The 144,179-nt window shown below is 41.1% G+C and overlaps 2 protein-coding genes across 2 annotated transcripts in view; one reads left to right on the forward strand and one right to left on the reverse strand.

Annotated features, from left to right (window-relative positions):
- LOC138188854 (farnesol dehydrogenase-like) overlaps nucleotides 1-1,357 on the forward strand; it is a 4,127-nt gene extending 2,770 nt beyond the window's left edge. The window contains exons 4-5 of the mRNA XM_069130998.1: nucleotides 281-415; nucleotides 936-1,357. Coding sequence (XP_068987099.1) covers nucleotides 281-415; nucleotides 936-995 — 195 coding nt within the window. The 3' untranslated portion in view covers nucleotides 996-1,357. The remainder of the gene's footprint in view (nucleotides 1-280; nucleotides 416-935) is intronic.
- Nucleotides 1,358-38,483: 37,126 nt separating this feature from the next.
- LOC138188827 (lachesin-like) lies at nucleotides 38,484-106,709 on the reverse strand. Its single transcript, XM_069130968.1, has 9 exons — nucleotides 106,628-106,709; nucleotides 85,990-86,096; nucleotides 83,269-83,454; nucleotides 53,306-53,389; nucleotides 49,112-49,235; nucleotides 44,118-44,255; nucleotides 43,881-44,000; nucleotides 40,670-40,837; nucleotides 38,484-38,820 (listed from the first exon to the last, which is right to left on the reverse strand). The coding sequence occupies exons 1-9, from the start codon at nucleotides 106,695-106,697 to the stop codon at nucleotides 38,525-38,527; spliced, it is 1,293 nt and encodes a 430-aa protein (XP_068987069.1). The 5' UTR covers nucleotides 106,698-106,709; the 3' UTR covers nucleotides 38,484-38,524.
- Nucleotides 106,710-144,179: the final 37,470 nt, after the last annotated feature.

Below are 144,179 nucleotides of genomic sequence, written 5' to 3' on the forward strand. Positions count from 1 at the left end.
AGCTCGTTATTTACATATGTATAGTATATTATTTAATGCCATCGTTAGTCCATACGTACAGACAAGAAAATGAAAATTTTCGAAGGTGTGGAACATTTAAAACCTAAATCTAACAGATGGCGTTGATAGATAGCGTTGTTATTTCTATAATTAAAATTGGCTCAACAAAATTGTCTATGATTACCCATGTATTAACGTAATTCTGAATAATCAGATATAACCATGCATATACTATAAGAATAAATAATACTCACATGGTTTTATCTTTATATTTTAATAGAACATCAGCCCCGGAGCTGTGATGACGGATATGATAAAGGGTGTCCAAGATGCCGTGAGCAATAATTTTATGTTAAAAGCTGGAGACATTGCCGAAGCAGTGATCTACGCGTTAGGAACACCGGAAACGGTCGAGGTATGTATACATAAAATACCTGTTCACAAGAACATACACACTGTAACGTCTCTTAGTAAGATTATCGACACCCATTTTAACCCACATCTTTAATTTCCTTTACGCCAATTTCGTTCCGACGTACCCGTATTTGTAGTCATTTTATTTCGTTCCTAATATAAGATATCTGTATAAAAAAATATTATTTACTCCGTTGTTATATTAATTCATATAATTCGTATAACTACTATAAAGCTAGATAACCTTTTTTATACAGTTGATTATTGAATTACCTTCTTCCCTATTTTGTTGTTTTTCTATTTATTTACGTTCCTTTATTTTACCTATTTGATATTTTCTTTTATTTCTTTCTATGCATACAATTTTTATATTTCTTTCTATAATATGTGGAAGTAACCATTTTGTTATTATAGGATGATAGACTTGCTCCTTTCTCAAGAACATATGTCAATATTATGTGAACGTTATTATTTTTATTGGTAATGATTAACTTCAATAGTCATAGAAATACTGTTTGCAGATTCCGGAAATCACGGTAATACCACATGGCACGGGATATATTTATCCACAGCGGGATTGACTCACAGTTAGTCATTACTTAGATGCTGTAACATGCCGATTTTAATGAACTTCACGCCCGATCACATCATTATATCAATGTACAATGGCAAAAAAATCAGTGTGTTACTTTGCAAGTATCAGAGTAGTTGAAGACATATGTTGTTAGATATGCGATTAACGTTTTGTATTTATATTAGTACTACTATTAGGTTATTACCATTAATATAAAGGAATGTAAGAACCGATGACCTCTTCGGAACGATTGTGAATCTTAATGCAATATGGTAAAATCAAGATGTATGTAGGAATGTTTTATGGAGTAGAACTTTGGACACTCTGTAAAATGAATTATCCTATTTAATAAAGAAATGGATTAGGAAACGGAGCTTTATATTTTTCCCTTTAAATATAAAAAAGTACGTCTTTGTGCGTAAAATGCGTACAATAGACTTAGCCTAGATATGTTTATCACATAATTAAAACTGGTACGTATACATTTTGCGACGTCTTACGCTGTCTTTAGCTTGGCATCGATTTCTACAGATTAATTTCTGAAAACAAATATCAGCTGGCAGTTCTTACCGCGTGAAGTGGCTACATACGAGACCTTCCCAGAGCCCTAATCCAATCCACTTCCACTATATTTTTATTTGCCATTTGAATTGTACATAAATGCTGTTACTGTTTACAATGCGCGTCTGTTGAACTTTTTGTTCTTCTTCCCTTTTTTACATGTATCTGTTGAGTGTTAGCTGTACCCAGTAGTCTTAGGTACTTATATCTTATAGTCCACCATAAAGTTATGAAATAACTAATGGCTATTCACGAAATTCGTGACAATCTTATATAGACTTTTTCCTACTGGCGCGCAGCTGTTCGCGGAACCGTCCGAAGATCGCCGATCTGCGACGACCTTGATTCCTGAAACTGTTCGCGAACGATGACGATCAAATGCACGTGTTAAAATACTGTTGTGCAAGTACTTGCTTGTGTTATATTTGGTTCGCAGGTAATACTTATTTTTTTCGTCGAGATTTTAAACTGTCATAAATATGTAGTAATTGATTGTCTGCAAATTTTAGTCTCTGTAAAATCTAGTACTCTCTATCAATTTCCTGTTCAATGCATATTCTTTTCAGTTGGTGCACGCATTCTATCTTGATATTCTTATAATCTTCGGAGTTTTGTGGCGTTCCGTAAGGAATTTTAATGTCATGCATCTTTCTTTGCGGTTCTCCATAGTGTGAATTGGAGCGGCGAAATAAATGTTTTGATCGAACAAAATAGTTTTGACAACAAATTCATTGATTAAATATCATAGTTACCAATTATCATTTATAACTGTTTATGATAATGCCACGTGGCGTGCGTACTTAGGAAATACATAATTATACTTACATCCTGATTTCGGATCGAGTTTGTTCGTTAACTTAGGACTCGCCTCCTTGGGCTTCTTTTTGTTGCGCCAGAGGCGCTCGTACGTGACTTTCCCTAGAGCTGCCATGACTTCGCATCAAATTCATCCTCACAGACGATAATTCTAACCTTGTCACAGGAACCCTGACTTTGCATCACTTTAGATAGCATATCTGCTGATACGATTGCAACCGTATTTCATAAAATACCATGTCACGGTGCTGACAGTCTTAACTTGTAACACTCATATTTATGGATACAAGAGCACAAGTGGAAGTTGGATCAATTCAATACGAAATTTACGATTAGAATTGCTGGATTGTATTATCAGTTACCGAACACCTTGTATATGTAATACCTCTAGCGAATCAATCTTACCTTATCAAATTTCTGTCTTTGGAACTTTTCAAATATGAAAAGTAAATGTTACGATATAAGCCTCAATTACTCGATTAAAATACACGTTATCATGTTTTGAATAAACAAAAAGTGAAATATCTCAGTAAGCATTACTTGAATACTTCTGGTGTCTATGTATGAAATATGATAGAAGTTAATATACAAACAATTCAATACATGCATGCATGTATTCTTTTTCATTACAGAATCAAATCCAGTGATTTTAAATATGACCATTATTTAATGATCCCTATGAAGCTAGTGAAATCCTGTTATGTATTTGCAAAAGATCGAGCAGTAAACATTTCCTTTAACTATATGAAACTTTCTAGGGTACTATGTCTTATATGTTAGAGGGAACAAGGAGAAAGATGAAGACATTGTAATTATCTTAACATACATAACGTGACATAACGGGTCACTGAACGTAGTCACGGTCACGGGAGGAACGTGTACCTAACATGGAATAATTATATAGCTCTCCTTAAGAACAAAGATTGACCCGAGAGGTGGGAAGAATATATAAGGGCAGTTCCACTTGAACTGCAAGTTTTAGTTCATTCAGATAAGTTTTACTTGTACGTCGAGTCATCCGTGTATCACATCGCATTCGTCATCCCATTGACCGTGGATTCGTTATCGAACCTGAATTCATTGTCATCAACATCTCGACCATCCGATCGCCGCTATTACTTGTAACCTCTCGTAATAACCACATTTGTACCAATAAATATCAGCTATAATCACGATGGCAAATTCGAGTGAAGGTTCGTCAAACGCCCAAAATTCCAACATTAACCCGACATATTGTTATAATTGTAGTGAGGCTGCTGGCTGTAGTTGTCGCTGCTGGGGTATTGCTATTTTTCTTCTAATTTAGATGCGTGGAAGAAAAATAGGACACGGGCAGCGGGATTCGAACCGAGTCGAGTGTTGTCTAGTGCCGCCACAGTAGTATCGGGGGAAAACCCCTGGAGGAAACTCCGATGTACCCCAGGTGAAAAGAGCAATGTAAGTGCTGAAGAAACTACGGCAGCTCCGGGAAAGAGGAGGAGAAGCGTGGCCAACGTCGCCGAACCAGTATCATCGGTGGCGGAAGAAAGAGAGAGAACGCAAGTCTGAGGGAGAGAGTACGGTACCTCGAGAATGAGGTTGGTCATCTTGAAGAGACTGTGGAGCTGCAGACCAAGGAGGAAACGGGGGGAGGGCAGAGGTGCCGAAGATCCCTAATCTCCGCTGTGGCAAAGCGGTGGGCGAAAGAAAGAGATCCGAAGGTTCAGAGTCTCGAAATCCGCTGCAGCATCTCAAGGTCCTCTCCCTCCTTAAAATAGAAGAGCTACGGCGCGAATTGCTACGGCGCGAATTGCTGAGGCGTGAATTGCTGCGGCGCGAATTGCCGCTGACGCTGACGAGACGGAGTTCTCCTACCAGGAGCGCCCTTCCTGTAGCGTGGACCAAAGCGGGGTGGGACACCTCACAGTAGACGGCCGTATCGTCGGCCGACGGGGAAGATGGAACCACCGGGAGAAGAGGGAGGAGAAAGAGAAAGGTAGTCGGGTCGATGGCGAATGGCTCTCTTTCTACACCGGGAGCCAGAGCACCAGAAGGCAGGGAAGATCGCCGCACGCGACGGTGGGTTCGCCTTCTGGGATGGAAGCGAACTCCTCCAGTGTGGGTCCTAGCAATAGCAGGTCAAACAACAGCAGTGAGAGCGAGGGCATGAGGAGAAAGAGGCAAACAGCAGCAAGCATCTGCCGAGGCGGTCGCTGTTCCCCCGATGGAGAAAGAATGGAAGACCGTCCAAAAGAGGAAGAAGAAGGCAAAAAAGAAGGTAACCTAGAGTGTAAGAGGGAGGGCATCAGGTGCGGTCGGGCGAGATACTTGGACACGCGTAAACACGCCCAAGAGTGATAAGCCTAGCTTCCCCCGTCCCCCACAGAACTTCTCGATGTCGCTTACCGTTCCGGGCGGTTCAGGAGTGAGGTACGCGGAGGCGATGCCGACGGTTCGGAGGGAGATTTATCTCTTTGAGCTCGACACCGCCGAAGTTCAAACTATAAGGGTAGTCACGGGGGCCATGATCCTGGAGACCGTCAAGAGGGAGATGCAGAGAAAGCCTCGCTTTAGGCCGAAGACATGGCGGGGGTCCTTAGGAACACCCCCGTTACCGTGGGGGTGCATCGAACGGCCCCGGGGAGTCTCGGTTTGGTGTGGCTTCGCTGCCCGCTGGCGGCGGCGAGGAAAATCAATGCCACAGGAGGACACAAGATAATAGTAAGATAGACGACGGCGAGAAATCATACTCTATCGACGCGCCGGCTCCAGTGTTTCCAAGTGCTTGAAGACGAGGCACGTGCGTCGGGAGTGTGCGTCGGGAGTGTGCGTCGGAGAACAACCGGTCTGGTCGATGCTGCCGGTACAGCAAGCCAGGGCATCGGGCCAGGGATTCTCCGGTGCAGGTGCCTTGATGTCCAGTATATGAGGATTTGGGGTTGCCCCCGTCGCATAGGATTGGGTCGACGGCATGCAAACCGCCGGACCAGAAGAGCGCGAGGAGACAGGAGGAGAAAGCTGGCGGCGACAGAGGAGCAGAGAAGACATTCCCGCAAACTGGCACAGGGAGAAGGCTTGAGGAGGCCATGGAGACTAAAGTAAGTCAACCAAAGTAAGTAAACGTCTATAGGCTAATCTCAATCGCTTCCTCCGGGCGCAGGACTTAATGCTTCAAAGCCTGGTAGAGCAGGCGGTCGGCCTGGCGGTAGTATCTGAGCCACACCGAGTTCCCAAGGAGTCTCAAGGCGCTGAGAACTTGGACGGCTCATCGCCATTATTTGGACCGGGATTAGGGGGAGCCCCACCTACTCGATGATTAAGCGGGGACGGAGGTTTGTAGCGGTACGTTGGGTGGGCCTGGCTGTGGTAGCCGTGTATGTGTCATCCAGTATTAGACTAACGAAGTACGCCTTCTTCCTGGATGGACTTGCGGCTTCCACAAGGCGTCTGCCAGATCGTGCATTCCTGGTCCTCATGGACTTTAACGATTATGCTATAGCGTGTTCCTATAGGACCAATTGGAGGGGGCGAGTGGTGTTGGACTGGGCGGTCGCGTTGGACCTCCAACTTATAAATCAGGGTTCCTCTAGCACTTGCGTAGTGTCACGGGGCAAGTCCATTTTGGATTTCACTTGGCCGAACCCCGCAGCCATCGGCCGTGTTTCGGAATGGGAGACACTTTATATCCTGGTAGACGTGGCTATGGGTGGTCCCTCCAGGACACGGAGCCCGGATGCCCGACGAGCGGGGGGCGGGGCGTCTGAAATTTCAGAGGTGGGGCTCGACCATTCGCAATGAGAACTTTATAGCGGCGGCCGCTATAGCTGTCGCCGCGGGAAAGGACCTCCTGCGATGGAGGGAGCGGAGGCGGGTGCATTCCGGTTGCGGCGCTACATGCACGCCGTGTACGGCTCATGTATGCCACAGGTCAGAACTCCGCGCCGTGCCCGTGCGACGTACTGATGATCTGTCCGAGGAGATTGCGCGTCTTCGACGGTCCTGCATTTGCTTGCGACGCCGGTACACCCGAGGCCGCTGGCATCGTGAGAGCGTCCTTACAGGGTGATGTCGAAAAAACTCCGTCCTTGGACACCTCACGCGACGGAGGCGATGAACCCTCAGGTCCTGGAGAGGGTCGTTGAAATTCTGCTTCTCAGGGATGGGGGGAGAGGAGGCGCGATCCTTAGGTTCTCCGCGCCTTGCGGAGGGTTAGAAGCCGGAACTGGGGGTGTCAGAAGAAGAGTTGTCGGTGGGCCGTAGATCGGAGCCCGTAAAGCTCCGGGATCCGACCATGACTCAACCCACCTGTGGAAGGAGACTTCCGGGAACTATACTCGAGACTGGGGCGCCTGTTCGACAGGTGTCTGGCCTAGGGCGAATTCCCCGGTCTCTGGAGGGCTGGTCGGATGATCCTTCTTCCGAAGCCGGAGCGATCTCCGGATTTACCCTCGGTCTTAAGCAGGTGTGTCTGATGGATGAGGCGAGCAAGCTACTTGAGAGAGTGATAGCTGCCTTCCTAGAGGAGGACCTATCTAAGGTTTTACCCGGACTGTAGGAGGGATAATACGGTTTCCGGAGGGGACGGTTTACGACCGAGGCTATTGTTTCGGTCCGCTCCCTTGTTGGGGAGACCGAGTGACAGTGAGGGATGGCGTTGGCGGTGTCACTGTACATTGTCAACGCCTTTAACAGCTTGCTCTAGGAGAAAATAGAGGAGGCCCTGGATTTCCAACGAGTGCTTCCATATCTGCAAGACGTTTCCGTAGAGAGGACCGCCGGAAGTGTAAGGAGTTTTTAACTCTACTGTACTATTGCTTGTGTGAGTCTACGGGGCCTGGGAAGCCCACGTACCCGAAGCCAGGGGAGGACCGTGGGGCAGCGTTCCGCTTGCGGAAGTCCCCTATGGATACCTGAGGGTTGGACCGCTGGAAGTGTAGGGCGTGTGAACTCGGCTACACTCCCCTCATCGCGACCCTTGGGTAATAGCAAAGCTATTCGACCATCGGCGTTGACCGAGGCCGGATGCCTTGGGTCGTCGCTTACGTGGATCCCATCTGGAACTGTCGAGTAACGATAAGCAGAAACTCCAGCTAATAGTGACGTGGCCGTCCATCCACACCAATAGTCGCAACTGCTCCGGAGCCGTCCTGGAGAGAAGGTAGAGCTAGGAAAGAATCCCTGTTCAGCCTGAGGAGAGTGAAAGTCCCTGCAGGCCTAACTAATACAGGTAACAAGGTCTGGGGACCGGGTGCGCTGGTTGAGCGTGATACGAACTCAATGTCCCTAGGAGTACTCGGGTCCGTTATGGCCACGTAGCCCAGGTACGGACTCGTTAACTAAAGCTGTTACGGCAGCAGACAGTAGATATCTGCAAAACGTAATTCGTGCATATCTCCAGGACCGGAGTATCATCTATATTGTCCGGGGTGGAGAGATGATTGGTAGGCCTGTGGACCGTGGTCCTGGAGGGCTCGGCTTTAGGACCACTTCTATGGAACTCGTACGATGCGGTGCTTCGGACAACAATGTCCTGGACTCGGCACTGACGTGTTAAGCAGATGACACATTGATGCTGGTTTGGGGCTCGATGTGGGGACGGACCGTTTGTATCGCGGCAGTGGCCTGGGTGGTCGGCTTCATCAAGGGATTGGGATTGGAGGCGTCCCTTGAGAGGGCCAAAGCCCTGTGGGTTTGTAGCCCTGTGGATCTGCAGGGCAGATTACGGGACGCCTACAGCGGGGTATTGTCTGAGACTGAGAGGAGTAGACTCGTATTGTTACTAAACCGCATATTAAATATATTGCAACTTATTCGAAGGTAGCGCAAAAATTAAATATATTATCTACTAACATGTCTATTTCCATTTCTCATTGTATCAGTAATTACAACGATTGTATCATAACTTGATGACAGTGCGTGATATACATGTAGTTACATTAACTACCATGATTTTAGAGCATTTTGTGCCATCTTCGAATAGACCTTTTTTTAATTTGCAATATATCGAATACGCCATTTAGTAACTAAACGAGTAATTTTAGCCGTTGTTGCATATGCGTTTAAATAAAATATGAATCAAATATAAATTACATCACCTTTTCCATTGTGTTGCGAAATCGGTATTTGCAAAAATTTGTTATACAAATGTAGTATCATAAATAATTCTGATTAGTTTATTAATGATAAATGGGTTAAACAGATGTTAATTAAACATAAAACAATGATTATTCAACAAGAACTAATTGCAACAAACGTATAATAATTAAAACAACTAGATAATTTATTAACAATTCCCGCCGAATCCTTAGCAGGAACTCCCCGAACACACCGTACCCGGTGAGCACCTGCGTCATCCTGTACATCAGTGAATGCCCGCCACGATTTCTCCAGGCCTCCCAGTTCGGTAGGATCGCTCCAACTGCCCGATGAGGTTCGGCGGCGAGCTGACTGCGCCACCGTTCCCAAGTCTCGAGCCATGTCTCCCCCGGACGTCGCGGGCCGACTGGCCGGCAGAGGGCGTATCCCCGCCCGAGCACATGCCGTGCAGACCTGTCAGAGCGCTAGGGCCTGGAGCTCGACCGGAGGAGACGCCGCCAGGACAGTCGCCGACGCATATGATATCGTCCGGTATCTCCGTACGATCCCGATGACTGTCGTTCTATGAAGCCTCCTTAAAAAGAGTAGACTGCATCAACTTTTCATTAGTTCCTCTGCCCACACCGGAGCCCCGTACAGGACCCGAGAACGGATGACTCCTTCATACAGTCGGCGCATTCCGACTTCTGCCCCACCGATATTCGGCAGCAGCCTACATAGGGCGTTGGCTGTCATCGTCACTTTAGGAACCAGGAGCTTGAAGTGCGGCCCGAACGTCCATTGACCGTCGATGGTGAGGCCCAAGTATTTGATCTGTGGTTCTACCTCAACCACCTCTCCGCTCACACTGCTATTAATTCGTTTATTGTCTCCTAGCAACCCCTTGTCATTTGTCTTAGCCTCACTACGTACATGCTCAGCATTCGCTTGTTTATAATTCGCACCTTAGCAACCGCTTGTTTATAATTCACACCTCAGCAACCACTTGTTTACAATACGCATGACACACCCCCAGGCCCCTCGTCCACCATACTACACTAATTTCGATTAAATGTTTCTAAAATACTTTTGAAAATTCCCTTATGATTTTGGTTTAAAATATTTGTCGATGCATTGTGATGAAAATCACGGAAGAATAAGGTAGCCCTACCTTTTTTTTTCGCGAGGGGGGAAAATGCTATTATTGCATACCCAGTGATTCGTGTCACTGTTCTGTTCACTAAACTTGATGGCCGAGTAATCTCCTTAGAACTTCATAGAACTATCATTGGACGGGGTTAGGATGACCGCAGGTCTTCCACTCAGCTTGTACTCCTTACTTCTCTCCTTCGCAACCGAGCAAGCCAGTGAGCCTGTGACGTGCCTCACCTTCCTTTTCTCGTCAACCGGGCTTCTCTCCAAATCCCACCATAGTTTAAGCGGGTCCTTCCCTTTCGTTTTATCCTTCTTACCTAACGAAATAATCGAGACCTCTTCCGTCTCGACTCTTATCGGCGAATCACTTGCCCCTACGATACGCTTAGTGGGCTTGCCATCAGTGCCTCTCCTTGCGCGACTTGCTCTCCCGCTCTCACTGTCGCTCGTAGCTTGTGATTGATTCCCGGTCACTCTATCCAAGTGAGAGGTGGCCTTGGGACCGACTCTCCTCTCCTCGTTTGTCTAGTCGCAAGATGACCGTCGGGCCGAGCCTGGTACGCCACTTGAAGCACCGACGGAGTCAGGGGGCTCTGAGATCCCCCCTGCGCCGTAATTTTCTTCTCTTTAATATACTTATCCATATTCATGTTTTATAAAATATTTGAGGTGGTATGTCGTGATAGGTGTGTTAGAAATACTCAGCTGTTTAACGAACAATAGTTTATTAAAAACAATTTAACAGAAGAGTCAACAAATAACGATTAACAGATACGATCAACAAATAACTATTAACGGTTAACAACTAACAATTGACACCGAAAGTTCAATCGACGCGTTTGCTACGGAATGGCACTGAAGGCTTTATTATTTAACGGCTCAAGACAGACTGCTTGTCCTTTTGTTCCGGATCGAACGAATTCTTCCCTTCGTTGCCCATCGGTATCCCCCACTAGCGTGCGTTCATTAGATGTGCCGCCGTGGCTGGCACATGTATGCTCTTCCGAGAATTCGGCGGAAAGAGCGTGAAGATATCGATGGCACATTGGGCACGTCGGTGTTGCGCTTTGTAGCGCTTTGTATCCAAAGCCGTCGGAAAGTTCCGAGGCCCGTGCCGCCACAGTACCCCCTTACCAGTGATAACGTTTTTTCTTATGTCTATGTCGCAGGTAGATCTAAATGTTAGCTTATCTAAGGCCTGCCTGGAAACGGTCGGGAAAGCGAACTTTCCTGCCTGCCGGTGTAGTGTGATGAACTCTTGAGTCCCATTCGCTTTGTTCGTTTCGGACACCACGCGGTGTTGTTACATTACGCTTTTCGGTGCTTATCGTCGAGTAAAAATGCGGGTTTCAATCGATCTATGGACACTATTACGTTTTTGTTGTTTATTTTAATCGTAAAGGTCTTCTTTCCTCGCTCTATAACCTGATACGGTCCGTCGTAGGGTGGTTGTAAGGGGTCTCCGATGGCGTCGTGGCGCAGAAATATGTAAGGCGATGTTACGAGATCGCGGAACACGAAGGTTCTCTTTTCGCCGTGTCGCGTAATCGGGTGAGGCCTGATCTTTTCTATTCGGTCTTTTAGGCGACTTGCGTATTCCCAGTTGGCCTGTTGCTTAGTCGGTAAAAAGAATTCTGCCGGCAATCGTATGCCGGTGCCATAAACCATTTCGGCTGCCGTCGCGTTCAGGTCCTCTTTAATAGCTGTTCGTATGCCTAATAGAACTATTGGCAAGATTTCTACCCAATTGCTCGTGTCGTGGCATTTGATTGCTGCTTTTAGTTGTCGGTGCTGGCGCTCTACTATCCCGTTGGACGCGGGATGATAGGCCGTCGTGTGCAAATGCCTAATGCCGAGCAACCGGCATAATTCGTTAAATAGGTTCGATTCGAACTGGCGTCCTTGATCGGTCGTTACTTTTAAAGGCACGCCGTAACGAGATATCCACGTGGAAAGGAGGGCCGAAGCGACGGTTGCCGCCTCCATGTCGGCGATAGGAATGGCTTCGGGCCAACGCGAAAAACGGTCGATACACGTTAGACAATATCGGTAGCCTTGTGAATATGGCATCACGATAATGTCTAAGTGTATGTGTTCGAAACGACCTGCTAATTCTCCGAATGTTCCGACGGGTGAGGATACGTGCCTGGTGACTTTACATTGTTGACACGGAATACATTGTCGTGTCCAATTTCGGGAATCCTTGTTTATGGACGGCCAGACGAAACGCGTCGTCACCAGGTTTTGAGTGGCACGTATCCCTGGATGGGAAAGTCCATGGAGCGAATTAAATACGTCGCGCCGCAAAGATTTCGGTACGTACGGTCGTACAAAGTCACCTGATACGTCGCAATATATTTCTACGTCGTGATCGGGGAAATGTATTTTCTTTAACCGTAACGCAGATGTACCGGAGTTGACAATGTTGCTTAGTTCGTCGTCGGTTTCTTGCGCGGCGGCGAGAGCTCGATGGTCTACAGACTTTCCTATCGCTTCGATGCGTGACAGAGCGTCGGCTATATTATTATCTAACCCTTTGATGTATCTTATGTCGGTGGTGAATTGTCCGATGTAATCTAGTTGTCGGAACTGTCGCGGCGAACATTTATCAGGATCTTGGTTGAAAGCATATGTAAGGGGTTTATGGTCGGTGAAAATTACGAAATTTCTCCCTTCTATGGCGTGTCGAAATCGCTTGACCGCAGTGTACATAGCGAGTAGTTCGCGATCGTACGCGCTGTACTTTCGCTGCGCGGAGTTCAACGGTTTGGTAAGGAAACCTAACGGCTGCCAAGAGTCGTTGACGCGTTGCTGGAGGACCGCTCCTATTGCATAGTCGGATGCGTCTACCGCGAGGCTAACAGGTGCGAAAGGTATAGGATGCGCTAACAGCGTGGCGTTAACGAGGGCGCGTTTCGACTCGCGGAAGCTAGCTTTGGATTGCGCTGACCATTTGATGGGCACGTTGCCCTTTTTTCCTCCTTTTAATAGGTCGTTTAGTGGTTGCAAAATTTTTGCGGCCCCCGGTATGAAGCGTCGGTAGAAATTAATCATACCGAGGTACCTGCGTAGTGCTTTAACGGTCTCGGGGGGCGGTACTTCTACAATGGCGTCAACGTGTTCAGCTAGCGGCTTTATCCCGTCGGCGTTTACGGTGTGTCCCAAGAATGTAATTTCGTTCACACCGAATTCGCACTTTACGGGGTTGATGACTACAAATTGTTTAATTACAATTGCAAACCTTAATTACAATCTTTTATGGGTTTTCCGAATTTTCAAGGGGGAGGCCCCGGTGTCCTCTCATCTCTGACATATATATGTCGGGTTTACATTGGAATTAGGATTAGGGGCGTGAAACGAATCGTCGTTTGGTTTACGCATTGTCGATAAGCAATAGAGAAGACATTGACTAGTGCAGATACGATTATTATAGGATTGGACAAGGAACCGTGGTAATTAGATACTCGAGAAACTAATGACAATGATCCTAGGCTCAATAACGAATCCGCGGTCGACGGGATGGTGGATGAACATGCTCACAAAATCTAAGTCGGACTCTTTGTTAAAACGTGGAATATCCACCGAGCGTGCAGACGTTACGTAACTCGCTAATACGACCTCACCAGAGAATGACTTTCCTTCGCGATTATGCTGCAGAGGAAAACTATGATGGGGTGTGTCTAAGGACACGAGATTCTTGGATTCGTCGAGGATAGCCTTCGTTTAGAAGGTGAGGGAAATCGGCGTTGCTGCTAATTGGTCAATCTCCATATCGGTGGTTAGAAAAAGATGCTAGCCGCCCTCGAGGGAAAGTTGCTAGTGGGAGACGCCGTTCGTTGAAAGAAATAGATCTCCCCTATCTTCCCGTAGTTGGGACAAGGACTGTTTATCTGTTCGAAGGACTTTAGGTAACTAGATATTAGTGTTTATAACGGCCCTCGGGCTAGCTGATCACGTACTGTGGAGAGACATCGACATCTGGCAATCATCTTTCTCGAAGAATAGGAACTGCGTGTGGCCACGGGACAGAGACCGTTGGAATGTTTACTGTCATGTGTCGCCAGAGATATTTCTTTTAAGGAGAGCTATAGAATTACTTCATACCTTTGTTAGGCAAAACGTTCATCCCTTGACCGCGGGCACGTTGGCGACCGACTGTCGCCTCGAGCCCAAGCTCACTATCACAAATCTCGGACAATTACAATTAGGTTGAATAACTACAATTGTTTAATTACAGCTATAGTAGGCTCTAGGTTACAATGTTGCGGGATTATCCAGCATTCCAGAGGCTCCGGTGTTCTTTCCTCTCCGACATATATATATTTTATTATTTAAATATGGCTATAATAGAAAGTCTAGTTTAGAGTATTGGGGATTTTCCCAAAAATTCCAAAGAACAGGCGCCGATGTTCTTTCTTCTCCGACATATATATTGCACTTGTCTTTGAGTTTCGCTTTCCCCTTTCCTTTAGCTTTCTCACTATTTCTTGTCCTTTGCCTTTCAGCTGTTCGACCCCTAATTGGTATATTCCGTTTCTCCTTAAATACCCCCTTCGTCTCTCACTTCTTTCCTTTCCTTTATGCATTTTTTTAAAAACTTTCTTCCCTCTTCTTTCTCCCTTTTGCCTTCTGTGCCATTCATTGCTCCTCATCCTGTCCTAATTCTTATCTTGTCTCTCTTTGTTTCTTCTAGTGCTATGTATCTCGGTCTACATTTACTCAAACCTAATACTTACTTTATATATTTTATCTGTATCGTTTCCACTTCCCGGTCCCCTTGTCGCGCCATACATCGGCACACACACTATCATGTGCACTCTCTTATGCCTCACACTTGGTTTAGTACTACATTCGCTCTCTTGACTCTCTCCTTTATATTTCCACCCAAACGTTCATTTCTTTGAAATAATATACCCAGGTACCCGAATTGCTTTATTGTCTTCGGTTCTTCTGCCTTCCACTTCCATTCCAGCTTCCGCTCCCTTCCTCCTCCCTACTTATTAAATTAAATACTTTAGAAGAATATATTGTTACTATGAAAAGGTTCTTTTCTGGGGTTATTTGTTAAAATAATTCTGCTGATTATAAACTTGAAAATTATTGGATCCTCAAACTTCCTTCGTGCTGTGCGTACAAATCAAACAGCTTTTATCCAAGAAATCTTTCCAGAAACCAGCAGAACTTTATGAATTCTTGAAAATCCTATCAGCAGTTCCATTGGTTGTTGGAAATGTGCATTTTCTGAAATTTAGAGAACTGCAGATTTAAACTAGAAATTAATTAATATAAAATTTTAAACAAAAATACACTTTATTTGACATTGATATTTTTACAATCATGTGAACTATTGTCGCTAGAAGAATATCACAACTATGTATGCGAGTGAAATCAATTTGTGGGTGAAAGTTTCAGGTTCTAGAAAAATGGAAAAATAAGTAAAAGCAAAATCAAAACGCGGGTTTAAAATCAAAATAGAACAGCGAAGCGCGGAAACTGTGACTGTGCAGTAGAAACGGGATGTTTCGATGAGCACGAAATCGATTTCAAAGAAGAGGTTTAAACGAAAGTATCCGCGGTTCAATACGCAAAGATACTATATTGCTCGGAAACCAAATGTTATTTTATAGTCTTACCCAGAAATTTTCTTTGGGAGAAGGAAGGGACACGCGATTACGCGTCACACATGAAACGAAACGGCGTAAGGAGATGCACGAAGTGGAAGAAAAATATTACTTTCAAACACGGCCGAAGGATATACCTGGTCTTTCGTAACAGCCAAATACTTGGCAGCAGCCGGTACCGTGTATGTGACCTGAATATTTGTCTCCAATAAGACATGCTGGTTCGAAGCACACGGCAATTTGACATAGCTTTCATCGTGCTTACGTTACAGGTTGTTTTTTCAACCGTTCGCGAAGAGACGCAATCGCGAGGAAGCGCGTCAACAGGAGTCGTAAATTTCCGTTACGACAGTCGACGACGAACCACTTTATGTATTTAAGGACGTCACGAACCGATCGATTAATCAACTATTAGCTAATAAGAAAAAGAAGAAGAAGAAGGAGAAGAAGAAGAAGAAGAGGAAGAAAAGGAAAAAGGGGGCAAAAAAAATTTCATCGCGTTATGGATTATTTTTTCTTTTGTCGCATATTTTACAATTTATACGGTGAAATTTGAAAATCCAGTTGCATTTTAGTAGCGTGTTTATGAAGTAGAATGTGTGGAATACTGGTTCATATATTTTTTTGAAAATCTCTCTTCGCTAGCAGTGTGGGGCACTCTTGGGAACAACGGGCACCGAAATCTGTTTATTCGGCAGGTGGAAACGCACCAACACATCAAATCTTATAGCCTAATTGCGAAGAAAAGCTATTTTCTAGTTAGGGTCTTTATGTATCAAAAAGGAGTAGTGGTATACTTTACATAAGTAAATATACTTGTCTTTATCGGATTTTTACTTTGTTTCATACTCGAAATAGGCGTAAACGTGATACAATCTTGGTATTTTTCAAAGAATCTTCATCGTAAAATATGCAACATCCCACGTCAGTTCAGATATCAACATACCGGAAGAGTGGTCAAAACAATCAATGCGCGCGCAATGATGTGCATGTGTAAATGTCAGAAAGTTGGTCGACAAACATTAATTGGCTATCTCCGTTATCTGTGTTAGTAGTACATAAAACGAATTCTGGATATGGCGATGTTAAGCCTTAATTGGTGGCCGAATTCAACAGATTTAATTATTTAACAGAATGATTTAAAATTATTCATTTATTGCAGGCGAATTATTTCAATGTCCCATTTAATCTTAATACAAATTTCGTCACAATAACATAAATAAAACTGGAAAATAATAATTTCATTTGAATAAATTTATTGCTGTACTGCTTGTTTAAATAATCGATGCTCAATTACATCTATGAGAAATTAATTTTCAGTAATCCAAGCATAATTATTAGTCCATGTCGCTGTTTTATGACTGATCCTTTTATGATTTGTTTCATCAGGAGTCAAACAAGTTGTTCATCCGATGAATGAAACACTTAAATTTCTACTATATTTTTAGAAAAGTTACATTGGTACATATGTATCATTGTTACATTTCTAAGCTATTACATTTTTTAAATATTTGGTATCAATGTTGTTCAGTAAGTTTGATGGAGAGATTTAACGATCATTGTGAACATATGTGTACTTGAAAATTATTGAAAAGATTTTAATATATGTATTATAAATAATACGAACACAAATGAGTGCTAGATTACACAATGAGTTCTGTCCGAGCAGTCGAGCTATGCGGACGTGAGAACCAGTGCCTGCGTAAGTGCGACAAGTGGGGAAAACAAAGTTTTTTTTTTTTATTTTGGGCACAATGGTTTTTTATTTATTTATTTAAATTTTACAATTTGTCCAGTAGAACATTTGGTAAAATATTATAGCTTAGTGGTATAATAATATAACATGTGGGTGGCTACCCCCAGCGGGGTACCATCTTCGTGTTTGTTAGGTTATGTCCTTTGTGAGATCTGTTGGGTGTTCCTTTTTAGTCTTCTTTCTATGCTTGATGTGTTGACCGCTTCCGCTGCCAGCCGGTTCGGTTGCGTTGCTATTCTTTCTCTGTACCTTCTTGCACTTCTGCTAATCTCCTCCTTGACCGTTGGTATTCCCAAGTTTTTCCGAATGTCCTCGTTTCTAACGTACCATGGGGCGTTTACTATTGTTCTAAGAATTTTAGCTTGCGTTGTCTCTATTTTGGTTATATGGCTCATTGCTGCTGTTCCCTATAGTGGTATTTCGTACTTCCAGATTGGTTTTATGATCATTTTGTATATTTTTAATTTATTTTCTATACCTAGTTTGGATTTTCGACTTGTTAGTCAATAGATTTGTCTCCTCGCCGCCTGTATTTTTTCTGTTATTGATTTGATATGCTGTTTCCATGTGAGTTCGTATCTATGTGGAGTCCTAGGTATTTGACTTGCCTTGTTTGTATTATGCGCGTGCCGTTAAGAAAGATGTTTGGTGGTATCTGTTTTCGCAGTGTGAATGTAATGTGGTTGCATTTATCGAGGTTTGCTTTAATTTGTTTAACTTGAAGCCACTTTTCTATTTTTGTGGTATGTTCTTGTAGTAATGTGACTGCTGTTTGAGGGTTAGTGTGCCTGACTAGTACCGCTGAGTCGTCCGCGAATATCTGCATTTTGCTATTGGTAGTTGTTGGTATGTTGGCCGTGTATAGTGTGTATAGAATTGGTCCTAAGACGCTTCCTTGCGGAACCCCTGCCTTGATGTCTTTAACATCAGAGTATGTGTCTTTAATTTTTACTACGAAGGTTCTGCTGCTTAGGTAAGATTTAACTAAATGATATATCTGCTCCGGGAAGTGTTTTCTGATTGATTGAAGTAGTCTTTCGTGGTTTATTTTGTCAAATGCTTTCTCGATGTCCATAAAAAGGGCTGTACAGTATTGTTTGTTTTCTAATGCTAGCATTATTTCATTTGTGAGTCTGTGCATTTGCTCTATAGTGGAGTGTTTGTTTCTGAATCCAAATTGGTGATCTGGTTTTAATTTTTCCTCCTTTATTATTGGTTTTATGCGGCCGTATATTATTTTCTCTAGTATTTTAGAAAACACAGGAAGTAGTGATATTGGTCTGTAAGATGTAGTTTGATGTGGGTCTTTGCCTGGTTTAGGCAATATTATGATCTGTGCCAGTTTCCATAGTTTAGGAAAGTATTGAAATCTTAGTATTGCATTAAATATTATTGTAGTTGGTCTTATCGCTTTTGGCGGAAGGTTTTTCAAGATTTTACCATTGATTAGGTCGATTCCTGATGCTTTATTATTTTTTGTTTTTTTCGATTATGTTTCTAATTTCTTGTGCTGTTGTTTTAGGTATGGTGTAGTGTTTGTCAGGTGAGGTACTAGTGGTTTGCGCATTTGGGGTTGCTGTTGTTGATATTATGTGGTGTAAATGTGTTGCTTAGGTGATTGGCAAATTCTTCCGCTTGTTCTTCATTGCTTCTTGCCCATGTGTTATCTGCTTTTCTGATTGCTGGGACTAGTTTTATTGGCTTCTTTATTTTTTTTATTGCTTTCCATAGAGAGTAGTTGGTGTTCTCGTGTGCGGATAGTGACTCTATGAATTTTGTGAACTTGTTGTTGTATTCTTTTATTTTGTTTTTTATTTCCTTTGCAAGTTTGTTTTGGTATTTTTTGTTTTCTCGTGTTCTATGTTTTTGCCATTTTGCTTTCGCTTTTCTTTTTTCTCTAATTTTTTCAAGTATGTCTGATGGAATTATTTTTGTTTGTCTGTTGTTTGGTTCAGGTATAGTGATTGTCCATGCTGCTTCTTGGATAGTTTCTGTCAGTGCTGTTACAGCCTGTTCGATGTGTTCGGGTGTTTTCAATGGGATGTTGCAGTTGGTTTTGCTCTCGATTATTTCTTTAAAAGTTTGCCATTTGGTGGTTTTGTTGCATAGTGTCTCTGAATTGCTATAAATTATTGGTTTGTTTCTGTATGTAATTATTGTGGGTGTATGATCGGAGCTAAGCTCGTGGCTGGGTGTTATTTTTAGTTTATTTGCGTTTAGTCCCTTTGTAACTGCAAAGTCGAGTAGGTCAGGAATTTTGCTCAGGTCTGTCGGTCAGTATGTCGGTCTTCCTGTGGATAATATATTGAGGTTGTTGTTTCTAATGCATTTTTCCAGGGTTCTACCTCGAGGTGTGGTAATTATGGATCCTCATAGCGTGTGCTTTGCATTGTAGTTTCCTGCTGCGATATACTTGTCACCTAAGTGTTGAAAGTACTCTTCCCACATTTGTGTTATCATTTTGTGTCGCGGTGGTACATATACTGCTGACAACTGGAAGTGGTTGCTGCTAGTTTGTACTGTAACGGTGGTTGCTTGGATATATTCCTTTCTTACTTGGCTGTGTAAGTGATGTTTGATATCGTTTCTTATTATCACTGCGGTCTCTCCGTGTGACTGCAATATGTTCACAAATATTTACAAGATTCCGTTCCATCATTCTAGATCTTTTATACAGAGTTTTGCATTTGTCGATGGTTTTTGCCAACCTGCTGATAGAAAGTCGACTATTACAACGCAAGTGGGTATATAAAATTATTATACGTATCTTAATATACGTACATTGAACTGTTAGACTAATAAGAAGCCGTACATACATGTAAACGTTTGCTTGTTTCAGTTACACAACCATATTCTTCTTTTCTCTTATTTTCCTCTTTCATCGACAAACCAGCATGTCGACCATACTTATGCAACTATTATACATAACAAACATCGCTTACCGAACATTATTCATGAAGCAAATATTATGGTATAAAATGATTAAACCTTGATTATCGGAGCCTGGAAGATCATGATCAACTTAATTGTTACATTCGATAAAGGGATATCGTGTATAGATGAGTACACTTTCGAATTACGCGTTGATTCTCTGTCAACGGATAGCAAAATACTTGTAATTTCAACAATCTCAACAAGTTAACAATCGTTTCATCGTATACCGAAGTTTAATTGTACTTTTCTATATTACTATACCGCCGCAATTGTGGAACTCCGATCAACTTTCTTTTCGTTGATAAAAAATTTTGTTTACGATATCTGCAACATTCGCCATCTGTGTAATTTAATTATTACGTAATATCATTACATCAAGCTTCACGATCGAAACACGAAACAAAGAAAAGTAAATACCTCCATCTGCTTCATGTACATATACACATAAAAGTATATGTATTTCTTCAAAGAAAGAAACTGGAAAAGATGGTTGGAGGAAAGATCTTGAACAATACTCAAACATCTTTTTCTCTGGGATGTGTACAACGCCACGAATGTTTAAGAACTAGAGATCTCTTTATCATCGAAGATATTTTCATTAACATTATTTCCTTCCTTAAATACCTTCGTTCACTGCATTTTTTTGTTATATTCTTTAAATAGATAAAATATATTCGTCAATAAAACGTTAATACGAAGAAGGGATAGTAGGGATTCACTACGTTGCGTCGTATCAAATATTCTCTTTCTTTTCGACGACAATTCAGGAAATAACAATCAAAGAAAAATAAAGGAAATTAAACAGTGAAGAGACAGGGATCTACGTGTTAACCATTGAGATACTTTATTCGAGCTACTGTATAATTATAATTGCGTAAAAATTTGTTTCACCCTTCGTAGTCATAAAATAACTTTCTCTCTCTTTCTTTGTCTCTTCGTTGTGTTCTCAGGTGGAAAGATGAGAACAAGTCCCATGACAAGCAACTGGCTCACCAAAATTAACTCTACGATCCTCTCTGATCTACATAAGTGCGAATTCGCTATCGTGCGACGAGATAATCCAACTACCGATCAATTAAACGTTCTGAAAGAAGAAAAGAAAATAATAATTGGGATTGATCGCGATAAAGTAAATGTGACAGATTGTTAGGAAAACTAATTGTACAATTTCTTCCATGTTTATCTCCATCAGAAATCAGTTCTGTCGTTCGTATTTCTTGTTGTTACAATCGGAAAAAGCGTTTCGAGGCTTCAGGTTTCAGAGGTCAACCAGAGTTGGTAGTGATTTATAACTCTACCTCGGTTGAATCGTCTTGACACGGGTTAAACATTAGAGATACAGAAGACGATTCAAATCTTTATATCTATCTTATTCATGCGTATAATACTTATGTGTATACGTTACAGGTAAACATCAGCCGAGTATGTATCCTATGAATAATCTTTTACATCAAGTATATTCACCGAAACTTATCAACATTATCTTGTATATACGAGAAAATCAAGTGGTTTAAGGATCTTTACGTAGAGGTACATACAAATTATATTTTGCACTAGAAGTATTGACTCTAGAACCCATGTTGTTTAAACGTTTTTCGTTTTCCTTGATCAAGACTTTTTTTTTATATTTACGTGGAGGAAATCCGCACGGACGCTAGGCCGCTTCTGGGGAAAGCGGCGTGGTAGTGTCAGACTCCAACCGACTAAAACCTCCACGATGACCGTCCCGGCTGCGATCGAGAGAGGTCCGGGAATCGGTGCGAGCGACACCCCCCCCCCGCTCAATACCACTGCTGATAGAGCGGTGTGTGGCCATGTCACACCGCGCCTCGTCGCTGAAGTCGCCGTGCCAGGCAGCCCGGTTTCCCTACTGGACTGCTTGGCGACCCGAGGCGCTGAGCCGCCAGCGCCTAAGCACGGACCCCACCGGAGGGCGCAGCGGGCCCAGCGCGCTTCGCCAACGTCACACGGAGTTCCCAGGCGATCACCCATGCAAGTACTATCCGTGCCCGGCGTTGGTCCTTCTTGATCAAGACTTTTTTTTTTTTTTTTTTTTTTGTTTAACGTGGAGGAAATCCGCGCGGACACCAGGTCGCTTCTGGGGAAAAGCGGCGTGGTAGTGCCGGACTCCAACCGACTAAAACCTCCACGATGACCGTCACGGCTGCGATCGAGAGGGGCCCGGGAACCGGTGTAAGCGATACACCGGGCCCCCCTCCGCGCTCAATACGTCACATAGTGAAGCGGTGTGCGGCCACGTCACACCGCGCCTCGTCGCCGGGGCCGCCGTGCCAGGCAGTCCGGTTCCCCTACCGGGCTGCTCTGCGGCCCCGGGGGCGCTGAGCTGCCAGCGCCTAAGTTTGTACCCCGCCGGGGGACGCGGCGGACCTAGTGCTTCTCACCGAAGCGCGTCCATGACCCCTGCCGCGCCCTCGCCGGTCGTTCCTTTCAGGGTGAGAGTACCGCACCCTCACCCTCTCCGCAGCCTCTTTTCGAAGCATGACCTGTTCACAGAAGGAGGTCACGGCCCTCCTCCTTCTCTCGTTTGTCAACAGTGCTTCGAAAATCACCGGAGGCGAAAGATCCCCGCCGATTTCCACGATGAGGTCGTGGCGCGGCCGCGCCCACGCCGGGCAGTATTCCAGCGTGTGCTGCGCCGAATCCACACTCGCATCGCAGTGGTGGCAGCGCGCGGTCGCCTCCTTCCCGATTCGGTGCAGATACTCACCGAAGCAACCGTGTCCGGTGAGCACCTGCGTCACCCTGTAGGTCAGGGGAGGCCCGCCGCCGTCCAACCAAACGTCCCAGTTTGGAAGGACGGCCCCGAGGACTCTTATCCCCGGCGCACCCGCTCTCGTGTCGAGGCTGGCGCGCCATCTGTCGAGCAAAGTTCGCCGAGCCCGAACCCCGACGTCGGCGCCCCCCGGGCCCGCCCCGTCCGACAGACCCCGAGTGTGGAGATAAATCTCACGGCACCTCAGGGCCTGCAATTCGAACGGGGGAAATCCGGCGAGCACCGCTGCCGCCGCCGCCGAAATGGTGCGGAAGCCCCTCGCTATCCTGATGGCCACTGTCCTGTGCAGTCTCCTGACTACTAGGAGACTGCGACGATTGGTCATCAGGTCCTCCGCCCAGACCGGAGCCCCGTAGAGGAGCTTCGATCGCACCACGCCGGCGTACAGCCGGCGCACCCCGACGCCGGGCCCGCCCAGCCGAGGCAGCAGACGTCCTAAGGCGTTCGCCGTCGCCTCGACGGACGGCGCCAGGCGCTCGAAGTGAACGCCGAAGGTCCAGTGGCTGTCGAGGGTCAGGCCCAGATACTTCATGCTGGTCCCGACCCCGATCTCAGTCCCTTCCAACCTCAGGCGGTAACCCGCTGGGGGCGTCCCGTGATCGGCCTTGCGGCAAAACCACATTGCCTCGGACTTCTCAGGGGACACCCTCAGTCCCAATCGCTTGATTTCGGCGACCACGCAGGCCACCGCCAGCTCCGCCAGGCGGACGGTTCTACCCCATGCCGTGCCCCAGACCAGCACCAACGTGTCGTCGGCGTAGCACGTCAGCGCCGAGTTCGGAGGCATCGGCGTCCGAAGCACCGCGTCGTACGCGATGTTCCACAGCAACGGGCCCAACACCGAACCTTGCGGGACCCCGCGGTGTACAGCCCTCCCGGTCACCCCCCCTCCCCGGACGGTGTAGACGATACTCCGGTTCCGGAGGAAAGCCCGGACCACATCCCGCAGATACGCGGGTACGCGATGAAATTCGAGGGCCCGGCATATTCTGTCCCACGGGATGCTGTTGAAGGCGTTGACCACGTCCAGCGATACGGCCAACGCCACGCAACCACGCCGCTCGGCCCCCTCGACAAGGGAGCGGACACGGGCGATAGCGTCGGTCGTAGACCGCCCCCTCCGGAAACCGAACTGGCCATCGTGCAACCCGGGCACGCTCCGGGACAAATGCGACTCCAGGCGGGCAGCTATCACTCTCTCCAGCAGCTTGCCCGCCTCGTCCAAAAGGCACACCGGCCGGAAGGCGGAAGGCGAGTCTGGAGAGCGCCCCGGCTTCGGCAGTAGGACCATCCGCCCCTCCTTCCACGAAGTAGGGAATTCACCTCGAGACAGGCATCCGTCGAACAGACGCATTAGTCTCGGGGCCAAGACCCCGGCGACGTCCCTCCACAGACGGGCCGGGACTCCATCAGGACCCGGAGCTTTCCGCGCTCCGATCCTCTCGACGGCCCTGGCCAGTTCTTCCTCGGTGACCCTCGATTCCGGGCTCCAACTCCCCGCAGTGACCCGTGGTTCCTCTTCCAGCGGCTGGGATTCCTGCTCCTCCTCTTTGGTAAAGGTGCCCACTCCCTCATTCGCTGCTCCCGGAAACAGGGTGCCGACGACCTCCTCCAGGAACCGAGGGTCCATGCTCTCCGTTAAGGGAGGCGCCCATGGACGGAGTTTGTTCAATACCATCTTGTAAGGACGCCCCCAGGGATCAGAGTCGAGGCTGGCCAGAAGCTCGTTCCAGGCCCGCCTCTTCGCCTCCTTGATGGCTCGTTGGAGGGGCCTCCGCGCTTCGCGGTAGGCCTCGTACAGGCGAGCCACTGTGCCTTCGTCCTCCCGCCGTCTACGGCGGGATCTGGTGTATTGGCGCCGAGCGTGGATACACGCCTCGCGGAGACGAGCGATCTCCTCGGACCACCAGTACACAGCGCCGGCGCGGCGCGGCGTTCCAGACCGCGGCATACACGAATCACAGATCGCGTGCATGTCGCGTCTCAGCCGGGTCGCTCCTGCTTCCGCGTCCTCCTCGGTCGGGGATTCTTCTAACCAAGCCACGGCTATAGCGGCCGCCGCCATGAAGTCCTCGTCGCGCCGCGTCACCGCCCATCGCGGGAATTTTCTTCTCCTTCCCGGTGGGCCGGTAGGCCCGCGCGCATCCGACGAACGGTAGCCCGTCGCGCCGCCAACCGCCACCTCCATCACGATGTAGAGATGGTCCGAGAGGGTCTCCTCCGGGGAGACCTCCCAACCGGAAACGCGGCGGGATGCGGCGGGGTTTGCCCATGTGAGGTCCACTATGGACTCGCCCCGCCACGCCACGCACGTGCTGGACGACCCCCGGTTCATAAGTCGGAGGTCGAGTGCGGCCGCCCAATCCTGTACATCGCGCCCCCTTCTGTTGGTCCGGCGGGCGCCCCACGCCGTTGAGTGGGCGTTGAAGTCCCCGAGGACCAGTGACGGGCAGGCGCCTAAACGTCTCGTGCAAGCCGCGAGTCCGTCCAGAAAGGAGGCGTATTCTGCCTGGCTGATATTGGGCGACACGTAGATGGCTACCACGGCCAGGTCGCCCCATTTCACGGCCACGAAGCCCCGTCCGCGCTCAATTACCGAGCAGGAAGGGCTTCCCGCAATTCCAGTCCAGAATATGGCGACCGAGCCGGTCAGATCTCCAGCGCCTCGCGACGCGTCGGGAATGCAGTATGGCTCAGCCACTGCCGCCAGAGCAATCCGCCGCTCCGTCAAGCTCTGAAACATTAAGTCCTGAGCACGGCGGGAGCGGTTAAGATTGCACTGCAGAAGCAGTTGTCCTCCTCCTCTTCTTCCGCTCACGTTGGGGAAGGCTCCGTCTCCATAGCCTCCTCCGGGCCGTTCCCCTCGCAGTCGTTGTATCTGACTTCGCCATCCTCTCTTCCGTCCTTCGTGGGGTCAGTTGGCGGCGGTATTCTTTCTTTCCTCGTCGCCGCATCCCCACCGTCGCCTGGAACGGTCCTTGCTTCCTGTGCGGCCCTCCTCCTACGGGCAGGCGGCTTGCATGCCGGTGATCCCATACGGTGCGACGCGGGCAGTCCCAGGTCCGCGCACACCGGACACGTGGGTACTCGCGCCGAGCAGTCCCTGGCGCGATGTCCTTCCGCCCCGCACCGGTAGCAGCGCTCTGACCGGTCGGCCGTCGATGTGCAGTCCCGGCGCACGTGACCCGACTCCATGCACCTGAAGCATTGGAGTCGGCGCGCAGGGAGAGGGGAAACCCTCGCCGCTGACCAACCTATGTTGATCCTACCTCCTGGTCCAGCATCTCTTCCTCTGCTGATTCTCCTGGCCGCTGTTAGCGGGCAGCGTAGCCATACCGACCCGAGGCCCCGAGGGGCGGAACGTATAACACCCACGTTGACCTCGTCGGCGTGGCAGCCCCCGGCCTCAGCAACGGCGGCTGCCACCTCCTCTGCGGTGACCGAGTCCTCCAGTCCGGTCACTCTTAGTTCGGCCGTCCTTCGCGGGACGGTTACCTTGGCGGGCAAATCTTTCAGCGTGGCCGCCATCCGCTCGGCCAGTCGTGATGCTTTACTTCCAGCGTCCTGGCCTGGGATTTCGAACAGCAGCGCCCCCGTGATCGTCCTCCTCGGTCTTAACTCCGTGATGTCGAGTTCGGAGAGCTTGACTTCTCTCTTCACCACTGACATCGCGTCCTTGTATGTGAAGCCCGAGCCGTCCCTCACGGTGAGCGATACCGCGGCACACCGTGGGGGTCGGGGAAGGTCCGGCACTTTCTCGCTGTGCGCGTCCCGCCCGCTAGCGTTGCGTTTCCCTCCTGCCCCGATAGCTCCGAGTCCATTGCCGCTGCCTGCTGCTCGCATGGATTCCCTTCCCGTGCGGGGGCGCACCGGTGGCCGAGCGGCCGCCTCCGCGAAAGTTCTTGTCCTCGCTTCGCTGCTTCTGGTCGCCGTCCAGGGCGCCAAGGCTCCTATTCGCGATGTCGACGTCGGAAGAGACGATAATACCCTTCTCTTGGTTCTTGCGTCCTCGGTCGGCGCATGGACCGTTGAAAGAGGTTGCACCGTGGGCTTCCTGTTCTTCCGCCTCGCTCTACCTCTTCTTCCTCTTACCACAGTAGTGAATCCTGCCTCGTCGGCCGATGACTCCATAGTCGACCGCGAGGCGTCCCTCGCCGACCGCGATCGTGCTTGTACGATTCCTGTGGCGACTCCAGTATCCGTGGCCGGGGGAATTGCCGCCGCTGGCAGTACTTTTTGCCGACATTCCTCCAACTTGCGGAGGATCAGGATCTTGAAATCTTCTAGTGGGTCTCGAGGTCCTGAGCCACCGAATCTATCCGTTCCCTCGGTAAGCGTTTTTCGTGCATCACGTGTACTCCCCGACCCGTCGGGACAGCGGAGACGGCACGACGCTGACCAGGGGTGTTGGGGAGGTGGGGGAGGGGGACCCATGGCCATTCCCGCTGCGGCCCGAGGAGCATTCTCTTTCGTCCTCCTCGTAGAGGTGATCCCCACCTCTTGTCCTTTGCCGTCGGTGTTACCAACCTTGGCTGTCCTCTCCGCGCGATCCCTGGTCAACCGTTCCACCGTTTCTTGGAGACGACTGACCTCTTCCTCCAGAAAACGCACCCTCCTTCGCAGGTATGCGACGTCCTCCTCTTCCCGATCGTGGGTCGGTTCCGCTTCTTTCCCGGTCGCTTGTTTGCCGACCGGCCCGGTCCTCGCTTCGTCCCTCCGCATGCCGTCGCCGCCGTCGGCACCGCCGCGGATGGTAGAGGCGGCGGCGGCGGCGACCACGGTGACAGCCTCGGCGTCGGTATCGGTATCGATATCCGTCCTGCGCCTCACGCCCCTCTTCTTCCTTTTACCGGGAGCCGGAAGCAGCGCGGAGTCGGGATCCCCCGCGGGCGCGTCCCCCCGCCGTGTGCGACGTCCCGCGCCTCCGCCGCGGCCGTTGGCGGCTGAGGCGATGTTTTCTGTAGACTCGGCAATCCTGCGGTACGACCGCTTGCCGAGTGTGCCCGCGACGGTCGAATAGGAAGAGCATGACGACATTTCGTCGTCGGATCTCAACCCCCCGCCGCCCCCGCGGTGCCGCCGCATCCCAGTCCGCGAAGGTCCTGGGCCGATAGCCAAAACGTCGGGTTCCTCCAACCCTCTCCGGGACTCCCCAGTTCGCGAGTCCCCTTCGCCAGACGCATGAGCGCGTCCAGGGGCCTGGCGGCTCACCCCCGGACGGCCACGGTTGCTCGATGACGACGCAGCGGGGCCCGCTTTACAACCCGCGGCTGCGCCGGTACTGGGGTATCCCTCCCCTGCACCGTAAACGATTTTTAGGTTCGTTTTCTTATCCATTGTTTAATTGTAATTGTATAAGATTGCCGAGGTCGTCAACAAGGGTTTCCATCCTGGTGCCACTCACTCTTTCGCACCCTGTCCCGGTCAAGGCCGGTGCAGGGTGACGGGGAGCCCCACGAGAAGGTGAGGTGAGTGGTCTTGGCGGATACGGGCCCACCAACTTCTCCGAGGTTCTCCGCACCGGATCGGCAAACTGGCGGGGGCCAAAGGCGCCGACCAGTCACCGCCCGGCTATAGGAGAACATCAGATTCATCGGGGTTTCCCAGGGCGTGGTCCTACGCCCTGAAAACCCGCAGCCACCTCGTGCTCCCCTCTTGATCAAGACTAGGAGCTTTTCAACTCCCTAGATCCTTCTTAAACCCTTAGATCCTGAAACTTCTAAGACTTCTTAGACTTCTTAGGTTTATTAGTACAGTGAAACTAATAGTTTGGATACAAGTAAAACTTGATTAAACAATAAAACTCGATCGAATGGACGCTACTGGATTATCGACGCGTCTTGATCGTTGAGAAAGCTCGGATACTGTATTATTTTTGCGTGTAACATATATTTTGCTGCCCGTTTGTTTACTAGCATGCAAACGGCAAAAGTGCGACAACTTGTATAAATTCTAAATATATATAGGATGCAAAGAAAGTAAGTGCAAAGAGGATCATAGTATACACCTTCGGATCTGTAAAGGTTTCTAAAAAAAGTGGATGCAAAACGACGTTGAAATCGAAATCTCAGGTCAAATGTTTTATTGCAACGTATTCTACTCATCATAAGAAAGAAAAGTCTCACGGGAACCATAGCTCACAAATGACTCTTTTTACTGGAAAAAATAAAGTTTTAATGATTCTGAAACTGGCTTTATTCACTATGTGTTTTCATTCTGCCATCAAATACAAGAAAAGTAGTATCTATTGACATAGGTTAATATCCAAAATCTATCACTATATATTGCATATCTTTCTTTTCTCCTTGCCATTTAAACAATCCCGAATTCGCACATCTCGCTTTGATAAATTTTCTCCTCAAAACTACGTATACTTCTGCAATTCAGATAACAAAAACAACGTCCAGTTCGATGTATTTCACCCCGCCTTCTTTTCTACCAAAATTATTCTGACAGGTATTCGTAATCATAAATAAAACACATTAATATTACAAAGATTTTGTTCTCTTTGCACATATTTATTTTTGCTCGTAGTTGATGGAAAGTATATATTCAATTTGACATGACTTTCAAACGGTTGTAAATTATCAAGCCGAACTCCGAACGATACATTTTACTCCAGAAAGAAAAAAGTCCGCTGGTGCTGAATTTGGAGAACGAGGTGGTCCATGAGGAGCGATATGGAGAGTTCACGGTATTACAAACAGTTCATTCAAAAATCGATGGGTCAGTCGACTATGAGATGAAGCATGAGGAATCATGCACGAAATAGATAGAACCGATGCCTATATTTTAACTTCGCGTAATTTGTTGAGAAGTCGTGAACGCAAAAATTACAAATATAATGTATCTGTTAACGACGTAAGCACATAATTTCTGTCTATCCTTGATTAAGTCTTCATTGCATGTAGTTTTTCACGAATCTAAATCCTGGTATTTATTAACTAAAAACGCCACTGCTTTTATCACGCGGTCCAAAAGGTATAGTTACAAGTTAACACATTGTTGATCGGTCACGATTTAACTCTTGTTTTCATGGCCGAACGTTGACGACCGGCCATGAGTAAACTCGTGATGCGCTTTTTTTCGTATCAGCGTCGTTTTCTCAGTGCGCTGTTGGAGATCATACAGTGTTGTGTACCATTACACGTAGGTGATTGTTACACTGTTTATCATCCGAAAAGGAAATATTAAGAATTGAATAATGAATAAAATTTATTAAAGTTTATTTATATCGTTTTACTTGCACATCCAATTGCGAAACAATAGCCGGTGACATGAGATAAATTCCTTGTAAAATTGCCGATCAACAATGTATTAAGCATCATCCAATGGTAAAAATTTCGTTGAGTGACATAGCTATTTGAAGTGCTTGAACGCGGAGAATTTTATTTGATATAATTGATTGATATGATATATATATATATATATATATATATGTCGGAGATGAAAGGACATCGGAGCCTTCCTTTTGGAACCCCGGAAAAATCCCTTAATACCGTAATCTAGATTCTATCATAGGCGTAATTAAACAATTGTCGTCTTTCGATTCGATTGTATTTGTTCGAGATTTGTGATAATGAGCTTGGGCTCGAGACGGCAGCCAGTCGCCGAACGTAGTCGCGGTCACGGGATGAACGCTTTGCCTAACAAAGGTATGAAGTAATTCTATAGCTCTCCTTAAAAGAAATATCTCTGGCGACACGCGACAGTAAATATTCCAACGGTCTCTGTCCCGTGGCTCGTCACACGCAGTCTCTATTCTTCGAGTAAGATGATCGCCAGATGTCGATGCGTCTCCGCAGTACATGTTCAGCTAGCCTGGGGGCCGGTTATAAATCTTAAGATTTAATTGACTAAAAGTCCTTCAGACAGACAAACAATCTTTGTCCCAGCTACGGGAAGATAGGGGAGACGTATTTTTTCAACGAACGGCGTCTCCCACTAGCAACTTTCCCTCGAGGGCGGCTAGCATCTTTTTCTAACCACCGATATGGAGATTGACCAATTAGCAGCAACGCCAATTTCCCTTACTTTCTGAACGAAGGCTATCCTCGATGAATCCGATGATCTCGTGTTCTTAGACACACCCCATCATAGTTTTCCTCTGCAGCATCATCGCGACGGAAAGTCATTCTCTCGTGAGATCGTATTAGCGAGTTACTTAGTGTCTGTATGCTCGGTGGATATTCCACGTTTTAACAAAGAGTCCGACTTAGATTTTGTGGGCACGTTCATCCATCATCCCGTCGACCGCGAATTCGTTATTGAACCTAGGATCATTATCATTAGTTTCTCGAGTATCTAATTACCACGGTTACTTACGCAATTCTATAATAATCGTATCTGCTCTAGTCAATATATATGTCGGGTTCACATTATTCGTGAAACGTTCGAACTGTGACGCGAGGAGATCACCGGCGATCTATCGGTTTCGTGATTTATTGTGTCTCTGACATGACAACGATGACGTAATCGAACGTTAAACTTGTCACCCTTTTATCCCCAATTGCATAATTCTCAACTAACTGTACAAGTTCTCATCCTCTTTCTCTAGCCCTTCCTCCTCTCGCTCTTCTTCTTGCTAACACAAGGGTATTAAACTGAATTTCTCGAGTCGATAAATAAACAATTAAGAGAAGGGAACACGAGAAAACGCTATTAACAGTCAAAAATATAAAAATATCACAAGTATACTTTCTCCTTCATGCTCGTTCCTCGTCGCTGCCTATTTCTATGCAAGTAAAATACCCTAGAAAAAGCGGGACGCGCCAGCATATTATATTATATAATATCTCCTCATTTAGAGTCTAGAAGACGAATGAACAAACGAACGAACAACTAATCAACTGGTTCCTTGATAACGGATCGTGCGATTCATGCGAATATCGGAAAGGCTGAACGATAAGTTATCGTTTTGTTAACGACAAGTTGCAGATTTTTGATTAAATATGCATAGAAGCGGTTATAAGAAGGGCAATTATTGTTCAAAAGTATTATTTTGTAGGTGGATATAGGTTATATTATGTAGTGGCACTGAACACCAACTAGTGTCGGACGACGGCAGTGCAGTGGTTAGCACCTTAGGTTACGAACGTTCGGGACACGGGTTTAAACCTCGGCGACCGTAGTCCGATTTTTCTTCCACGATACAATAATGAGAAGAAAAGCAGCAGTACCTCGGCTCAATCTACCTCGGCCTCTACACCAGCAGTAGCACTATCACCCACAACAAATTACTAATACTTAAACCTCAATTATATTGTGATATCGGGGAACAAGCCTGGGGAAAATTCCTATGAACCACAAATGAAGAACAATAGAAGTACTGACGGATAGGAAATCCCCATGGGTTATATACCCATGGCCCGTTACGATATTGGATATTTAAAAAAGCTGTACTTGATCATGAGTCATGAGTCACATTCGTGAAAAACATGTGCGTTCTTGGAATACCAAAACCATGGTGTAAAAGGCAGCCGTTACGCAGTTACGACCAGAGTTGAGAAAAGAGTTGTGAGAGCTGTTAGAGACCCGGCGTGGTAGATGCCGAGTCACGTTCTCACAGCGGAAATATCAGTGAATTTCTCGTTGCCGGTGGTGCTTAGAGCACTGCTAACGAGCGAGAGTGGTAGATGGGCGGTCGCCTCTTTCTGTGAGCGGGTGATTTCCCGCAGAGAGGACCTGCTTATATGAGTCTATGGGGGCTGGTAAATCCACGTTCCCGAAGACAGGGAGGACAGTCGGGACAAGCGTCCCGCTTACGTGAGTCCTCTATGTACACCGCAGGGAAGGTCGCTGGGAGTGTAAGGCGTTTAAGTATGGTTACCACGATCCTGAAGCCAAGTATGGGATCGTCGGGATAAGTTCCCTGGTACTATGTACTTTGAGGCCCCGCTTACGTAAGTTCCTTCTGGAACTGCCAAACACGGTTAGCAGGTCGCTGGCCGGCAGTGACGTGGCCGTACATCCACACGATAGCCCCACCAATGATTAAGGTTGGTACCACGGGGGTCGAGTAAAAGCCCGGAGGGAGTGGCTCCCCCGAATGGCCTTCGGCGGGTGAGCAGCGTCCCACCTGCTCCGGAACCGTCCTGGAGTGACGGTAGGGCTTAGAAAGCGCCCCGTTCGACCTGAGACGAATGACAGCCCCTGCCAGGCTTAACTAATCCAGGTAGTAAGGTACTGGGTGCCTTGTGTGCTGGTTGGGCGTAACCCCATCCCTATGGCCCTAGGGGTGTCCGGGTACTGTATAGCGATAAATTTGCGCTAAGGAAAGAACCCGTTACCAAACGCAACAATATTTGTGAGCACGTGATCCTCTAGAAGGAGGCTGCGGAGTGGAAAAGAGAGCGAGGCTCCCATTCAGAGAGGATCGGTAGGCGAAAACGGGGCAGAGGGCATTGACGCGCCTTGACAAGGCGAGTTTGGTTCACCTCGTCCTCCGGCAGGTAAAAACATTAGGCGCTGGTCGATACCAGCACCGCGGCGTTACTAAACTGTCTGGTTGGGGAGTCAGGCAGTTTTGCACGGCGACACCAAGGTTGGGACCCAATGTGTCATGACCACACATTACTGTTATCAGTAAGAGGGGGCTTGTGAGTATGCTTTCGCGATTCCTCCTGATCCATTTCAGAAGGTCATCGTGGAGATTTTAGCCAGTAAGAATCCGCGCCCCTTCCCCGCAGGACGCGGGGTGCCTATGAAGGTTTCTTCCACACACGAAAAAAAAGAATTGGTGTTGAGAATTGGAATTGAGAGTTATAGTAGCGAGGGAGTTGCGAGTAAGTAGCAAGGTAGCTTTGAGTAGTTGTGGGTAAATTGTTACTCGTGAGTTGTCAAGTCGTTATAAGTTGTAAGTTATAAGTTGTAAGTTGCCGAGTTGTTATGAGTTGTTAACTGTAAGTTGTGAGTTGAGTTGTGAATCATCAATTTAAGTTGTCTTAGTTATTTCGCATTACTGCATTAAGTTCACGTTAAATATCCATTGTTTCCCGTTTAAATTATGATAAATAACATTGTAGAGATCACTAACCAGAGTGAGTTTCTACAATATTTATGTAAAAGAATTAAAAAAACTTCTTTTTTCCAAACAAATCGCGGAAGCGCAAATGAAAATTTTCATTTTAACCTGTATATGCATACCTTTTCAATCATTTTTCGATATGAAAGTTTGCAGAAAAATTGAACAGTGAAGCGGTTCTACTGATTCGCAGTTAATAAGTACATATAAATATATGTTTAAATAAAGACTTTGCTACCGACAAAACAGCTCGACTTTAATTCGAAAAATTAAGAGAAGAAAAAGAAAGAGATTGTCGTAGGAATTGATGGAAAAATCAATTAGTTACCCAAAAGTTTTATCAGAGGCGAGGACAAATGTATAAGATGGGGCAAAAAATCTCTAAAAATCAATTTTTCCAAATTTTATCTGCACCACCTTAAACTACATAAAAAAGCTTTAAAGAAAAGTAAGTATGAGAATGGGAAAGAAACTAACTTTTAAAAATAACTGCAGTAAGTTAACGTCCTTTCAGGCGTACATACTCCTCCCAGCCGGGCCTTAAAGTTACTCACTACATTCCGCAGCATTGCCAATGGGATTTGAACCACTTTTTGTCGTGGACGAAGTCTCTTCAAAGTTCTCAATCCACTTTTTAATCGCACAGACAGACAGCAGCGGTCAATTCCGATCAATGTTAAAACAGTTCCGGAAAGCACAGTACGCCTGCTCGTAAGAACTACCGTTTAGATAAAACACTTTTACAGCGTACGCGGTACTGAAGAGTCCACCGCGCTATTACTATTAAACACTAATGGGCATGAAACATGGCCGATCGCATCCCCAGTTCCTCCCATCTGAACAGCACGACTCCCGCGCTTTTCAAAATCGCTCTTTGTTCTGCCCTACCCAATATAACATTTATCTACACGAAACCATTTACCTAAATGATATGCTACCTAAATTAATATCATTAACGAATGTGCATATTATAAAAATATATATGAATATATTTCGAAGCAAAGATATAATAACTTTAAATTAACGTAGGTAAACCAAAAGATCGCACGTATCTAATCAAGGTTCGATCTGATTGTCTGAAAGCGAGTGTGTATAGAGCGTATATGCGCTGCTTAAAATCTTGGGCCGATCGAAGGAATCCGTTTGTTAAAGATAAAATACTCGACTTGGCCAAGATGTTGCTCGACACATAAAAAGGTCTATTGCAAGGTCTATTTAACATACAGTTGCTCTTATTAATATTTGGACACTCTTTAAAACAGAATAACTTTTGATGAAACAATAGAAAGACTAGGTCTTAATTCTGAATTCGATGATTTTTGGATATATTGTAGAAGTCAACACTTTGAGCAACTTTCTCCTGTACATATAACTGTCGGTTGGCCATCGTTCCCGAAATATTTGCAAAAGATTATCGATACGACTACGGTGAACTCTACCTACACTTGCGTGTCCGTAACAGCGTACATGTTAGCATTGCTTGTCGACTGCCTATATTCTGTTCATAGCACATAGTGAACGAGGATTCGGCATAGTTAAAGCTTCGTGCAGCTACATATGCCTGGCTGTGAGAACTGTCTGTTATAATTTAATTAAAAATGAATATTACTAATATATTGGTTTTGCATCTGGGATGGTTCTCCCTTTTGTAGCCGCGAGGGTATCAGGAATATTTATATAAAATAATAAAAAATTAATTATTTAATAAAAATAAAAATAATAAAAAAATTAATTAATTATAGAAATAATAGATGAATAAATAACTGACATCATTTCACAAAGTAGAAGAATCGTTCTTGTTTACCACAAGCAATTTTATTCATTTTTAGTTGAATTATAAAAGACAATTCTTACAGTCCCGCATATGCTATTGTGTACGAATCTTTATACAAGATCGCTCCACCCTCACTTATCTAGATAAACAAAAAGTAAGTGTTAAGTTTCGATCAGGTTATCTATCCGATCGCTAATAACGAATACAAACGCATACTCTGCCACGGATGAACAACTATATATATGTCGGGTTTATATTAGAATTAGGGTTAGGGGCGTGAAACGAATCTTCATTTGGATTACACATTGTCGTTATGCAATAGAGAAGACAATGTCTAATGCAAATACGATTATTACAGAATTTGACAAGTAACCGTGGTAATTAGATACTCGAGAAGCTAATGACAATGATCCTAGGTTCAATAACAATTCCGCGGTCAACGGGATAACAGGATGCGCTTTCTTCCAAAGCCCAAATCGTACTCGACTTGCTTGGCTACGGTGGAAGTATAACTAAACTAACTCTTTGTTAAAACGTGGAATATCCACCGAGCGTAAAGACGCTAAGTAACTCACTAATACGACCTCACGAGAGAGCTACTTTCCGTCGCGATGATGCTGCACAGGAAAACTATGATAGGGTGTGTCTAAGAATAGTAATGGGTAACTGTATAGAGATATCTCAGTTACCCTGATATGCCAGGATGCACACGCATGTACATATGCAAATATATATGTATATGATAAATAGATACGCGAACAAAAATATGTACATGTACGTCACGCAAATTTATTGCCGTTAAAACTGAAAAGTAAATACACACGTGACTGTATGATTCGCGAATATATTGTATATGTCTCATATGCGTATGGCCATGTTTATATGTTGCCAGGATTGTATTTTTTACCTTCTTCTGTTCTTCTTTGTATTGTTCCTCCTTGAGTTTCTTATTCTCACATCGTCGTTTCATATTTTTTCAATCATCTTCCAAAGTTAACGTATAGGACCGGATTACTCCAAATTTTCCCATTAGCCATTTATATTTGATATTGACTTTAATCAGAGTTTAGAATAACAAGGATTGATAACGAAGAGCGTTAGAGGCGATCAAAATGAATCTTTCAATTAGTTATAACTAAATTTGTTAAAAGTGCAAAATTTTCATTAGATGTTTCGAATTTAAGTCGGATCAGTTTCAACAACTCTAAAAAGTCTTTTACGACTTTCGTCAAAAGAACAGGAATTTCTAGGAAAGAAATTTTCTTCTATTAAATCGTATCGAAGTCTATAAAAATGTTCTAAATATTTTTTTGTGAAATCGTGCGTCTAGGTAGGAAACGAGGTTGCAACTTACATACATACAATAGTTTTATTGAACATTCGCGCTGCAATCGTATCGTGTACTTATGTATAGCACTACCTGTAGTAGTCCTTATAGAGGACTAAAAGTGCCACATTTTTTCTCTTAGCGAGTAAACGAAATAAAATACATATTGATATGAATAATCAAGCATGTTAGATCGATACAAACAACATATTCGCATACAACAGGGATAATTTTGATAATATACATATTTTATCCATCTACTTTTAATTCGAAGTGAAGCTTCAATATCTCATTTTGCTATATGCTCGCAAATCACATTTCTCGTTTTCTCTATTACGTACCTATATAATACATACATACATACATATATGAATTATATTTATATGTATATATGCTAAAGTTAGATTGTCCACCTTTGCTACAATAAAGGGGAGAGGGTAGTTAGTTCAATCTCATTCTCTCTTCGTGTTAAGGAATGTTGGAGTGATAACAATCTTACAGAATAAAAGGCAAGATCATATTTATAGGATAGAACACATTATGCCAGTCACATAAAAATACGAGTTCTGTAAACCTCTTATCTATTACTAGTCACGTATAAGTAAAAAGATATACATATCATTTTATAACAGAAAATATCTTTTCTTGGCTTCACGAATCTTCTTTTGTAGGAGATGTATGTTTAGAAATTAAAATTTTTTTAGATTTTTATCTAAAATGTAAATTTTAACAGATTTCGAAAATCGGCGAATATTAAAGCGTGGGTCTTAGGACAATGGCCCATTGCGCATTACTTCAGGATAATTACACTTGCTTGTTTGAATTGAATGAATTAGTATGAACATTGAATGAATATGAATAGAATATTTAATATACTATTCAAAGAAAAGAAACGAAAAAAAAAAGAATGTGACCCTTTCAATTTTAGGATACGGAACGCATCCTTTTACTCTAAAGTTTACTTACGTAGAAGTATATATGGACTATTGATTAAAAAAATATGAAAATATAGTTCAATTATGAGCATATTTCAGAAATAATTTGTCAAGCATCAGTTACAACCTTAATCAGTTACACGGTTTTGTTGATATATTCTTCAGGATTTTATAACACCACAATGAAACTATTATCCCGCTCTTAAAAATAATTATAAAAGATGTTTGCAAACATTTGTTTACTATTTAGTTGGTTACTAAATTGTCTACCATTTCCTATCAAATATTTTTACTTCAAAAGAAGATATTATATAAACCTCATGATGGAAATTTCAAGCCACATACCGTATACGTACAATGTATTTTTTAATTAAAAAATATGTATATTTTATTATAATTTGAGTCATAACTTCGAAACGATTAATCATTCGATAAGTAAAGCTTGCGCTATTAGTACTAATATCTCCTTTCCTTTATAGGAGATTGCTTTTGAGGAGACAATTTTAATATAAATTCGTCTCATTTTTCAAAAAAGAATTCTCGTTGACAATTTCTTAGTTTCTTAATTTCTGGTTCCTATTCGTTACAGCATGTATACTTTCTTTTTGATCTAAATCTCTTGATTTAAATGAATAAGTCTCTGAAGAATGTGAATACAGGTTGGATCTGTACAGAATTAACCGATATATAAAACACGCCGTACACCAATCCTTTCTTACGAATTGTTACGATTTGGATGTATGTATAATAGCAGCAGGTTTTCCAAACCTTTACCAGATCGTTCGTTCACTGACATTTCTGATGACCGATAATGAGCATTAGGACGATAAGGAGATCAGAACCTCGTCGGCGATGATCCGCGTTGGAATTCGCGCCGATCGTTTGCCTCTTCTTACCGATCCTTACAGTCGGCATTGAAGTTGCAACCGATGGATACTCTACGTATCCATTGATCGTGTTATCCACAGATAGAAGCTTGTTTTCGATTTTCTCAATTTCTGCTAAACCATAGACGGTTTCATCCTCTTCGTCATAAACAGATGGCCGAGCCGCTGTTTGAGCTTTCGTAGTTCCTGAAATTTCTGTAATAAATGAGAGAAAGGTCATTCCACATTTACTACTTTTTATAAAATAATGTTGAGAGAGAGAAATAGTGTTACCTTCTTCCAAATTCTATCAAGTGTAAGAACCTAAAATTTTTAGAATGAACAGTTCTGGTATATTTTTTTTCAGATAATTTAGGCAGCGAAAATTTGTCTAGATAGAATAAATAGAATAGATGGAATAAAGTTTATCTTTCCTCGAATGATAAATTTATGTTTACAGCTAATACTAGTTAATAACGAGGTTTTGATAGATTTATTATTAAACATCCTAATATTCGATGCACGTAAGTAGCGTGCAGAAAATTTCTTTTACTTTAACGTGACTGATAACTGAAGAAATTAGATATTGAATTTGTTTGTAATATTTCAATCAAATATTCTGTACACAATAATAAAAGTTCACTGATTTGTTGTTAAAGACATTCATTTCATCGGCGAAAACAACAAGAAATCAGTAATTTTCATGAGAAAATTAGAAACAAGACCGATATAAAGTTTAACCGTGGATAAATAGAATAATTTTGTAGTTTATTAATTACAGAGAGAACCGAAATTTTATATAGGGCTGGCAAGAAGAAAATGCCTTAGTTCTAGCTGAGTGAAATTCTTAAAGAAACTTTGACTAATTAAAAATTTTCTACTCTAATTAAAATTACTTTACTCATATTGAATAACAAGTTTACGCATTGAGAATGGTGGCAGTGAGTCGTCGGCGATGTTCTCATGAGAAAGGAAAACCTACACGCTGCAGTATGCTGTGTGCTACGAAAAGTAGTAGGTAAATCCCTGTATTACGGAACAACATTGATTCCTAAAACGTGAGAGACTCTCACGACAATTTATGAAGGACACGGCCGTGCGAGATCCTTGAACCGAAGTGCACCGAAGATCCCCAGGGTCGTATGTAAGAAAATGAGGATTGACCGAAAGAAGCCGAAAGCTGTTAGAGGGAAAATCCTCTGGAGGATTCCGTGCCAAAGTGAAGATGCTTGTAAACGCGAGCGTGTTCGATACACGTTCGAGCGAAATGCCTCCTATTACACTGCGATCAGTCTTTTATCCAAGATGCAGCCGGGCAAGAACAATTTCCACTCGGATTTTCCGGAAAGATTCGTTAACCCGTCGCCTAGGCTGCTCGTATTAGCCGTGAAATAATGCCAGACCGGAGATGAATGTCGAGTGTTGAGCGTTACAACTGTCAATCGAATAAGCCCTATTCTAATTGATACTTGACGATTCTTTCAGCTGGACCCGTATAGTACGAGGCTTTTCGAATGTAACTGATTATTCATCTTATCTTGTTACTTATCGTTAGATCGACGACCATAGTTGTTGTCATTGTGTCGTTAGTTTTTGGTTCGTGATTAGGTATTTGTTCTTACATTTATTTACCTTTCTTGGAAATACACAGCTTTTGTTTTATAAATTTCATTTGCTCTCGTATATGTATGTAGTATATGCACAGCTACATTTCATGATTTATCGAAGGTAAAATTACTACTGTCAAAGGGAATACAAAAGTCATGCCATAAGCAATCGAACCGTGGCTAATGCTATAATTTCAAAAGGGGACATTTTCGTACATTAGCGCAGATTAACGCACATTAGCGCATTTTTTGTTAGGTTAAAAATTTGAAAACGATTGTTGAAAGAGAAAAAAGTAAGTAAAAGCAAGCATAAAGAAGAGCAGAGAACGACATCTAAAAAATGGCGATAAAAGAATATTACGATATAAATAAAATATGAATTTTAATACGTGTATGCGAAACTATAGCTATTTACAAAACTGATTGGAGATAGATATGTAATTCTAAATCATACTTACCATACAATCGAATACTGCTCTCAACGTCACCAAGAGAATTTTTTGCCACACACGTGTAAGTACCCACGTTGTCTTTTTGTAAATTGCGAATTGTTAACACCATCCGGACCTCGAACCTTGATTTTTCAATTGTCTGCACGTCATGTTGTTGGCTTGATATTATCATCGCTATAGAAACAGTTTTTATATTGTATTTAATTATAATTTTATTCCGAAGAAAATATTTTACTCGTAGTAATCATAGTATCGTAATCATATCGTAGAAATGTTAACAGGGACATGCTAACGGATCGCATGCGATGCAGTCTGTAGGTCGCATATTTTCATTCATTACAAGTTATGCATATACAATGTGATAAATAAACCTGTTAATCTAACCTATAACCTATTTAATAATAAGATAAGAATGAAATAATTCTCATGATCCTTACGGGGAGAATATCAATATCGGCGAATATCAATGGCAATTGATACGAATTCTCAACAGTAAGTTCTGTGTACGTTTTAATTCGCAACAAAAACCTATACTGAACTTGATGAAATTGTTGTTTTACTTTGTTATTTGTCAATGACATGACACTTGAGCTGAAAAATTTTTTCTCTTGAAAAATTATTGCGAACGTCCGAAGAGAGTTTTAAAAATTTGGAATTTAAGAACAATAATGATAACTACTGGATTAATACACATCTGCAAAGTTAAAAAGTTATTACTAGCATTAATAAATTTGAAAATAATTTTCACTACAGAAGAAACCGTGATCGTAAGTGGCACATATTCTATGCATGAGTATAAGATACGTATTTCCGTATGTAGTATCGATATATATGTCGGGGTACAATGGAAATTAGGGTTAGGGGCGTGAAACGAATCTTCGTTTGGATTAAACATTGTCGTTATGCAATGGAGAAAACATTGACTAGTGCAAATACGATTATTACAGAATTTGACAAATAACCGTGGTAATTAGATACTCGAGAAGCTAATGACAATGATCCTAGGTTCAATAACGAATCCGCGGTCAACGGGAAGATAGATATATTATACATGCTCACAAAATCTAAGTTGGACTCTTTGTTAAAACGTGGAATATCCACCGAGCATTACAGACACTAAGTAACTCGCTAATACGACCTCACGAGAGAATGACTTTCCGTCGCGATGATGCTGCAGAGGAAAACTATGATGGGGCGTGTCTAAGAACTCGAGATCATCGGATTCATCGGGGATAGCCTTCGTTCAGAAAGTAAGGGAAATTGGCGTTGCTGCTAATTGATCAATCTCCATATCGGTGGTTAGAAAAAGATGCTAGCCGCCCTCGAGGGAAAGTTGCTAGTGGGAGACGCCGTTCGTTGAAAAAATACGTCTTCCCTATCTTCCCGTAGCTGGGACAAAGATTGTTTGTCTGTCTGAAGAACTTTTAGTCAATTAAATCTTAAGATTTATAACGGACCCTCAGGATAGCTGAACATGTACTGCGGAGACGCGTCGACATCTGACAATCATCTTACTCGAAGAATAGGGTCTGCGTGTGGCGAACCACGGGACAGAAACCGTTGGAATGTTTATTGTCGCGTGCCGCCACAAATATTTCTTTTAAGGAGAGCTATAGAATTACTCCATACCTTTGTTAGACAAAGCGTCCATCCCGTGACCGCGGCTACGTTCGGCGACTGGTTGTCGCCTCGAGCCCAAGCTCACTATCATAAATCTCGATCAAATGACGACAATTATTTAATTACGCCTATGATAGAACCTAGATTACGGTGTTAAGGGATTTTCCCGAAGTTCCAAAGGGAAGGCTCCGATGTCCTTTCATCTCCTACATATAGATATACAGTATATGACATCACCTGAGAATATTGCAAACGAACGGAAAGAATACGGAACAACGTATGAAGGTATGCAAAAATTCACTTTTCTAAACGCGCTCTAAGTCTCCATATTACAGTTGAAATGTTCTTGTATATGAACACGCAAGCGCGCACATACGCATCTATGTATATATATATAAATGTATATATGCATAAGTAAGATAAAGAAAAAGGGCCACTGGATTTTCCGTACAAGCTGAAAATTACATACGAATGCATTGGAACGAACTGCTCCGCAAGAATTGTGCTGAAGCGAAAGCATGTCGCCCATACAGTGTTATGAACTGCTCGGAGAATATATTTGCGAACGAACGAGTGTAATTCATTCATGCGTTTGTCTGTACCTTTTTGCTAACTTCCACACGGAAATGTTAAACCTTATAAGTAATGAATGTATTCGCACGTTACGAGACTTCGTTAAATATTTAATCTGGTTTTACTTTACCATAATTACTTTGTGGCAACCGATGAATGATTTTATCCAATTTAAGTACATATAAAGTATAATATAATTTATCGTGTGGATATTATCATTGCGCTATGAAATATTTTAATATTGTTCTAAATGATACTAACTCGATTTGATGAAACTACTAAAATAATCAAATAATATGGCGAGTAAATCGATTTTATTTAAAAAATGTTTTATATGTATTGTTCTGAATGATACTAACTCGATTTGATGAAACTACTAAAATAATCAAATAATATGGCGAGTAAATCGATTTTATTTAAAAAATGGTATATCTATAGAAAGAGAATGTCTATCATCATTGTTGGAAAGAAGACGAGCGATAGCATAGGGGCAAGCAAGATATTGCCCTTTATCGTTTACCGCCATGCGTTGCTATATTGTTTTATTTGTACATACGTATGTGTGACAATGTAACGCTTTTGGCCTTTTCTAGCAATATGCGTGCTTATATTTATGACCATGTCGAGTCTATTAAAAATAGCCAATTAGATCCGCATCCCTGTTCTTCTTTTCAGCAATAAAATGAATGTAACATACTAAAATGTTGCACGAATAACCTACATATTGTATCTTAGTAGAAAAATTATCGTACTAGAAATTATTTACACTGAATTTTTCAAGGAATGATTCCTTTTTCTTGTGAGAAATAAAAAGGAACAAATTAAGGTTATTATACGTTTGTAGTTAAAAATGTAGAAAGTAAGCAGAAAGGGTGTCTTAGAAAAGCGATGCAAAACGATAGACAGCGGAAAAAAGAAACAACGAGCTGCGCGCACGCTATATAAATGAAATTATACTCTGTGAGAAGATTTTTGCAAAGTCGCATCAAATTACAATACTATATAGCCAGCAGAAAGACATTACCGTTATCCTTGACCCAATAATTAATTGACTTGGGCGAAGCCTCGACAAAACATTCCAAGACTACATCTGTACCCAGAGGAGCACCTACCAGTTGATTAGGCAAATGAATTACCGGCGAGACTGCGAAACAGAATCCCAAATAGGATTTGTAGAGGTAGAATGCTAGTATGTTTTCCTTTGCTCGTTTTGTTAGAGATTGGTAAATTATTATCGGCCAGGATAGTCACTACTACTCACAATGGACGTTGATAGAAATACGTTTGCTGACCGCCGGTGGCACACCGTTAATAGCGATGCACAGATAAACTCCCATTTCGTTCCTCGAAATCTTCATCAGTCTTAGCTCTTCGCTGTGGTACTCGTTCACTGAAGTCACTAAACCAGATAAATACCGATAAAGATCTTGTTAATGCGATATTACGAAATTTTCTACTGTATATGTACAACTAAATAAGTTATACGTACATATACATGTACAAAAACAAAATAAATATTTTCTTCATTTTTCGTAATAGACGTGTTCTTACTTTTAACAAAGTTAGTTAATTCTACAAATGTGTTTGAACAAAAAATAGGTTACAATACATATTTGCAGAAAATGTAAAGTGCAACGGAGAATTTAAAAACATTAAGTTACGCAAAATGTATTTCACAATACATAACAATAAAGGATATACGATACCTTGTGAATAATTTCTTTCATTATTATTATTTGGTGTTTTATTAATATGTATTTAATATCTATCTTGTTCAATATATGGGAATTTACGTTTAATTCTATGCAACTAGAAGAAATTTTATATAACCAAGCATGTATAAGTATATTGTTTAATAATTTATAATCTACAGTGGCAAGAACGATTGAATCATTATGTTGAGTTTTTGAGCGAACTTTAGCTTGAATTTTTATAATCTTTTTAACACAAGTGAGGCAATAAAGAAAAGTTAAGAAACAAAATTCTCCGTGCCACCGTTTCATTAACAACTTATGAATCGCGCTAATTTTAACGTAAACAAGAAATTTTAAAAAGCATACAAAATTTCTTTAAATATATTCCTAACAATGTGTTCAAACCTAATATTATTCTTACGGTTTCGGTTTGTTAATTAGTTTTGAACACAGTCATTTGTAGTTTTAGAATAAATTGCTATGATAATTAGAAATTTATCAATGTGTTCCTTATATTTTGATATTAAAATTTGAGATATGATTGAATATACGATATTTGAAATAATTTCAAGATAATATAAAACAAACACTACATTCGAGTATTTTTTAATCATGCCAAAATATATTTAGATTGGCAGGAAAAACTAGCCAACATACCTAATGTAAGCGTTTTTATACAATTTGTTACACCTGTGCTAGTGACAATATTGCATTGAAACGCGCTATCTTTAATGTGTTTTGCCACAAACTTGTGAAAATATCGATTTTCTTAAAATTTCGAGTTATATTTAAGGTATTGGTTCACAGAACTCGTAATTCCCCATTTAATTATATAAGAACAGAAAATAGTAGGATCGTTTGCATGCAGCAAACGTGCATCGTACGTTCCTCCAGTTTCATTAACAATCACAGGATTCTACCTGGAGATGAATAAAAATCTCTGTTAGCAATACTATTAAAATCTACAGTCGTTAAGCAGAAATTTTCATTATTAAAATTGACGAAGGTACTCGAGGCTGTCGTTTCTCTTCTCTGCCTAAGTTGTTGTCCGTAAGGATTAATTAAGGGAACAATGTTGCGCCATATCGTTTAAGATGCAGTCCCTATTTAGCTACGGTAATAAAATTTCTGCGCTAAAATAAACGTCTTTTTATAACGAAAATTCGAGTTAACCATTTTATAATATGTTTTCTGTAACTCGTAACGTCAAATTCATAACACCAAAATTTATCTACAAATCTTAAATAATATTATATCATTACAACTCTACGGTACGTTAAGACGACTAATATCGATATCTTTTTCTCTTTTTTTTTTTTAACAGAAACGTTGGAAACTAAATAAGTTACATATAATTTTCTTAGAGAAAATTTCAACTAAAAAGGTAAGTTCCGCAAAATCGTCGTACTGCTTGCTAGCCATTTCATGGAAAATCGCTAATTAATGAGTTTGTAAATTATAAATCATCGTTTAAATCTCGGTGAGCTGTATTATGTGGTGTAACATCGGTAATTACACAAGTATAATATTCACGATTTGTCAGGAAACCACGATTTCTTGAACAAATTCAAAATTAAAAGTGAATGATTAGTCAAAGATAGAAATACAAAATAAATAACTTAAGAAACCTCGAAACTATGAAACTATCACGATCCAAAAATCAGAAATACCAAGCAGATTGTCATAAAAAATAATTGAATCTTCTAGATAACGATATTATAATATGATTAAGAGCAAAGAAAATAGTGAAGAATTATTGCTATTATTGGAACGACGATATTATATATTCTTATAAATTCATCGCGTATGACATTTATAATTCAGATTTCATAATATGTATTATATTTTAATGTTCAACTATCTGAAATTTTATGTTGCTCAGATATTTCTCGTAGCCAGAGATGGAGAGTTGAGGTGGAAATAATTGTCATCTTCTACGACAGAATTATATCTAAAATATGGTAGAGATCATAAAACATTCAACAGATTTTGTGAAAGATGGTGAAAAAATTGAAGTTCGTCTTTATGAAAGATGTATCCTATTGACATTGATTAGTGATTTCTGACATCACGATAACATGACACTTCATGTTCGAATTAAGATGAAAACAAGAAAAATATCAAATAATTCACGTTTAAATTTCTTACAAATGCATAAACACTGCAGTCTAAATAATCAGTTTGTTTGAAATCAGCATCCCGTTATCTTATCATTTATTCATAGGCGCGTACACGAAATTGAAATAACATCTTACAATGGATGAAGTTGCAGACCTCGTAGTTGGGTTGGCAACGTTTCTCCCTCGATACCCAATAATTATCGGTATTGTAGGTCAACAATAAGTTATCCCGTTTGCGTGCAGTTAGGGGCCACTGCACTTAGCACGTGTCGCGTCGCGAGGGTTGCACTCGCATACATTGCCACAGCATCCTCGATATAATTCGCCTGCTATTAGTAACACCATGCTGAAGTGAATGCTAAATGAAACGTTTAGGTCGAACCATAAAGAGACAATGAGGAATATAACTCCGACCGATGCTATGCGATGCGACGCGCCATTTCACGATCAAACATTCCGCAATTTTATGAACGCTATCTACTGATTGTTTCACCGGCATGTCACGCCACGCCACGCCAACGTTTCAAGAACGTAATACAGTTGTATGCATGGCCGGTGATATTATTAAAAAGTGGATTATTCCGAGAGAATCCCTTCTCTTTTTTAACATTTTTTTGTTTAATTTCGACGCAAACGTGCAGTAGATGCATATACAGCAATAACATCTGAAATACCATGGTGTCTGAATGTTAATGCGAGTCACGATCTTGATTGCTTTACAATTAGTAATTAGAACAGTTAAACCAGTCAGAACCTGGATTATGCATACGAATATAATATAGAATAAAGGAAGCAAAGGCAAAAATACCTGGGTTGTCCGGAAAGTTCGTCTCAATTTTTAAAGAAAATTCAAACATAGCACTGTTTAAATTTCGATCTACATCTGAATTATATAAGTGCCATTTTGTTCCACAACCTTTCTCCATCTTTTACACAACGTAAGTATCCCATTCCTCCAAACCTCTCGGGTATTTCGACAAAAATCTTTTCAATATGATTCTTAATGTCGACCAAAAAGTTAAAGTTCTAGCCATCAAAGGAATTTTGTAATGTCCTAAATGAGTGAAAATCTGAATGTGCAATGATTGGTGAATACGGATGGGGGACACATCCCAAGCAAGATCTAACAGCTTTTGTCGAGTAGTCAAAGACACATGAGGCCGCGCATTGTCCTAATGAAACACGTCAACTTTTTGATTCGCTAATTCTGGACGTTTTTGTTCAATTGCTATCTTTAATTCGTCTAATTGCAAGCAATGCTTTTCCGAATTTATCATCTGGCTGTTTGGTAGAAGATCGTAATACAAATGTAATATGTAATATGTAAAATGTAATTGTAAATAATCCATTTTTCATTTCCCGTCATTACTTGCTTAAAAAATGATGTCTCTTTATTCATAGAGCGAGTCACAAATGGAAATGCGAATCATCAGATTCTTTTCCGTTAAATCGTGGGAAATCTATATATCAAAACATTTTACATAGTCAAGCTTCACAAAATGCTCGTGGATGATGGATTTCGATGTTTTTAACATTTCTTCTAATTCACGCGTCGTGGGTTATTCTCGATCAGTGTTTTGTTCTGATTTTCGTCAATGGTGGAGGGCCTACCCGGACGTACCCGATATTCCAAGTTGAAATCACCAGCTTTAAATTTAGCGAACTACTCCCGCACAGTTCTTTCAGCTGTAGCACTGTTATCATAAACAGCGCATATTTTGTTTGCTGCTTGTGTGGCATTTTTGCCTCTCCAGTAAAAGAAACGCATCAAATGCCTATAATGCACTTCGTTTTCTTTCATATTTAAGAGTCTATAAAACTAACAAAAATTAATATATCTTAATCAAACGTTTTTTAAAAAATGCCTGAAATATCACCTTTTAGAATATATGCACATGTCATTTGTTTTCAATCTTCTGATATACTCAGACTTGCTCTAATGCTACCTACCGAAAATTGGAACGAACTTTCCGAACAGCCCAATATTTTAGAAAATAGATATTCAGTTGCAGGTATGTGTTTCAGTCTGTACAGTGATACTATTATGGAAATAATACAAGTCATAAAATGACACTATATAATGAAATAATACTAGCGATACAACGTTTGTAATAAATCGAGGATGCGGATATCTCGAAATTGTCTACGAACGTGCTTATGTATATAAAGATAAACCAATTTCGTGAGTAAATCGTTAACGTGACCTGTACAATCGAGACTTCTATCGATTCTGTAAGACGTAGCACAAAATGTTACTTAAAAATTTCTAGATAGTTACACGTCCCTTGTAGGCAGTTTCGGGTGAATTCATCGTGAAGTAGCGGTTTTCGATGAACTAAGGAAACTAAAATACGAAGTGAGTCAGGTTCGAGGAAAATATAATTGTATACTCCACGTTATATCGGCGAAATGGTTGAAACGTCAGCTATATTAAATCTCACCATGAGACTTCTGGTTCAAGGCGTTCCCTGCAAATGGTTTTCGAATTATAATGTCCTTTCCGTCTTCTCTGCGCCACGATATACTAGGTGGAGGCACGCCTCTTGCACGACACGTTAGCTTCACCTGTACATGTTATGGAACCAAAATTATAAAGAGACTTCGTTATTACCGGCCGCGGAATAAGGCCGGATCACGTATAAATGTTTGGAAAAATTAAAGTCGCAGGCAGGTGCGTGAAAACTATTCGAGCGAACTGTTGAACTAAATTTGTTGAAATGTTGTTCGATATTTCGCAAGGTAGATTGATTATTCGATAGATCAGCCAAGTATTCAACGAGTGGGAACGGTTAAAAATGCTACATAATAATCATTTACGTAAATAATTTACGAAAAATTCTTTTTTTTCTGTTCGGCTTCCTCTGATTCTTACATTATCGTTTAAAATTTTATTCTACAAAAATTCACACAGATAAATACATAGCGTACATTATAATTTATATAGAAAAATTTCGAAAATTTATAATTAAAGGGAAAACAAAGTGTAGTTTCGACCAATCGCGGGGAGATGCAATTGTGAGGAAACACGTCACCGGGAGTCGTAAATTCCCGTTACGATTATAATAATCGACGCCGTGAATAGATCGATCCCCTGATTTCCGTTGAGACAATAGGGGTGGTTGAGGTGGTATAACGCTGCGATTAACAGGGTTATAAAATTTATATTTCCAACACTTAAGAGTTACACTGAGGCGTATGTACAAGTTAAGTAAGTGATTGATTTAAGGATAGTAAACCGGTAATGACATATTGACTATTCTAATGATAAAGAATAAGTGAAGTTCGTTCTTATGTGATTACGGAGGAAAGCTCGGAGTGGGTGTGTCTTTTGAACTAAGGACGTGGATTCGTTGTTCACACTTTTCGTTAGGACAGTGAGGGTAACGATTCGCGATGCCCATTGGTTATAGCCAATATTAATATATGAAGATTGGAGGAGGGAGCTTCCTACCGACGTGTCTCGGGGGTGACCTTATGCATGGGAAAAACCGGCTTTTCCGTTAGACACCCATCCGCTTTCTCCGTAATTTGTAAGAACGTGCAATAAAACTGAGGACTGTTTTAAATACCCGTTATAAACTGAAAATACTTGCAGGATTAAAGGTTCCTGCAAGCTAATAAGATTCGGTTTATGGTGGGGCCTTAGGTAACACAAAGGCGATAATCTAATTCTAAAATGACAAATTTTCGGACGACGGAGAGCGTCTCGGCTGACTTCAAAATTTTCATGATGTCAGCTATTATGAAATGAAAATTTATGTAACTTTTGTATGAAATTATATGGCGCAATTGTTAATTATCGTTGAAAATCGTTTCTTTGCAAACTCAATAACCAGAGAAATTTATAGTTTCATATGGAATATTCTTCATTACCGAGTGATAAATTTTATCGTTACGTTTCACAATCTAATAATTGTTTTACTTTATTAGGTAAAACGCGTTTTGAAGTATTTTAAATTCTTTGTCGATAAAATTGCAGGCTTATCATTCAAGATGAACCGTGTTGAAGAAAACTATAAGTAGCTTGAATTTATAATGCACAGTGCTTTGGTGTTGCGAGACTTTACAGCAAAAATATATTACGCGATAAAATTAAATTTTTCCACCATTTTAGAGACCAATAAATTTCCTATTGTACATAGCGAACAATACTAACAAAGATATGTATCGCAAACGATCATTTTCAATAATCATGAAATCAATCAATATGATGCCAAGTAGGAGACGGATTCTGTTTAACGACGTTAAAAATATTACACATATTTGAATGATAAAATATATAACACAGACGACAAAATATTAATATATGTCGGAGATGAAAGAACACCGGAGCCTTGGAATCTTGGATAATCCCGCAACATTGTAACCTAGAGTCCACTATAGCTGTAATTAAGCAATTGTAGTTATTCAATCCGGTTGTAATTGTCCGAGATCTGTGATAATGAGCTTGGGCTCGAGGCGATATTCAGTCGCCAACGTAACCGCGGTCAAAGGGATGAACGTTTTGTCTAACAAAGGCATGGAGTAGTTCTATAGCTCTCCTTAAAAGAAACATTTCTAGCGACGCGCGACAGTAAATATTCCAACGGTCCCTGTCCCGTAGCTCGCCACACGCAGACCCTATTCTTCGAGTAGGATGATTGCCAGATGTCGATGCATCTCCGCAGTACATGTTCAGCTAGCCCGAGGGTCTGCTATAAATCTTAAGATTTAGCTAACTAAAGTCCTTAAAACAGACAAACAATCTTTGTCCCAACTACGAGAAGATAGAGGAGACCTATTTTCCAACGGACGGAGTCTCCCACCAGTAACTTTCCCACGAGGGCGGCTAGCATCTTTTTCTAACCACCGATATGGAGATTGACCAATTAGCAGCAACGCCAATTAGTGTCGTGAGTGCCTAATCGCCGTAGCGGATTGTCAAGCCTGTGGTGTACAAACTCGTGTTAATAAATCATATCCTGTTATACTTGTACGATGGCTAATTTCAATGAAGATTCATCAAACGCCCGCAACCCTATTCCCGACGCTACCCCAACATATATATTATTCATATGATTGAAAATAAATACAAGAGCATCACGTAAGACGCTACAGAAATCTCATTTACGATATTACACGTAAACTATAAGTTGTCAGATATAAAAGAATGCTCCGATTTTTAAAATTGAATGATTTTCTCGATATTATAATTGTGTGATGCTTAAATAACATGAGATAAATTATATTACGTAAATTTTTTATCAATAATTACCAAAGAACCAATAAAGCTCTGAGCATCGATATATTAAATTGGAACATTGCATTTCTAATATCACGATTGGGATTTAATTTGACATATCTTTACGACGTTTATGAATTTACGACCTATTTGATGAGAATTAAATAAATTAAATTAACTTAAAATTGATCGATATCCGCGAGGTGTTTCTCAACCTCTTACACCAAATCTATGTCCGCTATTTTTTATTTATTATTCCTTATTCGTTATTTGCCGTTATTCATTTTCACGGGAATTTCACGTGCGAATGTCTCTTGCGAATTTGAAGAATCAGCTTACACTAGGTTTAAGGGAGAAAGGGAGGAAGAAGGTGGCTTTGAATAAAATTTCGTCGTTGAACGGAACGAGGTAAAGTTCTCTCTATCAGTTTAAGAATATTAAACTCCGCTGACCAAATTACAACCAATTTACCATTAGACAATAGTAAATGTTCAATTTAGTCGATGTTTCGAAGGTGGACCATGTACACGATTCACAATCGGTGAAATTCGATTGATTCGAAGTTTCGTAGCATATCTGAAAATAGGATCATCTTAGAATTTCGTTCATTTCCGGGATAAGCTTTCCCCGTTATGAGTTGATAATCGACGCACTGAAATCAGTCGATCCCCTGTTTCGATTAAGATAATAGGGGTGGTTAATTGATTATAACATTGAGTTAACACGTTAACAATACACCTTTTATTCCAACAACTGTTTCCTGTAGAATATAAGTTTTAGAGTTAACAGTTAAAATGTTGACTGATAGCCAATAAGTTAAGATCATTGACTGAACGGAGTACGCAATATAAGTAAAGATAGTGACTGATCAAAAAACGAAACGCAAGTGAAGTACGGTGACGATGATACCGCGAAGGAAAACTAGTGATGGGTGTCTCTAAGGATACAGGATAAGCGGATTTGTTGATGACAATTTTCGTTAGGAAAGTGAGGGCAACGGTCATTGGTGCTAATTGGCTAAGAAAAAAGGTTGATGAGTAAAGAAGGGTGCTAGCCGTCGCCGAAAGAAGGTCGCTCGCGGGAGACATCATACGTCAGAAAAACCAGATTTCCTGTACTTTCCCGGAATTAACAATAACCCTAAGGACTGCTTCAACTTAAAACATACTTGGGTGGTCTTAAGGACCTTAACTGTAAAAAATGTTAAAATTTATGTTGGGTCCTTAGGATTATTCAGGATATGCAATAAAGATATTTAGATATCTGGCGGCCATCTTGCTCGAGGGGCAATTTTATGTAGAAGGCCACAGGACGTAACAATTACTATCACGATTAAGTGCGAGTTAAATAAATGTATGCCTATCGTATTTCTCGACTAAATTTAATGAGAAAGACTGATTAGCCATCAATTTACCTGCCCTCCTTCGCGTACCATGACGTCGCTAGATGTTTCTTCGGGAATAAAGTCCGGTGGCACGACAACCGACAACATACCTGTCTGAAAAGATATAATATTACCTTGTATCAGTTAATTTTATTCATTTATCACGCTGCTGATATTCATTTTACTAACAGAAAGATTTAAAGCTCGAAGAAACAATCTTTTTTGTAAAAAAAAGGCAACGATTGTTAATATTGGTTTACGAAGGTCTTATCCAAAATGTTTCATTTCATTCAATATCAAATATTGAGCGCATTAGCACTGCACAAACAAGCTTCGTGTTTCAGTCATAATAATACGTTACTGTTTCGGGAAAAAATCGGTAAAGCTGAAAATATAATGATGAATGTTTGTTATAAATACCGTGTCTAGCCGATACAATTGTCAAATATTTTATGTCATGAGTCGATTAATTAATACACGAACACATGGAAAGTGGTGAGTTTTATGCGCGTTAAAAGAAATGAAAAGTCGCGAGTGAACATATATTTCTAACAAGATATTTTTCAGTCGGAACAGGATATCCGTCGGAATTACACGATATTGGCAATTCCTCTCTTATCCCAATCAAGTTCGTTAAAGTAACAGATCTCTAGAATAAATGATTTGAACGCATATCAATAAAATCCCCTGTATTTTCGACCAGTCGCGAAGAGACGCGATAGCGAGGAAGCGCGTGAACGGGAGTTGTAAATTCCCGTTACGATTATAATAATCGACACCACGAACAGATCTATCCCCTTATTTCTTTTGGGATAATAGGAGTGACTGATGTGGTATAACACTACGATTAACGTAATTATAATACTTATATTTCCAACAACTTATTACAATGAAGACATACGCCTTTACGTGTGATATAAATATCGTAGACGATTGTTTGACGGATGAAGACCCGATAGAGATACGTTGACTGATCTGTAGGTGAGGTCAAGTCCTGGCCGCGCCGAGTGCACTCATTCCCGTCGAGTTGACCGTAAACCTCCGAACAGGACGGACCTCTCAGCCCAGAAAGGGACATCAGGCTTAGGTCCTGACAGTGCGCGCGTCAAAGCAAACTAACACTCAAATAGGAAAAAGAAAAAGTGACAAAAAGTGAAAAAAAAGTGTCAAACAGTGAAAAACATTGCAGTGACATCATCGCCATAAAACAAAACTAAAAAACAAAATCATAAAAAAAGAAAAAAAAAACAAAATTGAGGTATATAAAAAAATAGGAGCCACCGATAATGAAGCAAAAAGCAAGAAAACGGAATCCGCCTTAGACTTAACGAAAAAAAAAACAAAAACAAAAAGAAAAATTAACGCACAGAAATCAGCTGTAGAAATCAACAATAGCTTAAGACTTTCCGCGCAAAAGACGCGGAAACTCAATCCACAACCAAATCTGATTGCCATGACAAAAAGACTAGCAAACGCAAACGAGGAAATTCTCTGCACACAGTAAGAAAAAGCTGCGGAATTCACAATCATGAGCCCCATAAGAGCAACCCCACCTCCAGCAATTACAACCAGCAACAGATTCGACATATTACAAACCGAACCAGAATCTCAACCCCAACAGGGACCAACAAATTACTTAACGCCGTGCTCAACGTTAGAGCAAATAAAAAAAAATGACACATTACGAGGCAAAATGGGTAAACACAGTCCCACCACATCGCCAAAACATTCATCACCGGAGAGGCGACAGGCCTCATCGAACAACCCTGGAGGCCCAGCGCCAATATCATCGCCAAGGGGGGGGGGGGGCGGACACGGAACGGACACCCCAGCAGACACACCGCGGATGAGCGTACGAACGCCCCTACCACTACAAGGGAAATCAAACCGCCACCCATCATTATAACAACACAAGACTCAAAAGACACAATAACACTCATAGAAAAAGTGTCAAACATCAAAAAGTTCCACATTAAAAGGATATACACAGGTAAACATGTGCTCTACCTCCGAAACATACCCGACTTTCACAAAGCTAAAGAAACACTCCTTGCAGCAAACACAACCTTATATACCTATACACCCAAAACAGAAAAACACCACACATACTTGCTAAAAGAACTAGACAACAGCTACACTGAAACAGAAATACTCGCAGACCTACAATCATTACAAATAGACGACGTACAATTTACGAAAGTCTCACGGTTCACGACAAAAAGATCAAGGGAGAACAATATATTGCTCCCAATTTATATAATACAACTATCCCCTCACAGCAATATAAGCAATCTACTAAAAATTAACCATTTTAACTATTTTAAGATAAAATGGGAAAAAATAATAAAAAGAAAGGATGACATAATTCAATGTCATAAATGCCAGCGACTAGGGCACACTGCACAAATCTGCAACCTAAACTATCGCTGTGTAAAATGCACAGAGCCCCATGGCCCAGGCGACTGCAAAATAGAAAAAGAAGACGCAGTCACTAAGGACAAAATATTCTGCGTAATCTGCAAAAACTACGGACACCCAGCGTCATACAAGGGGTGCCCCAAACTCGTAGAACTACGCAAAAACCTAGCAGAAAAAATAAAAAAGGGCAAAGAAACAAAGGCAAAACGAATTGCCCAAATTAGCCGTAAATACGTCCCAGAACAAAAGTTCTCGGACGTAGTGAAACAGCAAATAACAAAAAATAAAACAACCGAAGACACACCACAAATAACAAACTCAGATCCGCGCCCAGGCCAAAGCCCAACTACATCCGATAACACCCGCCATCTAAACATAATAAACATCATTGAAGACTTTAAAAAAAGCATACTCCAAGCGTTAAAAAAACATCAAATGCAATTAAATGATATAAAAACAACACTATCAACGCATGAAGAAAGGTTCGACGCCATCTTCAACACTTTCAATAGTATATATGACAAATAACCAAAAACCTCAAAACCAACAAGTACAGCGAAAAACATAAATTAAACTTAAAACATCTGAAAATAATTGCCATTGCAATAAATGCCAACTCCCTAATTTCAAATAACAAAAGATACAGTATGCTAACCCTAATAAATAAAGAAACCCCCGACATCGTACTCATCTTAGAAACAAAACTAAATAAAAGACACAAAGTACACTTCAAAAACTACTCCATGATAAGACAAGACAGACCGAACGCCAGCCAAGGAGGAGGAACAGCAATCCTCATAAAAAACCCTATAAAACACAAAACAATTCTAAATGACAAAATAACAAGTTTCAAAATCCTAGAAACAACGATCATAAAAATAAAATTAAGCGATAAGGAAAACCTATTTATCACTGCAGCCTACGCAACCTATGGAAACCGGAATGAATTTGGCGAAGAATTCAATAAACTTTTCGAACTCTTACAGCTCAACAAACCGGAAAACTACTATATAATAGCAGACGACCTTAACGCAAAACATACAAGCTGGAAAAACGAAATAAACAACACGAGAGGCAACTTCATTAGAAACTGGCTAGACAATAAAAGCATTCACTTCAGAACAAACTTATACAGCTCCGAGCTACCCTCTTACCCAAAAGGAGGCTCATACCTGGACATATGCTTAGCAGATGCGCGACTAAAATTTCAAAACCTACGTCCAAATAACACCCTTAAAACCTTAGCTTATGACAGTGACCATAACGCCCTAGTATTTCACATAAAAAAGAATACATCGGTCCTCCTAACACTCGAAACACAGACCGAGGCACCCAGGTACAATTACAAAAAGACAGACTGGAAAAAATTCCAAAACATACTCGAACAGAACTGCGACCTAAAGATCTACAACAGCGCCAATCTAACAAACAGTCAAATCGACTCATTCTTAGACGAAATAGAAAAACATACACAAATCGCTCTCCAAAAATCCGTGCCAATCATAAAACAAAAAAATTCATGCGAGCCCTATCTCAACAATAAGAACTACAACGAGACAAAAGCTACATACTCTCCAAAGTAAACAATATAAAATTCAACTATTCTTACGACAAAAGAGAAGAATTAGAATTTCTAAAGTATCTTTTATACGAAATAAAAACACATCTGAAACAAGAATTCGCAAGCTCCATAAACCATTACTGGACAAACAAAATAAAAAACATCTCCAAAAACGACACAGCCAACATGTTCCCATAAATAAATCAAATCTTCAGGCCAAAAGGACAAAACCCCATCCCACCTCTCAAATTGCCTCCAGAAAAAGCCTCCCTCATCCAAGAAGCAGGTATAACGACACTCAACACCATCAAAGACACCGAGGGTAATTTCATAATAGCCAAAACAACAGAAAAACTAGACATTATCGGCACCCACTTTTCCAAAACACACACACAAAACGAACACATGGGCCGTGAACAACTAAACAGAATTATCATCGCCGAAACAAACAAACTCAAAAATGAAATGGAACAAGACATAACGCTAAACAAAACAGTCAGCACATTCTCAAACGAAAACACCGCAGACAATCCCAAACAACCGGAACCAGAAATAAACTACTTCACAAACTACAATCAACTAAACAAAATCTTCTCCAAACTAAACAACAAAAAATCCTCCGGCTTCGACGGCATCCCAAACATCCTACTCAAGCGCCTACCGAACAAAATAAAATGGTACTACACAGTACTCTTCAACAATGCACTAAACAACACATATTTCCCCCAAAAATGGAAAAAAGCCAAATTGATAGCTATAACAAAAAAAGATAAAGACGGCTCATCACCCGCAAACCTACGACCCATAAGTCTCCTCCCCAACATAAGCAAAGTATTTTAAATAATCATAAACAACCCCCTCACCTCCTTATGCTCAAAAAATGACATAATCCCAGAAAATCAATTTGGCTTCCGACACAAACACTCCACAATTCACGCAATAAACAAACTTAAGTCGGACATCTGCTGGGCGCTAAACGCAAAACAACGAGTAGCCGCCTGCTTAATAGACCTCGAAAAAGCTTTCGACACAGTCTGGATCCCAGGTCTCATATACAAATTTATCAAGAAAAACTTTCCCAAATATCTAATTAAAATAGTTTGGGACATGATCACAAGCAGAACATTCGTAATGACTGAAGGTTCACACACATCAAGCAAAGAATTCTCCATAAAAAACGGTCTGCAACAAGGCACAGTAAATTCCCCTTACATTTCAGTATTTACAATAGTGACTTACTAAACTTCTTTAATCTCAATACATCCACCCATAAACGCTCCATAGCCTTCGCAGATGACCTAATCATCTACGTAACAGGCCGCAAAACCAAAACAATAAAAACGGAACTGCAAGAACTTTTTGAGAAAATTAACGATTATTACAACACATGGAAACTAAAAACCAACACAAACAAATGCGAAACCATACTGTTTAGACCCAGGTCAAGCAAAATCGGTCCAATAGAAAGGGAACACTGCAGAAAATTTCAGCTAAGGGAAAAAGCAAACGAAGGGGAGCTCATACCACATAAAAACTACGTGAAATACCTAGGTATAAACATAGACGATAAATTAAACTATAAGCAGCACATCCAAATCCAACTCTCCAAAGCCAATAAAGCATTCTGGAGAACAAAAAGATTATTCTACTCCAAACATCTCAACAGTCAAGTAAAAATCCTGTGCTATCAAGCACTAATCAGACCGATCATAATCTACGGCTGCCCAATCTGGTACAACATATCAGCCTCCCAAATGGAAAAAATTCGCAGATTCGAAAGAAAATGCATCAGAGCTTGCTTGAGTACCTACAGATCCGAACACAGCTGATTCAAAAAATATGTCAAAAACAAAACAATCTACGATCTAGCCAACATTCACCGCATAGTCTGTCACATCCTAAAATTAATAAGAAACCACTTCGCGCAAGCTGCAAAGTTACAAGAAAATAGCCTAACCTTCAGTTGCTTATTCCCAAATGACGCATATGACAAAAACACTCTGGCAACAGGCTACATCCCCCCAGAAGCGTTCCTATACCTAGACGAAAAAGCTACCTCCAAGACCAAAATAACATTCCAATCATCTATCACATAAAAAGAAAAATAGGAACCAAAACTATACTCTAAACGGACAAACCGCAGACACTAGGTGGAGATACAACATGGCCCTCCCTCTGAAAGACACTAAAGACAAACACAGAAAAAACACAAAGAAATATTGGTGGATTCCAAATCCATAATAAAACAAGAGAGCAAACCAGTAAACCTACAGAACACAACTCTGACACCGTACAACACAGGTGTAATTGTAAATATCTGTAAATATTGTAAATAAACCTATTTGACATCCCCCTCCCCCGCCCCTCCCTATTATCTCACCTCCCCCCAAAGTCATACAGCACCCAAAATGTAGACTACCTGTTTTGCGACCAAGTTTTCAGGACAAAAAAATCAACCACCAACAAAATTACATAAAAGCTCCGCTCCCCAGTGGCTTAAATCTAAAGAATAGATATAAAACACAAAAAACGTAAAACGCCGACACATAATATAGTATGGCTACGTCGTACCGTCGCGTATTGGTACTTTTGCCTAACACATCTTATCGAAATTCATAGTTTATTGTGAATACCCAATATGTATTAAAAATTGTATCTTGGTTTAAATAAACTTTAAAAAAAAAGAAAATAAAAAAAAATCACTCATTCCCGTCAAATCACGAAAGTTAAGCAGCGCTGGGCACGGATAGTACTTGGATGGGTGATCGCCTGGGAACTCCGTGTGGCGTTAGCGAAGCGCGCTGGGCCCGCCGCGCTCCCCGTGGGGTTCGGGCTTGGGCGCTGGCGGCTCAGCGCTTCGGGGCCGCCAAGCAGTCCGGTAGGAGAACTGGGCTGCCTGGCACGGCGTCTCCGGCGACGAGGTGCGGTGTGACAATGGCCACACACCGCTCCATCAGAGGTGGTATTAGGCGTGCGGAGGGGGGGTTTAGTCGGTTGGAGTCCGACACTACCACGCCGCTTTCCCCAGAAGCGGCCTGGCGTCCGTGCGGATTTCCTCCACGTAAATATAAAAAAAAAAAAAAAAAAAAAAGCGAGATGAAGTACGAGTAGATATGTTGATGACTTGATGTCGGAGTATTGACTGAACTAATCTCGGAGAAACGATTGAGTAGACTTTCCTAGTGTCGTAGAAGAAATTGAGTTGACCCTCCTTTTGTTGTCGAAGAAGAAGTTGACTCTCCTGGTGTAATAGAAGAAGTAGTTGACTCTCCTGGTGTAGAAGGAGTAGAAGTTGACTCTCCTGGTGTAGAAGAAAGAAGTAAGAGTTGAGTTGACCCTCCTGATGTCGTAGAAGAAGTAGTTGAATCTCCTGGTGTAGAAGAAGTAGAAGTTGACTCTCCTGATGTAATAGAAGAAGTGAAGTCCGTACACGTGTTATTACGGAGGAAATCTCGGTGTGGGTGTGCCTTTTGAACTAAGAACACGGATTCGTGTTCACACTTTTCATCAGGAAAGCGAGGGTAACTATCCGCGATGCCCATTGGTTATGAATGAAGAGAAGCAGGAAGCCTCGTACCGACGTGGCTCGTGGGTGACCTTGTATATGGGAAGAACCTGTTTTTCCGTTAGACAAATTGCACTTTTTCCGTTAGCTAACTACCCGCTTTCTCCGTAATTTTTAAGAGCGCCTCATAAACCTAAGGACTTTTCTAAGAACCAGCCATAAACCGAAAACACTTCCAGGATTAGAAAATCCTTCAGGGCGAACAGATTAACTTAAAATACACGTGTTAAAACAATTAGGTTAGAAAGTTAAAGTTTATGGTGTGTCCTTAGGTTTATTGAGGGCCAGAATGACGGTACGTGGATCGTAGGCTACCAGACAATGAAGGACATCGCACGGACCATCTCACGCAACATAACTTGAAATCAAGTCCTTTCTTACCGAATCTCTACATTATATCCATGCGCATTACTCTTCGTGAGCGAGAGTGAATAATGTAAGAACTCCTAAATCCCGACTGTATTTCACTTTCTTTAACCCTCGTTGCAGTAGAAGCTGGAGCAACATATTGTGGGGTTGTAAAGCTGTGCTAGCAAGGGGCATACGAGCCACGCTCGACGCGATGACGACGCCGACGATGATGTTGGTGATGTTGTTAAGGGTATACCACCGAGAGGTATAATACGTAACAGTCGACCCATCGGGTGGTGTCGAACATTGTTGCGCTGGATAATAATCCTCGCATAAATTTTTTACCATCATTTAAACTCAACAAGAAAAAGGTTCTATCATCGATGATGGTTCAGTTTTCCTGTTGAGTGCCGAAGCGTGCAGACGTGTGTCTAGTACTCTGTGAAGTTCACAAAAAAAAAAAAAAAAAACACGTGACGTCGAAAGTGAATCGAAACAGACATAAACCAAGTGTTTCTTAACTTACTAGTGGAAAATCCAACGTTCCTAATCTCTGACCCGAATCATAGCCTCTCGACTAGTTATTTTAAACTGAATTAACTAGCTCGAAGATGGGCCAAGTATTTCGATCAGGCTCTTTTGAGTAAAACCATAACTGCACCGCTCTACCTCCTCCGTGGCAAAAGGACGATATATCCCTCCTTACAATCGACACTAAAAGCACTAAAAAGCGTAAGCTAGAAACAGTTAAAACAAACGCAAACACTAGCCAGAACGAACAGTCAACAAGCCGTGTACCCACCTACAATAGATACGCAATACTAGAATCGATGGATGTAGCTGAAACACTAAGTAACCAACATACACAAAAAATTCCCCCTCCCCCACCTATAATCATTTATGATTTCATCGACATTCACGCAATGGTAGAGTCCATTGAGAAAGATATAAATAAAGAAGATTGCAAATTAAAAATAAATAATAACTAAGTTAAAATTCTGCCGACTAATTCAGACTTCTATAGAAAACTAACAAAGCTACTAAAAACCTTGAATGCAAACTACCACACTTATCAACTTAAACAAGAAAGACCTTTTCGAGTGGTACTACGCAACATCCACCACTCAGCTAACTTAGACGAACGAAGTGCGAACCCCTAAAACATGGCCATGAAGTAACAAACATCAGCAACATAAAACATAGAATCTCGAAAAACCCACTATCCTTATTCTTCATCGACCGAAAACAAAAGCCAAACAATAAACAAATTTACGACATCAATCGACTCAGTAGTAAAACTCTAACCTCCTTTTATTAAAAAGCAGACAGTGCAATGTAACAGGTGCCAAAGGTACGGTCACACGCAGAAATATTGCAACCATAATTTCCGCTGCGTTAAATGTGCAGGTATACACCCCACTGATCAGTGCACTAAATCTCTAGAAACCCCTGCGAAGTGCATCCTCTTTCAAGGAGACCACCCTGCGAACTATAAAGGTTGCTCAGCCTACAAAACCTTGTACACAAATAAGTACCCTAAACCCAGAGCCAAAGTGATAACCAACCAAGTACTCAGTCCTAAAAAATTCTCTACTACTTCAATGTCCTATGCCCAAGCAGTACAAGGACATCAAAACAATCCGAAAACCCATAGGGACCATTCTCAAAATAGTGTTTCCAGTTTACAAAACATAGATAACTTCTCTAGACTCGAAAAATTAATCGAAAAACAATCAGAACAAATTAATAACTTACTATTATTATTAACACTCATCATGGATAAATTAATACGCCCCGACGCAAAATAAAACCAAGACGTATAGCTCTTTGGAATGTCAACGGTCTAGCTCAACACAAATACGAACTAGAACTCTTCTTAAAACAACAACAAATCGACATAATGCTCATATCTGAAACTCACTTCACCGACAAAAATTATCTAAAAATTAACGGATATAACTCTACCATACCCAACATCCCAGTGGGAAGGCCCACGGCGGCACCGGAATTATTATCAAAGCCAGCAATGAGCATTACGAGCTTCCATCGTTCCAGAAGGACTACCTTCAAGCTACAAACGTAGCGCTAGAAGATTGCCATGGTACAATCACCACTTCAATAGTATATTGTCCTCCTAGACACTCCATTTTTAAAGAAGACTTTGATAACTTCCTGGATGCTCTGGGCAATCGATTCATAGCTGGACGAGACTATAGTGCCAAACATATCCAATGGGGCAGCAGACTTGCCACAGAAAGAAGCAAAAATCTCTTGAATAACATAAACACCAACAGTCTCAACTACCTCACCACATATGAACCCACCTATTCACCCACTGACACTAACAAAATAAATGATTTACTTGACTTCTTTATAACTAAAAATATCTCGCCAAGATATGTCCAAATCAACTCCTCGGCAGAACTCTCTTCAGACCATTCCCCCGTTATAGCAACAATTAGCTCAACAATTATCGAAAATCCACCTAATGGCTTTATTCATAACCAACTCATCAACTGGCAGTTCTTTACAGAAGTCTTTAATCATTCAACATCAGCCTTAATTTCCCTAAAAACAAATGAAGATATCGAAACAGCCTCGGAATACTTAAACAATAGCATAATAAACGCTATCCGCTCCTCCACACCTACTAAGACTTCTATCAACAAACATGGATACCCCCATTACATATTTAAAAAAGATCGCAGACAAAACGTAAGCTTAGAAGAGTATGGCAGACCCATAGAACACCGGATGACAAACGCAACCTAAACAACGCAACTAGAAAGTTAACAAATATATATGTCGGAGAGGAAAGAACACCGGAGCCTCTGGAATGCTGGATAATCCCGCAACATTGTAACCTAGAGCCTACTATAGCTGTAATTAAACAATTGTAGTTATTCAACCTAATTGTAATTGTCCGAGATTTGTGATAGTGAGCTTGGGCTCGAGGCGACAGTCGGTCGCCAACGTGCCCGCGGTCAAGGGATGAACGTTTTGCCTAACAAAGGTATGAGTAATTCTATAGCTCTCCTTAAAAGAAATATCTCTGGCGATACATGACAGTAAACATTCCAACGGTCTCTGTCCCGTGGCCACACGCAGTTCCTATTCTTCGAGAAAGATGATTGCCAGATGTCGATGTCTCTCCACAGTACGTGATCAGCTAGCCCGAGGGCCGTTATAAACACTAATATCTAGTTACCTAAAGTCCTTCGAACAGATAAACAGTCTTTGTCCCAACTACGGGAAGATAGGGGAGATCTATTTCTTTCAACGAACGGCGTCTCCCACTAGCAACTTTCCCTCGAGGGCGGCTAGTATCTTTTTCTAACCACCGATATGGAGATTGACCAATTAGCAGCAACGCCAATTTCCCTCACCTTCTAAACGAAGGCTATCCTCGACGAATCCAAGAATCTCGTGTCCTTAGACACACCCCATCATTGTTTTCCTCTGCAGCATAATCGCGAAGGAAAGTCATTCTCTGGTGAGGTCGTATTAGCGAGTTACGTAACGTCTGCACGCTCGGTGGATATTCCACGTTTTAACAAAGAGTCCGACTTAGATTTTGTGAGCATGTTCATCCACCATCCCGTCGACCGCGGATTCGTTATTGAGCCTAGGATCATTGTCATTAGTTTCTCGAGTATCTAATTACCACGGTTCCTTGTCCAATCCTATAATAATCGTATCTGCACTAGTCAATGTCTTCTCCATTGCTTATCGACAATGCGTAAACCAAACGACGATTCGTTTCACGCCCCTAATCCTAATTGCAATGTAAACCCGACATCAGAAGTGGGATCAGTGCCGGTTATAACAGTGCAAGAGCTTACGACCATCGTGCGCGAGTTAATTCTGTTGCTAGTGCAAAAATCGAGTGTGGAACCTAACAATTTTTCGCCGCCGCGTTTTAACCCTGAAACCGCGGGCTTCGACTCCGCTGCATGATGCGCAGCTGTTAATTTGATTATGGAGGAAAATCCTTACAATGCAGTGCCCTGAATATAATTTCAATAACGAACGTCGAATCGACTTCTACGTAGTGGAAGTCATCCGGATCAAGTCATCCGGGTGAGTCGTTTCCATTTTACCCCGATTTTGGAGCCGAGTGTTCACTAGTTAAAGAATCCGTATTCTTGAGATTTTCTAGCAAAAGAACGATTGATACAGTAGTAATGCGAGGAATAAGAAATATTTGTATTATACTAAACGCACATCTCAAATCTTGTCCGTTGCAGGTGTTAGTGGTTAGAGATAAATTTTTCATGTCCTCGCTTATAGTTATTTAAAAATATGATATCGCGATTGCTCGTTAAATTTCAAGCCAAGGTTTTGACGCAATATTACACAAACTAGTCTCGCTATGTGTAAAACAAAAATAATTAATGCCTGTAATAAAACCGCTGAAAACGAGATCGATGTTAATGAAGTTGACAATGAGGTACATGGTAGCGATAAAATTCGATTAATCTTTCTTTTCGAAAATTCAAAGATTCATTCGTTACGGGTTTCCTACGTACTCGCGTAAATACAGGCCAGTTAGAAATACAATTAATTGATCCTAACATCACCGTACAAAAAAAAGTCCTTATAGATTCCGCGAGGAAGAGCGCAGAATAGTACGTGAGAGAATAAGCGAATTAATTGGAGCCAAATATCATAAGGCCTAGTAATTCACCGTTCGCGAGGCCTATGTTACACGTGAAGACGAACGATGGTTCAGATAGATGATTAGTAGATTTTCAAGAACTAAATAAAAATACGGTCGCGGATCGGTATCCTTTACCCCTTATTGCAGATCAAGTCGCGAGATTGCAAATGCGAGATATTTTACTAGTCTGACATGGCCAGCGGATTTCGCCAAATCCCTATTCATCCTAATTCTAGAAAATATACAGCAATGGACGATTTGGACAATAAGTTGTTGTTTTCTTCAAATTCTTTTGTGCCTTTGTTCTGTCCACACGACGTCCTTTTATTTTCATAATCGTTTTTCCGAACGGCGATATTGCGCTGACTCCGTTGAAACAAGGATTTTTGCATTTTTAGACAACCCTAATAATTTTGCAACTAATACTTTTCTAAATATTCTAATTTCTTCCTTGCTGCAATTTTAAAACCATCAAAGCGTTTACCACAGAAGTACCCAGAAGTAGTCGTACCAAGTCTTCGGTACCATTTGATCCCTTTTCTAAGAAGGCATAAGAAACCATTTGGTCGGAATAATTTATACCACACTTTTCTTCATTGTATTCGACAACAGCTGTTGGTATTCATGTTGCGAGCGAACGAAATGAGATCGTGCTTGAGATTCCTTTGGAAACACGTATGGCAGCCAACGTGCCATTCGTACATTGTTGTTTATTTGGATGATGTTCTAATTGTTGCCTACTCCATAGATCGAGTTCTAAAAAGACCATACACCGTATTAAATACCCTCGTAAATGCCAGATTTTCATCTAATTCTTCCAAATGCTCTTTCCTAAACATATCGGTACTCTATTTGGAGCATGTAATTCATAACGGAGAAGTCCGCCCCAACCCGGGTGGAATGCAAACCTTGAGTTCTTTACCTGAACCAACGACCGTCACACAGCATAGACAGTTCATAGGTTTAGTTTCTTACTTCCGAAAATTCGTTTCTAAATCTTCACAGGTAATGAAACCTCTATGCACACTTACTTTCGGTAACAAAAACATAACTTGGACAGATAAACACGAAAAGAGGAGGCAAAAGGCAACTTCCATCCGGACTGATGCTTTGGCGTTAACGATATTTGACCCTGATTATCCGATAGGATTACATACTGACGCTAGTTTGGATGTATATGGGGTTACTTTAACGCATAAGGTTGAAGCTAAAAACAGGGTAGTGCAATATTACAGAAAAGGAACTAACCTTGCGGAATCTAGGTATCATTCATATGGACTAGAGACGTTAGCAGTCGTTATACGCTGTTAAACATTTTCGCCACTATTTACATGATCGAGAATTTTTGTCGTTACTGATTGTAATTCCTTAAAGTCATCTCTAGAAATGGTGTGAAATTAAATGACAGTGTTTACAGGTGGTGGGCTTGCTTACAAACTTTTACTTTTGACATTATGTATCAAGAAGGTAAACGAGAGGCTCACGTAGATTTCTTCTCGCGGAACCCCGTAGACTTAGATCACCGTACGATCAACAAAGTCGTAGAGAAGGAAATCAATCCGACCGAAATCTCCGAAGATTGGCTATTAGCGGGACAACGTTGCGACTCCCAAATTTCTGAGATCGTCAATAAATTGCAAAACGAGGAGCTCACGGAAAATATAGCGAATATGTATGAATTACGGTCCGGTAATTCCTTCATCGTAAGATACAGAGAAAAGGCAGACCTCTCCGCTTGCCCATTGTCCCAAGAGGTTTTAGGTGGTCCGTTATTAACCATGTGCACCAGTCCATTATGCACTTAGGTTGGGATAAAACGCTTGAGAAACTGTACGAGTATTACTGGTTCGAAGGAATGACGAAAATATGTTCGTAAATTCGTAGAGAACCGTCATGCTTGTCAAGTTTCGAAGGCAAGTTCAGGTAAAATACAAGCTGAATTAGATTCTATACCTAAGACCAGCATACCCTGTCATACAGTTCACGTGGACATAGCGGGCAAACTAAGCGGTAAAAGTGATTCGAAAGAATATGTCATTGTTTTGGTCGACGTCTTCACTAAATTGGTATATCTGCATCACACTCGTAAAATAGATTCCCTTAGTATCGTTAAAACACTTAAGTATGCTATATTTTTATTCGGGAGTCCTCGCTGGATAATAGCGGACCGGGAATATGTTTTACAGGTAAAGAATTTCAAGACTTTTGTAGAGATAAACATATTAAACTCCACTTAATAGCAACCGGTGCTAGCAGGGCCTTCGGACAGGCAGAGCGTATTATGGGTACGCTAAAAAAAAAAAAAAAATACGTTCACAACTATAGAAACGACCGGGCGGTCCTGGCAAGACGCGATCGGTCAAACACAACTAGCTTTAAATTCTACCCCCAACCGCGTGACTAAGTCGAGCCCATTGGAACTGTTAATCGGTAAAACAGCGAGACCCTACGGCTTGTCCGTACCCGACAACATCGAAGAAAGAGAAGTAGATATCTCCCACGTACGGCGACAGGCGATAAAAAATATAGAAGCAAGTGCCAAATACGATAAGGATAGGTTCGACAAAAATAAGGCTCAAGTAGTTAGGTTTAACCTTGGTGAGTTTGTGTTACGTAAAAACGAGGAAAGAAACCAAACGAAGCTAGATCCGAAATTCAGGGGTCCATTTAGGATAGCAGAGATTTTGGAAGGAGATAGGTACACCTTAGAAACCTTGGACGGCAAAAGATCATATAAGGACAGACATGACAGACTGAGGAAGATGCCAGACAGCAGCGTTCCCGCTGAGTTAGACGTCTACGATGATGACAACGACGGTGATAATAACGATGCAAGTTCACGGACCTCAGAGGATCATTAATACCACGTTGCGGCTGTGCATCCAGTGTGGTGCTCTGCGCCTTCGTAATATGTCCAGTGGGACATTCTGCGCCTTCGTAATATGTCCAGTGGGACATTCTGCTCCTTCGTAATATGTCCAGTGGGACATTCTGCGCCTTTGTAATACGTCCAGTGGGACACTCTGCGCCTTCGTAATACGTCCAGTGGGACATTCTGCGCCTTTGTAATACGTCCAGTGGGACATTCTGCGCCTTTGTAATACGTCCAGTGGGACACTCTGCGCCTTCGTAATACGCCCAACGTAGTAACACGATCCAACAATCTGAGACTCACCCGTGTACGGAATCGAAAATGATCTGTCGTGTCGTTACGGTCTGACTGATAACTCACGGAATGCAACTAGCACTTTGAATATAAATTATAACGCCACTAATTCTAGTTCTCTTTCATTTCCTTGCTTGTCAAACCCCCGAACAGAATCTCGTTGCCGAAATGGACCTTTGACTTATTTGGAACATGTAATTGAATGGTAAATAATATCAGCTACGTCGAGTCTAATGTTAAAAAAATACAATATTTTAGCTACACACGAGGACGTGTGATAGTCAGGATGGCCGTGTCGGAGAGGAAAGAACACCGGAGCCTCTGGAATGCTGGATAATCCCGCAACATTGTAACCTAGAGCCTACTATAGCTGTAATTAAACAATTGTAGTTATTCAACCTAATTGTAATTGTCCGAGATTTGTGATAGTGAGCTTGGGCTCGAGGCGACAGTCGGTCGCCAACGTGCCCGCGGTCAAGGGATGAACGTTTTGCCTAACAAAGGTATGAAGTAATTCTATAGCTCTCCTTAAAAGAAATATCTCTGGCGACACATGACAGTAAACATTCCAACGGTCTCTGTCCCGTGGCCACACGCAGTTCCTATTCTTCGAGAAAGATGATTGCCAGATGTCGATGTCTCTCCACAGTACGTGATCAGCTAGCCCGAGGGCCGTTATAAACACTAATATCTAGTTACCTAAAGTCCTTCGAACAGATAAACAGTCCTTGTCCCAACTACGGGAAGATAGGGGAGATCTATTTCTTTCAACGAACGGCGTCTCCCACTAGCAACTTTCCCTCGAGGGCGGCTAGCATCTTTTTCTAACCACCGATATGGAGATTGACCAATTAGCAGCAACGCCGATTTCCCTCACCTTCTAAACGAAGGCTATCCTCGACGAATCCAAGAATCTCGTGTCCTTAGACACACCCCATCATAGTTTTCCTCTGCAGCATAATCGCGAAGGAAAGTCATTCTCTGGTGAGGTCGTATTAGCGAGTTACGTAACGTCTGCACGCTCGGTGGATATTCCACGTTTTAACAAAGAGTCCGACTTAGATTTTGTGAGCATGTTCATCCACCATCCCGTCGACCGCGGATTCGTTATTGAGCCTAGGATCATTGTCATTAGTTTCTCGAGTATCTAATTACCACGGTTCCTTGTCCAATCCTATAATAATCGTATCTGCACTAGTCAATGTCTTCTCTATTGCTTATCGACAATGCGTAAACCAAACGACGATTCGTTTCACGCCCCTAATCCTAATTGCAATGTAAACCCGACATATATAACCTGAATACCAGAAAAGCATCGGGGCAAGGCCAAATATGTAATAAAGCAATCAAGGAACTTTCCATAAAAGGGATTGCACTCATCACATCTACTTTTAACGTAATTCTTCGCCTTGAATACTATCCTAAGTCCGGGAAAATATCACTGATTACTCTCATCCCTAAACCCGGTAAACCAATACACGAAACTAGCTTCTATCACCCAATTAGTCTTCTACCTTCTTTGTCAAAACTATTCGAGAAGATCTAACGAATCGACTCCTTCCACTCTTAGAGGATTTGAAAACACTACCAGATCATCAATTCAGTTTTCGGAAGCAACATTCTGCAACAGAGCAAATCCATCGCATAACACGTAATATCAGCCAAAACTTAGAAAAGATAAAATATTGCTCAGCGGTATTCCTAGACATTCAACAGGCATTCGACAAAGTATGGCATGAAGGGCTTCAATTCAAACTTAAAAAATCCTACCACACACCTACTACTTCATTCTAAAGTCCTACCTAACCAATAGACAATTGATAGTTAAGTACTTAGACGCCACTTCCACAATACTCCATCTACACTGACGATTTACCAATATCAACAGAAATAACAATAACAACATTTGCTGACGACACAGCGCTATTAGCTGCCCACGCAGACCCGATAATTGCTTCATCCACTCTCCAGCAATGTCTCGACTCTATGGAAAAGTGGTTTCATATATGGGGCTTCAAAATTAATGAAAAAAGATCCACACATGTAACCTTCACGCTCCGAAAATAAACCTGTCCCCAAGTCACCATCAATAATACAACAATTCCTAGCAAGGACACAGTCAGATACCTGGGCATGACCCTGTACAGGAGATTAACTTGGAAAAATCACACCACAGACAAAACGATGTAACTAAAGGACAAACTCAAAAAATTCTATTGGCTCACTGGCCGACGTTTCAACCTAAGCACACAGAACAAAATTACCCTCCATAAGTCCGTAATATAACCTGTCTGGACCTACGGAATCCAACTATGGGAACAGCAAGTAATTCCAACATTGAAATACTTCAACGCTTTCAATCGAAAACGAAATCGAAGATCCTTTATAAATGAGAGGAAATAGCAAAATATAGCGACAGAGCAAAAGAGTCAACAAACATCGAAACCCCTAATTACTGGGTTACTTGACACGTCGGACCAGAGCGGCAGGCTGAAAAGACACTACCCGTTAGACCTAAACGCTAGATTTAATTAGATATTTATATTAAGTAATATTTACTTATTTATAACACTTACTTATAAATTATACTTATCTATAATAAGTATTAACTTATTATAAATAATTAACTATGTCACTGCGCCACGCCAGAAAAAATTACTGAAAATTCTCAATGCGAGAATTGATTGTAATTATTAATAAATAAAAAAGAAAAGTTCGAAGGGATTTCCACTGATTGACTAAAGCCCTCTTTCCCACTTACCACTATTGGCACGTAACTCGTCAAGTAACGCGACTAAATCGTGCGCAACTTCGAAAAAATCACAGCTTTATTATTTTTAATGGAACCACATATTTTTTAATACATTAATCAATCTGTTATGGCATTTCTTATAACAAATTAGTAACCTACTTACGTCGAAAAGCTATAAGTATTGAAAGCAAAATTTTAATAAATAAAATAATTAAATTTTTTGTTTCTGTCAAATATTAACAACTAAGCATATGTGTAGGTTATGTAGTATCGTAAATATAGTATTGATGATGATTTATTTACAATAAATGGATTGTACAGATGTTGATTAAACAGAAGAACGATGGTTGTTTAATATGAACTAATCGCAATAAAGGACTATAATTTAGGCAACTCAATCGTTAATTTGCAACTCTCGCCACCACGAATCCAACACTCTCTCTCTCTCTCTCACACGCGGACCACACTCTCACGACAACGCTAGTTACGTACAATTAAGGCTTTGCTTTTAAAGACAAGAAGGTTGAGCCGTAGCACAACTTTATATTTTTTTTCTATCGAACTTTATTAAATAACACAACTTTATAAGCACAGTTTACGCGACTGATCTGAGAGATGTTGACTGATGAGAGTTTGTAATTTCAGTCCCAAGGTGTTCTCGTATTATTCTTTAAACTAACAACGTGGATTCGTTGTTCACACTTTTCGATAGGAAAAGTGAGGGTAACGATCCGCGATGTCAATTGGTTACAGCCCACGTTAATAAATGAAAATAGGAGGAAGCTTTCTACCAACGTGACTTGTAGGTGACACTGTTCATGGGGAAAACCAGCTTTCCCGTTAGGTAAATACCCGCTTTTCCCCCGTAATTTATACGAACGTATAATAAATCTAAGAACTGTTCCAAGGACAATCGATAAACCAATAACACTTACAGGGTTAATAAATTAAAGTTTAAGTTTATGGTGGGTCCTTGAGGTTATTGAGGGTACGCGGTGAGGACCTGCACACATCTGGCATCAGATGTGCATTGACGTCACACTAGCAACACTATCTCGACAACGCAACTCGCACTCTCTGACTTCTCGATTCACACTCTCTGGCTTCTCCACTGACACTGATTGTTCCAGCATCCTTTTGTCTTTTCTTAGACCCACTACGCACGTGTTCCCCAACCACTCGTGGCCAGGATCACATAGGCCTTTTTTACGAAACTATTCAATTGAAGAACCGACGACACACTGATGGGCCCGACGGCGCCTCGGCTCTCGCGACACTGTTTATGGTTTACCCGATATCTCTTAGGCCTTCTGTCACAGTTATGATAGACAATTTTTCATAATTATAATATTAAATGTCTTACATACATGTATGTGTATATATATGTCGGATGAGCATAAGGATAAAGGTTGTGGGCGTCAAATGAATCTTCACCGGAATTAGCCATTGATGCGGTACAACACAGGTGTAGTTTATTGCAATAATGGGATTTTTACAGTTCTGACAATTAATCACGGCAATTAGGCACTCGCGACACTAGTGACAATGGCCTCGGGTTCAATCACGAATCCGCGGTCAATGGGATGATAGATGAACGTTCTCACAAAATCTAAGTCTGACTGTTTGTTAGCAAAACGTAAAATAATCACTGATCGTAAAGACGTAAGGACACGAGATCATTGGATTCGTCGAGGATAGCCTTCGTTCAGGAAGTAAGGGAAATTGACGTCGCTGCTAATTGGTCAATCTCCATATCGGTGGTTAGAAAAAGATGTTAGCCGCCCTCGAGGGAAAGTTGCTAGTGGGAGACGTTGTTCGTTGAAAAATAGGTCTCTCCTATCTTCCCGTTGTTGGGACAAAGACTGTTTGAAGGACTTTAGGTAACTAGATCTTAGTGTTTATAACGGCCCTCGGGCTACCTGATCACGTAATGTGGAGACGCCTCACATTCTGAACTAAGGCTATCCTCGACGAATCCGATAATCTCGTGTCCTTAGACACACCCTATCATAGTTTTCCTCTGCAGCATCATCGCGACGGAAAGTCGTTCTCTCGTGAGGTCGTATTAACGAGTTTCTTAGCGTCTGTACGCTCGGTGGATATTCCATGTTTTAACAAAGTTAGTTTAGTTATACTTCCATCGTAGCCAAGCAAGTCGAGTACGATTTGGGCTTTGGAAGAAAGCGCATCCTGTTATCCCGTTGACCGCGAATTCGTTATTGAACCTAGGATCATTGTCATTAGCTTCTCGAGTATCTAATTACCACGATTACTTGTCAAATTCTGTACTAAATGTATTTGCACTAGTCAATGTCTTCTCTATTGCATAACGACGATGTGTAATCCAAATGAAGATTCGTTTCACGCCCCTAACCCTAATTCTAATGTAAACCCGACATCAGAAGTCAGATCAGTGCCGGTTATAACACTGCAAGAGCTTACGACCATCGTGCGCGAGTTAATTCAGTCGCTAGTGCAAAAATCGAGTGTGGAACCTAACAATTTTTCGCCACAGCGTTTTAACCCTAAAACCGCGGGCTCCGACTCCGCTACATGGTGCGCAGCTGTCAACCCGATTATGGAGGAAAATCCTTTACAAAGCAGTGCCCTGAATATAATTTTAATAACAAGTGTCGAATCTATTTCTACGTAGTGGAAGTCATCCGGATCAAGTCATCCGGGTGAGTCGTTTCCATTTTACCCGATTTTGGAGCCGAGTGTTCACTAGTTAAAGAATCCGTATTCTTGAGATTTTCTAGCAAAAGAACGATTGATATGGTAGTAATGCGAGGAATAAGAAGTATTTGTAATAAACGTACATCTCAAATCTTGTCCGTTAGTTATTTAGCCAGTATTAGTGGTCTTACATTAGAGATACATTTTTCATGTCCTCGCTGATAGTTATTTAAAATATGATTTATACGATTAAAATTTTAATTATTAAATTTTAAATATGATTAAAAATTTTAAGCCAAGGTTTTGACGTAATATTACACAAAATAGCCTCGCTATGAGTAAAACAAAAGTAATTAATGCCTGTAATAAAACCGCTGAAAACGAGATCGATGTTAATGAAGTTGACAATGATGTACGTGGTAGTGATAAAAGTCGATTAATCTTTTTTTTCGAAAACTCAAAGATTCATTCGTTACGGGTTTCCTACGTACTCGCGTAAATACAGGCCAGTTAGAAATACAATTAATTGATCCTAACATCACCGTACAAAGAAGTCCTTACAGATTTCGCGAGGAAGAGCGCAGAATAGTATGTGAGAGAATAAGCGAATTAATTAGAGCCAAATATCATAAGGCCTAGTAATTCGCCGTTCGCGAGCCCTATGTTACTCGTGAAGACGAACGATGGTTCAGATAGATGATTTGTAGATTTTCGAGAACTAAATAAAAGTACGGTCGCGGATCGGTATCCCTTACCCCTTATTGCGGATCAAATCGCGAGATTGCAAAAACGAGATTTTATTAGTCTGGACATGGCCAGCGGGTTTCGCCAAATCCCTATTCATGCTAATTCTAAGAAATATACAGCATTGGTTACCCTCGATGGGCAATTTGGACAATAAGTTGTTGTTTTCTTCAAATTCTTTTGTGCCTTTGTTCGATCCAGTCGACGTCTTTTGTTTGCATGGCATGGTTGCGTGCGCGTCTAGTGTTTCTTCCGGAATCGTTTTTCCGAACGGCGATATTATGCTGACTCCGTCGAAAACAAGGATTTTTGCATTTTCAGACAACCCTAATAATTTTGCAACTAATACTTGTCTACATATTCTAATATTTATGTTCTTCCTTGCTGCAATTTTGTAAACCATCAAAGCGTTTACAACGGAAATCCCCAGAAGGAGTTGCATGCCAAGTTTTCTGTACCATTTGATCCCTTTTCTAATTGTGGTGGCATAAGAAACCATTTGGTCGGAATAATCTATACCACACTTTCCTTCATTATATTCAACAACAGCTAGTGGTTTTAATGTTGCGAACAAACGAAACGAGAGATCATTCTTGAGATTCCTTTGAAAACACGTATGGCAGCCAACGTGCCATTCGTACGTTGTTGATTATTTGGATTGATGTTCTAATTATTGCCTACTCCATAAATCAAGCTCTAGAAAGATTGTATACCATATTAAATACCCTTGTAAATGTCGGATTTTCGTCTAATCTTTCTAAATGCTCTTTCCTAAACATATCGGTACTCTGTTTGGGACATGTAATTCTTAACGGAGAAGTTCGCCTCAACCCGGGCAAAATAAAAACCTTGAGTTCTTTACCTGAATCAACGACCGTCACACAGCATAGACAGTTCATAGGTTTAGTTTCTTACTTCCGGAAATTCGTCTCTAAACTTTCATAGGTAATGAAACCTCTATGCACACTTACTTCCGGTAATAGAAACATGACTTGGACAGACAAACGCGAAAAGATGAGGCAAAAGGTAATTTCCGTCCTGACTGATGCTTTGGTGTTTACGATATTTGACCCTAATTATTCGATAGGATTACATACTGACGCTAGTTTGGATGTATATGGGGTTACTTTAATGCATAAGGTTGAAGGTAAAAACAGGGTAGTGGAATATTACAGCAAAAGAACTAGCCCTGCGGAATCTAGGTATCATTCATATGAACTAGAGACGTTAGCAGTTGTTAAACGCTGTTAAACATTTTCGCCACTATATACATGGACGAGAATTTCTTGTTGTTACTGATTGTAATTCCTTGAAGGCATCTAGAAATGGGGTGAATTTAAATGACAGGGTTTACAGGTGGTAGGCTTACTTACAATCTTTTAATTTCGACATTGTGTATCGAGAAGGTAAACGAATGGCTCGCGTAGATTTCTTTCCGCGGAATCCCATAGACATTGATCATAGTATAATTAACAAAATCAAAGAAAAAAAATTAATCTGACCGAAATCTTAGGAGATTGTTAACAAAATAACGTCGGGATCCTCAAATTTTAGAAATCGTCACTAAGTTGCAAAATGCTGAGCTCGCGAAAGTGTCGCAAATACGATCTGAATTACGATCTGGTACCCTTTATCGTAAAACACAAAGAAAAGGCAGGACTCTCTTCTTGCCCATTGTCCCAAGAGGTTTCAGGTGGTCCGTTAATAACCATGTGCACCAGTCAACTATGCACTTAGGTTGGGATAAAACGCTTGAGAAGCTGTACGAGTATTACTGGTTCGAAGGAATGGCGAAATATGTTCGTACATTCGTAGAGAACTGTCATGCTTGTCAAGTTCAGATAAAATACAAGCTGAATTACTTCCTATACCTAAGACCAGCATACCTTGGCATACAGTTCACGTGGACATAACGGGCAAACTAAGCAGTAAAAGTGATTCGAAAGAATATGTCATTGTTTTGGTCGACGTCTTCACTAAATTCGTATATCTGCATCATATTCGTAAACCTTAGTACCGTTAAAGCACTTAAGTATGCTATATTTTTATTCGGCAGTCCTTGCCGGATAATAGCGGATCAAAAGAGGTATCCTACGGGTAAAGAATTCCAAGGTTTCTGTCAAGGTAAACACTAAACTCCACTTAATCTCAACCGGTGCGAGTAGGGCCAACGGACAGGTAGAGCGTATTATGGGTACGTTGAAAATTATGTTCACAATCATAGAAACGACCGGGCGATCATGGCTAGACGCGATTGGCAAAATACAGTTGGCTTTGAATTGCACCACCAACCACGTGACTAAATCGAGTCCATTGGAACTATTAATTGGTAGAACAGCAAAGACCTTACAACTTGTTGATACCCGATAATATCGAAGAAAGAGAAGTAGATATCTCTGATGTGACACAGCAGGAAATAGAGAATATAGAAATTAGTGCTAGGTACGATAAAGGTGGATTTGATAAAACTAAAGCTAAAGTACTTAGGTTTAATCTTGGTGATTTTGTATTACGCAAAAATGAAACCAAACCAAACTAGATCCGAAATTTACAGGCCCATTCGTAATATCAGAAACTTTGGAAGGAGACAGGTATATCTTAAAGACACTAGACGGCAAACGGTTGTGTAAATACAGTCTTGATAGATCGAGGAAAATGCCAGATAGTTGTATTCCTGCTGAATTACACGTCTGTAGTGATGGCAACAACAGTGACCATGACGATATGAGTACCCCGATCTCGGAAGGTCATTAGCACTATGGCCACTAGCAGGACAATGTGATAAAGCTGGTCGGGTCTTGTGATAGATTCGCATGAACTCGGGGCGACAATGTGATAAAGCTGGTCGGGTCTTGTGATAGATTCACATGAACTCGGAGCGACGATGTGATAAAGCTGGTCGGATCGTGTGATAGATTCACATGAACTCGGAGCAACAGTGCAATAAAACTCTGTGCGGTCGTGCGATCTGGAAAACGAGATTCATTTAGGTACGAAATCGAGAATGGTCCATCATGCCGTTACGATCCGACTGATAATTCACAGAATGCAGTTAGCACTTTGAATACTAATTATAACGTTACAAATTTTAGTTCTCTCTCATTTCCTTGCTTGTCAAACCTCCGAACAAAATTGTGTTGTTGCACTGGACCCTTGGCTTATTTGGACATTTAGTTAAATTCTAAATAATGTAAATAATGCATCGAATCTAATGTAAGAAAACACGATATTTTAGATACATCCGAGGACGGGTGATTGTCAGGATCGCCGTGTCAGAGATGAAAGGACATCGGAGCCTTCCCTTCGGAACTTCGGGAAAACCCCTTAACACTGTAATCTAGATTCTATCATAGGCGTAATTAAACAATTGCCGTCAATCGATCTGATTGTATTTGTTCGAGACTTGTGATAATGAGCTTGGGCTCGAGGCGACAAGCAGTCGCCGAACGTAGCCGCTGTCACAGGATGAACGCTTTGTCTAACAAAGGTATGGAGTAATTCTATAGCTCTCCTTAAAAGAAATATTTGTAGCGGCACGCGACAGTAAACATTCCAACGGTTTCTGTCCCGTGGCTCACCACACGCAGATCCTATTCTTCGGGTATGATGGTTACCAGATGTCGACGCGTCTCCACAGTACGTGATCAGCTAGCCCGAGGGCCGTTATAAACACTAAGATCTAGTTACTTAAAGTCCTTCCAACAGACAAACGGTCTGTCCCAACTACGGGAAGATAGGGCAGATCTATTTTTTTTCAACGAATGAGGTCTCCCACTAGCAACTTTCCCTCGAGGGCGGGTAGCATCTTTTTCTAACCACCGATATGGAGATTGACCAATTAACAGCAACGTCAATTTCCCTTACTTTCTGAACGAAGGCTATCCTCGACGAATCCGATGATCTCGTGTCCTTAGACACACCCCATCTTAGTTTTTCCTCTGCAGCATCATCGTAACGGAAAGTCATTCTCTTGTGAGGTTTCATTAGCGAGTTACATAACGTCTTTACGCTCGGTGAATATTTTATCACACTTTGTCGAGGTGAAATGACTATACGAGGGGAAGCTATAGGGAAGAGAAAAGGGTCGTACTATTTGCACAGCAGCATGTATGTTGGCGCAACTATGCTTTGAAACCAAAAGGTACAGCTTCCTTGTGGGACGTCGAAAGAATGAACAGTGACGTTTGTCTGGTACAGAAAATATCTCGATAAGTACCCTATTTTTCTCGTGCTCGGACCTTGAAAAACACTCCATTTTCCTTAAATTTACAGCACAATTGAGATGTAAATCAGTGACGTAATAAACAATGAAAGGGAACCATAAAGAATAATATGCATGGTTAAGATCGATATGCGGTTCAATTCTATTTTTGAAAACGTCCGTGTTTCCACGACTAGCAAACACGAAAGCAGCCAAGTTTAACGAAGAAAAATAATCCAGCAGATTTTACTGTCATAAGCATCTCCGACGGAAAATGTAGCTTATAAAAGAAAAGTTTCGTAACAACAATAGGAGGTTAAGGGGAAATTGGAGATCTTGGAGTATTTATAAACTAACAAAAGGTTTTATTACAAAAATGTCTATATCAAGAAAACTCACGCTATTTTAAACAATATGTTATTATTTTAACAAATTCGTATATTTTATAATGCCTTAAAATAAAGATTTCCCAACCATATTTAATAGTGACATAATTCAAAAGAAAGTCACGTCTAAACTTACAGTAAACTTCTCTAACATAATATTTCAATACTTATAGAAATTTTATTATTATAAAATATCGCCATGTTATATTTGACCAGAATCTAAAATACAATAATGTATTTAACACTAAACTTACCAGTGTTGGTCAAATTGACCATTTACAAATTTTTACAAGAATTTAACCATATTTAAACGTTATCATATCGCTTTATAATTTATGACTTTTTACAAAATATGCATACAACATACTTTTTGGTATTTACCTCGTTTGCTTTTTTTTCTAAGAAAAAGTTGTATTCTGTCCTGCCTATTGCCATAATCCATCCCTCGATCAATATTGCCACCAGGTGTCAAAACATATCAACTCAGGTCCATAATAACTCTAAGGAACTGCCATAAAATTTAGCATTTTTTACGGTCAATTGTTACAAACATTTTAAAAGTTGAGAAGTTTCTTAGGGTTATTGCTCATTCCGATAAAACACGGGAAAAGCGGGATTTACCCATGTTCAACGGTCAATTCCACCCTCGAGCAACTGTTGGTAGAGAACGGCCAGCACCCATCAATATTTTCATATAAATATCGCCGTTACAGACCATATTCTCACTTGCTATCGTCCTTTTGACCAGAATACATCTCGGTTTGTTAGTCAATCAGTCGACATCTAACCTTGTTATTTCTAAAACTCAGACAGAAAACATCTCAGAGCGTTTTGTGTAAAGTTGCTGTAAAAGAAAAAATAAAGCATATATAATTTGACAATAGTTTTGTATGTCGTATATGGTACTATTCTGTGATAAATATTTACCCTAAAAATGTCAAGACTCCAAAAAAAAAAAAAAAAATTATTAAAAAGAATAACGGGCATAGAAGAAGACCGTTCAGTATGCGATAAATAAGAAACTTCAGCAACTGAAAACAGTATGGAAACACATGAAAAGCTATTTACAACCGAAGCGAAGTTGAATATTATAAATAAGCTTCCACGTCCAGGGAAAAAAAGAAACAAATTATCGTTGACATCAGAAAGTGAGACTGGTGTAGAGAACCAATGTCTCGAAACTGGGCCCGATGGAACAATTTAGAAAGAAATAGATGCAAGTCCCAAACCTGTCAGACCATCAGTTCATAATATCTTTAAGGATATGCCAAATGGCATATAATGAAAGGACAAGTAAAGACGACATTTTGTCTTATCATTGATCACCGTATAAGGGATGATATAATAAAATGTACGGAAGAAGAAGCATTTAAAGTATTGGGGACTAAGAAGGAGCTAGATAGAACAAAACTGGATGCATTTATTGCCCGTGGTGCATATCAGGCAAAGAATTTAGATGTCTTATATTTGTGGAATAAAATTTGGCGACTTGCATTTTTTTAAAAAAAAATAAAGTAACTCTTAATTAAGAAAAAGATATATTGTAATTGTAATAATAGATAATCGAGGTCACTTTTATAAATAGAATGTTTATTAATCTAACACGTCAAAGAATTTGGTATATATAAGAAAGATCTCTAAAAGTTATGAAAAAGATTCCTCTGAATTGTACTTTCCAAAAACATCATGACTGCTTAAATAGGATGCGATAGTCATTTTTCAATTACATGGAAAGCATAATTTTTACTGGCTTTATTGGAGTCGAAAATGCATTATATCCCTTCTTTTCAAAAGCGAAATTTTATTTCACCGTGAATTTTGTGTTCATGAATGCGTTGAAATTTTTAACATAGAAAGGAAATGAGTCGTCTAGCTACCCGTCAATTTTATGTAAGGTTCTTTGCCTTCTACGCTTCTAAAAGAGACCAAGTTGGTGGAATAGGTAAAAATACAAATTTTATTTTATGCAAAATACAAATTCTATGAATTTAGATTGCTGCGTAATCATCGCGTGTCATTCTTCGTAGATAAGGGAATTTAACTTTATTGGAAACAATTTCTACAATTCTGCAAATTCCGAAATAACTCATGCTCTGTTCAAATTATTAGAAAAAAATTGTATTAATGTTAAGTATAAGAAAAAATGGATTGACCGAGACTTTTTTAAATAAAAAATACTAATAAAAGATTTATAATAAAATTTTTGTTAATAACAATATAAATATACGTGGTTAATAGGTAACGTCTAAAAAAGTTTGCCCTTTGCTACGGGAAAAGTAATCGAAACTTAAGTGTTATTTCCAAGGTGTTCATAAGCGGGAGTTCCCGCTAGGTATCTACTACTATTACTAGACAACTTGTGAGATTTCCTGGTATGCCATGCTTTTGGAGCTTCTAGAGGAATACCTTCGATACTTGCAGAAATTGTAACATTGTAAGTAACTAATACTCTCCGTCTCCATTCTCGTCCCCGTTCCCAAATTTTCATATTTTAGATAATAATAGCGTAGCTGCTATGTATTTCCATCACGATACCAGTCATAAAAATCATTAGAAACTGCCAGAAATATGAGAATGTGCGTATTATCGTACAGTTGATTAGTTAAAAATTCAACTAATACTGCATCGTAGTCAGAATTATATGAACATAGGTTCCGTTAAAATAACTCGATAATATTCGATAATGTATATTCGTTCGTACGCGTATTGAGTATTAAAGTACGCAAATCCAATTAGTCATGGCAAAGATATCGTGTAAACTAATCGGGAAGACGTGTAGCGGCGTACACTTAATTGGAATTGATGTGCTCTACAATCGACATGCATTCGAGAACTGTACTGATCTAAATAGGTTTCCAACTAATTATTTCACCAAGTTTCTCGGCATACCACGATTCGTCCTATCGGTTAAACTGTGCGCAGAATCGCAGAAAGCTCTGATTTCGATTGCTTAGTTGCTGATAATACTCAAAATAGCAACCAATTTAATATGTCTGATAGCGATTTGTGCTTAAATTCTATAAATAACCCGTTTCTTGTATTGGAAAATCCTGCATAGTTAAATATTTAAACTAATGTTCGAAATTTGACGTCCCCAATTAACTAGTGTTAAAGTATGGAGATGATTTAGAGAGGTATTACAAAGACGTTCATTGTAATATTCACATAACTTAGCTCGCCACGTGGGCTACTCGCCGGAGGCCTAGGGCACGAGATTTCACACTGCACTTCTCTCTTTTGTCTCAACGGAGCCTTAGGCCATCAGACGACGCTCACATACATATTAAGGATGGGATACATACTCGTGTGTGTTTCCGCTCTACGTTCCCTCACTTTTGCACGTACAATACAAATGTACTATATATTCAACAATTAGTTTTTGAACTCTCACTTTTATCTATTTTTAGTTCATCCTCTGAGCAAGTACTCTACATAATAAGTATAATTTAGTTGAGACATTTGTTACTATTATCGCACTAGAAGAATTTCGAAGAAATGACATGATAAACTTACCTGGCTTTTCATTGGATCTGTGTTAATCTGACACATGTAGCGTCCCTCATCTTGCTCTTGTACGTTCTTTATGTGAAGATTCCACGTAGTGTGGTCTCTATGAGATACCGAGACCCTGTTATTGTGAGTTATTACGTGATCGTGGATCGCCTGGATCGCCTTAGTATCCACTTTCAGCCAACCAACCTACGGAAATATTTATCTATTACAAGAAAAACGATGCAAACAACTAAATTGGCAGTTTAACGTCGATATGGTATTGCAATATTTTAAACGTTCGATAAGATCGATTCCATGAATATTAAAGTTTCGTATTATCCTTCGCATGATTTCTCGAAGAAGATAAATTATTCTCTTAAACTAGATTTACTGTTCTATTTTCTAACCATAACTCTTTTCACAAACAAACATTCTACTTGAAGGAAAAATTGTGTCGTACAATGCCAATTGATTATATCGTTACGTAGCTTCCAATTCGAAAAGAAGATTCGCAAAGTAGTGTTTCAGACGCAATGAAACGGCGGTTGCTCGGAGAGATGCGGCAGAGTGTTCGCTTCTTGAAGTTAGCTTTAATTTAATTTAGCGAGCAATTTACTAGAGCCAGAGGCATGTAGATTGAACCTGCTAGTCAAATGTAAATCCTCAAGCCAGTCAGATAGAAAGGGTTAATGAGACGGTAACACACTGAGCAAACGAGAACGATCAAAGGGCACAGACGTGTTCATAGATTTCGATGGTCGAGAACACCACAATTTACCTATAGACTGGCTGAATACGGAATGCAAACAAGCCGAATACGTACGACACGGACGGGGAGACACGTATAGGCGGAGCGTATGCGTCTTCTATCTCCTTGGCCAAACTTTGGAACGATATTTGCATTTTCCTTAGAATATTCTAAATCTTGGGAAGTCGCAGAGGCGTTTTATGGGAATCTTGAGAACGCTTGTATTAATGGAAAATGTGTTATGGGGTGTACTGGGGCAATGCCGTAATGGTGTTCGAAACTGTTGCCGGAGAATGACTCTCTCTCTACTAGAAAGATGTAGTTGAAATTTGTTTTCGCCGTATCTATGTATAAGAACCAGAAATTCTCACGGCTAGTTAGGAAACCGAGCCAATCTGTTCATCGTTTAAAAATATTGAATTTGAGTCAGAGTTATACATAATTGTTATAATTAAGTTATAATTTCATACAGATTGAGATTTTGTCATTTGCTTTTTTTGACAATGTCTCTTCTATAATATTAGTGTTATTTCTGGCACTTCAAATATAAATCTGCAATTTGAACAATTCTATTAGAATTTTTAGAATATGATGCACTTAGTTTAATTGGTTGGTATAAGATATGATCGGATAGAGGGTGTTGTATTACGAAACATTCTAGCAGAAATTGTGTATGCACGGTTCAGCCGCATTGTTGGACTTACCGTGACTCGGCATTAAGTTTTAAATAAAAAATTAGCTGCAGCAAATTTGCTTGTTACCACTTTACTATCGCATTATGTCATTAGACGATCGTAACTAGATTATTTATCTCTTTATAACTGTGCCAAAGTGTTCTTAATGGGAGGGAGCAGGCTTGCTGTTATACAACACCTCTCGCCTACCTTCTGTGAACAGCTACCCTTTGAATTTTTGACGTCGTCTTTTTGCTATTATCCATCTTCTCATTTGTCTAATTCGTTGAAGTTGAAACATACGTTACACGGACGGCCTTCATTTACGGTATGATAAACAGTACAATTTTTCATACGTGTATAACCAAATATTTATAGTTTATAGGATAAAAGTTGTTCTCTGTTTTAACCAAGCAAACATTAATTTATTTGCCTGGTCGTTTCTATTCTATTTGAAAATTGCTAGCTTAAACGTTGACAGTATAGAAGATGGCAAGGCTGCCATTGTAAAAATTTGGCAATAACAGTTTCAATAATAGCAAACAGAAACATTGTATTAGTACACCCGACGATGCGTAACTAAATTGTCTTCACGGTGACGGATATAAAATCAAATACGACAGGGAAAATGGTTCTATTTTTGTGTTCAAATATAAGGATGTGACAGTAAGAAGAATATCGAATGAAGAACACTTGTCGGTTTAGTGGTATATGTATACGTTGTTTGAGGAATTGGTTTTGTTGGCGAAGATACATTACTTGGATACTTGTGATCGATTTTTCTTTTGATACGTATGTATTCAGTCTGAAGTACATAGATTTTTAACCACGAAATGCGCTAAGAAAGTTCTCAAGTACATGTTATATAGTCATATATTTAACTAGTCATATATTTAATAAGTTATTTCTTTCGGATGTGTACTATTGACTACATTTTCATTATCTTCGCCGAGATACAGGATAGAAGACATTTCTACATATTCTATTATTTTCTATGATTGTATGAAAAAATTCCTTAAAACAAAGTTATAAAATGTTTTCGTTCGGAAAAATTTGGAAAGAAAATTGTATAAAACGAGTTCACTTCCAATTCACTGCAAAAAGCTACTACGATTCTTTGTCTGTCAATGAGACAGAAAGATTTGAATAAAATGCAATTCCATAATTGCGACTCGTAATGAATCTTTAGTAAATTCTTGGCTTTTTACAATGGATGAAACAATAGCGTCGACGAGGGAAAAAAGTTAAACGAATAAAAAATCTGGCCGGTGTACGCGTGTCCCACCTTCATCGAATGAATTTTCATTAGGGGTAACTTACCCTATAGCCCCCTAAATGATTGACCAGACACGTAAAAGTTGCGTCCCTTCCCAGCGATACCGTTACATTTTGGATAGTATCAGCGAATTCGGGTGGAAAAGCACCGCCTGAAACAGGTACGATGCTCGTGAAAATTTTTTTAGATTTGCATATCTTGCTCCCTGCAATTTAAAGACATGACGTTCATTTACTAAGTGAGATACACTTGGTAAAGAATTGTAGAGCAGTTATAGAGTAGAGAGCAAGAAATGAGATAAGTTTTGTCTAGTAAACGGAAGATTTCATAGTCGCGGAGGGTTGGAAAATTCCGTGGTTCTAATTAATTAGCAGATGTAAGAGAGTTTGTACTTTTACTTTGACACTCCTGCTCCTATGAGAAAACATATCTTCCTTTCTAAAAATTAAAATATTTCCAATCGCGAAAAGGAAAACGTGTCGATTTTAGTAGTTCGAATACTTTAATTCAAAATGTTGCATTTTAAAACAGCTACATTTGTGACGTTTGTCATTTCGAAACGATGTTTATTATACAATAATCTATAGGAACGTTAAACGACTGATATTTGAATCTGATCTCACAAAACAGCGTATGAAATTAAAAACATAGAATCTATTTCTATTTCCAGGCTTAATAAAATACCTGGAGATGAGAATAGGACGGTTTTCATCATAACCTTCTTTGTAACTTTGGTAATACAAGAAATTTGGTAATACAGAAATGATAGAACGGTGCACGATTTCGGAAACGGAATAACATTCAAATTTGCTTAGTGCATTTCATATGTAATAACGTTGTTAAATTATTATGGTACTTAACGAGCCTCCGTTATTTACGATTTATTATTTGATAGATTGATGCGCACAAGTGATACGCGTTTCGAGTATTTTACTCGTAGAAATGATGTTGCTATCTTTCCCCTCTTTCCTCTATTTGTGTACGTATATACGCACGCGGGCTCCTATTATCATATCCTTTCTAAAATTCACCGAATTAAGTATACAAGTTCTTTTTAACATGTGTAATAGCTATGCAAATCAAAATTACAAAACAAAAATGAATTTTGTAACGGATAAGCATTCGAAATGGTCGTTCTAAAGGGAGCTGTTGGATTAGATTAAGTTCTGACATGATACGTTACATGATATTTTTGAGAAGGTTATTATATTTTATTTATAACTCACAGCCAAATGTTTCATGATTGCTCAGATGATGATTTTTAGACTTTTGTTTCTGAACGCTCGGTAGTGGCGACGAGTCTTAAGCACATTTATGTAATACTTTTATAGATTATTCGAGTTAATTTATCATCGGCATATACATACATACAAATTGTCCAATAAAAATAAACGGTCACTAGGTCAACCATGAATCGATTAACAGTCAGTCTGTGTTGTATTCTCGTGTATTTCGGTGAAATTTCCGTATAGTCTTCACAACACTTGTCAATGGAAATATTTATATTATAAGAATAGATTATATTTAATATCGTTGTGTATGTTTATCCGTAAGAAGGAGAACGATTCATCCCTCGTTGGGCACTAAAAGACGCAGATTTTGCAATCGTAGAGCAGATGCTTTAGTAGTTGGTGCAGTCATACATCGAACTTCATGTTTAATTTTAGTGACGTAGCGCGTTACAGGATAATTTGATACAAAATAAACGAGCCATGGTTGTACGATGCCTATAATGCATAATAATATTAAATGCCTCGCATTTCGTACGATATTAAAGGGTACTCGGTTAACCCTAAGTAGCCCTTCCTACGAGTTCTTCATTGATGAATTTCGAAGTTATGCGCATTTTATCTCATGTCCTTCGCGCGCGTTGCTTCACGGAAAACAGTATGAAAATTATGGAATTTATTTCGAAAAAAATTCGACGAATTTTTATAAGGTAACGCTATATTATAGGATGTACTAATTAGTGTTAATATATTTGAAATCTTCGTATTCTACGTACTATGTTCAATTTTTTGAACCTGTATATTAATATGATACGGATTGCTCACACGATAGAACTGTAACCACAACTGTGTTCTTAACATCGCAGGGTTCAGCATAGATATTAGTAACATTTAATAACTTAAATATAACACAGATCCAGATAATGATAGTATCGACCCTTGCTTTATGAAATCATGTATATTTATAATGTCCAGAATTCTTCGGGTAATCTTTAATAAATTGGTATAGATTTCTTCCCTCACAAGATGAAGCAATAGCTATTTTAAACATTTTTTGGAAAAAGTCATTGAGTAAAAATTAATTTTTATTTAACTGGAAGTGTTATAAATAAATCTCAAAGAAATTTCTCAGAAAATTGAATGATTAAATGATATTAATATCTAACTGTTCTGATTACGAATAATCATTATAAGTGATTAATCTTTTATGGCTACCGCTAACCATTATCGATGTCGGAAATTTAATATTGATTACCAATAACCATCATGGCTCGCATTTTATTTTGGTTATCGATAACCATTATCGACCATGAAAAATTTCTTTTGTTACTTTTCTTTTCACAAAAATTTTTTCTGATTATATTAAGCTATTGTCAATTGTTATTAACATAAAAAAACAATTATAAAATTTGTTTATTAAGCGAGAAAGATATGAAAATATATGAAACAAAGAATAAAATAAAAGATATTATAGTACAATATTTTTATTAACACATATTAAGCAGTTAACGCTCCTGGGAAGCGGCGGGGTAGTGTCGGACATTACCGATTAAAACCCCACGGTGGTCCGCCTGACGCTCAACAGGGATGCCCCGGGACCTCTTTCGAATTACTGCCAAAGCAATCCTGCGTCTTCTCTCACTTTGGGGAAGTCTTTCCTAGGTTAGTTCGGGCATTGGAAGGGACCACCCCTCTCAACGCTATCCTCTGGACCGTCATACAATTCTGAGTAGATCCCAGAACCTCCTCGGCGTGTCGACCCCTATGACTACCTAGGGCGGCGTAGGGCCGCCCTTCAGCGCGGAACCCTACTAGGGTGGGATGTTCTCATCCTTTCCCGCTCTGTCCACTCCTTTAAGAGCATTACTCCTTCGCAATAGGAGCGGACTACAAGGAACTCTTGTTGTCCCCTCAGCATCGCTGTCACAACTGACGAGGGGATTAAGCAATTAACTGTGTTCGACGTATATTTTCGTGTACGATTTTCGTGTACATTTGTCGTGCAAAATAAAAACTCAAAATTTTAGTAAAAAGTAAAATAATATAAATGATGTTTTGTGGTATATCCGCTTTATACTTCCAGTAGAACTATTATGTAATGTATAAAGAAGGAAGTTTAAAAAACAGAAGTGTTACGTCGCGTGAGATGATCCGTGCGACGTCCTTCACTGTCTGACCGTCAAAGGCCCACGCACTGTTGTTATACAGACCCTTAATAAACCTAAGGAACCACCACAAACAGAATCTTTTTAACGGAATCTTTAATCCTGCAAATATTTTTGCTTTATGGCTGGTCCTTAGAACAATCCTTAGGTTTATTATACGTTCTTAAAAATCACGGAGAAAGCTGGTAGTTATCTAACAGGAAAAGCGGGTATTTACCTAACGGGTAAAGCTGGTTTTTCCCATGAACAAGGTTACCCTCGAGCCACTTTGGTAGGAAGTTTCCTCTTCCTATCTTCATTCATTAACGTTGGCTATAACCAATGGGCATCGCGGATCGTTACTCTCACTTTCCTAATGAAAGGTGTGAACAACGAATCCGCATGCTTAGTTCAAAAGGCACACCCACACCGAGCTGTCCTCCGTGATAACACGAGAACGAACTACACTTGATCTCTAGACTTGTTCTCTGGACTTGTTCTCTGGACTTGAGATACACTACAGAGCAGTCACCACATCTCTAGACTTGTTCCACAAGCAGTTCGAGTAACAGTAACAGTCGAAGCTCAGAAGTAACAATCAGTCATCACAGTCGCCAAAGTCGACAGAAGTCACATCAGCACAGTCGCCAACACGAAACGAATCTCAGGTTGTACTCACTCGTAGTTTAGCAGTCAACATACGCACAATTATATAAAATATTGAAGTTATTAGATTGTTGAAAATATATATTATAACCTGTTAATATCAGCGTTATACTCATTCAACCACCCTTATTATCTTAATCGAAATAAGAGATCGATCGATTCGTGGCGTCGATTATTCGAATCGTAACAAGAATTTACGACTCCTGTTGGCGCGCTTCTTCGAGATCGCGTCTCCTCGCGAATGGTCGAAACAAGAAGTTTGATTATTTGATTATGCTCTTTGGTATATGTATATCTATGGTAATATCATTATGCCCCGTATAATGTATTGCTTTTTATAAATTTGGTTAATTATTTTCCTCAATGCATCGGCTATTCCCCGAATTGCTTTGTGTACTTTACTTTATTATTTTTTGACAATTTTACATTAAAAATGTAATTTTTTAATAACAATACCTTCTTTCAACAATCAATTGTTAACTTTTTATCGAATAAAAATGTGATCCTCCCCTGTTTTGCTTTAATTTTTTCGTAAAATTTATAACAGGAGTATTTACTCTGCTGTCGACGTGTACTCGTCATTGTTCGATTTTATCTGCGCACCCCGTAAGGGATTTTCGAAACTAAACTCCGCAGTTAAAGGTTAATATTGCCGGTTCTTGTTGTTTGCGGGTGATTTAAAGCTGTTTCGTGCCATTAATAATTATCGCAGTCGGCTACTTATATGTCGGGTTTACATTAGAATTAGGGTTAGGGGCGTGAAACGAATCTTCGTTTGGATTACACAGTGTCGTTATGCAATAGAGAAGACATTGACTAGTGCAAATACGATTATTATAGGATTGGACACTTGTCCAATCTGTCCAACACTGTCCGTGGTAATTAGATACTCGAGAAACTAATGACAATGATCCAAGCTTCTATAACGAATCCGCGGTCAACGGGATGACAGAAGAACATTCTCACAAAATCTAAGTCGGAATCTTTGTTAAAACGTGGAGTATCCACCGAGCGTACAGAAACTAAGTAACTCGCTAATACGACCTCACGAGAGAAATGACTTTCCGTCGCGATGATGCTGCAGAGGAAAACTATGATGGGGTGTGTCTAAGGACACGAGATCATCGGATTCGTCGAGGATAGCCTTCGTTCAGAAAGTAAGGGAAATTGACGTTGCTGTTAATTGGTCAATCTCCATATCGGTGGTTAGAAAAAGATGCTAGCCGCCCTCGAGGGAAAGTTGCTAGTGGGAGACGTCGTTCGATGAAAATATATATCTCCCCTATCTTCCCGTAGTTGGGACAAAGACTGTTTGTCTGTTTGAAGGACTTTAGGTAACTAGATCGCAGTGTTTATAACGGCCCTCGGGCTAGCTGATCACGTACTGTGGAGACGCATCGACATCTGGTAACCATCATACTCGAAGAATAGGATCTGCGTGTGGCGAGCCACGGGACAGAAACCGTTGGAATGTTTACTGTCGCGTGCCGCTACAAATATTTCTTTTAAGGAGAGCTATAGAATTACTCCATACCTTTGTTAGACAAAGCGTTCATCCCGTGACCGTGGCTACGTTCGGCGACTGGCTGTCGCCTCGAGCCCAAGCTCATTATCACAAATCTCGAACAAATACAATCGGATCGAAAGACGACAATTGTTTAATTACGCCTATGATAGAATCTAGATTACGGTGTTAGGGGATTTTCCCGAAATTCCAAAGGGGAGACTCCGATGTCCTTTCATCTCCGACATATATAATCGAACCTTACCAGCCTAGAATTATAGTTGATTCGAAATAAATTAACTCTTAATCTATTTAAGAAAAAGTATTATTCATTACACACATAGAAAAAGCACTACATACATTTTTTTATTGCATAAATAATTTTCTGTTGTCTGCTGTAAATAATATTTGTGATATTGACGTTATCTTTTCGTCAAACCTCTCTTTTGCTAGACACCTCTTCAATAAAACCAGCAGTGCATTTAAAACTTCCGGTTTCCCTAACATATGTATTCATTAAATTATTTAACAACGTTAACATGTACATTAAGAATTCTGTCTTATTATCCGTGTATTCCTCCTCACTTGCAATACTGATCAGCAGACTCGTCTCTCTATCAGTATTACCTTTGTAATATGTTTGAAAATACACATCGATTTTTCCGTTTAGTCATCTGCGGTTAACGTGTTATCACGATTTCTCGGACATGCAAAATCAGTTAAATTTATGTTTGATTATGTTTAATTTAATAATAGCACATAAAGTACTAAATTGCATTATTAGGAGCCCTGAAATGTTAGGTTGTCCCAAAAGTTTCTTTCGCTTTAGAAGGAAATAATAGATACATAATAGAACAAAATGAATCATACATAATTCAATAAAATAATATAAAATGAAAAATGTTTGCGCCTATTATTTGCTTATAAAACGAAAGAAATTTTTGGGACAATGTAATACTACCCCCTTTTATGTTAAATACATTTACGTTAAATATTACATTAAAAATAAATAGCGTCATTTAGAAGAAATCATAAGTTACTGCATGAAGAAGCTCATCGTACTACATTTGGCCAATTTAACTGCGTTAACGGCATAATAATATACGCCAATAAATTTTGTGATTCGATAGACTTTTTTTTTCTTGTTTACAATCTTCCCTCAAATATGATATTAATAGAGTAATGTCACCCACAAACGACTCGTAACCGAATTTGTATGCTAAAGAGTTATACAGTTCTGCCTGAGCAGCCGAGCTAAGAGGACGTGATACAGCAGTGCTACAGTGCGTCAGAAAAAGTGCGGCAAGTAAGTAAGATAAAGACACGAACGGCTACGCCCATAGCTAAATGTTGGAAACCCGTGTCTACCATTAAGAAGACTATAAGGAAACAGAAAATGAAAATAAAACCAATAAAGATAATCAACAAAGACGAACAATACTACATAAATAAAACAACAGACATAACAAAACCAAGTCAACAAATAAATCAAGAACAGGCCTGCTCAGTTATAACTGAAGTCGATATGGAAACGAACAAAGAAACACAACAGGATGGAAGCTGGAAGGTGGCGAGTTACAATAAGAAAAGAAAAATAATAGATAATCTAGATGCAGAAAAGCAGCGATGGCTGCAAGAATTACCATTAAGAAACTACTTCAGCTCGATCACGGAAGAAATAGACGATGACCCAACAAGCAAAACCACAACACAGCCAACACACATTACAAAACCACCATCAATATTTGTTGAGGCGCAAATAATAGACTCGCCTATTGATCTATTAAACAATATAGCTGGGAAGGATAATTACACAATAAAACAAACAAAACTGGAGCAAGTAAAAATCCAAACAAAATCCCCAGAAAGCTATAGGAAAGTGATAAATGAACTAAAGGAAAAAGATGCTATATACCACACGCACCAGCTCAAAACGGAAAGGAGCTACAAAATAGTTATAAGAGGATTACATCCTATAATTAACACAGAAAAGTTAAGCGAAGAACTAGCAAAAATTGGCCATAAAATAAGATCAATTAACAATATGATCAGATATGACACTAAGCAACCACTACCATTATTCCTAATTGAACTAAATAGAACCGAGAACCAATAATAAAGAAATATATGAAGTTAAAAAATTCTAAACACAAGTGTAACAGTGGAACCACCACGCTACAAAAAAGAAATACCTCAATGCATGCGGCGCCAACAATACGGACACACAAAAAACTACTGTAATAGAAGTCCCGCATGTATTAAATGTGCAAAAAACCACTTAACAACACACTGCCCATACACAGGAAATATAGAAGAAGTTAGATGTTACAATTGTAACGGAAACCACCTAGCCAGCTATAAAGGATGTGAAATCAGGAAACAACTACAACGTAAACTGTTTCTACCACTTCGCAATGGATCAGTCGATAACTACCAACAACAACAAAATACAACGGAAAACGAAGCAACCTTGAAAGAACAAAATGAAATAAAAACTATAAACAGAAACACAGACCTCCAAGGAAACCTAAGCTATGCAAAAGTGACTCAAAATATGAGACAAGCAACGCCCATTAACAATCAGAGTCAAAGCAACAACACCGAAGACTACAGAACCGACAACTACAGAAATCAAAGAACTACTAAAACAATCCATCAAAAGTACTGAAATACTTACAAAAATGATAATCGAACAAAACGCAACCCTCAGACAGCAAACGGAACAAATAACAGTTATGCTACAACTACTTACAAACATGCTGAGCAAAAAATAAGAACTAAAAATGGACACGCTTAAAATAACAGCCTGGAACTCTAACGGCCTACAACAAAGGGCCCTAGAAACCTAAACATACCTGTACAGTAACAACATAGATATACTACTCGTATCAGAAACGCACTTCACTACAAAAAGCTATTTAAAAATTCCGTACTACACCATTTATGATACCGTGCACCCCTCAGGAAAAGCACACGGAGGGACCGCAGTAATAATAAAAAACGACATTAAACATCACTTGCACAGCCAAGTTAGTAAGGAACATATACAAGGAACCACCGTTACTGTACAAACTAGCAGCAACCATTTACAGTTGTCAGCAGTATACGTACCGCCGCGACAAAAAATTACATCACAAAAGTGCGAAGAGTACATTCAATAGTTAGGTGACAAGTATATCGCAGCGGGAGACTACAATTCAAAGTACACAATATGAGGATCAAGAATCACTACACCTCGAGGTAAAACCTTGGAAAAGTACATTAGAAACAACAACCTCAATATATTATCCACAGGAAGACCGACATACTGGCCGACAGACCTCAGCAAAATACCCGACCTACTTGATTTTGCAGTTACAAAGGGACTAAACGCAAATAAACTAAACATAGCACCCAGCCACAAGCTTACCTCCGATCATACACCCATAATAATTACATACAGAAACAAACCAGTACTTTACAACAATTCAGAGACACTATGCAATAAAACCACCAAATGGCAAACATTTAAGAGAATAATCGAGAGCAAAATCAACTGCAACATCCTATTGAAAACACTTGAACACATCGAACAAGCGGTAACAACATTTACAGAAACTATTCAAGCAGTAGTATGGACAACCACTATACCAGAATCAACCAACAGACAAACAAAAATAATGCCGCAAGACATCCTCGATAAAATGAGAGAGAAAAGCGAAAGGAAAATGGCAAAAACATAGATCAAAAGAAAATAAAAAACACCTAAATAAACTTGCAAAGGAAATAAAAAAAAAAGAAAAATAAAAGAACACAACAACAAGTTCACAAAATTCATAGAGTCACTATCCGCACACGAGAACACCAACTACTCCCTATGGAAAGCAATAAAAAAAATAAAGAAGCCAATAAAACTAGTCCCAGCAATCAGAAAAGCAGATAACACATGGGCAAGAAACAATGAAGAACAAGCGGAAGAATTTGCCAACCACCTAAGCAACACATTTACACCACATAATATCAATAACAGCAACCTCAATTGTCATACCGACGAGGATGCAGTAACAACTAGTACCTCAACTGACAAACACTACATCATACCTAAAACAACAGCACAAGAAATTAGAAACGTAATCGAGAAAACAAAAAACAATAAAGCACCAGGAATCGACCTAATCAATAGTAAAATCCTAAAAATCCTTCCTCCAAAAGCAGTACGACTAATCACAATAATTTACAATGCAATATTAAGAATCCAGTACTATCCTAAATTATGGAAACTAGCACAGATCAAAATGCTACCTAAGCCAGGCAAAGACCCACACCAAACAGCATCTTACAGACCAATTTCACTACTTCCCGTATTATCCAAAATACTAGAAAATATAATTTACGCCCGCTTAAAACCAATAATAGAGAAGGAAAAATTAATACCAATCACCAATTTGGATTCAGAAACAAACACTCTACGATAGAGCAAATGCACAGACTCACTAATGAAATAATAACAGCATTAGAAGGCAAACAATACTGTACAGCCCTCTTTATGGACATACAGAGGGCATTCGAGAAAATAAACCACGAATGCCTACTACAAACAATCAGGAAACAATTCCCGGAACAAATATACCATTTATTAAAATCATACTTAAGCAGCAGAACCTATGTAATAAAAATTAAAGACACATACTCTGAAGTTAAAGATATCAAGGCAGGGGTTCCACAAGGAAGCGTCCTAGGACCAATGCTATACACACTATACACGGCCAACATACCAACAACTACCAATAGCAAAATACTGACATAAGCGGATGACACCTGTACGAGTCAGGCACACTAACCCTGTAACAGCAGTCACATTACTACAAGAACATATCACTAAAATGGAAAAGTGGCTTCAAGATAAGCAAATTAAAGCAAACCCCGATAAATGCAACCACATTACATTCACACTGCGAAAACAGATACCACCAAACATTATACTTAACGGCACGCACATAACACAAACAAGGCAAGTCAAATACCTAAAACTCCACTTAAAAACACAACTCACATGGAAACAGCATACTAAATCGATAATAGACAAAATACAGACAACAAGCAGACAAATGCTTTGGCTAACAAGTCGAAAATCCAAATTAAGCATAGAAAATTAATTAAAAATATGCAAAACGATCATAAAACCAATCTGGACGTACGGAATACCACTATGGGGAACAGCAGCAATGAGCCATATAAGCAAAATAGAGACAATACAAGCTAAAATCCTCAGAACAATAGTAAACGCACCATGGTACATCAGAAAGGAGGATATATGGAAAGACCTTGGAATACCAACGGTCAAGGAGGAGATTAGCAGATGCGCAGGAAGGTACAGAGAAAGAATAGCAACGCACCCGAATCGGCTGACAGCGGAAACGATCAACACATCAAACATAGAATGAAGACTAAAAAGGAAACACCCAACAGATCTTACCAAGGACATAACCTAACAAGCACGAAGATGGTACCTTGCTGGGGGTAGCCACCCACATGTTATATTATTACACTACTAAGATATAACATTTTACCAAATGTCCTACTGGACAAATTGTAAAATTTAAATAAATAAAAAAAAAACAATTTTAATGATAGGCTTTTTTCTTTATCTTCTCCTCGTCTTTTTGTCTTTTTTCTCTCGCTCAAAGAGTATAACCTTAGTAAAGCAATTGAAAGATTTCGCGTGAATTATTTGTTCCGGAAACATGGTGATGTTTTTTACGATGAAATAAGAAATTCGTTGGGTATAGAACAAAGTATGTACACCGCGCTCAATGCAAAACTAAACAGGTTTTTGCGCAAAGCCAATGCAATGAAAGGGCAATACGTATATCGATTTTTTAAGTGCTTGTGTTTCGTATGTGTCATATGATCGAGATGCGAGGCTTTTGAAAAATGGAATTGAAATCGTTATCAAAACTAGTAAGATTTTATTATTTATATTGATATTATTTATCATATTGATATCATTTATGTTGATATTATTTATGCTAGTATTCGAACGATTACTTGATGCGTTTTACTTGTATTAGTGCGAAGAATATAAAACGACAAACAGTCGGTATATATGGCTTTGATTAACGATATTTTGAAGCATAAGTAATTTACTTTAAAACAACCAAGTATTATAGCAGAATACCGCGGAACTTTTTTTTTGTTTTTCTCTTTTTATACGTGGGGAAATCTTCATGGACACCCCGCGGTCCCCGGGGAGAGAACGCGGGGTAGTGTCGGACTTACCGACTAAAACCCCATGGTGGCCGTACCAAGCGCGTTACGAGGGAGGGGGGCTGGAACTGCTACAGCATAGAATGTCACAGAACCGGCATACAATTATTTCCCTAGAATTAAATTGAACGAGATTTTATTTCACTCTCACGTAAAATTACTCGAAAGTAGCTTGAAAGCATTTTGCAGCCACGTTATTCCTTTTGGTATCGTGTATATATGTACGTACACACATGGAAATTCATATGCATCACTAATCATTTTTTAACTCCTTGAAATAAGCGCACGTTGTAAAAGTCTAAAAAGTGACAGAAACGAATTATCAAAGGCTCGTAATCAACTTTATTTATTCATTGAAAATTCATCAAATGTATGGGCTTCGTTGTTATGCGAAAATCAATAATTTAACGAATGAAAAATATAAAAGGACAGAAATTACATTGTAACGTTACGGCGACATTGCAAACGGATTTCAGCATAATTAGATATTTTATGCCTAGATTTATGTACCGAAATAAATACTCAAAATTAACTTACCTTCAAAATTCTAAGTAAAAATAATAATTATAATTATAAAACTAAATAAAGTTTTAATCTGAAATACCTTATATTTTATTATTCTAAGCTAAAGTATTATGATGAATGTTTTGAATTCTTATGCTTATGCTGTAGATAGATTACTGAAGAAATGTGACAAAAAATTCTACGAGACTACACACTAAGTTATTTAAGAATAATACGATCCTGAAACGAACTTAAACTATGAAATTTTCGTCAATTTTCTGAAATACTACTGTTGCGTATTATCGACTAAAGAGCGACCGGTCAGGTCAAACCGATCGGTCGATATCGCGTACCTCGAATGATTTAACGTTCAAGGTGGAGGAGATGTAATAACTCGAGTGTTAGATTTAGACGGCACTTTATTTGTATTCGTTGTATCACTTAACCGCACTACGTTGGGACTTTGTCGTCCTGTGTCTGCAGTCTTCGTTGCTTGTAGTTGAATAAGTTGGGACTCTGTCGTCCCGTGTCTGTAGTCTTCGTTGCTTGTAGTTGAACGAAGTGAGGACTCTGTCGTCCTATGTCTGTACTGTCCGATGGTTGAAGCTGAACTCCGTTTCCCAGTTCCTGATTCTTTCCTCCCGCCGTTGTATCCCTTCTCTCCACCGTGCCCTTTCAGCTAGTCCTTTCCTGGGTTTTTCCTGGCCTCGAGTCATTACGTTTACTGCCCTGAGAGGACATGTAATTCGGAATTTCCTAACGAGCGGAGTGGTTCTATCCGTGTCATAAACGGATGGCCACTCAAATTCCGAATTACAGCCCTGGGAGGACCGGTAATTCGGAATTTCCTAATGAGGGAAATGGGCCTGTACGTACCATAAACGGACGGCCTCCTAAAATTCCGAACAACTACTATGAGAGCTGAATTGGCATAGTTATAATATTTGAAAGGAAGATTCGAATTATCTTCTATAAAACATCATATATAGGAAATGGGATGCGAAACTACTCTTACGAGTGCACTATATAAATAAGTTATTCACATGTAGGTAGAGAAATGTTCGCAAAGTCGATTTGTAAAAATGTTGAGAAATTATTTTCCTTACTTTAACAGCTTTAGTATCGTGTTTTCCTGTTGAGATATGTGTAATTTTCTGTGTTGGACTGAGTTAACTGCGTAGTAGAGATACTTGTATGTGAGTATCAGTGTGTGGAAGTATGTGTGTGTGCGAAGCGTCTCGAAAACAAAGGAATATAAACTTAACAGTCGGTTAAGAGTCGGTGAAAAGTCGTGTATGGAAGAAAGTGCTGAGATGCGTGCAATGTTCCTATAACATCATTTCGGCTCCAAAGATCCACAATTCTCAACATTTCCTATTATATATCTACTTGGTATTTATTGAATCAAGGAACATTTTTCGCACCATTTTATTCATCTCTGTGATTGTTATTGCTATCCGCATTTTGTACTCTTTTAAGTTTTAGTCGCTCCAATTCTTCGGTATTCTGTAATTTCCCATTTGTTCTTCGTATGTTTTTCTTCGCCGTTTCGAAACTTGTCCATTTTCCCAACTTTTCTATATCTTACAATTAGTTTCCTTAATATCCTAGTTATCCTATCTCGACTAAAAGTTCTGTCGTTTTTCTAATGAATCGGCTTTCCACTTCTTGTCTTGCTTATTCTAGTCTTTCATCTTTCTGCAATTCGCTTCGCTTGTTTCTTTTTAACTGACATTTTTTCTAAAATACCGCATTTTTGTACGTTTATTTTGTGTCATGTTTTCTCTTTCACTCCTATCCAATTCTCTCCGTTCTTTTTCTTTCTTTTCTTTCCTTCCTTTTCTTTTACTTCCCAAAGCAGATGAAATGAGAACGGACATGAGCGTGAACTCGATTTCAAGATGAACCTGTCACTATTACATGCATGCTACGTACATTTCATTGCACAAGTCATAAATATCGATGGCAAAATGCAATGCTGGAGAGGAAAAAACTTAGGATTGCAATACCCTTACTGCAAATATTTATGAATAGATAGAAGAAAATTACGAAAACTATCGCTTTCCATTATCCTTATATTAAGTTCTGTAACGTACAGAATCCACTTTTCTTTTTTGGTGAAATTATAGAAAACCTACGTCCCTTCCGATTTCAATGATTTTTAAATGTGCTGCAAAGTTCAACATTTTGAGCAACTTTCTTTTTTACATATAACTACTGATCGGGAATAATTACCGAAATATTTGCAAAAGCTATGGATACCACTACAGTGAATTCTGCTTTATAAATGTGTGTCCATAGCGTATGCGTCTGTATTAGTTTCCAACAGCCGTATAGAGTGACCTGGTCGAAAACTACCACTAATCTTCTGTTTATTTATATAAAAGAGGATGGGGTGAGCTTGGGTAAAGATCCATGTACAAAAATGTCTGTTATAATTCAATTAAAAATGAATGTCATCGATGTATCAGGTTTGAGATAGTTTTTTCAATTCGGCCGCTATGAGGCAACCTGTAATGCTTGTGTGTAATAAGAAAAAATTTATTATAAAAATCGTAAATGAATTAATAATTGAATATTGAATATTGAAAATTATGAAAAAAATACTTTTATTATTTTACGCAAGCCAGATTAAGGAAACTAACTCAAATGAAAATCCAATACATTGATGATATTCGGTTTTTATTCAATTATAACAGACATCTCTTACAGTCTCACATATGCAGCTGTGCACTAGTTAGTTACTGGAGCTCCTCCAATTCTCGTTTAAAGTGTGTATGCAATTAATAGAAGAGAAAAGTTAAGTTATTATATCCGTCCACCGCAAGGTTGCCGGCAACCGATGCTAACTCATATGCCTTTACGAACGCACAATTATACGTAGAATTCAGTATAATGGTATCGATAGTTTTATGCGCGCATCTCGAGAGCTATGGCCGACCGATAGTTACATATACAAGAAAAGGTTGTTCAAAATATTGATTTCAGCAACATATCCAAAAATTATTTATTATTATTACAGTTTCACCCCTTTTTTTAACTTGACCGTTAAATTCGAAAAGTTTTAAGTAGCCAGAAGTAACTACCGCACTAACAGTTATTTACTTAATTTTTGACATAAGAGTTTTTCACTTTTGAAATGATGTTCCTTAAGGAAAGACAAAGAAAAATATATTGACTATTACCGTCAAAAATGTGATGGTCTAACTTTATTCTAATAAAAGCTGCATCTAAACAGTTACAGAATTAAAATGATAATTAAACGACAGTATACCTGATTCAGTTGTACATTAACTTTTGAAAGTTGTAATAGTAAAATCACCATCTGTGAACGACAAAATGAAAAATTATGTGGTTTGGGTGTGTAATAAATGATCAAAGATTGTTGAAGAAACATAAATTATCATAATTTTATTCGTGAACAATTAGAGCGTAGCAGGGGAGGAAGGAGCAAGTGCAATGTGCATCCGCAGTTAATTATTGGTTATTGCTTCGATGAAAAAAGAAAAAAAGAACGGAAGAATGTACCGGTTTCCTAAAACCCTATTGATAACTTTCCATTTCTTCATTTTTCTTCTGTTTGTTTTCACTTCATCTTGATTGCTCTTTAAAACGTAAAAAATTTCATCGCGGCCGTTAAAAGGACGCTCGAATAAGGCCATAAATAGCAGCCAGAACTGATTCAATTTAATTTGTTTTTGAGTATAACTGCTTATTCTTGAGTTGAATAGCCCCTCCCTTTTCGCTTTGCTGTTAGTTAAGCAGGCGATAAGCACAAGTTTCCAATTAACTAAAAGTCTCCCTTCATGAATTCACACCTTCCTTCAGAATCTTATTTATCCCATTCACTGTTGGCCATTGTCGTTCAATATTCAATATAACGAAAATGTTGAACTCTTCGCGCCCGTTGCCCTTTTTACAAGTTCACCATCCTTAGCTAGACCAGAATTATTATTTCTCATAAATCTGTTCCCATCGAAAATCGTTTTATAAGCATGATTTACTCGAGTCTTTCTTATATCTTCTTCTGAACGTCTGTTTGGATACCTTTATCGAACTTACGAAAACACTTTGAGCTTATAGAAATATTCAAGTAATTGATAATTCACAGAAGATCTTAATTTTATTGAAAAATTATTTCTTTTATACGCGCACGCCTGTGTGTGTATGTGTATATGTACAGAGTCGGGCCGGACGGGTGGTACAGGGTACATATAAGATTAAGTAGGAAACGGAGAATAACATTTTTTCGTTTGAGACTCCTTTTTCGAGAAAATCGAGTTTGAAATTTTTATCGAGTCAACGTGCACTTGACTATTGCTTCGGATAACACTCTTCTAATTTTGTAACTTTCAATAGGCGATTCTTGTAGACTTTTGTGAGCTAAATACGAATTCGCAAACGACAAATACCCATATACAGTTTTGAAACAAATCAATTGTTTAAAAAACTATAAAATTTCTACTGGGGAGATTTTTAGCGCTTTTACAGTAGCAGCTATTGAGTCGCTCTCAATACGAAAAATTTTCTGGACTCTTCTAGATAAAATAATATGGATTGTTAGTACGTCATAGACATTTACATATGTTTAAATGACAATTGTTTAAATAATAAGTGAAAATACATCACTTTTTGCTTACATTTTTCAGAAATTAAACATGTAGAAGAAAATCTTGCCGTAGTACGCAATAGAACAGACACTTCGACCAAGGAAAAACTACAAAATTATATTTTTTTTAGTATAAAACCGAACTCATGTTCCTCGGTTAATCGATAGGAATTGATACTCGCGATGCTAGAAAGCGGCGTCATTACGAATTGCTAAGCCACATGCTTTCATTTCAGCATGTCCCTTTTCTACTTCCTCTTCAAGGAAATGCTATCCGCACTTATTATGAGGCGGATGCTTCTGTGAAAATAGAAGTATAAACTTGAAATAACCGCGATTGCGGAATGGTAGTTTCGTCCTTACAATAAAGACCCGATGCTTGTTTCGAACGAATTCCAACATCACCGACTATTCGATGTATTTGGTGATCGAATTGCGACTTTGGAAGCGTTACGCATTTCTCAGAACATCTTAAATGCGATTACGATACCTGCTTGTGAATTGTGCGATAACGCAGCGTGTGAAATCGTCAAAGCATAATTAAAATCTGTGTGTGTCACGAATTCGAGGAATATGATCTTCTCTGCTGTTATTCTCTTGTTATGTTGTCCATAATAAATGACGATTTTACGAATTTCATACTGTTTCTGAGAATTGATTTTCTGTAATGCTTTTGATAAATACTATCAATCTATGGTATCGATAACAATAGAGAAATAAAATAGACCTATTAATTATGTTGCGACCGATCGCGGAGAGACGCGGTCGCGAGGAAAACGCATCAGCGAGAGGCGTAAATTCTCGCTAAGATTCGAATAATCGACGCCGCGAATTAGTCGTTCCCTTGTTTCGATTAAGATAACAGAGGTGGTTAGAATGAGTTTAAATGAGTTTAACACTGAATTAATAGGGTTAACATAAACTTGTATATTTGACAATATTTAAAAATAATATAATGAACACGCCACAAATTATTTAATGATAGGGACAATTAGTTTGTTAGTAATTTGACCCGACTTTATAATGTTTCTTGATGTATTCGTTAGACTAAGCGACCTTAATTTTATTCGTCAGAACCTCTCGTTGCATTCCGTTTGAATTCTCAAATGATACTGATTGCCCTTCGATCCTTTTCTTTGTCTTCTCTCGGAGACGACCCTCACTACGCTCGGGTCGCGCCACCGTTCGCGCCTATGATCACGTGTGCCACCTTCTTATTGTATATGAAATAACGGACCGAAGGCGAATCGACGTTTCTAGAACTCGCTGCTTGATGAGAACTATGCTCTTGTCGCTAGATTGTATATATTTCGCCGGTCATATAAGACGATCTGTCTGCGACATTGTAGTACCACGAGCGACGGTTAGAGTGTCACGACCAGCACATTTCAAATCTGATGGACTGACGATGGAGATAAAGATGTGGCGGCACTCGACGACAATGTATATCGCTGAAGTGCCTAATGAACCATCAACATCCCAACGGTCCTTCCACCGAAGGTTCTAGAAGAAACAGCACGTGGCAACGGTCGCGAACGCCTAGCAAATGCATGGACGGTGGGGATGTTGAGGAATGACAAAAGAAAGTAATCGGATCCGATCGAAAGTCAAATTGTAAAAGCTTCAGTCTTGGAAAGTCACGCCTAGAGTTCGGAAGTGGATTGTAAAGTGGATTGTGGTTAGAAAAATATAAAGTTTCTTTTCTTTATTTTTCACCTCAAATTTCTTTTTTTATTTTGTTATTTTACGTGACACATGCTTTAAAGTATATCACACTCAATTGTATTATTAATTATTAAAGTAAATTATTAAAGTTAAAGTATATGCATCATATTTTTAAGAAAAATTATAATTTAGATATCAAAAACTTCATTCCGATGTGTTCGTCCAAAGTGTCACACTTTGCAGTGGTGTATCGTTCACGCGTAATTCGCGTCAAACTCTGCAGTATAAAGAAACAGCCCCGCGCAAAATTCAGCCGTACCTAAGAGGTTAACGGGTGTAATCTATTCATTTGAACTATAAACAATTTCTTTTGTCCAGAAAAAAAGTGCAGTGCCGTAAAATCCCATGAACAGGGAGGTCACATATGAGGAACAGGTTTACGCCCTATCAATCTTATCCCAAACAATTCGTTTAAAAATTTCTGTATCAGTCGATTATGGTGAGGTAGATTACCATTGTGCATAAAATGAGTGAAGTGATGACTCTATTGTGGTATAATTACACGTAATTCGCTTAGGAGATGTTAGCATAGAAATTGCAATTATCTTGCACTTTTCATCGATGTAAGTAAGAAAATAGGGCCCATAATATGATTTCCAATAATTCCTGTCTATACTTTTGTGGTGAATCATCCTTAGTTAAATCATTCAACCACTACATGTGGATATCTATATGCCTAAATTTTGACAATCTGTCGATTCAGGATACTACAACTGAAAAAACTTCCTTCATCCGTAAATAATATATGCTCCAAAAAGTGTAGGACGAATTGTAACTTATGTAGCATTCAACGACAAAAACTTCATCAAGTAGTATAGCCATTCGTTTGAAGTGCTTGAACTCGACGAATTTTATAAGGTTGTAAGCCTTTTTCTCGAATTATTCATGTGATTGCCGAACCATTTTATGTAAGTCTAATAGCAGATAAGCACGAGGAAAAGCGATAATTAACCTGTTCTTCTTTACACCAATTAATGAAGGATCGACCATCAGATATCGTAATTTATTCTTGATTACTACATTATTAACATAGCCGCTAAAAATCGCAATATTACGGGATGTCCCCTACATATAGATATCTTCCATTATTTCTATATTCTGATACATTTCACGAGCTGGTCTGTAACTTCCCGTTGCTTCGAAAATAATATCCTACTTTCTCATTAAATATAAATATATGTCACGTTTACATTAGAATTAGGGTTAGCGGCGTGAAACGAATCTTCATTGGGATTACACACTGTTGTTATGCCATAGAGAAGACATTGACTAGTGCAAATATGATTATTAGTACAAGTATGGCTATTCTAGAATCGACAAGTAATCGCGGTGATTAGACACTAATGACAATGGCCTTAGGTTCGATAACGAATCCGCGGTCAACGGGATAACAGGATGTGCTTTCTTCCAAAACCCAAATCGTACTCGACTTGCTTGACTACGATGGAAGTACAACTAAACTGACTCTTCGTTAAAACGTGGAATATCCACCGAGCGTAGAGACGCTAAATAACTCGCTAATACGACCTCACGAGAGAACGACTTTCCGTCGCGATGATGCTACAAAGGAAAACTATGATGGGATGTGTCTAAGAACACGAGATCATCGGATTCGTCGAGGATAGCCTTCGTTCAGAAAGTGAGGGAAATTGACGTTGCTGTTAATTGGTCAATTTCCATATCAGTGGCTAGAAAAGGATGCTAGCCGTCCTCGAGGGTAGGGGGAGAAGGGGTACTCATGGTACCTTTGAGACATTTGTTTCTCGTGACGAGTAGAATTCGTTGCAAGTCATAAAAATTATTGACCTTGAAGATCAAGTTTGCATGAACTTTTTTTTACAAATCTCTTCCGAACCAGGGGCGTAAAATCGTGTTAATATGATTTTTACACTTCCTTTTTATACACCCTGTACATAGAAATATGAGATTTTGAAGGTAGAAATATTTATAGAAATATTTATAGAAGGTATTTGAAATATTTATAACATTGTGTGTATTCAAGTGTATTGTGAAATGAAAATGCTTCATTAAAATTTTCTTTTGCGAGAGACTTACCAAAAATGTCGTTCGGATAAATTAAGAGAGCTATTAACATCATCAGTAGTGCTTTTTGCCGATCCACCATTTTGTTACGGTCATCGATCTAGCTGGAACAATAGAAAAAGATAATTAAAAGCATGAAAAAGAAAGGATTAACACAATATTCGAAATACTTAAACGGCAGTAATAAACCATTTTAGCTTTATTAACAAGTAGAACTCTTAACTTTACGTGTGAAATTTCATTATTATAACTGCGGTAATAAAGAATATTATTTTTGAGTTTTTGTGTTTTCTGAGATTACCCGAGAAGAGACTACGCCATGCTCGACCAGAAGGGAATAGGTGATGTGGACAGGGATATGAGGCCGATCCTTAGAAAGGGGAATTACGAATATTGGAAGACAATGACGGAAGCCTCGTTAATTTTTCTGGGCTGCTGGGATGCAATAGTACCAGGATTTACCCAGAATGCATGAGAATGGACAACAAGGCACGTGCGTACATTTTCCGGCATATTCGCACCGAGTATCTCGGAGAAATTAGGACCTTGCAAACAGCGAAGGAATGCTGGAAGGCATTAGAGGACGTCCATGAGAGATCCACGTCGATGGACATTGTTTTATGCATGCGGGAACTGGGAACTATGGAGAAGACCCCCAACATGGATATCTCCACGTACTGCGGGAGGATCAACGACCTATGCGATAAATTCTCCAGCGTAGGAATAAAAATTGAGGACCGTGTGATGGCATGTTTCCTTTTAGCCGGCCTCGTGGCGGACCCAAATTATGCGACGTATCTTAGAACAACAAGGATCGATAAGGGTCTAACCGCGAGAGTCGTGAAGTCCGATCTCCTATTCGAAGAGAGAAGGATCGAAGCGGCCATGGACTCATTCGAGAAGAACAGCGCAATGACGGCCTGGAAACAATGGAGGTCCAAGCCTCAACAAAGCAAAGATGGCGCAAGGCCAAAGCACAAAGACCTAAAGGATAAGAAGTGCTACAAATGTGGAAGACGAGCCATATGTCGTACCACTGTCAAGAAGGAAAGGGAAATAAGGAGGAGCAAAGCCAAGGAGACAAAAGGGAGAGAGAATCAGAAGAAAAACCGAAGTCCAAGGGACTTATCTCCACGCTAGCTCTATCGTCCATCAGCCGCATGGAAAGGGACAGGATCAGCTACCTTGACTCGGGAGCCTCAAACCACATGACTCCGAACAGGCATCGGTTCGTGGACTTCGTGCCTGCAATTGGACAGATCAGGATTGGTAAGGGATACCTGGAGGTCAAGGGAAAAGGTACGATTGTCGTAAAAATGACTAAGGCCTGTGGCGGGTGGAACCTATCCTTGTCGAACGCCCTGTGGGTGCCTGAACGTAAATCTAATCTCAATGAGGCAATTGGCAGTGAAAGGTGTCACCACAGTGTGTACGAGGGATGAGGCCATCGGTACACATGATGATGGGGATGTAGTATTTAATTCGAAGGTAGGAGACAATGTGTACTACCTAGAGACAATACCATCTGAAGAGCATGTAGCAAACGTTTCCATGGAGAACGATTAGGAAAGACCTGGGAAAGAGTACGAAGACATTGAGGTTATCGAAGCGAAGGCTTACAAAAGCATCGTACCATGGCATGAGAGGTTAGGCCACCTGCATGGAAATGCGATGAGGAAGATCCCTATAAGCAGTGTGAAAGAGGACTCGAGGAAACATGAGGAACCATGCGGAGTCTGCGTGAAGGGAAAGATGACCAAAGTACCATTTCAGAGGACAGCTCACCACATGTGTCAGCGCCCCTTAGAGATCGTTCACAGCGACATTAGTGGCAGAACTCAATGCAAGTCGCTGGGTGGTGGTAATTATTTTGTGACCTTCATTGATGATTTCTCTCGTTTTATGTACGTTAGGATCATCAGCAGGAAGAATGAAGTACTTAAGTGCTTCAAAGAATACCAGGTGGAAGTGGAGGCTTTACATCAGTCCAAAATAAATGCTCTCCAAACTGATAACGGGGGTGAGTACACAGAGGAAAACTTTGAAAACTATCTAAAGGAGAAAGGCATCTTACACAGGAAGACCGTTCCTAGGAACCCTGTGCAAAATGGAGTTTCGGAACGAGCAAACAGAACCCTGGTTGAAATGTCTAGATATTTACTCATCCAATCAGGGCTCCCTGACTATAAGGGGGGGGGGGAGCTGTGACGGCATGTCACATAAGGAACCTATGCCTATCCGCTGCTATTGGAGACAAGATCCTACTGGAATTATGGAAAGGTAAGGGATGTGACATCCAAGGGGAGATCAACAGACTGCGAGTGTTCGGGTGCAGAGTCTGGTATATGAGAAGTCCAAGCGGAGGAAAATTCGATAGCAGGGCAGATGAGGGGATATTTGTAGGATACGACAGACTGGTAAAAGGCTATAGGATTTACCTGCCGAAGACCAAAAAGGTGATAAAATCCTGTCATGTCAGGTTCGAGGAGAACGCGTTTCCATACAGAAGTGTTAAGATGGAAACAAGCAATATAAAAAGGAGATCCTCAGAATGGATATGGGACGTAGAAGATTTTGAACTTGGAAGGGGAGTTGACCAGACTGACGTTGAAATATAAAGTGATGGTAAAAATGATGAAGGGGAAACAGACTACTTCATGGACAATTTAGCGAGTGAGAATAATCCGGGGGAGGCTGTGAGTGTACCGATTGTGCCCAGGAGGTCGGCAAGACTACACAAACCAAAGACATGTGATAGTTGTGCTCATACTGCGACCGTTTGTAAAGCTCAAAGCATGTATGGACCTGTGAATGTGTACGAAGCCCTGAGAGGGCCAGATGCTCAAAGGTGGACTGATGCAATAATGAAGGAGTTAGACAATTTAAAAAGTAAAGATGTGTGGGACATTGTGCAAAGCCCATCAAATAGAAACGTTATAGACTGTAAGTGGGTGCTTGTGATAAAGAGAGACCCTGATATGTATAAGGCCAGGCTTGTAGCTCGGGGATTCTGGCGGAGACCTGGAGTAGATTACTCGGAAACCTTTAGTCCAATAGTGAAACGCAGAACTCTAAGAATTCTGCTTGCTCTGTGTGCGGAGAATGAGTGGGTTTACGAGCATATCGATGTGGAGTGTGCGTATCTCAACAGCCCTCTGGATGAGGATATATACATGGAGCAACCAGAATTTTTTAGAGTTCCAGGAAAAGACAGGACTCAATTTGTGTGCAAACTTAAAAAGAGCCTGTATGGACTGAAGCAAGCTGGGAGAATGTGGTTCAGGTACATAAATAGTATCTTGAAGGGTATGAGTCTGAACCCATGTATGAGTGATCCGTGTGTGTATGTTGTCACGTCAATTCGGGGTAATTTCACATTCCGCACGTAAGGTAAGAGATTCGTACTTCAATTATGATCGTTTTTATAAAATTTATTAGAAACTGACAGAGTAACGATACAGAATGTTATAACGGAACAGAATAGAATGTCGAGTACTGACTTGGGAGGTTTTTTTATATCATGGGTTTGGTTCCTGTGGAGGAGTTATTGCTGGATGCCGGCCTCGTAGGGATCCTATTACTGCTTAGTTACTGTTTTGATGGCTAAGGTATGTGAGATATAATTATCCTTTCGCTGCAATTCTCAGGGCCACCGTGACATTCCCCCCTCCTTAGCTTCGCTTTGCTCCGCTAAAGCGTAAGGCTCTGGTGGGGCTTCTAAGTTGAATGATCCCCTCATCTTCGTCTTCTGTAATATTTTGGAAGGTGACCGTCCTTGGTGCTGTTGATGTTTGATCGATCCTGTTTACGCGAGCGGTAGGACAGAGTATTTTGATACATACATTTTTAGGAAGTGATCGGCGTAGACATTCGAAAAGTTTACATTTGTACATTACATATATTGTTCCTAGTCCTAGGGCTACGATTCCCAATATTTGTAGTGTGGATATGCCATATTCCTTCAGTGAATTTATGCGTCGCTCAAATTGCAGCGTATTGATTTGTGTTTGTAATGTATCGAGGTTGGCTTTATATCGGTTAAAATTGTGAGTTACCTTTGGAGCTGTTTCTAATATTTTCTCTAATATTGGAACGTCTGTTTCTTCGAAGCTGTATATAGTATTCTTAAATTTGGTTTCGTAAGAGATATTTTTATGTGATCCTCCTATTTTCATGATATTATGATCGTATGTGATTATGCACCTGGTTTTACTGCTAATTAAGCTTGGTTGTCTAAGTTCTAGGATTTTATGTGTCTTACATAACACGTCGATTTGTACATTTTTCGCAGGAATAATAATATAATGGTTTTCCGTATGTAAAGGTACGAACGTCAATTCTTCCAGCTTGAAGACAGCAGTCGGGCAAGTTTTGACTGTCTGTCGATTATTAGTTAATTCTGATCTGCATTTAGGTGAATTGATTCTATTGTGACTCGGTTGAATTCTTTTACAAATGTGGATGATTGCTGTTCGTTTACAATATTTGTCTATGTAGTGACTATCGGCAAAGGGGTATTGTTCTGAGTCGGTTAGTATCAAGTCAGTTTCTATTACAGGCGCGATGAATACAGAGTTTTGTTTGGAAGGTATCGGATAAACTTTAATTATTTTCCATTCATTGTTTTCCAAAAGCGGCACAGTTATTGTATATATATAAGTTTGTTATCTCTTATCCATACCTTTAGTTTACTTAGATCTAGTATTAGTTGAAAGTTTTGAACTGAAGGTTCGATATGCTTAGTCATAAAGTTTTGTCTCGTTATTTGGTCGTGTTTTTAAGAATTGTTCAGGTTCTATAACTTGTGGGTTTATGATTCCTTGTTCTCCTAACATGACAGTGTTAAAAATTTCACCGATGTTAATATGGAGTTCCGATATGGTAGATTCAGTTTGAATTAGTAGGGAGACTAATATTTCGTTTTTCTCATTGTGGTTTTCAATCTTGTGTATATCGTTGGTTAAGTTTTCAAGTTTATTTGTTTTGGTGTTGTCTAGCACGCGTTTGATAAGTGCGGTTTGGTTACTAAGGATTGTTTTTATTTTGTTGTTGGAATCAAATAATGTATCGATGTTTTTGTTAATGAGTTCTAGATCCTTTTCGTCGAGAGTTCCGAATAAAGTTTTGGATACTGAGCCTACGACATTGAGCAATCCGCGTTTGCTTCTATAACGCAATAATAATTTGAGTTGCCGAGTCAGGTTTTGAAGATTACTGTACTTAAATTTTAACCTCCTTATTTCTGGTATGTAAGCGCAAGGTGGTTTACATTGACGGTCTATTAAACCTATTATGCGTTGTAATCTATTAACTTGGTCAATTGGATCGTTAAGGCCTGCTATAAGGGTGATATCTATTTGTTCGTTGTACAGATAGCAATCGTCGATGTGTTCCAAGAATATGTTGGCGTAATTTAATGGTTTTACTACTAGATCGCTTTTAATGTACTCGAGTGTTATGATGATCCATATTATGGTCTTCTTCCTGAAAGGTAGGGTTTTAGCCTGTTACCACGGATTCTTTGCGTGTGACCGTTGGAATATTCGATAAGATAGGTGGGCGGATTGGATGAGAGAATTTCTACAGGTTCTAGCCATTCGTGGTCTAGTTTGTTAGTTTTGTGATCGTTATGTACCCATACTTTATCTTTTACTCGGAATATCGTCTGTGTTTTAATAATTTTTCGTGCTTCATCTCTCTGATATCGCTTTTTGTTAGATTCGGTAATTCGTCTTGCTTTAGCTATATAGGCGTTGTGTCGATTTTTCCAGAGGTTAAACAATTGTTCACTAGTTAGGCTAGGAGTGGTTGATATTGAGGATGGCATGTTAGCTTGTCGTCCAAATGTTAATTCGAATGGGGTATGTCCGGTCGTCTCGTGTACTGAAGTATTATATCCCATGCATTTTAATTTTAAGTTTTCATCCCAGTTGTTCTGTCGGTCGGTCGTACAAGTTCGAATAAGATCCTTTACTACGGCATGCGTTTGTTCAAGGGATCCGTTAGATTGTGGATGGAAAGAAGTGGTCTTTATGAGTCGGATTTTGAAAGCCTTTTCAATTGTGTCCATCAATTTACATAAGAAATTTCGTCCCATGTCCGTGAGAACACTTTTTGGTGCGGAAAATATATACACATAGTGATCCAAAAGTTCGTTAATAATTGAATTGGCTGTTTGGTCTTTTAAGGGTATGAGGATGAGATATTTGGTTAACTGATCTTGGATAGACAGGATAAACTGATTGCCCGTTTGGTTTTGGTGAGAGGTCCGAATATGTCCATTGCGATTTTGTCATTAGGATTAAGGGGTGTGTCAGTTATTATAGGTTGTTCTTTGGCCCTGATACGATTTAGCTTTTCTTGTTGGCAGGCTACGCAGTTTCGTATGAATTCTGTAACGTCTTGTTCTAGGTTTATCCAGTGATGGTACTCTTGTATTCGTTTCACGGTGCGGTGTATACCTAAGTGTCCTACTAATTCGTTATGATTTTCGCGTAGTATCGTTAATTTTTGTTTGTTATCGTAGTCTACTGGCGGATCTTGTCCAAATATTAATTTAATTTGAGGGAATCTAGTTGTTAGAAACCTCAGCATGAGTTGAATATTTACCTTTTCTAACATGCTGAAGCTATTGTCATTTATTCCTGTTTGTAAGCGTCCGGTTCGGTGTTTTATAAAGTGTTTGGTTAATTGACGCAACCAGTGCTGTTCGTTAATGTCTCCTAGTTCGGTCTTTGTAATTTGTTTAAAGTGTGGTTTGTTAGGTTTTCGAGTTATCGGAGCTGGGGTGATATTGACTTTCCAGTCTATATACTCGTCATAATAGTCCGAGTTTTCCACATTGGGTTGGATTTCTTCATTAGTGATAGGTTACAATCGGGATAGAGCGTCTGCAGCTGTATTTTCTTTTCCTTTTTTGTATGCGATTTCATAATCGTACTCTATCGAGTCTCAAACGCCATGGCATGAGTCTCGATGAGGGATCTTTAATATTCTTTAACCATTTCAGGGCTTGATGATCACTTTGAATTTTAAATTTTCTGCCAAGTAGGTATAGGGCTGAGAAAAATTTAGCTTTGCCTAAGTGATCGAGTATTTCGTCCGAATTCGGTAAAGGATACGCGTCTTGATCTGTTTGCTCGTTTAATTTTCTAAAATCTATAACAATTCTCCATTCTTGTTTACCTGATGCGTATAATTTCTTTGGAACTACCCAAATTGGTGCGTTATATGGACTGTTCGATGGTTCTATGATTCGTTTGTTTAGCATGTCGTTGATTTGAATCTCAATTTCTTTTTTATGACATTCGGGCGGTCTATAAGATTTGATGTTTATAGGTTTGTCTGTTTTGAGTGTGATAGTATGTTCGGTTAAGTTAGTGCATGATAGTGAGTCTATTTCCATGTTAAAAACGTCTAGGTAATTGATAAGGATTATCTCAAGGGGTTCTCGAAGTTCTGGATCAATATGTTTGGTACGTATTACTTGTGCAAATTTATTAATTTGTCTTAGTCTATCGGGTTTTTCTATTTCGTTTGTAATATGACAGATTTGCTTACCAGTGTTGATGAAACATACCGCTGTGGGCTTTCCTTCGATGTATTGGGTTGAAGGCATTCGGTTTTCTGGAATGGTAATACAATTTCGTCTAAGGTTAATTTATTGTTAGTGACGCTGTATTGGTACTTTGTAAGGAATGGGAGTCCGATTGTTCCATCCTCGATTAGAGGAAAGTTGTTAGGGACTACATAGAATTGACGATTTTTCTTGAGCATGGTTAAATTGCAAATTTTGTTAGTGGTTTGTTTGTCACTTCCCATTAGGAAGGTCTTTGGGTTAGAGGTTTGGACGTTTAGTGAGGCTTTTTCTTTTATAAGGTTGATTCCTGCTCCGGTATCGATGAGGAATCTGACTCTTCCTCCGTCTCTTCGTTGGAGTACAATTGATAGTAATCTTCCGGTGGTGGTGCAATTGACTCTAGGTAAGCTTCCTTTGGGTTCTCCGTTGTTTGGTTTACTCGAGGTGGAATCTTTCCTTGGTTGGCGAATGGAAAATTTCGAGAGTAACAGTTTTCAGCTGTGTGTCCAGTTTGTAAACACTTTGGACACTTCGGTTTCATGCGGTTGTCTAGTGGTCGGCTAGGTAGCTGAGCAAAAGTTTGTGGTTGTGGATCGGTAGTAGTTCGCTTGGAACTAATGTAGTGTTGTGAGATTGATTCTTTGGGCGATTGGCGACATGATTTGCTTCTCGTAACCATTGTTCTCTATCAGCTGCTAGTTGTTGGGCAAGGTTCAGGTTCTTTGGATCGCTAGATACTACCATCTGTCCTATCTCGTATCGTAAGTTGAGCAAATATGTTCTAAGTGCTTCGCGTTCTTCAATATCTATAGCTACGCGTCGTTCTGTTGGTGTGCGGTTTTCGTTTTGAACTGCGTAATTTAATTCGTTCAGCTGTTGTCGGAATCTGGAGTTGAAAGATTGTACACTTTCTGTTGCCCCTTGTTTTAAATTCTTTAATTTGTCCCTACAATTGCTAATAGTTGTTGGTGTTAATACGTGTTGTCTTAAGCATGAGTATAAGTCTTCGAACGAGTTGATTTTTAGATATCGTATGTTTCGTTTCGCGTTGTCGGTAATCCTTTCGATCAGTATGAGATCTAATAATAACTCTCTGTCACTTGCCTTGCACCTAGCTCTTGCTTTGCGGACTGATAAGATGAAATCTTCAACGCCTACGTCATCTCGGCCTCGTAGTGTCTCGACAGTTCGTATGGCCTTATCTGCTTCGAGGCCTTGATCTTCGTCGTTGTTGTTTCTTGGTTTAATCGCGGCGCGGCTAAATGCGGCTCGTGGTTTTTGTGACGTGTTCAGTCCGTCAGTTTCGTCATCCGTTACGTTATCAGCAGCGGTTTCTAAATGGGTGTTCATTTCCGACTGGTCGGTCTCGGTGTCGTATTTTATTTCCATGATTTTTGCAAGATAGCGTATTTCTTTAGAGCGGTTTCTATCGCTAGTTTCCGCAAATTCCTATATGTTTTTAATGTTTTGATCAGTGCTATTTCTAACGCTCTTAAACTCGTGAGTTAGGCTTTCATATTGTTCAATCAGGGCGGCGATTAGCTCGTTTTGTTTAGCGGTACTCTTGTCAGTTGGGTTCATGCTGAGAGATATGACACTTTCGGCGGAAGAAGAGTCACTATATTCGGAACGCGTTTCGTGTTTACGGTTTCGATAATGTACGAAAGCCAGCTTACCGAGATTCTTTGTAGATCCTTCTTTTGATCAAGGAGGTGACCGTGGTCCTTAGCTGTAGAATCCGTAGAATTCCCGTTGAAGTTTCCTCTTGATGCGATTAGATGGATCCTGGCAGGATCGCCAATTTTGTCACGTCGATTCGGAGTAATTTCACGTTCCGCACGTAAGGTGAGAGATTCGTACTTCAATTATGATCGTTTTTATAAAATTTATTAGAAACTGACAGAGTAACGATACAGAATGTTATAACAGAACAGAATAGACTATCGGGTACTGACTTTGGCGGTATTTTTATATCAAGGGTTTGGATCCTGTGGAGGGGTTCTAGCTGGATGCCGGTCACGTAGGGATCCTATTACTGCTTAGTTACTGTTTCGATGGCTAAGGTATGTGAGATATAATTATCCTTTCGCTGCAATTCCTAGGGCCACCGTGACAATGTAAATGCGTCCAAAGATCTGATTGCAGCTGTGTATGTGGATGACATTCTTGTATTTGGGACGAAGAATTGGGTTGAAGTGTTTAAGACTAGAATTAAGGACAAATTAGACGTTAGAATGCTAGGTACAGACACTCGATTTTTATCCATCCACCTGAGTAAGCCAAACAGTACCACTGTTGTATTTGATCAATCCGTACAGATAGGACAAATGCTGGATTTGTTTGACATTACTCATGAGGTTGGAGTGTCGACACCGCTGGCCAAGGAATGTAAAGCCGGTTTTGACATTGAGTGTGATGATCCCTTCGATAATAAGTTGTACGAACAAGCTGTGGGGCATATAATGTATGCCGCAACATGTATGCCGATTGGAAAGCAGTGAGGCGGACATTCAAGTACCTGTTGAAAACCAAAGACTTAAGGTTAGTATACCATTTTTTTTTTTTTCTTTATTAACGTGGAGGAAATCCGCACGGACACCAGGTCGCTTCTGGGGAAAAGCGGCGTGGTAGTGCCGAACTCCAACCGACTAAAACCTCCACGATGACTGTCCCGGCTGCGATCGAGAGGGGCCCGGGAACCGGTGTCAGCGATACACCGCCCCCCCCCCCCCGCGCTCAATACGTCACCCAATGGAGCGATGTGCGGCCACGTCACACCGCGCCTCGTCGCCGGAGCCGCCGTGCCAGGCAGTCCGGTTCCCCTACCGGGCTGCTTTGCGGCCCCGGGGTGCTGAGCTGCCAGCGCCTAAGTTTACACCCCACCGGGGAACGCACCGGACCTAGTGCGTCTCACCGAAGCGCGTCCATGGCCTCTGCCGTGCCCTCGCCGCTCAATCCTCTCAGGGTGAGAGTACCGCATCCACACCATCTCCGCGGCCTCTTTTCGAAGCATAACTCGCTCACGGAAGGAGGTCACAGCTCTCCTCCTTCTCTCGCTTACCAACAATGCCTCGAGGATCGTCGGTGGGGAGAGATCCCAACCGATTTCCACGATGAGGTCGTGGCGCGGCCGCGCCCACGCCGGGCAGTATTTCAGCGTGTGCTGCGCCGAATCCATGCTCGCATCGCAGTGGTGGCAGCGCGCGGTTGCCTCCTTCCCGATTCGGTGCAGATACTCATCGAAGCAACCGTGTCCGGTGAGCACCTGCGTCACCGTGTAGATAAGTGTGGAGATAAATCTCACGACACCTCAGGGCCTGCAATTCGAACGGGGGAAACCCGGCGAGCACCACCGCTGCCGCCGCCAAATTGGTGCGGAAGCCCCTCTCTACCCTGATGGCCACTATCCTGCGCAGCCTCCTGATCACTAGGAGACTGCGACGGTTGGTCATCATGTCCTCCGCCCAGATCGGAGCTCCGTAGAGGAGCCTCGATCGCATCACGCCGGCGTACAGCCGGCGCACTCCGACGTCGAGCTCGCCCAGCCGAGGCAGCAGACTTCCTAAGGCGTTCGCCATCGCCTCAACAGACGGCGTCAGGCGCTCGAAGTGAGCGCCGAAGGTCCAGTGACTGTTGAGGGTCAGGCCCAGATATTTCATGCTGGTTCCTATCCCGACCTCAGGCGATAACAAGCTGGAGGCGTCCCGTGATCGGCCTTGCGGCAAAACCACATTGCCTCGGACTTCTCAGGGGACACCCTCAGTCCCAATCCCTTGATTTCGGCAACCACGCAGGCCACCGCCAGCTCCGCCAGGCGGACGGTTCTACCCCATGCCGTACCCCAGACCAGTACCAACGAGTCCGGAGGCATCGGCGATCGAAGCACCGCGTCGCACGTGATGTTCCACAGTAACGGACCCAACACCGAACCTTGCGGGACCCCGCGGTGTACAGCCCTCCCGGTGACCCTTCCGCCCCGGACTGTGTAGACGATACTCCGGTCCCGGAGAAACGCCCGGGCCACACCCCGCAGGTACGCGGATACCCGATGAAATTCGAGGGCCCGGCATATCCTGTCCCAGGGGTTGCTGTTGAAGGCGTTGACCACGTCCAGCGACACGGCCAACGCCACGTAACCACGCCGCTCGGAAACCGAACTGGCCATCGTGCAGTCCGGGCACGCTCCGGGACAAATGCGACTCCAGGCGGGCAGCCACCACTCTCTCCAGCAGCTTGCCCGCCTCGTCTAAAAGGCGCACCGGCCGGAAGGCGGAAGGCGAGTCCGGAGAGCGCCCCGGCTTCGGCAGCAGGACCATCCGCAGATCCTTCCACGAAGTGGGGAATTCACCTCGAGACAGGCAGTGACCCGTGGTTCTTCTTCCAGCGGTTGAGACTCCTGCTCCTCCTCTTCGGTAAAGATGCCAACTCCCTCGTTCGCTGCTTCCGGCAACAGGGTGCCGACGACCTCCTCCAGGAACCGAGGGTCCATGCACTCCGTTAAGGGAGGTGCCCACGGACGGAGTTTGTTCAATACCATCATGTAAGGGTGCCCTCAGTGATCAGAGTCGAGGCTGGCGAGAAGCTCATCCCAGGCCCGCCTCTTCGCCTCCTTCATGGCTCGTTGCGGGGGCCTCCGCGCTTCGCGGTAGGCCTCGTACAGATGAGCCACCGTGCCTTCGTCCTCCCGCCGTCTACGGCAGGATCTGATGTACTGGCGCCGAGCGTGGATGCACGCCTCGCGGAGACGAGCGATCTCCTCGGACCACCAGTACACAGCGTCGGCGCGACGCGGCGCTCCAGACCGTGGCATACACGAAACGATACAGATCTCGTCGGTCGGGGATTCTTCCAACCAAGCCACGGCTATAGCGCCCGCCGCCATGAAGTCCTCGCCGCGGCGAGTCACCGCCCACCGCGGGAATTTTCTTCTCCTCCCCGATGGGCCGATGGGCCCGCGCGCACCCGACGAACGGTCGCCCATCGCGCCGCCAGCCGCCATCTCCATCAAGATGTGGCGGTGGTCCGAGAGGGTCTCCTCCGGGTGACCTCACAACCGAAAACGCGGTGGGATGCGGCGGGGTTTGCGCATGTGAGGTCCACTATGGACTCGCCCCGCCACGCCACGCATGTGCTGGACGGCCCCCGGTTCATAAGCCGGAGGTCGAGTGCGGCCGCCCAGTCCTGTACGTCGCGCCCCCTTCCGTTGGTCCTGCGGGAGCCCCACGCCGTTGAGTGGGCGTTGTAGTCCCCGAAGACCAATGACGGGCAAGGGCCCAAACGTCTCGTGCAAGCCACGAGTCCGTCCAGAATGGAGGCGTATTCATCTCCGGCTGATGTTGGGCGACACGTAGACGGCCACCACGGACAGGTCGCCCCATTTCACGGCCACGAAGCCCCGTCGCCGTTCAATCACTGAGCAGGAAGGGCTTCCCGCAATCTCAGTCCAGAATATGGCGACCGAGCCAATCTGCAGCGCCTCGTGACGCGTCGGGAATGCTGTACGGCTCGGCCACTGCCGCCAGAGCAATCCGCCTCTCCGTCAGGCTCTGAAACATTAAGTCCTAAGCACGGCAGGAGCGGTTAAGATTGCACTGCAGGAGCAGTTGTCCTCCTCCTCTTCTTCCGCTCACGTCGGGGAAGGCTCCGTCTCCATAGCCTCCTCCGGGCCGTTCCCCTCGTAGTCGTTGTGTCCGACTTCTCCATCCCCTCTTCTGTCCTTCGTGGGGTCAGTTGACGGCGGTATTGTTTCCTTCCTCGTCACCGCATCCACACCGTCGCCTGGAACGGTCCTTGCTTCCTATGCGGCCCTCCTCTTACGGGCAGGCGGTTTGAATGCCGGTGATCCCATACGGTGCGACGCGGACAGTCCCAGGCCCGCGCACACCGGACACGTAGGTACTCGCACCGAGCAGTCCCTGGCGCGATTCCTTCCGCCCCGCACCGGTAGCAGCGCTCCGACCGGTCGGCCGTCGATGTGCAGTCCCGGCGCACGTGACCGGACTCCATGCACCTGAAGCATTGGAGTCGGCGCTCAGGGAGAGGGGAAAACCTCGCCGCTGACCAACCTATGTTGTTCCTACCTCCTGGTCCGGCATCTCTTCCTCTGCTGATTCTCCTGGCCGCTGTCAGCGGGCAGCGTTGCCATACCGACCCGAGGCCCCGAGGAGCGGAACTCCCACGTTGACCTCGTCGGCGTGGCAGCCCCCGGCCTCAGCAACGGCGGCTGCCACCTCCTCCGCGGTGACCGAGTCCTCCAGTCAGGTCACTCTTAGTTCGGCCGTCCTTCGTCGGACGGTTACCTTGGCGGACAAATCCTTCAGCGTGGCCGCCATCCGCTCGGCCAGTCGCGATGCTTTGCTTCCAGCGTCCTGGCCTAGGATTTCGAACAGCAGCGCCCCCGTGATCGCCCTCCTCTGTCTTAACTCCGTGATGTAGAGTTTGGAGAGCTTGACTTCTCTCTTCACCACTGACATCGCATCCCTGTACGTGAAGCCCGAGCCGTCCCTCACGGTGAGCGATACCGCGGCACACCGTGGATAAGGCCCGGCACTTTCTCGCCACGCGCGTCTCGCCCACTAGCGTTGCGTTTCTTCCCTGCGCCGATAGCTCCGAGTCCCTTGTCGCTGCCTGCTGCTCGCATGGATTCCCTTCCCGTGCGGGGGCGCACCGGAGACCGAGCGGCCGCCTCCGCAAAAGTCCTTGCCCTCGTTCCGCCGCTTCCGGTCGCCGTCCAGGGCGCCTAGGCCCCTATTCGCAATGTCGACGACAGAAGAGACGACGATACCCGTCCCTTGGTTCTTGCGTCCTCGGTCGGCGCATGGACCGTTGGAAGAGGTTGCACCGTGGGCTTCCTGTTCTTTCGTCTCGCTCTCCCTCTTCCTCCTCCTATCACAGTGGTGAATCCTGCCTCGTCGGCCGACGACTCCATGGTCGACCGCGAGGTGTCTCTCGCCGACCGCAATCGTGCTTGAGGCGGTGCTTTCTGTAGACTCAGCAATCCTGCGGTACGACCGCTTGCCGAGTGTGCCCGCGACGGTCGAATAGGAAGAGCATGACGACATTTCGTCGTCGGATCTCAACCCCCCGCCGCCACCGCGGCGCCGTCGCATCCCACCCGGCGGAGGCCCCGGGCCGATGGTCAAAACGTCGGGTTCCTCCGAGCCTCTCCGAGACTCTCCAGTTCGCGAGTCCCCTTCGCCAGACGCATGAGCGTGTCCAGGGGCCTGGCGGCCCACCTCCGGACGGCCATGGTTGCTCGATGACGACGCAGCGGGGCCCGCTTTACAACCCGCGGCTGCGCCGGTACTGGGGTATGCCTCCCCTGCACCGTAAACGATTCTTCGATTCGTTTTTCTATCCATTGCTATTCGAGAAATTGCCGAGGTCGTCAACAAGGGTTTCCATCCTGGTGCCAATCACTCGTTCGCACCCTGCCTCGGTCAAGGTTGGTGCAGGGTGACGGGGAGCTCCACAAGAAGGTGAGGTGAGTGGTCTTGGCGGATGCTGGCTCACCAACTTCTCCGAGGTTCTCCGCACCAGATCGGCAAACTGGTGAGGGCCAAAGACACCGACCAGTCACCGTCCGGCTATAGGAGAATATCAGATTCATCGGGGTTTCCCAGGGCGTGGTTCTACGCCCTGAGAACCCGTAGCCGCCTGGTGCTCCTCAAGGCTAATATACCAAAGGACAGGACAACCCTTGAAGGTATTCTGCGATTCGGATTTTGCGGGCTGTACGGTAGATAGGAAATCCAGGAGTGGGTATGTTTTCATACTCGCTGGTGGTGCAATACCCTAGTTGTCTAAGAAACAACTAATCACAGCTCAATCGACGTGCGAAGCGGAGTTCGTAGCGAAGCTGGAAGCAGCAAGGGAAACTGTATGGATTTCCTTATTGTTAAGGGAGTTGGGTCAATTGTCATATTGTCCTCGCCCTTGCAAGATTTTCTGTGATAATATCGGGGCTATTTCATGGTCAAAGGATGAAGTAGTTGCCGAAAGCTCCAAACACGTCCAAGTGCGTTACTTTTATGTTAAGAACTGCGTATCGAATGGGATATTGGATTATACATATGTACCTAGTCCTGAGAATGTCGCCGACATTCTCACCAAAGGCTTAAATAGAGTTAAGACTCAGTATTTCACCAAAGCTATGGGGCTTGTAGAAACTACGATCAAAGGGGAGTGTTGAGAAAAGTTAGATTGGTATAATCGCTAGTTACTACAAGCTAAGTTGGTACGACTTCTAACGACGCTCTTTTGTTTTAGAAGTCGACCACGTGTTAATTGACCAAGTGTATTCTGTGAGTTAAGACATGTTGTACGAGGCGGAGAAATATATTGGAGAAAATCGAATCTGTGTGAATCGATTAATTATCAACCCCAGCCCCACATCAAATAACAAAATAGACTAGATATTCATCATTGTACGTACATTCAAACGGACAGCCAGCGATAACTACTTTCGAGTATCACAAATTCACGAGAAACTGACAAAGAAATTTTTTGATATGTATGCGCGTTACATTAAAATACCGAAGACAGAAAATTATCTTTATATCCCTATCTATTAAAATATGTAGATGTTATAGATAATATTTGAAACATTGATAAAATTATTATACACATGATAAAAGTACTTTTGCTTCTTTTTATTTTGGTGCGTGTTAGACTTGGATTTTATATGTCGGAGATGAAAGGAAAGCCGAAGCCGTTCCTTGGAAATTTTGGGAACATCCTCTAGTACTCTAGCCTGGATTTTATCATAGCTGTAATTGTTCGAGATTTGTGATAGCGAGATTGAGTTCGAGGTGACAATTGGTCGCCGAACGTAGCCACGGTCACGGGATGTACGTTTTGCCTAACGGGGGTCTGGAGTGGTTGTATGGGTTTTCCGAGAAATGTGGTTGTGGCGGCATGCGGCCTCGGGAGCGGGCCTAGCCACGTGTGATACAATGGGTCATACATTGTATTACTAATCAAACTCCAGGCAGAAACTGCCTAACAACGGCGTTTGGTACTTTCTCGATGCTTCCAACGAGTCTGCCTGGCAACGGCGTTTGAAACCTTCTCGATGCTTCCAAACGGGTATAGAAAAACAAATGCAACCGTACAGCGAGAAAAATCTCGACGAGGCGGGCATTCTTGCGACTGCTTTGGAGAGTGACACGTCGAGTTTTCAACCATCGTATTTCTGTGCTTAAGATCAGTCTACGCTTAGTAAAGAGTTATCCCGTTGGCCGTGGATTCGTTTGAACTCAAAAATATTGTTAATAGCGTTCATTAAACTTATTGTTCGTAAATCATACTATTCATTGAACTTACTATTCGTTAAACTTATTATTCATTAGACTTATTATTTGTTAGACTTATTATTCGTTCAACTTATTATCCACTAACTTATTATTTGTTAAGCTTATTATTCACTAGACTTATTATTTGTTAATCTTTGTAGTAGACTTGTGTATACGTGTAAATATAATCTCGGTTGTGTAAAACAATGGTTAATTCACGTAAGAGCTGTTACGCGCCCAAAATTCCAACCATAACCCGACATATATGTAATATCGTGATATAATATATTTACAAGGAATGGATGATACAGATGTTGATTTGACAGAAAAGACGATTGTAGTTCAACCTGAACTATTCACACCAAACATACAGAAAACAGCACAATTAAATAATTAGATAACGACTCGACTTTTTACAAAATGCCCTCAACACTCTCTCGGTAGCGCCACTCGCCAACCCTGTTTGTTGATTCCCCCTTTTTTCCCGTCGCTTGGCAACCGCTCGTGGGCAAGATCACGTAGGCCTACTCTTTCCAAAACTACGCGATGGAAAACAAACGCCTCGGCTCTCGCGACATTTCACGCGGTTCACCCGCCAACTCCCAGGCCTCTCACTCACGATACTACACTCGGCCATCCTGCAATAACATCTGCCCTCAGATGTTGCCTTCTATCTCGCTGTCATCTGATGCGTCACTTTCGGCGTTTATGACCCAAGGTTTCATAAAATCAGCAGTAGTTGATGACCGTCTTGGCCCCTCATGCTCTCCTACCTTTTCCACAATGTAGCGATCATTCCGCATTGCTCGCACTATCCGGTACGGACCCAAAAATTTTCCTCCCAGTTTTAATCCTGGGCCAAACTGCGTTCTCTTTATGGCCACCAACTCTCCACTTAGGTACTGTTTCGCACCTTTTCTTCTTTTGTTGTAGTGCCTCCGATTTTCCTCTTGAGTAGCAGCAATTTTCTTTTTCGCGTCCTCACGCAGTTCACGACGTTGCTCTTCGAATTCCACCACCCATTCTTCTTCAACCAATTTTCGGATCTGTGGATCTTCTTTAGTTTGCATCTCGACCCCGACAAGTAGCTGGAAAGGAGTTTTTCCCGTGCTTCTGTTTAATGTAGAATTCAGGTATTTCTGTACTTGGTCGACATGTTTATACCAATCATCGGGTTTGGGAGCAGTCAGTTTAGTTAGTAAAGGTATGAGTGTCCTGTTTACCCTCTCTACCTGCCCGTTCCCCCTCGGCACCCCCGTCGTGACTAATAAATGCTTTATATTTTCTTCTTCGCAATACTCTTGGAACGCGTTGGATGTGAACGCTGTTCCCCGATCAGAGATAATTCGTCGTGGGTTCCCAAAAATAGCCGCTTGCTTCTTCAGTCGATCGATAACATCCGCGGTATCAGTAGATCTAGTAGGATAAAGCCACGTAAACTTCGTGAACGCATCCACTACTACAAAGATGTGTGCGTATCTTTTCTTTGTAGTTGTCATAGGGCCCACATGGTCAATATGGTAAGTGTCTAACGGCGTGTCACCTTTGTCTAACGGATTTAGATATCCCTCTTGCTTGCCCGACTTTCGTTCAGCTAGGATACAATCGAGACAATTAGATACCACATACTCGACCTTTTCACGCAGCCCCTTAAACCAAAAGTCCTTCTTGACTATAGCTTCTGTTTTGGTGACCCCAAAATGCCCACGCTCGTGCGCCTGCCTGACTACTTGAATTTGCATAGCCTTCGGTACTACTATTAACACATCATCCTTACACTCTTTATACAAAATATTGTTCCTTATTACATACCCATCGGCCTGATTGCACGTTGCGGCGTCTAAAATCCTACGAACTTCAACGTCCTTGTTCTGTGCACTTCTCAACCGTGCAATCAGCCCGTCTTCACTTTCTGTTACATACATAGTGCTCGGCAGGGGGTTTCTACTCAGAGCATCCACATGCTGCATGCTTTTACCTGGCCTATGACACACCTGATACTTAAACTCGTCTAGTAACAAGGCCCATCTGGCTACACGCACACACAAATCTTTCTTTTTCATTGTCATAGCAAATGCTTGGCAATCCGTGACGATAGTAAACGGCATACCTAAGATATATTCTAAACTTGTTCAACGCTTTTACAATTGCTAGTACTTCCAGTTCGTAACTGGTGTACTTTGCTTCGGCGGGAGTTGTTTTTCCGCTGGCAAAGTAGACCGGATGAAATTTTCCATCGTCCAGATCTAGTTGCATTAAAATTGCTCCGTAACCCTCTGCGGATGCGTCTGTATGCAACTCAGTCTCCGCGCCCATTCTATACAACTTTAACACTGGTTCGTTGACAAGCGTTGTTTTCAAGATTTCAAAGGCCTCTACTTCTCGATCGCCGAACTGAAATTTTACCTCCTTTTTCAACAAATCCGTCAAAGGCTTAGCAATCTTTGCGTATCCCCTAATAAATTTTCGAAAGTACCCCGTAAGTCCCAAGAAACTCTGAACCTTTTTGACAGATGTTGGCTTGGGAAAGTTCACTACTGCCCTAGTTTTATGTGTAGACGGCCTTATGGTATCTTTTGAAACTATGTACCCCAAATATTCAATTTCCTGCTGCAGAAAACGACACTTTCCCCAATTTATAATTAGCCCATACTGCTCAGCTAACTCTATGACCATTTGCAAACGTTCCCATGCCTCCTCTAAATTCTTTGCAAGAATAATAATGTCATCCATATACACGATAACAATACCCTTACCTGCTAGTTCCTTAAAAATCATCGAGATATACTTCTGAAACACAATGGGTGAAATCTTTAAACCAAACGGCAACTTCAAAAATTCATATTGCCCCGATGGCGTAACAAAAGATGTATATTTTCGGCTGTCTTTATCTAAGCACACGTGAAAGAACCCATTCTTTAAATCTAGCGTTGTAAAGAACTGAGTGCCCTGCAATGCATCTAGAATATCATCAATTAGAGGCAATGGGAAATGTGGACACTCAATAAGTTCGTTGAGCTCGCGAAAATCAACGCAGACTCTGATAGAGCCATCTTTCTTCCTAACTACAACTATGGGACTTGCATATTCTGAGTTTGACGGTTTTATTATGCCTTCACTTACCCATAATTCCATCAACTCGTCCACCTCTTTTTTCTCCGAAGGTGCCAATCTTCGCGGCCTTCGAACCACAGGTTTGTCACTCTTTAACACGATTTTTGCCGTTATCCCAACGTCCCGCTTTTTCTCCGGCTTATACCCCTTAATGATATCGCGAATTGCTTCCCGATAATGCGGTTCCTGCACGTGTGTTAGGTCTATTTCATCAGTCTGTTCTATCGCGTTGATTCTAAATATATCCGGCACGTCTTTGTTAGTCTGTTCGTCAAGCCGCAAGAAAGTCACTTCGCCTCGCTTAACCCGTAATTCTACCTGATCCAGAAAATCAGTGCCCAACAACATGCTGTGCTTCGTCAATATTTTGTTCGAAACAACGTGTAAAGTGATTGGCAGTTTATACCCATCAACCAACATTACCTTGGTGAATTCACCCCAGGTCTCATTGCCAGCGGAACTAAGACCGTCGAACTTAAGTTTACATTTACCTAGCGGTGGTGACCCTAACCTTGCATACTCGTCTGATCGAATGAATGTGAGATCACTACCCGTATCCACTAATGCCACAAACCTACAATCATCTATCATCACTTCCTTCATATACTTCCTCTTCTCGGATCTTGACACTACGCAGGTCTCTTTCGGTCGCGCCGTACACCTCGCTGCAACATGTCCAAATCCGCCGCACTCGAAACACCTAACACCTTTTCCTCTCTCCGGACACTTAACACTTAGATGATCCTCACTACCACAAATGAAGCATCTTCTTTTCTTCATTACATCTGCAGATTGACTGAGCTTCCCTTTCTTCTCGGTTTTAACCGGCTTCACGATCGACTTTACTCTGCGACTCTTCTGCTCTTCGTACATCACTAACCTCTTCCTCAATTCTTTGATTGACGTAGCGCCGTATAATATAGCCTTATTTCTCTCGTCGTCTATTATTCCATCCACTATGTATTCCACCTTTGCTTCCTCCTCTATGTCCACATGGCTGGCTATTTCGAGCATGCGGTACATGTAAGCCAAACATGCTTCATCACTCTCCTTTTTTGTTTCTTCAAGTTTCTGATGTACCTGCCTACTGTTAACTTTCCTCGAAAATTCTTTCACTAGCCCCCTCTTCAACTCATGCCAAGTCCTGGCGTGACACTCGAAGCTCGCGAATATTTTCGCTGATCCCTTCAGCAGCTTCCTCGCGTAGACTGTCTTCTGTCCATCCGACCACATGCACGTATCAGCGACTTCCTCGAACGACTCGAACCATCGTTCGACATTTTCACCTTTGTTGCCACTAAACGACTCTAATGCATCTTCGACGTCTCTGAAACTCAGTGTCGAACCAACACATGCCCTTCGACAATATTCATCACGGTCCTGATACACCCTTCGCGTACCTCTCTTGTGTCTTCTTGCGTATTTTTTGTCATCTTCGTCCTCACTTTCGTCGTCGCTTTCTTCTTCCGACGAAACATCGTTACCGTCCATGGCCGCTTGTAGTCGTGCGCGTAATTCTGCTTTTCTTCCCGTCGTTTTTAAACCCAAACTAGCAAGGCGCTCTTTCAACTCCTTCGTATTCATTTTCTCAACATTTTCGTCTTCGTTACAATCACGCTCAGCTCTCTGTACATTTTCTAAATCTCGTTGACCGGTTGGCTCTTCACCGCCCGTCGCTCCCTTAGGATACGATTGTCCAGCCCTACACGCCCGATTCAGCCTCGCAATCAGCACTGACCTCGCGCCCGATATAGGGAGGTTCATTCGCGCGAGCTTACTTCTCAGCTCCTCCAGCGTCGAACCTTCTTCACCCGACAATCGTTCGTCCCCGACGTTAGCCATTTTTTCACACTACACCAACTTAAATGGTCAACGATATCGTCTTTTACCGCACCGCGTACCGGTAAACTCACAACTAGCGCGAATAGCTCTGTTAAACCGTTTCGTTTTCTGTCTTGTCCAATCCCGGACGAGCCCCCAAAAAATGTAATATCGTGATATAATATATTTACAAGGAATGGATGATACAGATGTTGATTTGACAGAAAAGACGATTGTAGTTCAACCTGAACTATTCACACCAAACATACAGAAAACAGCACAATTAAATAATTAGATAACGACTCGACTTTTTACAAAATGCCCTCAACACTCTCTCGGTAGCGCCACTCGCCAACCCTGTTTGTTGATTCCCCCTTTTTTCCCGTCGCTTGGCAACCGCTCGTGGGCAAGATCACGTAGGCCTACTCTTTCCAAAACTACGCGATGGAAAACAAACGCCTCGGCTCTCGCGACATTTCACGCGGTTCACCCGCCAACTCCCAGGCCTCTCACTCACGATACTACATATATATATGAAATATAGACATTATGATATCATAGAGGTTTTCTATACGAGAGCCACGAACACATGTAATATCATCATGCCCGTATATGGAGTTAACCCAAGCCTCACGCATAGCACGATAAAAAATAGCAAAAATAGCGCATTTTTACGAATATCTTGTTTCGCCCTTGTTTTTAAGTTATAGACAATTAAAAATTAGTCCAAATATCCCTGTGCGCGAGCAAGCCACCTTACACGAACGGAAATAAGCCAACCTAAGCAGCGGGGGCATAGGCATCTTCAAATCGAACGATACATGGGTAGCAGCTTACTTCGTGCTGGTCGTAGAGAAGAAGATTACGACATTCACAAACGTAGCTGATTATTCCTATTCATTAAAATCCATAAGAGCATATCGAAAATCGCCTCATGGATTTTCCGAGTAGAGAGAATTAATGTTTCCTCTAATGCTTTACCTGCTTAAATAATTAATAAATAATGGCACATATGAACAAATTTGATACAGGCATCAGGATCACGTACGCATTAAGTATTCTTGAAGTGATACTAATTGTGGTCAAACGTTGTCTTGTATGAACCATACACATTTTCCACTCAAATTGCTGATCACTGCATATTGCAATATTCACATACATACACATGAAATAAAAAAAGAAGGAACCAAAAAAGAGAACATAAAAAAAACGTTGTTTAAACTTATACTTGAAGCATTATGGTATCACTTTACGCAGTAATATGAAATAATACAAATTGATGTAGAGCTAAATGTAGCGCGAAAGCGTTAGCAATGAACATCGTAAATTTTCTTTACTGGATGAACTTAACTACTACCTTGTTGCGTAATATGTTTTAGCAATTTTAGAAATTTGGTAAGAGGATCGGACAGTTCTGGAAAGATAGAATCATTTCGACAGCTACAGAGAGAAGTTAGGAGAATTGTATAACCATAAAGTTGGAGTTAATTGTAGATTTAATATAGATTTAAGCTATTCTGCTACATTTCTGTTATATTTGGCTTTTTTTATTTCCATTATTCTTATATTCTTTGTTATTTTTTAAATCTTTAATTCTAACTAGAGTGATTTGGATGTGCAGTGTGTACAGTACAGGCTGTATGTACCTTATTATGTACTTCATGTACGAGAAAACAGGTTATATTGAACATTTATTGTAATATAAAACGATTACTATTTTCGTTACGATTTTTCTGTGAATAGTTTGGAGACTTGCCGTGCGTGTGCGATCTATTTTTGGATACTCGCAAACAAGACGACCGCGATGCGTGTGCGAAATTTGTATATACATTGTTCATATGTGCTATTATTTGCTAATTATTTATGGAGGCAAAGAAGTGCTGAAAACATTAATCCTCTCTACTCGAAAATCTCATGCGACGGTTTCCGATATTCTGTTATGGATTTTAAATGAATAGGCATAATGAGCTACGTTTTCATATATCATAATATATTATGATCATAATCTTGCCCCACTGTAAGCTGTTAGCTATGTATCATTCTATTTGAGGATCCCTGTAAACACTTCGTTGCTTAGGCTGTTCTACTTTCGTTCGTATAAGGTAGTTTGCTCGTACACAAGGATATTTTGACCAATTTTTAATTGTCTATAACAAAAAATGAAACCGAAAACACAATTCTTTATTCTTGATTTTCATCTTATTTTAACATAAAAAATTACCGCTTAAAGTTTTTTACTCCTGTTGCAGAATCACCTATGTATACGATCGTGCACTACAGAACAGGTTCGAACGTCACAAAGGCGCCGATAAAGAAACGCGAGATTACATGCCGTTCAAATATTAGTACAGTTCTAATTTAATTGTTTTGGTCAATACGTAAATATATCTAATGAAAATATAAACTAAATTTTACTAATAACCCAAATATTTGTTTTCAGTAATTTTCTAAGACAAAAAAAATGTAGCAACCGAATTATAAGCAGAATTCAGTGCAATGATAGCGTTAGTGTTTGGCGAATATCTCGGAGACTGAGGTTCATCCACGGTTACATGTATAAGGAGAAGTCGTTTAGAATCATGACCCAAATAATAGGTCATTCCATAAGTTCGTACCGACTTTTGTGTATACATTTCATGTGTCGATTTATAAACATACGGCGATAGGGGACCAATGCACTTGAGCTTAGCTGATCGAGAACAGGCTAGAGCAGATTTTCGTGGGTATAAGATCCTAATATAGTGAACACAGTGACTTCTAACAGTAAAAAATCATGAGTGAAATGCGTATCCATTTTCGACATCTCATGTTATATGAATTTCGGAAAGGAAGTTCTGTAATAATTGCCACGAAAAACATATTTGCTGTTTACGGAGAAAATGCGCTTTCATCTCGCACCTGTAGGAAGTGGTTCCAACGTTTTAGAGCTGGGAATTTCTGTTTAGAAGACGAGGAACGCTCCGAGTGTCCTCCTCAGACAGACGAAGATAAAATTCGGGATCTTGTTGAAAAATCACGAAGTTTGACAGTTCAAGAGATGTCAAATGCATTCAGTTAGAAAAATTAAGGGAAGCACTAGCTGAAAAACGACCACGTTTAGTGAATAGGAACAACGTTATCTTCCATCACGACAACGCTAGACCGCATGTCGCGAAAAGCGTTACAAAAAAAATTGTCTGAATTTAATTGGGAAATTTTACCACATCCTCCATATTCCCCAGACATTGCCCCATCTGATTACCACCTGTTCAGAGCATTCCAACACTTTCTAGTAGGTAAAAAATTTGAAAATATTGACATTCTCAAAAATAGCTTAGAAAATTATTTTAAAGAAAAACAAGAGAACTTTTATCGAGACGGAATAATGGCCCTACCAGAAAAATGGGAAGAAGTTGTACAACGAGAGGAGGATTACATTTTTTCATGAAACTGAAAGGTATGTAAACAATCTTAACATATATAACCGCTCGAAAAATGGCACGAACTTATGGGATGACCTGTTTTAGACGCTAAGATAAATTTCTCAATCGGAAACTCAATAGAGTTCTTTCGAAGCCTAACGTGATGTATTTCTTGATGTTTAATAGCAGAAAGTGCAAAGATTCCTGAAGCAATTAAGTAGCTTCAATCGCTTAATAGTTATGGACTCTCCAAATTATTGGAAACTCAAAGTTACTTTCCCAGTAGTTTATTTTCACTATATTTCCTTCCGCCGATATTTTTCATGAAAGTGTTATAATATGTTGAAATGGATGAAATGTGGTAAAGAGAAAGGGAAAAAGCATTCTGTCACTATGATTGGGCGGATTGGGCATATTGAATGGTCTTTGCCTTATTAGGAAACTAATAATGTATTATAATCGAAACGGTTTTATTAAAAAAGAAAACTTAAACTGTTCTATAATTATTTACAAAGCGGCTGGACTCACTGATTTCAATACGAAATATGTTGTTTAAGTCGACACCCTGAACAATCTTTCCCCATATATGTTATCGTTGCTCGGTTTTAGTTTCCGAGATATTCGCACAAATATGTCCGATTCATATTTTACTGTTACAATATGTATATCGCTGGTCTGTGATATTCTACATTATAAGCCACGCAGCTCTAGACTTTTTTTTACATGTGAATGATGTATCGCAAGATTGTAGTGCCTTCAGAAGTTTGCTTCAGTACCGATGTAGTAATTTAATTCTTCACAGAAATACCGTATTAAGATTCACTACTAAATGAATATATTTAAATAAAATAAAATTATACAAATATTATTAAATGAATATTACACATATTTATGTGTAGTAGCTGCAATGAATTAATTAATTTTTTAATTGAGCAGAATGTAATTCATGATAACATGAATTGCATTAAATATGGAAATGCAATGAAATTTCATCGTGACACCTGGTGTCACCATTATTTCAATATAACACCTGGTCATGCGACAGCAGTGAGAATAGACAGTAGCCGGATTCCCACTCGTGAGATATGTGAATCATAGTGAGGAGGTAAAGATCCCAGTCCTTTAGTCAGTAAGTCAGTCTGTATTTTGCTATTGAAGTGTAACTTCGCCTTGCGAATAAAGTATACGAACGGGCTATTGTTCATTCGCCTTTTTTTTATATTATATGTCGGAGATGAAAGGACATCGCAGCCTTCCCTTTGGAACTTCGGGAAAATATATATATATATATGTCGGGGTGAGATTGGAATTTTGGGCGCGTGACAATTCTTCACGTGAGTTATCCATTGTTTAACACAACTAAGATTATATTTTCACGTATACACAAGTCTACTACAAAGATTAACAAATAATAAGTCTAGTGAATAATAAACTTAACAAATAATGAAGTTAGTGGAAAATAGATTGAACGAATAATAAATTAAACAAATAATAAAGTTAGTGGACAATAAGTTGAATGGTTAGTAAGTCTAACAAATAAAGCTAATGAATAATACGTTTAACGGATAGTAAGTTCAATGAATAATATGATTTACAAACAATACGTTAATAATCGTTATAAACAATAATTTTGAGTTCAAACGAATCCACGATCAACAGGATGACTCCTTACTAAGCGTAGACTGATCTTAAGCACAGAAACACGACGTGTCACTCTCCAAAGCAGTCACAAGACGAATGCCAGCCTCGTCGAGATCTTTCTCGCTGTACGATTGCATTTTGTTTTTCTATACCCGTTTGGAAGCATCGAGAAGGTTCCAAACGCCGTTGTTAGGCAGACTCGTTGGAAGCATCGAGAAAGTTCCAAACGCCGTTGTTAGGCAGGCTCGTTGGAAGCATCGAGAAAATTCGAAACGCCGTTGCTAGGCAGTTTCTGCCTGAGTACATCCCGTGACCGTGGCTACGTTCGGCGACCAATTGTCGCCTCGAACCCAATCTTGATATCACAAATCTCGAACAATTACAGCTATGATAAAATCCAGGCTAGACTACTAGAAGATGTTCCCAAAATTTCCAAGGAACGGCTTCGGCTTTCCTTTCATCTCCGACACGGCCATTCTGACTGTCACACGTCCTCGTGTGTAGCTAAAATACAGAGTTTTTTTTTTTTTTTAGCATTAGACTCGTTGTAACTGATATTATCTACCATTCAGTTAAATGTTCCAAATAAGTCAAGGGTCCAGTTTGACAGCAAGATTCTGTTCGAAGGTTTAACAAGCAAAGAAATGAGAGAGAACTCAAATTGGTAGTGTCATAGTTTGTATTTCGAAGTGCTAGTTGCATTCTTTGAGTCACCAGTCAGACCGCAACGACACGACAGATCATTTTCGATTCCGCACACGGATGACTCTCAGATTGTTGGATCGTGTTACCACATTGGGCGTATTACGAAAGCGCAGAACATCTCACTGGACATATTACGAAGGCGCAGAGCATCTCACTGGACGTATTACGAACGCGCACAGCACCACACTGGGTGTATTACTAAGGCGCAGAGGGTCACAGTGGACGTATTACGAACGCGCAGAGAGTCACAGTGGACGTATTACGAACGCGCAGAGCACCACACTGGGTGTACGACCACAACGTGGTATTAATGATCCTCTGAGGTCCGTGTACTCACATCGTTATTATCACCGTCGCTGTCATCGTCGCAGACGTCCAACTCAGCAGGAACGCAACCATTTGGCATTTTTCTCAGTTTGTCATGACTGTCCTTGTATGTCCGTTTACCGTCTAAGGTCTTTAAAGTATATCGGTCCCCTTCCAAAATCTCTGCTATCACGAATGGACCCCTGAATTTCGGGTCCAACTTCGTTTGGTTCCTTTCCTCATTCTTTCGTAACACAAAGTCACCAAGGTTAAACCTAACTACCTTGGCTTTCGTTTTGTCGAACCTGTCTTTATCATAGCTAGCGCAAGTCTCCATGTTCTGTATCGCCTGTTGTCTTACACTGGAGATGTCTACTTCCTTTTCCTCGACACTATCAGACAACGTTAAACCGTAGGGCCTTGCTGCCTTGCCAATTAATAACTCCAGAGGACTTGATTTAGTTACACGATTGGTGGTGCAATTCAAGGCTAACTGTATCTCGCCAATCGCGTCTTGCCACGTTCGCCTGGTCGTTTCTACCGTCGAAAACATATTTTTTAAGGTGCTCATAGTACGCTCTACTTGTCCATTGGCCCTACTAGCACCGGTTGCTATTAAGTGGAGTTTAATGTGCCTATCTTGACAGAAACTTTGGAAATCTTTACCCGTAAAGCATCTCCCCTGGTCCGCTATTACCCGGCAGGGATTACCGAATAAAAATATAGCGGACTTAAGCGCTTTAATGGTATTTAGGGAGTCTATCTTACGGGTATGGTGCAAATATACGAACTTGGTGAAGGCGTCGACCAGCACAACGACATATTCCTTCGAGTCGCTTTTACCACTTAGTTTTCCCGTGATATTCATGTGAACCGTGTGCCAAGATATGCTGGTCTTAGGTATGGGATGTAGTTCGGCTTGTGTTTTGCCTGAACTAGCCTTTGAAACTCGACAAGCATGACAGTTCTCAACGAATTTGCGAACGTATTTCGCCATTCCCTCGAACCAATAATACTCATACAGTTTTTCGAGCGTTTTATCCCATCCTAAGTGCATGATTGACTGGTGTACATGGTTGATCACGGACCACCTAAAGCCTCTTGGGACAATGGGCAAGCAGAGAGTTCTGCCTCTCCTTTGTATCTTACGATACAGGGTGCCGGATCGTAATTCGTACGTGTCCGCAACGTCGTCCGCAAGCTCGTCGTTCCGCAACTTATCGACGATTTCCATAATTTGAGGATCGCGACGTTGCTCCGCCAAGAGCCAATCTTCGGAAATTTCGGCCAGATTGATTTCTTTTTCGGCAATTTTGACGATCGTACGGTGATCCGAGTCTACGGGGTTCCGCGAAAAAAAATCGACGTGAGCCATTCGTCTGCCTTCCCGATACATAATGTCAAAGGTAAAAGTTTGTAGGTAAGCCCACCACCTGTAAACCCTGTCATTTAAATGCACCTTACTGCTGGATGCCTTCAAGGAATTGCAATCAGTAACGACAAGGAATTCTCGCCCGTGTAGATAGTGGCGAAAATGCTTGACGGCGTTTACGACTGCTAACGTTTCTAATTCGTAGGAATGATATCTAGATTCCGTTGGGTTAGTCTTTTTGCTGTAATACTCTACTACTCTATTTTTACCTTCGACCTTTTGCATTAGGATAGCCCCGTAGCCTTCTGAACTAGCGTCGGTGTGTAGCTCTATTGGGTAATTGGGATCAAATATCATTAGCACCGGTTCATCGGTCAGAATAGAAATTACTTTTTGCCTTATCTTTTCACGTTTATCCGTCCAATTTATGTTCTTGTTACCGGAAGTGAGTGCATACAAAGGTTTCATTACTTGTGAGAATTTTGGAACGAATTTTCGAAAATAAGAAGCTAGACCGATGAACTGCCGAAGCTGTGTGACGATCGTCGGTGCGGGTAAAGAGCTTAAGGCGTGTATTTTACCCGGGTTGGGGCGAACTTCTCCGTTACAAATTACATAACCCAAATAGAGTACCGAGGTCGTTAGAAAAGAACATTTTGAAAAGTTGAAAGAGAATCCGGCTTTTACAAGGGTATCTAATACGATGTTCAATCGTTCTAGGGCTTGATCTACCGAGTCAGCGATAATTTGGACGTCATCCAAGTAAACTACGACGTATGAATAAGCAAGGTCGCCTAAGGCTTTGAAAATGGCTCTCTGGAAAACGGCTGGTGCATTTTTCAACCCAAACGGCATCGTTACATATTCGTACTGACCGTCGGGGGTGACGAACGCTGTATATTCAGTGGAGTTAGGGTGAATAGGGATCTGATGAAATCCACTGGCCATGTCCAAGCTAATGAAGTATCTCGCACTCTGCAATCTCACGATTTGATCAGCAATAATGGGTAAGGGATACCGATCCGCGACCGTGCTTTTATTTAGCGCCCGGAAATCTACGCACAATCTGTCCGATCCTTCTTCTTCACGAGTAACATGGGGCTCGCGAACGGCGAATTACTAGGTTTTACAATTTTTGCCCTAATCAGTTCACTTATCCGCTCGCGCACTATTCTCCGCTCTTCCCCGCTAAGTCTGTAAGGACTTCTCCGTACGGTGACATTAGGGTCAATCAACCGAATTTCTAACTGGCCCGTACTCACACGCGTCCGCGGGAAACCCGTAATAAATGACTCTTTGAATTTTTCGAGAACAGAGATCAATCGATCTTTGTCGTTACCAACTACATCAGTGTTGATCTCGTTAATGTTGACCGCATCTTCCGCGACTTTGCTACAGACGTTAACCATTTTTGTCTTGCAAATATCGACGCTATTTCGTGTAATATTCACGTCAAAACCTTGGCTCAAAATTTCACGACCAATCATGATATCGTATTTTAAGTAGCTATCAGCAAGGACATGAAAAGTTATCTCCAGTGTAAAACCGTTAATACATACAGTGGACAAGATCTGAAATGTACTGTTAACACAAGTATTTCCTATACCTCGCATTACTACTACATCAGTCGTTCGTTTGCCAGAAAATTTCGAAGATATAGATTCTTTAATTAACGAGCATTCGGCTCCGGAATCGAAACAAAATGGGTACGACTCACCCAGATGACTTAAACTACCAGCTGGAGACTCCACCATGCAGGAGTCGACTCGTCGTTCGTTCTTGGAGCCGGGTTTTCTGTGCTGCAGTAGCGGAGAATCAGGTGCGATATGGCCCTCCGCCTTACACTTGAAGCAAACCAACTGGGGCGATGTTGCCGGTCGTCTTCCTTCCGGGCGTTGTGTATTTCCTCGCTGCTCTTTCTGCATCCTACTGCGGCACTCCGCTATTCCGTGTCCGTGTTTACCACAGTAGAGGCACTTCACGTGGTGGGCCGACGGCTTGTGTCTTTTGGCTTCAGGGCCCGTGGAGGTGTCGCTCGTCGAAAATACGGGCCTCTTCGTGAAAGCAGTAGCTCTCATTTCGTCTAAAAATTGGTCCTTGGTCTTGATATCCTTCATAGCTGCTATCTCTTCGATGCGCTGATCCCGTGAGCTCAGGTGACAAAGAACGGTAGCGTTGATTACTTCAGCCATAGTGGCATTTTGCCACTTCGTCTCCAGGAGGGAACGGAGACGGATGGCGTACGCAGCCATGTTTTCGTCCTCTTGTGGTGGTTCCCTGAGCGTCTTCATTAGCGTCGAGGTTGCCGTATCTTTGCTACCAAAACGTGTAATGAAAAGTTCCCTAAACGTTGGCCAGGTAAACCCTTCGCCGGTCACTATCTGCGTGAGCCAATGCGCTGCACGACCCTCTAGAGCACTATTTAAAACAGAAACTAGTGCACTGTCTTGCAGAGGATTACCCTTCATAAGCAGGTCCACAGTCGTGCACCATGCGGCTGGATCGGCGCCCGCGATCGCGGGGTTAAAACGTGGTAGCACGATGTTCTTAGGTTCCACACTTGACTTCGGCGCCAGCGTCTGAATTAACTCGCGCATGATGGCCATATGTTCTTGTATTGTCATAATCGGCACTGATCCCACTTCTGATGTCGGGGTGAGATTGGAATATTGGGCGCGTGACAATTCTTCATGTGAGTTATCCATTGTTTAACACAACTAAGATTATATTTTCACGTATACACAAGTCTACTACAAAGATTAACAAATAATAAGTCTAGTGAATAATAAACTTAACAAATAATGAAGTTAGTGGAAAATAAATTGAACGAATAATAAATTAAACAAATAATAAAGTTAGTGGATAATAAGTTGAATGGTTAGTAAGTCTAACAAATAATAAAGCTAATGAATAATACGTTTAACGGATAGTAAGTTTAATGAATAATATGATTTACAAACAATGAGTTAATAATCGTTATAAACAATAATTTTGAGTTCAAACGAATCCACGATCAACGGGATGACTCCTTACTAAGCGTAGACTGATCTTAAGCACAGAAACACGACGTGTCACTCTCCAAAGCAGTCACAAGACGAATGCCAGCCTCGTCGAGATCATTCTTGCTGTACGATTGCATTTTGTTTTTCTATACCCGTTTGGAAGCATCGAGAAGGTTCCAAACGCCGCTGTTAGGCAGACTCGTTGGAAGCATCGAGAAAATTCGAAACGCCGTTGCTAGGCAGTTTCTGCCTGAGTACATCCCGTGACCGTGGCTACGTTCGGCGACCAATTGTCGCCTCGTACCCAATCTTGATATCACAAATCTCGAACAATTACAGCTATGATAAAATCCAGGCTAGACTACTAGAAGATGTTCCCAAAATTTCCAAGGAACGGCTTCGGCTTTCCTTTCATCTCCGACATATATATATATATATATATATATATATATATATATATATATATATATATATATATATATATATTGCCTCGTCATTTATTACGTGACATATTAGTTCTTATCAGGTAAATTGTATTTGTGAAGGATTTAGATAAAAGAATATAGTAGAAATAGAAGGGAAAGGAATAAAAGTTGAGACAGAGCATGTGTTAATCGACACGGGAGCAGATATAACTTTACTCTGATAGTAGCAAATAGGGTTAGTAAATACCACATGCGAAATAATAACCATGAAGGGTATAAGACGTACAGAAATTCCTACGATTTGCAGAATTGACATTAACGTGAGAATAGGCAACAGGTTCGTTACATATTGTCGTCATGTAATAAAGGACGAAAAAGAAGGAAATTTTCTGTTAGAAGTTGATGGAATTACATAAGTAAATTTAAGGCAATAATTAAACCGAGAGCACGCATAGAAATTTTGAACACATATTGACCACTGGTATAAAAGGAACAGATTAGTATACAATCATGTATAGAGACCATAATACGAGCGCTTACAAACGATAATGAACAAGGGCTAGTAGAGAAATGAATGATAGAAACAGGCGTATATGCAGGAAATTATTTGACTACGGCTAGGAATGCTACGTGTCCCATATCAATAATTAACATGACTATTTATACGATACGGTTACAGCTTCCGATAATGTAACTGGAAACACTCTCAACAGTACAGTACACTGATCTATCTGACTAAATCGCCGCTGAAGACCGCAAAATTATGCGAGCACATAATAGCGTTGATTAGGAAGGACAGGGTGAAGAAATTACGTGATAATATAAGGATAGTTTTTTTAAAGGCAATTTGAATGACGAAGAGAAACCTTGATGGAACTGTATGAGATGGAGATTTTCAGAGGTTAAAGACTCATTTTCCCTACCAAATATATCTGAAATATTCGATCACTTAGATAAATTTCTCCACGTTAGATTTATCAACAGGTTTTTATCAGATTGACATTGACTCTGAGGATCATGAGAAAATGGCATTCTTAACACAGCATGGGTATTTTGAATTTAATCATATGCTGTCCGAGCTTAAGGGTGCTCTTCCAACTTTCCAACAAGCAATGGAGCTGGCTAGAAAGGTTACGCGGAATAAAATGTTTCGTGTATATTGTATATGGATGATATAGTTGTTCATTTAAAGCACATTGAAGAAGATTATAATAAATTTCTTAAAGAATAAGCGACAGACAGTAGATTAAAGTTGTAACCTAATAAATGCCAATTTCTGCATAAAAACACAATTTATCTAAGACATGTAATTACTGATAGTGGCATACATTTTTTTAGGTAGGTTTGGTAGGTTATAACCAAAAATTTGTAGTATATATTTCAAATATCATGGATCCACTGCCGCAGTTACTAAAAAAAAAAGATAAAGAATTCTTATGAACTGATCAGAAGCAAAAGGCTTTTGACATATTTAAAGAAAAATTTACGTCTTCATCATTTTTACAACATCCAGTGTTTTACCGGTTTGTTTTACCAATAAGATTTTAATAGAAAAGAATTTACTAGCAATCGTATGCGTGACTCAGCGTTTCCGACCTTACCTATACGGAAATAAATACCAGTAACATACCAATACATAATAGTAACTGTTACGTAGCATGAGATGGTTCGTGCGACGTCCTTCATTGCCTGGCAGCCTACAGTCCACGTACCGTCATTCCGAACCTCAATAAACCTAAGGAACCACCATAAATCTTAACTTTCTAACTTAATTGTTAACACATGTTTTCAATTAATGTGCTTATCCGAAAGGATTTTCTAATCCTATAAGTGTTTTCGGTTTATAGCTGGTTCTTAGAAAAGTCCTTGGGTTTATTAGGCGCTCTTAAATATCACGGAGAAAGCGGGTAGTCACCTAATGGGAAAAACGAATGTTTGTCTAACGAAAAAGCAGATTTTTCCCATGAACAAGGTCACCCACGAGCCACGTTGGTAGGAGGCTCCCCCTCATACCTTCATGCATTAACGTGGGTCATAACCAATCGGCATCGCGGATCGTTATCCTCACTTTCCTGACGGAAAGTGTGAACAACGAATCCGCGTTCTTCGTTCAAAGGTCACACCCACACCAAACTTTCCTCCGTAACAACATAAGAGTGACCACTCAGTCTATTTCGGGCCTACATCAACACAACAGTCAAGTAACAGTCCAATCTCATCGGGGAGTCTAAATCAACTCGAGTCAGAGGCCAGTGCAAGGAACGGCAGGAGTCGGAAATCCAGCAAGAACCTACAAGTCGAAAACAGTCTCATCATTGTCAACACGAAAGCAGTCTCAGGTCGTACTCGTTCGTAGTTGTCATATCAAATATTCAATCTTGTATCATACTGAAATTGTTGGATAAGTCAAAATATATAATAACCAGTTAATAAAAGAGTTATATTCACATATTATTATCCCACAAGAAATAAGGGATCGAACGATTCGTTTCTTTTTTTATGTAGTTGTTTACATTCACGATTTGTCCGATTTGGACATTTGGTAGAACTTTTTGGCTGTCTGATTATCATGTTGGTGGCTACCCCCAGTGGGGTACCATCTTCGTGTTCGTTAGATTGTGTCCTTTGTGAGGTCTGCTGGGTGTTTCCTTTTCAGTCTTCTATCCATGTTTGAGGTATTGATCGTTTCCGCAGCTAGCCGGTTTGGGTGCGTTGCTATTCTTTCTCTGTACCTTCTCGCACATCTGCTAATCTCCTCCTTGACCGTTGGTATTCCCAGATCCTTCCGTATGTCCACGTATCTAACGTACCATGGGACGTTTACTATTGTTCTAAAAATTTTAGCTTGCATTGTCTCTATTCTACTTGTATGGCTCATTGCTGCTGTTCCCCATAGTGGTATTCCGTACATCCACATTGGTTTTATGATCATTTTGAATATTTTTAATTTCCTTTCTATACTTAGTTTGGATTTTCGACTTGCTAGCCAATACATTTGTCTCCTTGCTGTCTATATTTTGTCTGTTATTGATTTGATATGTTGTATCCATGTGAGTTGTGTATCTATCTGGAGTCCTAGGTATTTGACTTGCTTTGTTTGTGTTATGTGCGTGCCGTTAAGAAAGATGTTTGGTGGTATCTGTCTTCGCAGTGTGAATGTAATGTGGTTGCATTTATCGGGGTTTGCTTTAATTTGCTTATCTTGAAGCCACTTTTCTATTTTTGTGATATGTTCTTGCTGTAATGTAACTGCTGCTACAGGGTTAGTGTGCCTGACTAGTACCGCTACTAGGTTCTGCTGCTTAAGTAGGATTTTATTAATTGGTATATTTGCTCCGGGAGTTGTTTCCTGATTGTTTGTAGTAGGCTTTATGATCTGTGCCAGTTTCCATCGTTTAGGAAGGTATTGAATTGTTAGTATTGCGTTAAATATTATTGTGATTCGTCTTATCGCTTTTGGCGGAAGGTTTTTCAAGATTTTGCCATTGATTAGGTCGAATCCTGGTGCTTTATTATTTTTGTTTTCTCGATTATGTTTCTAATTTCTTGTGTTTTTTTAGGTATAGTGTAGTGTTTGTCAGTTGATGTACTAGTGGTTAGCGCATCCTCGTCTGTATGACTATTTTGGTTGCTGTTATTGATATTATGTATTGTAAATGTGTTGCATAGGTGGTTGGAAAATTCTTCAGCTTGCTCTTCGTTGCTCCTTGCCTATGTGTTATCTGCTCTTCTGATTGCTGGAACCAGTTTTATTGTCTTCTTTATTTTTTTTTTCTTGTGGCTTTCCATAGGGAGTAGCTGTAGTTCTCTTGTGCGGATAGTGACTCAATGAACTTTGTGAACTCGTTGTTGTTGTGTTCTTTTATTTTGTTTCTTATTTCCTTTGCAAGTTTGTTTAGGTGTTTTTTGTTTTCTTTTGTTCTATGTTTTTGCCATATTGCTTTCGCTTTTCTTTTTTCTCTCATTTTTTCGAGGATGTCTTATTTTTGTTTGTCTATTGGTTGATTCTGGTATAGTGGTTGCCCATACTGCTTCTTGAATAGTTTCTGTAAATGTTGTTACCGCTTGTTCGATGTGTTCAGGTGTTTTCAATGGGATGTTGCAGTTGATTTTGCTCTCGATTATTCTCTTAAATGTTTGCCATTTGGTGGTTTTATTGCATAGTGTCTCTGAATTGTTGTAAAGTACTGGTTTGTTTCTGTATGTAATTATTATGGGTGTATGATCGGAGCTAAGCTCGAGGCTGGGTGCTATATTTAGTTTATTTGCGTTTAGTCCCTTTGTAACTGCAAAATCACGTAGGTCAGGTATTTTGCTGAGGTCGGCCAGTATGTCGGTCTTGCTGTGGATAATATATTGAGGTTATTGTTTCTAATGTATTTTTCCAAGGTTCTACCTCGAGGTGTAGTGATTCTTGATCCCCATATTGTGTGCTTTGAATTGTAGTTTCCCGCTGCGATATACTTGTCACCTAAGTGTCGAAAGTACTCGGTACGTGTGTCGTATGGCGGTACGTATACTGCTGACAACTGTAAATGGTTGCTGTTAGTTTGTACAGTAACCAGTTACCAACTTGGCTGCGTGAGTGATGTTTAATGTCGTTTTTTATTATTGCTGCGGTCCCTCCGTGTGCTTTTCCTGAGGGATGCTTGGTATCATAAATGGTGTAGTACGGTATTTTTATATAACTTTTTGTAGTGAAGTGTGTTTCAGATACAAGTATTATATCGATGTTATTGCTGTACAGGTATGTTTTGGTTTCTAGGGCCCTTTGTTGTAGGCCGTTAGAGTTCCAGGCTGCTATTTTAAGCGTGTCCATTTTTATTTCTTATTTTTTGCTCAGCATGTTTGTAAGTAGTTGTAGCATAATTGTTATTTGTTCCGTTTGCTGTCTAAGCGTTGCGT

The sequence above is a fragment of the Bombus flavifrons genome, chromosome 2 (genome assembly GCF_040668555.2).
Source record: "Bombus flavifrons isolate JBK064 chromosome 2, iyBomFlav1_principal, whole genome shotgun sequence".
In the NCBI taxonomy this organism is placed as follows: domain Eukaryota; kingdom Metazoa; phylum Arthropoda; class Insecta; order Hymenoptera; family Apidae; genus Bombus; species Bombus flavifrons.

Coding starts and splice junctions, on each gene's coding strand:
- LOC138188827 (XM_069130968.1), bottom strand. CDS start 106,697: ATGGTGGATCGGCAAAAAGCACTACTGATGATGTTAATAGCTCTCTTA. Junction 86,097..106,627: donor TTATCCGAACGACATTTTTG/GTAAGTCTCTCG, acceptor TACCTGTTTCAG/GCGGTGCTTTTCCACCCGAA. Junction 38,821..40,669: donor GAGCAGTATTCGATTGTATG/GTAAGTATGATT, acceptor CATTTATTACAG/AAATTTCAGGAACTACGAAA.